The 144,179-nt window shown below is 38.6% G+C and overlaps 2 protein-coding genes across 2 annotated transcripts; one reads left to right on the top strand and one right to left on the bottom strand.

Annotated features, from left to right (window-relative positions):
• Positions 1 to 3,359: 3,359 nt before the first annotated feature.
• LOC117420720 (suppressor of hairless protein homolog) lies at positions 3,360 to 64,348 on the top strand. The gene is made up of 11 exons (XM_034034285.3): positions 3,360 to 3,497; positions 42,082 to 42,120; positions 46,017 to 46,112; positions 48,555 to 48,720; positions 49,065 to 49,239; positions 53,269 to 53,406; positions 53,784 to 53,896; positions 56,307 to 56,447; positions 57,222 to 57,377; positions 57,644 to 57,747; positions 61,584 to 64,348. The coding sequence occupies exons 1-11, from the start codon at positions 3,478 to 3,480 to the stop codon at positions 61,897 to 61,899; spliced, it is 1,464 nt and encodes a 487-aa protein (XP_033890176.1). The 5' UTR covers positions 3,360 to 3,477; the 3' UTR covers positions 61,900 to 64,348.
• A 17,009-nt stretch (positions 64,349 to 81,357) lies between these two features.
• LOC117421554 (cholecystokinin receptor type A-like) lies at positions 81,358 to 97,664 on the bottom strand. The gene is made up of 5 exons (XM_034036081.3): positions 97,290 to 97,664; positions 96,301 to 96,552; positions 93,713 to 93,974; positions 86,360 to 86,487; positions 81,358 to 85,620 (listed from the first exon to the last, which is right to left on the bottom strand). The coding sequence occupies exons 1-5, from the start codon at positions 97,417 to 97,419 to the stop codon at positions 85,109 to 85,111; spliced, it is 1,284 nt and encodes a 427-aa protein (XP_033891972.1). The 5' UTR covers positions 97,420 to 97,664; the 3' UTR covers positions 81,358 to 85,108.
• Between the last annotated feature and the right edge of the window lie 46,515 nt (positions 97,665 to 144,179).

The raw sequence follows: 144,179 nt of genomic DNA on the forward strand, positions 1-144,179 counted from the left end.
GAATAAGAGAGGCAGGGGTCCAGGGTGACTCCAAGGTTCTTAGCTGAGGAAGAGGGAGAGAGTGTGGTAGATTCCAGAGGAACAGAGATAGAGAGATCAGAGGAGGGGGAGGAGGAGGGAAAGAAAAGGAGGTCAGATTTAGAGAGGTTGAGTTTGAGGTGATGCGAGTGCATCCAGGAGGAAATAGCAGACAGACAGGTAGAGATACGGGAGGAGATGGTGGAGTCAGAGGTGGGGAAGGAGAGGAAAATCTGAGCATCATCAGCATAGAAATGGTATGAGAAACCATAGGATGCGATGAGGGGGCCCAGAGAGCGGGTGTAGAGAGAGAACAGGAGAGGACCCAAGACTGACCCTTGGGGGACTCCAGTTAAGAGAGGGCGAGGTGTGGAGGTTGCTCCACGCCAGGTTACCTGGTAAGTGCGGTTGGAGAGGTAGGAGGAGAACCAGGCCAGAGCAGTGCCAGAGATCCCCAGGTCAGCAAGAGATGATAGTAGAATAGAGTGATCAACAGTGTCAAAGGCAGCAGAGAGGTCGAGGAGAATTAGGACAGAGGAGAGAGAGGCAGCTCGGGCACATTTAAGTGAGTTGGTGACAGACAGGAGGGCGGTTTCAGTGGAGTGAGCAGAGCGGAAGCCAGATTGGAGAGGGTCAAGCAGAGAGTGGTTGGACAGGAAAGCAGAGAGCTGGCGGTGTACAGTCCGCTCGAGGGTTTTGGAGAGGAAGGGTAGGAGGGAGACAGGACGGTAGCTCTGGAGGGAGGTGGGGTCGAGGGTAGGTTTTTTGAGGAGGGGAGTGATCGAGGCTTTTTTGAAGGCAGAGGGGAAGATACCAGAAAGTAGAGAGGTGTTGAGGAGGGAGGAGATGAAGGGGAGTAGAGCAGGAGCAGCAGCTTGAAAGAGGTGAGTGGGGAGGGGGTCCAAGGCACACGTGGTGGGTTTGTGACCCTGGAGCAGGGAGGAGAGGTCAGAGTCTGAGAGGGGCAAGAAGGTGGAGAAGGAGGGTGAGTTAGTAGGGGTTGCAGTGGGTGTAGGAGTTGGAGCGGGAGGGGGTGCGGGGGAGGGAGAGGTGTTAAAGAGTTTGCGGATATCTGAAATTTTAGAAGAGAAGAAGGAGGCAAAGTCATCAGGGGAGATAGAGGAGGGAGGAGGAGGGGGGGAGGGTTAAGGAGGGAGGAGAAGGTAGAGAATAGTTTACGTGGGTTGTTAGTGGAGGCTTGGATTACAGATTGGAAATAAGCACATTTAGCAGAGGAGAGAGTAGAGGAGAAGGAGGAGAGGAGAGTGTGGTAAAGGTCTAGGGCAGCAGGGAGTTTGGTTCTCTTCCATTTCTTTTCAGCAGATCGCAGTGTGATTCTTGCCGAGCGGAGCGCAGAGGAGAGCCAGGGATGGGGAGGGGAGGGGCGAGCAGGACGGGAGGTGAGGGGACAGAGGGAGTCGAGGGAGGAGGTGAGTGAGGAGAAGAGGGTGGAGGTACACACTGACCAATCGCTCAGACCATCGGTCCCGCGCAAGCAAGTGACCGGCGGAACCGACCCCAATCTACATACAGCTGCACTGTACACGTAACACCCCAGGCAGCGCTCGAGCACTGCCTAGACACAAAATACTCCTTACTCACAGATTCATGCAGGGTGACACACAAACGCTGGGAAAGACAGGACAGCACACGCGCGCGCACACACACACTTACCACAGATCGCTACTATATATATATATATATATATATATATATATATATATATATAAACCGGTGAGCACTTTTTTCAATGGGCTCAACCAGTTGATGATATGTGATATGGGAAACACAAGCTCATTAATACCAGCAACAGCAACCCCAGCGCAAGCTGTCAAACAACAAATCTCCGCAACTCTCTAGTGTGTTGTTGATAAAGAATACCCTCCAGAACCCGTCACGTCCAGTGAAAATTGGGTAAATCCAAAAAAAACCCACGTTTCCAACATCAACCCGTCTGAACTGCATTTTCCATGAGGGAGTCGCTGTAAACATCTATAAATTGGCCACCCGAAAAATCTCCAATGCAAAGAAAAAGATGATTTTTAATACACTCTGATTCTTACTGATGGTATGCCACTTCTCACAAAAGTGTACACAAACAAACACCCTCGAAACAAACTAGTGAACATAAAAATTGTTGTATATAAAAAATATTAAAGCGCGTAATTTTAACACGCTCCCTAACCTTCCCCCCAAGTCATCTCGAAGAAACAAAAAATTGCCACAGAAACCTGACTGCACTCAGCACGGCAGAATAAAAGATCACCTCCACAACACCCGAAAAACCACAGGAAAAGTGCTGTTTTTAAGTTACAAGTTTAAACTGTTCATGCGTTATAACTCCTAGTACAGACCACTGCAATTGCGGCTTTCTCTGTACTGTCTCACGTAATGCAAACCTTATTTTAAATTTTGTTCAAGTTATAAAAGTTGTTACTATTTAAAATAAAATTATTTCTGCAGTTCACTGTCTAATAACTCACCTACATAAACTAGAGGAAAGCCCCGTCCAAGCAACACAGAACTTAGAACTTAGAAAAAAAAAAAAACCTGCTCGCCAGAGATTATAAAAAAATACTGCATGGGGTAGTGTGTGATAAATGAGAATTTAATGTCCACCCTCGTGGTCGGATGCTTGGATAAACCCCTTTGCCCCCGTGAATTATGTAGCATCCCACCCCTTGGATTTGCATTACATTTACATATTGCACACTATATATATATATATATATATATATATATATATATATATATATATATATATATATATATATATAGTATTTATGTTTTTTACCTCTACCTAAAATATATGTTCTTAAATCCTCCATGCAGCATTGTTTTGCAAGGACTTGACTGACCCTGGAATACAATTTTGCCTACTCAAAGTATTACCCTTCAATGTTGCCATTTTTAAAAATGTATCTTACTTTTGCATGTGTTTCCAATGTAGTTGGTAATTACATAATGTACTACACATGCAATTTACTAGTCTTACTGTAGTATGTGTGGCGTCTGAAAAACACAAAGAACCAAAACGAAGATGTCAAAAACTAGAAATGTTTGTGTATAAAAATAAAATCTGATAATATTTTTTTTATGGAGCTGAGAAAAGACAATGTTGTGAAATTTAGTAGCAAACTCAATTCCAGTCTAATTTATTGCCTTGTAAACACGCGGGAATACAATAACACCATAAAATAAGTACCAGTAGTGCACTCCCAAATCTCGCGATGGGACGAGCCCTGTTTCATTCTTGTCTATTGTGAGAATTTTTGTAATCTCGCGAGTTTTGCGAAGTTTCCCACGCCTGTTGTTGTGGCGTCTGCCCCCCCCCCCCCCCTCTCTCTCTCTCTCTCTCTCTCTCTCACACACACACACTCTCTCTCTCCTCAGTTTCTGTTGTCTCAGTCGGCTGAGTGATCTCGCGAGTATTAGAGTTTTGGTGAGAGTTTGTGGAAGATGGCGCCTGTTGTGACAGGGTAAGTCTGAGATTCAGAGCTGATGGAGATTGCAGAGTTAAAGTGGAATTTAATTATTAGGTTTAAATTAGAAGCTTTTAATAGAGGCACGGTTTGTGGGACCGTTTCTTGTTTTGTAGCCGGTTCTCCGGAAAGGCTTTCGCCCCCCCCCCCTTTAAATGTATTGTGTGTCTTTTTCTAGTAGTCCACACTCCTCTTTCTACTACTGTGCTGCACTGCCGTGTTGTTTTGGGTTTTTGAACGAGCCGTGTGATTGCAGCAGTTAATACAGTATATAGTGAGTGGTTTTTTTTGTTTGTTTGTTTTGGTACCAGCCTCAAAATTGAAGTCCTTCGATTATAATGTTTGTTTTATTTCTCCAGCGTGTGTTTAGGGATATATCTATAATAATGTCCTTCATTTAGTTATATATTTTGAATGTGTTTCTTTGTTGTGCTATTAAAGTGTGTATTTTTTTTTACTTTAAACCATCAAATTAATGTTATTTTTCTGCCAGTCAAGAAAGCATTATTATTATTATTATTATTATTATTATTATTATTATTATTATTATTATTATTGGTGAAACAAACATTTAATGTTTGTTTGCATTTTGTTTAAACTTTAAACTTTTTTTTAAAAACTTTTTTTTATCAGTACCAACACCTGGCTCACTTTTCCAAAATGCATCTTTGCTGTTACGCAATGTAGACAAAACAAGGATGCAGAGTGCAACTCGGGACATAATTCAGATACTGTATAACAGGCACAGTATAGATTGTATCGTTATCTTTGAAACCGTTTTAATGATTGACTTTACAAGGATCGTTCATCTTCTCGATTATTTCTAAATAAATTGCAAGAACAAAGTGGATTTAAAAAAAAAAAATTGGAGGTATTAGTGTGGAATACGTTTTTTTTTTTAATTGCCCAATTACTGTATCGATTGGAACTAAATGTATTCAACATTGATTTCAAGTTCGATATTCGCTTGATTTGTTTTACAATCTAATAATATAATGTACTGTGGTGCTGCAATTTGCAGTAGAGCTACAGTGTTACAAAGCTATTAAAAGTGACATGCAGATTCAAGGAGAGATTTTTTCATCTTGTCACTTTCTGCTGCAGGCTGTTTTAGTTACACATGCTGTGTATTTGTTTCTGCCCTGTGGTACATTTTGTTTCAAGTTATGGGAAAATGGCTTCAACTTGCAATTGATTGCTTTCATTCAACACTCCCTTTACTGTTATGTGTTCAGATAGGAAATAAATCATAAAGACAGGCATGTTGTACTTTGAATTGTTTCATTTGGCTGATTCATTCGGGAATGGTTGTGTCTGTATACAGTAGATGGCTAAACTGTGGAAGCAAAGCTACAAATAGGAAATGTCTGAATGTACTCAAACACTGTTTAAAGACATTTTCCATGCATCATTGCCCTTGAGAAACTTTGGTACATTTCTATACCGATACGTCATCGTTATCACCTAATGGCAAGCCGGTTTTTGTGGTGATGCGTCAATCCCACTGGAGAGAGGAAAAAAAAGAACAGGAATGTTCCCACATTGAAGCCAAATGGGTTGAGCTTTGTTAATTCTATTTTGCTTTTGCTGCTACTTATTAGTTGTTTGTTGTATTGACCTGAAACTTGGTAGGTATAAAAATCACCAATTAACATTTCTTGGCTATCATACACAGCTGTCTAGAAACAATCTGGAAGGTTGTTATCAATACCCTACTGTATACTGTAAAGTGTGTTGATTTAAAAAAAAAAAAAAAGTAATTGTTTTTTTTTTCTTTTTGTATTTGGCGGATAATGTATGAACCCTACTGGTTCAGAGCAAACTTAACAACAGTTGGCATCTGATCATTTTAATAATACTGGTCAAAAAGGTAGTTTCTTATAACCAACACTGAGTGCAGGACAAGTGAAATATCTTCACCTTTGGTTGGGTTTTCTCAGAACCGGTCATATATTCTACTTCTTAATGTAATAAAAGGATGGCCTCTTACTCTTTTGGATCCACAGAATCTGTCTCTCAGGACAAATAAATACTGCAGTCCTATAAACCTAAAAAAATAGAATGCCAGGTGATGGTGTGTGTTTTCTTTGGACAAGGGGGAGATACAAAAGGAAAACATAGAAATAATTATTACCTCATTAGAGTAGTACTCTATTGGGAAGACATTATAGCACTGGAAGAAAAAAAACTACATTTAGACCATTTAAAAAATGTTGGCAGTGTGACAGGAAACTTGGCACTGTTATCCATCTTGTTTTTGAACAGCAGCCACAGACAACACAGGGGCACACTGCACAAGTCTGTCATTTTACTGTTTAGTGGGAGGGGTGAAAATACATTTGTTACCAAGGTTTTGCTTAAGATTGATAGAAAGTATGTTTTGAGCTACAGTATATTGTATCTTACCTTACCAGCAGCACTCTTTTGACTGGCTTATAGCGTTTTTAAAACATGGGTTACATTTAGTGATTTTGGTGTTACACATACCTTGGTTTTCATTTTTTTTTCTGAATAGCCTACATTTCCAAACATGAAATTAATGGAGAAGAGATTTTTTAAAACATTTTTCTAGAACATACTAGGATGTGAGGTTGTACTGGTAAAAACTCCTTTTTTTATGTAATTTGAAATTCTACCAGCAGATATTCCAATTGGAGTAAGTACCAGCGGAGACTCACATTTTTTGAATGTGTCAGCAGTTCTTAAATTCTGGATATTTCATTTCAAGCAATCCCCATTCAGAAAACAATAGCCTAAGTGACCCCCGTGTATTTCTTGTTTAGTTTTATTCAAATAACTGCCCTGGTTTGCCATCTTTTTTTGCCATCAAAAAAAAAAAAATGCTGACCAGTGTAAATATTATTGCACAATAATATACATTAAATTGATGTTCTCTGTGAGTGCTTGCTCATAAAAATGACTAGTCCAGGGCTATCCCCAAGTTCAGAGTGTTTGTTTAGTTTTAATTATTCTTCTAATGTGAACATTTCTTGGTATGAATAAAATAAAAAAAACATGTTTCATTTTTAGGGCTGTGTTTGAAGGTTTGTTTGCTAGCCAGGAATTTGAAGGCAGTTTTAAACCTTTGATACCAGCAACAGCTAATTCATCAATTATATTTAGACAATGTTTTCCTCATTTTAGGTCTTTTTCATCTTCCTTCTTTTAATTTTGTTCTACTTGCTAGATCCAGGGTTTCTGCTAGGAAAAAACGTAGCCCGTCACAGTGACCTGTTACTAAAACTTTTACCGGTCACCACACTAAATGAACCGGTTATGTCCATGCTACACATAGACGTATTCAAAATTACTGTACAATCCTTTCGCAGTCATATTTTTAATTAAACGCAAAGTAAACAGTTCAATAATTTGTTTTCAAATGTTAATGATATTTTTACATATTTGCTGTGTAACGATCCAACTCAAACACAGTCATAGTTCTTAGCATAACTGAAAACTAAAAGTAGGTATATAGCCTTAAAACACCTCATCAAGCGTGTTACTTTTTCCTCAGTCAGACGACTTCTACTATTTTTTATTCTGTTCTGTAGTGAGAATCCTCTCTCGGTCGGAACGCTTGATACTGGGATAACTAAAGCTATTTAATGTGTCACGTGATAAACAAACAACTTTTAGCTGAGTAATCAGTGTGCTGCCTGATGATTGGCTTGCTTTGTCACAGTGCTTTTTCATAATACTTTGCTGCTTCAGTGTACGTATAGCTATAATATGGTCGTTGCACTCGGCGTGTGCTATCAGGGAAGAAGCTTGCATATTAACTGAGCCTTTAGTAAATCCATTTTTACATGAAGCTTTTATGCAAAACTGGCAAAATATTTTGTCAATGCCACTGACATTTTCATGTTGCACCCACACAAACTTTTGTTCCCACTCAGGGTTGTACGATCTCTTTATTTTCTTACTTGTAGAAGGCTTTGTAGTAGGTTCGATGTCTTCTGGCTCTTCAGGCACGTCCAGTTCTGTTTCCTTTTCACTTGCAGCTGTATCTGAAGCCGCGTTTTTGAAAAATGTCGCTATTAATGGCTGACGAGACATACCGACTCACATGTCTGCTCTCCACCGGCAGATTTCTTTCAATGAAAAAAAAACGAGCATTTACCAGTTAATGGAAACCCTGTAGATCTATGATTTATTTTTCTTACTTCAAGTGCCGTTCTCTATTCCATCCTTACTGCATCCGTGATTATCAGCCACTTTTTTCTTGTCTTCCTTAGCTAAAATTCCAGACAACTTGCCAAATAGAACAGATTTGTGTTGGCCAACCATTTCTATAATTGTATCAATTTCTTCTATGGAAAAATTGTTTTTCCTTTGCATCCCTGCCTATGTGTACCTAATCAGTCACTGGGCTTTAAACTGGATTACAGAGTTACTGAGTTTTTTAAGGGCAGATCACAAGCCACAGCACTTATAAAGAGCTTTATGAAACACATGCAGCGATGACCTCTGCATCCTCGCAACCTAATCGGAGCCACATCGCAATCGCCGGACTGGCCTATGAGGCCCCTGGTTATTGTAACGCCAGTAAAACGCTAAACTTAATTTGTGGAGTACTGTAAATAGGATTACTCTCACATGACATTGCTGGACTGTTACTGTTACATTGATAAATGTCTATATGATAATCGGATCCAAAATTAGGGTGCCGATTGCACCTCTACTTTAAAGGTTGTTCAAGGGAAGTTTCTACAAAAAACATGGCTTCCACCTTGGATGACGTCATCAACATACAAAACTGGCTAATAACTCCTTATAGAGTGCAGATAGGGCCATGGTTACTATGGAACACACATAGTAACCCATATATGCTCTATCAAAAAAAATGTCATTGCCTTTGACCTCTCCTAAAGGTCAAATGTAAAACTGCCTTATAACTCATTATAGTGCAGATAGGGTCATGGTTACTATGTAAAAATGGCATTCTGCACAATTTGCTAAAGTGTTTGATACTGGTACTGACATTCTGCACAATTTGCTAAAGTGTTTGGTAGGGCTGTGTCCGAAGGTTCGTTCGCTAGCCAGTGTTTCGAAGATTGTTTTAAACCTTTGAATGTTCGTCAGACGGGTTCACGCACTGTGTGTTTTTTTTTTGTTTTTTTTTTTTCTTTGCTTCCTATTAACAGAAACTGTTTAAGACCATTTATACTGTAAATCACACGTTAAATGCCACTCACATGATCTTTTGATTTGTATAATGCATATTACGTAAACAAAAGTTGTTAATAAAATCTGCTACCAAATCGTTATATATTACTAGGGACCTGCCTAAATCGCGATTTCGCGGAAATCGAGAAATTGAGGGATCACCGCGAAATTCACCTCTTAGGGGACAATGCATACAAACAAGTACGGAGAGGAAGAAAAAATAAACCTTGTTTAAATTAACTACTGCACAATGCAAGCGACGCAACGGCAAACTACGTATCTACATTCTGTAGATAGCCCTTTTTTATTCCTTCGCCGTCCCGTGTGCATTGCACTTAAGCAAAAAATAAACAAACAAAAAACGTCCACAAGTAACATTTACAAAATAAATTCTCCAAAGCAGTTAACGTTCTTGTTTACTATTCAACTGACAAAGTTTTAATCAGCCTATCAGTGCGTCTTTACTGCTTTTATGTGATCTGTACTGTGCAGTAGGGGGTGGGACAAAGTTGGTGCTGCATTGTTTTGATTTAGGTTGATAAAATCTAGTTTTCAGCAATGGAGGTAAAATAGTAGAAATGGACGACAAAGAAAGCAAAGTATATTTTGGCTGATGATCGTTTCAGGATATTTCCCAAAGAAACTGTACATGCAGAGTGAGGTAATTGTTTTCCATATCTTAATGTGTATTTGGAGAAAATACGATCGATCGCTATTTAATGCAACGTTTTTCAAGTACATCATGTGATTGATGTGCACCGTGGCCTAGTTAGTAATCGCAGCATGGAGCTTCATTTTTTCCATGATTGAAACTCATGCTTTTTTTGGACAATCACTCGCATACCTGCTGTCCATACTGTAGTGCTTCCCAAAACAAAAACACCTCCAGGAATGCAAAATAACGTCAATACGTAACACATTTTGCTAGTGAACGTTTGTCACATAAACAGAAATACACAATCATAAATGTACAATCATACAATTCATTTTAAATTATTTATTTGCTGCTAATAGGCCTATATATTACAGCGATATTCACATTCCCTTATCTAGCGTCATACTGTCGAATATATCCGATCTACATGTTAATGTAAATTATACGTACAAAAGTCATTTTAAATTATGTATTACAGTTAGGCTAATATATCGGCTCTAAAGCGATATTCACATCATCTTATCTAGCAGCATACTGCCAAATAAATTTGATCTACTAATTGGTATAAATTATACTTACAAAATTAATTTTCAATTATTTATTGTTCATTAATATATCCAATCAACATATTTCCTGAATACCTAGTGTACAAGACAGTGTAAGACAAGTGCTATGGTAGAATATGTTTGAAACATACAAAATATACGCTAACACTAATAATTTTGATTTCGAAAACTAAGCACCATCCGCCCCTCCCCTCTCCAGCTCATGTTATCCAGAGGCAAACCTTTAATTTCTTCATTTGCCATTTCGACAGAAAAGCATTGTATAGCATTTGTATTTAAAGAAATGTGTCAAAACCCCTCTGCTCTTTGGGATTTGTTTGTTAAACGCCCAGACAACCAAAAAAAAAAAAAAATCCCGTGAGAATGCATGGTTGGAAGCTAATAATTTATTGACAAATTGGCTGTCCACCACGCGTATTAGAAAACCTGTGCGGAAAGTGGTCGAGGGATAAACAAGGTAATTGATAACCAATTAATCCCTCGACCCTTGATACTGATTTTTAAACAACAGATAAAAATTGTGAGCATTCAGAGCAGGGGCGGACAAATCGGTAGTCCGGCCGCCCGGGACTACCAAAAATTGGGTCCGGACTACCGAACTGTAATGTTGCAAAGCTCGCGGGACTACCGACGGCTTGTAAAGATTTTTTTTTCTTAAGCAGTTACTTCAAATATCTTCTATATAGAAAATCTTTGGTTACTTTGTACAGACAGACTGATAAAACAGCTCAGTTTACTTCCCGTTTAGCACACGCCTTTTTTTTTTTTTTTTTTTTTTTTAAATCAAGCATTTGTTGCTTGCCAGATCAGTGACATGACAGATAAACCAATAAGAGCAGGGAATTTGCTTTATACTTTACTAGAATGACGCCGGCGGTATATAGTGATTGCAAGTATACAGTAGGCTACTTTTATTTTACCTGAGTTATGGCTGAGATAATATAAATATATATATATAATTTATATATAATTTATATATATATATATATATATATATATATATATATATATATGTGTGTGTGTGTGTGTGTGTGTGTGTGTGTGTGTGTGTGTATATATATCTATCTATATATATATAACATATTAATAAACAGGAGAGTACACCGTACCCTCAGTGGCTATCACAGCACAGTAGAAAGTTAATAAAAGGTGCGTTATTTTTTTATTTTTTATTTCCAACTGGACAATTAGCTAACGGTATTGTGACGGAGCCCCCTCACATGGCAATGTCTTTATAAAGTGTGCATTGCATTTGTACTATTTTAAATGTATACCCTGATGTTGTTGTTGTTTTTATTAAGTCAGCAGAAAGCTGTGCTCATGTTTATGTTCTGTGTAAACATTTAGGCCACCAAGTTGTATAATGATTGTATAATAATAATAGGGGGGGTCGGGGGGGTCTGGTTTCTGACTCGCAGTGTGTGCAAAGTGCCAACACAGAGCAAATCCTCCTACGTTCGAAGCTCCATCACTAATCTAAAAATAGAACTATTTTTAGATAAGCGAGCTCCATCTATCAAAATGCAGCCAGTTTATGACACAGGAGCGTTGCTTTTACTTTTTACGACATCCCAGCTGAACTGGGACTCAAGCACTTCCAATAAGCAGTAAAACGGCTTATACAGTGATTTAATGCAAACGTAATTTTCAACGCGAATGGTTGCAGAAACACGACTTTTGATGAGAACATTAACAACACGTTTGCCAAGTTTGTGTTTCTAAAAATAAAACTGAAAACATTCATGGTCGGGTGTCAGAACTACAAAATGCTGTTCTTGAGAACAACGCTGATACCACAATGATGAAAGTACTGCAACGGGCAATGAAACACAGCAAGACGTAAACATATCTGTTTGCTAGATCATTTGTCAAGTGACGATCAATACGTTTTGGACTGGAGAGAAAGCTAGAGTAAAAGAGAGAGTGCTTCTGAAAGTGGTCCAAAATGGCTCAGAATGCATCTGAGAGCAGTACAACCCCAGAGCTTCAGATCCCCGGCCATATGATTGGTTTTGCCCCAGGTGTTTGTCAAAATGATCATTGGCCACGTTCACCCATGAATCCTAACTAGTTCATACTGAATTTTAATAGCATTTACACTTACTGTAAACAGCACTGTATTTAAATATTAAGCTTGAATTGTAACCCTTTACTGCCCTGTAACACCTGTAAGTTGCCTTGGATAAAGGCGTCTGCCAAATACATAAATAAAAAGTGCTAATGGGGCACAGTCAGTGATGTTGTTTTAAAAGAACACTAGAGTTTTTCAATTAGTTATTTGGTGCACACCTAATTGATTTAACGTTATCAGATTCAAAGTGAAATGGAAATATTAAGCCTAACCTACAATACATACAACATGAAAGGAGTGTGATTCACACTAACTTATGCCACCACCACGTTGCTTTCCTGCAGCATTCACTTAATCTTCACTGTACTTTCATGCCACTCTCCTGCACATTTCCTCCCACTCTAACACTACCTTCACTCACATTTCACACAACATTCTTATTGTGGTCAAGGAAAGCAAGTGCAGCAGTACAGTAGTTTTATGTCAACAACAGATACACCTCAACAAAAATATACGGTACATGTTATGTATTTATGAAGGAATTATTTGCATTTTGCAGATTAAAGCTATGATTACTAATATGACAAATAAATCAAATCTCAAAGCATGCAGGCATTTTTGGAGATCTTCTGATGCAACCTATCAACTCTTGCATTGGTTATGAAGTTCTGAACAAGCTGTATATGTTGCGCAACCAGGTTCAATGAGTGAGCCATACAGTGTACATACTCAGCTCTTGGTTCTTCAAGCTAGACCCTAGCTTGCACTCCAGATAGTACATCACTGACATTCACTGCCTCATCATTACACTCAATGAAATCGTAACAGTACATCCTTTACAGTGGTAAATAACGTCTTTGCATGAGTTGTCTCATAAAATAAAATATTAAAAAATCTTGAAGCAGATGGATACTTGCTCTTTTATGGAACTGTTTGTTATATGTACGTAGTAAACAGCGTCCTGTACAAAACTGCACAGCTTTTGCAGCACCATGTTTTGACATGTAGGGTGTTCACTGCAGCCAAGATTTAAGCTCAGGTACGTCATCAGCATGCGTACGTAACACCTGAACAAAATTTGAATTTTCATCAGTATATATAAAGTATATGTAAAAAATGCATTTAATCAGCACCTGGCTCCAAGAGGGCAGTGATGACTGTCGCTCTCAAGTCAAGGGATAGAGAGCCAATCCAGGGTGGGAAGGAGGAGGGACCAGTGTGATAAGTCTCTGACAGGGCATTTTGTGAGTATGGAAGTCAGGCAGATGGAATATTCGTCTCAGAATCAAACTTTTCAGCTATATATATATTACTATCACTTTGAAAATTAATATCCTAACAACTTTTCTAAAAGAATATAATTAATAAAATATACTAATAAAAAAAAAAAACATTTTTTGAGTTGATATTGGGTAACTTGGCCGCCTTCAAGGCTAGTCCTTCAGTTTGTGCGTGTGCTTTCAAAGATAAGTCAAAGAAAAAATTACAAGTGTATAATATATTTCAAGGTGTCTTTGTGTTGGATTTCAGACTTGTGTGTGTCTGTGAGTGTTATTTTTTCTTGTGGCACGTTGTCTTTCTGCCATTCTGTTTTTGGAAAACGTGTGTGTTTGTGCATTTGAGTTTGCAGATTCAATAAACAGACATTAGTCTAATATTGAAAAATAATCTTCTCTTTTTTTGTACAAAACCACCTCTCCATCACAATAATACCTGCATCGATTATTGATCATCTGGAGATGATAAAGCACTACTTTAAAAAATGAAAAACTATAATAAAATAAACATTTCAAAAGAAACTAGTGTGTAAACAGATGTATGTACATACAAAACTGTAAAAACAAACAATTAATTTAAAAACGAAAGTAACATATGTTTTCTCTGCGTGTGACACTAAATCCATGTTGAGCAGCAGCAGCCTGCTGCTTTGCAGTTTTCTGATCGAAATTTATATATATATAAATTTAAATTTTAAAAGTGAAAACCGTCAAAATGACTGCTGTGGCAGGAACTTTGACAGCCCTTTACAATACATGTTTTTATTTTGAATATAACCTACAATATTCTATTTTTTAATATACAAGTCTGTTATCTCTACTGGACCTGGCAGCCACCAATTCCTTCGTTTTGTACAAGGAATGCACCAAGGAAAATATCACAGCGCCACAGCACAGCCGAAGCATTTCGATCAGAAAACTGCAAAGCAGCAGGCTGCAGCAGTTCAACCTGGATAGAGTGACACACGCAGAGAAAACAAAAGACATTCGTTTTTATGTTTTGTATGTACATATACCTGTTTAAACACTAGTTTCTTTTTAAATGTTTATTTTATTATAGTTTTTCATTTTTTGAAGTAATGCTTTACAGTGGTAAGTTAGAAAGTAAACCCTTTTATGTTTAATTGTTCATTTAAATACAGTGTTTCGGTTGTGCAGATGTTTGCTATGACGTGCTTGAATAAAACTTTTGAGTTGTATCTGATAGTTTGTCTTTCATTTTAATATTGATGATGTTTAAAATGTAACCGTCATAATGACTGCCTGCGGCGGTTTTAGGTATAACCGCAGCAGTCCTAGGGACATCTGAAGCGGACACATGCATATTCTTTCCAGCTGTTAACTCAAGTCCTTTTGTATTTCTTTTTTAATAAGTGTTCTAATTTGAATGCAAGTTGTGCCTTTTTGTTTAATTATTATGTTATTGGTCTTCTGTTTAAAAAAAAAAAAAAAAAACTAAACAAAATTAATGTTTGTTTATTATTTTGAAAAGTAAAACGTCAGTGCATCGATTATTGTTGACAGCCTATACGATAATCGAATACGAAATTAGGGTGCCGATTGCACCACTATTTGATAATAAATAAATTATTGTGCAACAAGAATTAAAATGGCACTTTTAAGACTTAAACAATAAAAAGCTTTGTTAACCATAGGGCTGTGTTCGAAGGTAGTTCTGGACCCTTAATGGTTCGTCCGGGGGCATTCATACACTGTTTTTTTTTTTTTTCCCCGTCTGTTAACAGAAACCGTTTAACAATGTGTGAATAATATAACTCGCACATTAAAAGTGGCAGGGCAGGGCAGAGGAAAAGCCCTGCATGTAATTAGAGGGGCAGGGCATTATGCAATCTGGTGCTTCATTGGTGCACTGTGTGTGTTTATGCCTGTAGTAGGCGTGGTATGGTATCAATTCCACGATGGGGTAATAACGTTAATGACAAGCGTTTTTTCTGAGTTTGTTCTATATTTAAAATGGCATCTCTAAACAAAGGAAGCCACGTTTGGAAGTATTTTGATGAATGAGAAAACCGTGGTATGCAAATAATTATGCCAAACAAAATTGCCGTACCACAAAAACACAAGCTACTGATGGCAATAAAATGCAAACATCCATAACAACATTTGCTATAGATTTGGCCGAACAGGGTGTGATTACATTATCTCCTATGAGGACAGTGCGTGTGAATTGTGAATGCTGTAGTTTAGAAAGCTATGTATCCCACTACTGTGCCGACCCATAAAACAATAACAGCGAGGCTGGAAAAACTTAAAGGACATCGTGCTGCAGCTGTTCATACAAAACTTTCAAAGGGAGAAAAAGTTGCAATTACGGAGAATGGACCCCATTCTCCAATCTTCCCATAGGTGAAAGGCTTTTTTCACTTGAAATTGTTCTGTAAGCTTTTGGACTGAACAGCCGTTTTATATTTGGTACAATTTTTATTTGTATGTTGGAACTACGGCACTAAAGTAAAGGACCTCTGAGACACACTTCAAACAGGTAGGCCAGGCATCTCGTTTTATTAATGTAAAGTTGTGTGGATACGAGAATTTGAATACTTTACGTTATTTTGTATTACTTGACCATATACAATTAACTGCACAAGAAGGCAAATATTATATTAATTACTTAATATATTACTTGATTTTGTGTCAGTTTGACATTTAAAATAGGACTTGTGGCAGTGTTTGGGAGGTTTATGTACACCAGTACAGTATGTAGAGGAGAGTGGCGTTTGATTCAAGAACTCGGAAATTGTAACGCTCAAGTACTCATCTCGAGCAACAATAGATCTCAAATCCCACCCCTACTATCAAAGACCGCAAACTTTTAAATCTCTGAGGCAGACTTTTTAATGTCAGTCACAGTGCTCTTTAAAATTTGAAAATATTGTGCTATTTTATCGCTGGTAATTACCTTTTCAAGAAGTGAAAGTATTAAAACCATATAATTTTGGACAGTTATTTATATATAAAAAAATACCATTTCACAGTAAAACAGGTTTAAAAGGCACTGCATATCAACAGGACACAGTACTGTATTTTTCACATACCTCTTCATACTCGTGCATACCGATAAATCATCTCCTGATCACTCGTTTTATCACCAAACTCCTCAATAATGCGATCCAAGTCATTATTTTATTACTATAACATCTCAAGCTTTGCAAATGTCTGTGATATTCTTTGAGTGCTGGATGCAGAAGCAGCTATCTTGTTTGTTTATGTCTGTGTTATCTCTGGGGTGCCAGGGGTTGTGTATTGCTCAGATCCGCCCACTTTTTTTCGTCTTCTCTTGGCTCCTATCGGTCTCACTCGGCCATTGAATGGTTTTCTCTGCTTTTTCTGGAGAAAAAACGACTAGAGACCTGTTTTTTACGTCTTTTTGATAATGTCGGACAGGGTCCGACATTGGACCGGAAAGGGAAAATTGTAATGTCGGACCTGGTCCGACATAGGACCTTTAAGGGTTAAATGCTTACATTGCAAAGCATTTAAACGTTCATAAAAATTTACCAAAAGCACATCTCTGCTTATAAATATATTATTTTACAATGGGTGAATGTGTTCTGATTTAAATATATTTTGTGTTTAGTTAAAAACACAGTGTATTGTGATTTAAAAATGTATGGTTTTTATGTTTATTTAAAATGAGTGGTTGTTATTGTTATTGGTTTGAATGTGGTCTGGCAGAGGCGGTGTTAGTAGCTCGTCTCTACCAGACGGCTCGTGCAAATGCATGGTCGGCAGTCAGTGCTTATTGACTGTCGGCCATGCAAACTAAAACCCTGTGCAGAAGGTGACTATCTCCGGATTAATTTATTGCTAATTCGAAGATGGTCAGAAGTATAAAAGCCTGCAGCTTTTCTTGTTCGGGGTGAGTGTACAGAGAGGAGGTACGTGAGAGCGAAAGAAACAAAAGTAAAAGCAAGCAAGTGCTAATTGTGCTGGACAGACCAGCACTGTATTTGTTTCTTGGATTAGTATTTGTTTTATTTTTACTCTGTGTGTGAGCAGTGTTTTTTTTCAATATTTATTTTATTTTTGTTTCAATAAAAATGGTGCCACAGTGCGCTTTTCACCCGTAGTACCTATGTGTGTGTGTGTGTGTGTCTGTCAGCTTTCTGGTCTGGGAATATCATCACTGCTCGGCTACCCTGTCACACGTGGTGCTAGGAGTGGGATCTAGCGCTTCCATGGACCCAGGCTAGAGCAGGTATTGTGGGGACACTTTATTTATTTAATTTTTTTTGAAAGAAAGGATTATTTTTTTGTGAATGAAGAGGATTGAGGAATGTTTGTGGTGCCTGCATGTCACCCGAAGTGAGGCACTACAGGACAGAAGGTCCTGTCCAGAGGGGAAAGGAAGGGCCACCTGCCCACAGAATAATGGAGAGGTACGAGAGGAGACAATTCCTGTGGGACAGCCACCTGGATTTTGTCCAGCTGAAGGGGATCACTAGAGGGTATCCAGGGCTGATGGAGGCCTTGGAGACAATGACCCAGGTCATGGACTGGGTCTACCAGGAGCGAGAGGCAGAGCAATCCCAGTATGCCCAGGCCGGTGTCCCACAATGCTTCTTCTGCCTGTGCTATGGGCATGAGGAGGACAACTGCCCAGAGGCCAACTGGGACCCAGACATGGACCTGGAGGATGAGGAGCCAGAGCGTCCAACACCCAAGTAGGAGAAGTCCGAGCATCCAGCGACGAAGAGGGGGCAGCCAGAGCATCCAGTGCCCAAGAGAGGGAAGCCCAAGTGTCCAGCGCCCAAGAGGGGAGCCGCCTCCACCAGCAGAGGAAGATTACCTGCTGTTCCCGCCTCCACCAGCAGAGGAAGATTGCCTGCTGTTTCCGCGTCCACCACCAAAGGAGCTGGAACTACCTCCCGAGGGTCCGCACCTGCCGTGTCTCCTGAGGGACTGCTCCTGCCCAGTCCTGTAGTGCCTGGGGCAAATCCTACATTGCACCGCCTGAGGATGCCTGTTCGCCATCACCTGGGGGGACGTCAGCTTGCCCAGGGATGCCTACTCATCACCACCTGGGGATGCCTGCTTGTCACTGCCTGGGGCCTGTGGATGTCTGCTCGTCACCGCACAGGGATTTGTGGTGTCCACCAGCAGCAGTGTTGCTGCTGGAAATACTGTGGCTGGAGCCCCAGAAGAGGGAGCTTTTGGCTACAGAGAAGGAGGGGGAGAGGTCAGAAGACCACGTCCACCAGCAGCAGTTCAGCTGCCAGGATTGCCTTGGGTGGAGGAGCCAGTCTGTTTGCGGTCAGCCTGGCCGCTGCTAGTGTTGGCATAGGAGGAGGACCTCCCACAGTGGCCGACACCCATGGACCCATGGTTGGTTGCCCCTGTTCCTGGGTCCGAACTTTAACAGAGACTTTTTGGACTTTAAGGGTGGAGATGGCTGTTAGGGCCAAGTGTGCTGCGCACAAAGGGGGGGGGGGGGGGGGTGGCAGGGCAAAGGAAAAGCCCTGCACATAATTAGAGCGGGCAGAGCAAGGCCCTGCTTGTAAATATATTTATTGTTTATTTCAAAACGGGTGAATATGCTATGATTTAAATGTATTTTGTGTTTAGTTAAAAACACTGTATATTTTATGATTTAAAGATGTATGGTTTTGAGTTTATTTAAAACAACTGGTTGTTATTGTTATTTGTTTAAATGTGGTCTGGCAGAGGCGGTGTTAGTAGCTCGTCCCTGCCAAATGGCTCGTGCAAATGCATGGTCGGCAGTCCGCGATTATTGACTGTCGTCCATGCAAACTAAAACCCTGTGCAGAAGGTGACCATCTCTGGATCAATTAATTGATTAGTTTATTGCTAATTCAGAGATGTTCACAAGTATAAAAACATGCAGTTTTTCTTCTTCAGTGTGGATGTACAGAGAGGGAGGTACGTGAAAGCACGCAATTACTACTCGTGCTGGGCAGACCAGCACAGTGTTTGATTGTTGGATTAGCGTTTGTGATTTGTTTTGTTAAACCTTTTTATTTTTGTCCTAAATATTTATTTTTGTTTCAATAAAAATGGTGCCGCAGTGCAATTTTCACCCATAGTAACTGTGTGTGTGTCTGTCTGTCAGCTTTCTGGTCTAGGAACGTCATCACTGCTCGGCTACCCCGTCACAGGCCAGTAAACACTGTGTGCAGTCATTAAACATACCATGGAAAAATTGCATAGCGTTTGGAGCAGACAATGCTTCTTTTAAGATGGGTGCACATAAAGGGGTAGCTGCCTACGTAAAGAAAGAGAACAACACAATCCACATTCAGGGCTGCCCTTCCCATTTAATTCACACAGCAGCACAGTCCGCTTCAAAATTGCTGCCAGCAAGAATCGATGAGCTACTCATTGACATATACTGTCACTTAGACAAAAGCGGTAAACGCCAGAAACAGCTCAAACGATGCCAAGACCTTTGTAGTACTGAGACAAGGAAGATAATGAAACATGTGAACACCAGGTTTGTGCATTAACATATTCGATTTTTGTTTTTTTAGCAAATAAATCCAGTATAATATAATAATTGACAGATCATGTTCTATAATATATTGTACGGTTTTGTACCGTACTTAGTTTAAGCCATAAACCATTCATATTAATAGAATTTGATCAATCTTTAAATCATTGTTTTTAAAAACTGTATTCATTTGTTTCATTCTTATACCAGCAACAGCAATTATAATTTGTATTTAAGGTGGCTGCGTTTAGGCTCATGCATTGATTTCTGCAGCAATGACCCGCACTCCTGGAGTTCTACAATGTAAACAAAGGTAGCTATCCGATACTTTCATACATTGGTTTTAAAACGACTCCTCCACCCAGCTAGTTTCACTTCAGAACGTTGTTTTTTTTTTCTGTTAGGTCCAGGCAAGATAGTTCAGAAAGCCACGTGTAGTGAGACACCAACCACAGCTAAAAAAAAAAACAGGCAAGCAATTGTTGACATAACCTACCACAAACCAGTTTTTTTTTATATGTTCTCTTTATTTTTAAAGGCATCTTAATTTCTTGAGCATAAATCCACACTAAAGCTAAGAAAACTGTAGTTATTGACTTTGTTTGTTATTGTTATTGAATGATTAAGTTTGTTATTGATTGATTGGTATGCAATTCTTTAAATAAACATTTTCATTTATACCACTTTTTCAGGAGTCCTCAACCTCAAATACTTAAAATATTAAACAGTAAAACGTATACTATGTGACCTTATGTGGACAACTTTAGTTTAGGCTTAGCTATGATGTCAATAGAAATGTCCCTTGACACATGTGGTGTCAAACCCAAGTTTGTTGATTCATGTTTTGTATGTATTTTTTTCGAGTAGGTCAGAGCAAGGTAGTTCAGAACGCTACTAGATGTAGTGAGACACCAACCAAAAAAATGCCAAGCAAGCAACCGTTTACAGTGGCAGAACCTACCAAAAGTATGTGTAACTACTATTTAAATTTGTCAAAGCGTTTTAAAAAATGTTGACTTGGTGTTAAGGAAATTTGGAAAATTGTTGTAGTTAATTGAATTTGGACATGTTTATGCCTCTGATTTATAATCTTCTCTTTACTTTTTATTTAAACAATTAGTTCTTACATTGATATACTTATGTCAAGCAGTTTGACTTAAATTATGCAAGACTGACCTTATGTGGATTGCTTTATTGGAGTTTAGGCTCAGCTATGATGTCAAGTGAGGTGTCCACTGACACAGGCAGTGTGAAACCTAAGGCTGTTGAAACTTCTTCTGCAAGTGGCAAAGGTACCATCTGTTTACCAGAATACCTGTTATTGCAAAATATAACATTAGCCTGTTACAAAGCAATACTGTAGTGCACTACTCAGCAATTGCCAATATTCTAAGGGGGAAAGTACCCCTCTAACTATGTCTCTTTGCAAAATTTTATTGGTTCATTATTAATAAGTATCAATGTTTGTAGTACAAAGTGGTTTTTTCAAGTTAGCACAGGCTTTACATAAGATGGAAAATGAATATGTTATGGAAAAAAGAATATGTTGAAGAAAAATGTCCAGGGATTTAAGTGTAGCACATATTGCTTGCTTTACAGAGAAGCCAGAAGACAGGGAGAGTTGTCAGCAAGAAGAGTGGGGTAAAGCCAAAAGTAGCAGCAGCTAGGAAGCCAGACACCAGATTCAGTAGAATACAGCACAGCCTAGAGAACCCTCATGTGATGCTGTCTTGCCTGTTTCTCCAAGCCTCCTTGCCATGTTTTTTGATGGGTTGAATACTCTCTTGCAGAGAGAGGAGCCATTTATTCATATTCTTAAGCAGGAACTAGATTCCTTGCATTTAGTCCTTCTCAGCAAGTTTATCAAGCCATCAGTCATCACTGGCAGCAGAGCCACATTCGATGTAGATGTAAAAGTTAGAGCAAACCAAAAGGACAGAGATGACCTAGTAATTGGTGTGAAAACAAGGCAATATTTAGAGGAATCCAGGGAGAAAAGAAAATTAGGAAGGGGTGAGACCAATGTCTTATTTGATTCTGTCAGAAAATACTATGCAGAGGCAAGTACTTATATTGCCAGAAAATTGCCAGTACATGATGAGGTTTTGAAATACGCTGAAGTGGCTGACATTAGTCAGAGAACAAGTGCCCAAATTTGCATCTCTGTTGTATTTTGTAAGAAGATTTGACCTGTTGTCATATGACAGATTAGATCAGTTGGAAAATGAGTTTGCTGCATATCAGGTGTTTAACTTTCCATCAGATATTCTTCAGTCAGACAGGGTAGATACTGCATGGTACATGATTGGAAAGATCATATTTACAGCTACAGGCCAGCCAAAGTTTGCTCTGTTGACTAAGGTGATGCTAATCATACTGGTTATACCACACAGTAATGCTGATACGGAGCGGATATTCAGTATTGTCTGTAAATTGCACACAGAATTCCGTCCAACATTGTCCAGGAAGCTCTCTGTGTTCAGAAGCTGAAACTCCTGACTAGTACTAAGAAATGCTTTGAAGCTACATACAGCAAGCCTTTACTGATGAAGTGCAAGAGTGCCACCTAAGTTGCACATGTGAATAAACCCCAATGAGAGACATTCCTTGGTAATCTGTTTGTCAAAGAGGTGGCATGTAGAGGTTTTATTTTAGAATACCATTTGAGATAAGTACCACCACAGTATGTCTATGCTGGTAGTATGCATATGCAGTATGTCTATGCAGGATATGTTAAATAAATGATATTCAACAAATCCTTTTTTATTCAGAGTTTGTGCACTACCCAACAGGGGGAATACATTTTATAAAGATACATCGGGGTACCCTGTATTGTGCAAAAAAAGTTTCAAGTAATAAAGTGTAAGTATGAATGAATCAATTTTTTATAAAGGTTGCAACCCTACTTTTTTGGGTTAAAAAATAAATACATTAGCAAGTATATGACCCCAACCAGGGATGACAGTAACATACGATCTGTGTTTGGAACTGTGCAACAGCTGAGATTTTTGAATCGCAATTAGAACTTGTATGAACTGGAAAGCATTTTTTTGAAACACTGTTTTGTTTTTTTATTTTGTAAACAAGTTAGCAACGAGAAGACACGTTACAAGAAATGTTATATTTTATTTATTCATCCGATAATCATGATTGTCGTGATGATTTACAGCTGATAATCGATAACAAAAAATTGCTTTATGGCAAGCAGCATCAATTATGTGTACATAAACGTGTATTTTTATTTAAATGATAAAAACATGATTACTGTTCTGTAACATATTTTGAAACTACATGTGAATGTTTGTTTGTTTTATTCCATTTATATGGATTACCTGTACGATAATAGGATTTTTAATCAATTCTAAACTAGTAGCTATTGTGATGTCACCAATAAATGATGCAAATTAGTACTATCGAAGATTCAAACCTTCCTTCGGTAATGTGTTTCGAACCTTCAAAGGTAAAAATGTACCCTTCGTTACAGCCCTAGTTAACCGTTCATCCACAGCAATGGGGTTCAAATGCGTCCCAGCTTATTTAAAATTAACGTATATCATAACTCTTTAATAATCGCAGGATGTGCTTTCACGTGATTTAAACTTTAATCAATGACCTTTATTTTGATACCAAGAACATCCTTGTCCAATATGTGAAACGGAAGTAATCCTTCAAGGTGCCTGTAGTACATTTTGGGGGTACATTCTTTTCTGCCTTCCTAGGGTTACAAAAAATAAAACATTTTCGATACCACAAATCACAGCTCCGCTTACTGGCAAAATAAATTCTTGAGAGTTGTAGGAGAGCCGAGAGATGTAGAAACGGTGTATCGCTTCCAAAATTATTAATTTATCCATAAATATTTATTTGTTCAGCCAATAGTAATTTTCATGAAACTGTATGTCTGTGTGTATTATACATTCGTTTCCAGCACTGTATTTAATTACTGCATTCTTTACAGTAGCCTCCTTATTACCTCTTACAGTACATTATTGAAGAAAAGATGATTTTATTCTGCAAGTTAAAAAAAAAAAAAAGTCTTTCATATACTAGGCTACCACTATTGCGCAGCCTCTGTTGACTTGCAGAATTAGTACCTGGTAGAGGCGACTTTTGGAGTAAATGTATTTATGCTGTTTTTAAAGGGATTTTGTTTTTTTTAACAAATACATAAAATATTAAAATGCTTTAGTACTTCAAAACAACCTTTTATTTTGTCTTTTGCTTTAAATAAGTTAACCGCTTTTATATTTTCTGCAGTCCATGTGAGCTAAATTACCGCTACTGATGGAGGGTTAAATAAACATTAAAACACCGTATGGACACTTATTTTAGCCCCACCCACTTCTAGTGATGTACTCTGAATAATCGGGAGTATTGGTTTCAGAGTAGAAGTACAAACAGTGGGTTGTGTGCACACCCCAGTTCACAATCTAAGCTCCTATTAACAGGATTAATGATGTTTTGGTCTTAGTCAATGGTTCACTCAAAGTGGCAGACAGATTCTGTTTGACATCGCCGTGGGGCTGTAGACAGGTTGGGGACTCTACACTCCAGAAAATGATGCTCTGTGCACAGCATGATTTGAGAAGATTAGAGGTTTGCTTGTTTAGGCTTGGCTTGCCAAATAACAGCTCAATACATCTTTCATGTCAGCAGGCAAATTTTATTGTACATCATGTACTGTATGCTTGCAAGTTAAACTTTTTTGATCAGTTTATTACTGTTCTGTTACATGGATGATCCACAGTCTACACTGCAAAAGCAATCAATTATTGTTAAACATATTTAATATTTTACCAGCTAACATGAATAGATGTTGAATCTATAAATCATCCTGTTGAAAATGCATAGCAGCTAAACATTGACCACTAAACTGTCAATTTGCTGTCTTTTCATTTGTTACTGTAAAATTAGGAAAGCAATTGTGTAATGCCTATAACTTGTATGGTTACTGAAATATACCTAGCCACAGCACTATATTAGGGATGTGCTTTTGGTACATTTTTATGAATGTTTAAATGCTATGCAGGTGTCTGCATTTAAACCTTATATACATAAACAAACACTCTATTACATTCTGATGTATACCGACAGCCCTGGTTAGTATTTTCTAAGAAAAGAAACCCTAAAGCGAATAATGTTTTAACATCGCAAAGACTTAATTACAAATTTAAAAAATAAAAAAAAAAGACAGACGGAGCACAATGAGGTTAAGTGACTTGCTCAGGGTCACACAATGAGTCAGTGGCTGAGGTGGGATTTGAACTGGGGACCTCCTGGTTACAAGCCCCTTTCTTTAACCACTGGACCACACAGCCTCCTGTATATATTATCTTTTATATTAAAGAACAAAACCAATAATAATAATAAAATAATAATAATAATAATAAACACAGCTTACATATGTTATACACAGATTCCAATACATTATTATATTTACTCTACTGTTCAGGGATCAGTGACAGACAGGAAACCCTTTTTCTTATCTTTTTTTTTTTTTTTTTTTTTAGATAAATATCCCTTTCTATTGACAAATTACATAGATATGAAGGACTTTTTTTTTTTTTTTAAACAAATGATTTGTGTAAAAGTGTACTGGTAAATTTAAAGCCTCTACATAATTTATTTACACAAAATGCGTTCTGAATCAGTGTTGAAAAAAAAAATACATCGTTCTGTTTATTATTAATGTTTGCTTTTTACTGCCATCAGTAACTCCATCCACAGTAATTTCTGAAAGTTTTAATTTCAAATGGTGAAGCATTGAACTTGTGTTTTTGTGGTAAGGCAATTTTGTTTGGCATAATTATTTACATACCGTGGTTTACCGGTTCGTCAGAATACTTCCAAACGTGGCTTTGCCTTGTTCCTTTGTTTAGAGATGCCATTTTATGAAAAATATATAACAAATGTCAGACAAAACATTGGCATTAACTTTCTTACCCCACTGGACTGGATACCATGCCACGCCTACTACAGGATGAACAGCGTGCATCAATAATGCGCCAGATCGACAGAGAATAACCCCCCCCCCCCAGTGTCAATCTTTCTGTTGCACCAATTAGAAAAACTACTTGGAGGCAATTGCCAAACCCCTTCCTTTTTATAATATAGCAGTGGGATATGCGACGGACTACTGTATATGATGATAAATTACTAAAATTAATACATTAAATATGCGTTTGGTGAAATTTGTCGTGATCAGTTGGGCAAATTTAAGTTTGGTTTTGGGAAAACTGGGTTGGTTTGTTTTTATCAATACTGAATAGTGTTTTTTTTTTTTCCCTCACATTCATCCTGGTCTCTCCCACTCATTGCCTGGCATGCAGTATGCTCTACAGTACTGTATATCTCTCCTGGAAGCTGCCAAATGAGTCCATTAAATCAGTACCCAGGGAGCCCCCTACTGGCACTGCCAACATAAAAGCATTTATAGCCATATGTAGTAGTCCAACTCACAAACAAGTCTGGTAGTTCAGTATGATGACATGCTAACACTGGAGTCTCACTAATATTAACAGGATAAAAAGTAAATACAAGAACCATGTATTCCCGTTAAGTGAAATTATTTCCCACCAAAACTCATTATAATACAATACAAAGGAAACAATATGCTGTTCAGCTAAAATAGTGTGTTTTATGGTTAACATTTAGGGTTAACATATACTGTTAACAAAAAATTACCTTTGTGAATGTGAACATGACAATTTGACCATCTGACTTAACGGTCCACAAATCATGAAAATATCTGCTTGTAGAAACAGGAATACAACCTGCCCCAAAAAGATGGAACTTTTGCTTTGCATTTAACACTACAGTTGGACAAATGTTTGCTAAGTGCATTTGTTGTTAGCGTGTGTTTTCTAGGGGACCATGGTTCCTTTTTTCTAGGCAAGCATCCAACAGTAAAGTTTCAGTCCAAAAGCTGCATATGTAACAGCAGCGGGGCTGCTTGTTGTTGGAAGTGGTCAGAAAGTACAGTTTCTTTTGGCTTTTCTTTTCTCGTTTTAAAGCCCAGAATGTTAGAAAGACTGGCACAGCAACTCCACAAAAGCCAATGTGTGGTTTGTTGTCCTGGAACAACCCATCAGGGGGGCATGGTGGGCAGATGTTGTAGTGCCCATGACTGTCTCCTCCACAGGGGATCTGCAGATTGGCATGCATTTCAGGTCTTCTGACACAGACAGTAACTTTGAGTTTAAAATCCAATTTATTTTTTCAGTGTCACTATTTTCTTAGAACAAGTACCGCAGACATCATTAACAGTAGTACCATTTTAGTGATAATTCATTTTTTCTTACCTCTTATCCATGGAAATCAACACCTGTACTTGCATTTATTTAAGAGTTTTAATTATTTTACCATTGTTTTCTGCCCAATTTGAATGTCAACTCACTGCTGCAACCCACTTACTCATTAGGAGGTCTATAAGGATGAACTTTGTTCTTGCTGTCAAGCCAACTTTTATCTTTTTAACTGCAAACAAAGCAACAGATGTTGCAAAGCTACTGAACCCTGGAGGAATGGCCTAGTCTCTGCTTAGCCTCATCGTGTGCCTGACTACAAGGAAGTAAAATTACCCCTGTCGATTTTTCTCCCAAACCCGCAGGTGTGCAAAGGTCTGTGTTATAGTGCCACTGGGGATGCTAACTATGGCTTGAATCACTGCCATGCTGTTTCTTTTTAGTCTACTGTAGCATGTATTGTGTACTTTTTCAATGCAAACATTATTATACTGTAAAGTAAGGTTTTTTTTTATCATTGTCTTAGCATGCTTGACTTAAACAGGAAATCATGGAAAGAGGTTACACATATGATTGTATAGATACACATGATTGAAAATGAAAGTTTATTACGGTGAAACTAAGATGGTTCACTTTAGAAAACCACTGAAAGGGATTTTTTTGTCAGTTATGTGAGCTTATATTTATAAGTTTAGTGCAATGGTTTAAAGTTAAATAAGTGGGTGTGTCGTGTCTGAGCAATAGCAACTGTAGGAATCCCCTTGTACTATGGGTTTTTTGTATCAATATTAAACTGATTTTTCTCAGAGAAAGCCAATAAGGTTGGTGTAATTGCAGGGATGGAAACTTAGCATTTGAACAACACTTCCTCTTTCGCCAATTATTTTAATTAATTGTTTGCAAGTTTGATCTACAGTACATGCAGCATGAATGTAACAGGATTCACCAGGATTCCTGCGTTAATATAGAGTGAGCGCCACATGGAGATAGCAGGAATGGTCCGTGAAGGTCGTGTGAAGAGGGGCGCTGTGGAGCACTGACACCACAGCTAATCTTGAAAAGCACTTCTCTTTAGTGTCACTTCAGCTGTCATTTTTTCTCTACATCTTTTTAAAACCATTGCATGCCTGTGGCCTCGCATGCCTATGCTCCAGTTCAAAATAAATAGTTGATTTAGATCTTTGCTTAATATTACAGAAGGAAACGTATCTTAAGACTACAAGTTTAGCACAATAATGTGTGTTACAATACAATTAGTATTAGTTATTTTCACAGATTAAAAAGGGTTGTTCGCTTTTTTAAAATTTAATTATTTAGTAGATCTGTTTTCCATGACGCATTTGCGACTTTCTTAAATCTGCAAGTTGCATGGCAGGTTCATGAAGGCAGGGCTTGAATTTCAGTGCGGGATTGCGGGAGTCGCGCATTTTCCAAGTTGCTCCCACATATCTGCAACTTTCTGATATTTTAAGACACCAAGCTACTGTATTTTTCACCCAATTTAGAATGCCTGAAACGCTACAACAATCAATAAGGAAGTGGGTGTCAGTGACGAAAGCACTATGAGCCGCATTCTGAGTAGTTCTGGTTAAAATAAATAAAAGTAGTGCTGCATATTTTAAGTGCCGCGAGACTTTATTCTCTCATATGTGATTCTCGGCCGCTATCTTTAAACATTATAAAAACTATTAAGTCTATCTAGCTGTTGTTTTGCAAGCCATGACTTTCGCTTTAACTCTTAAAACTCAGCCCCATTCATTTTGGGGCACAAGCACACCGACGGTTACGCACATATTACTCAGGCACCGTAAAAGCCACCAGACTGGTGTAAAAGTACAGACTCGGGGCTTTCCAAAGACTTATTCAGTGTGTGTATGAGGTACTCCTAGCCAGTACTACGATTGCCTGAAGTTAAGCCTCCCATCATGTAACAGAGTTCACAGCTTACGTTTAGTTTTGAATTTATTGTCATTGTAGCAGCTAGACTGAAAGGGGTGGTATAGTTGGAAGGCTTAGAAGCTCAGCTGTTCATTTCATATTGAGGTTCAATGGTGTTTTTTTTTTGTTGTTGTTTTTTTTAGCCATCTATGATTACAATATATATATAGCAGTGACCAAACATGATTATTTTGGAAAAACTTTTTTTTTTTTTACATAAATTCTCATCTCTGCTACGTGTAGTACGTCTGATCCTGTTACAACTTGCATAATATGAAAGGACATTTTGTGGCCTTTCATCTGATATGTTACATGCATGCAGTACAAACTATCCAGTAGTTAAACATACATTAATGAAAACAGTGAAAAACAGGCGTAAATAGAGTGTAAAGAGTTAAAAAAAAAAAAAAAAAAAAAAAAGAAATGGAACGCTCGTTAAAAAGAAAAGCACCTTTTTCTTCTGCTGCAGCAAAAACTTCATGTCAGGCAATGCCAAAAGCAATGGAGAGTGCTCTGTCTCACAGTGATGAACAGCTGTAGATCTCCTGAAAGCAGCTTATTTTAAAGCAACACCATATATATATATTCATTTTTTATATGCAAAAGTGCCTTTCCTTTGCCATTCCCCCCAAAAATTTTGGAATCCCCCCCCCCCCCTGGCTGCAGCATAGGGGGGAAATCCCCCAAGCACACAAAAATGAAATTTAAGCCCTGTGAAGGGCAAGGCAGTGTTGCCTTCATTGAGCATGACAATTCAGGGGCACCAGGGCAGTTCTAGGGTGCAGAAAGGCAAAATATAAATCCAATCCAAGGGCACCAAGGCAATTTCATATTCATAAAACAACACACAATAAATACAGAGAGCCTATTATGTTGATGAAATGTTAATTCAAACAAAAATTAATCTTAAATTAATCGCACACGAATTGTTACAAAAATAAACTATAGGTCACTTTTCCATTATAAAAATAAAATGGTTATAAAACTATCCAATTTAAAAACAAACTTTCATAATGAAAAAATAGGGGATTTTGGCAAAAAATAAATATTCAGGGTATTTTTTACTAAGGTCTCTCACCCTGTTAACAAGAGCTAAATGTAGCGCTTGTCTGTGTCCTGTAATTAAAGCTTTTCTAAAATCCACTATGCTGTGTGTTTCATAATTTAGGGTAAGCAAGTAAAACTGGATTTCATATAACAAGTTCTTCGCTGGTGAAGCAAATGTTTAATTAGTGCATTTTTTAAAAGCTAAAAATAGTATTCTTTCAGAAATTGATATTTTTACAGAGAATTAGTGATACAACAGCACAAATAAGCGATGTCAATGAAGACAAAGTTTTAAAAAAAAGATAGATTTTCAGGCAAACTGGCTGAAGATTTACCCATGGCTGGAGTGTAATAACGACAGTGGTCAAATGAATTGTTCGGTCTGCAGTGTCTGCGCAACTGTAGTTTGCTAACCGCTGTAACCTGTACAAACACCACGGCTTTGAAAAAATATAGAAACTTTGTCATGCAATGGAGACCGCTCTGCATAACAATGATGAACAGCTGGATGTACATAATTTTAGATGTTTACATTTCAGAGACTTTTATATAGTTTCACAGGTATTGAAATTAACACCCACCACAGAACAGCAAAAACAGTTTAGAAAAAGTTGGTGAAAATGCTGAAAATTATTTTCCCTGAAGAAAATAAGATCACCCTGGCAGTGTTGTCGCAATGTCTTGAATTACTCCTTGTTTGTGTTTTTTATTTTTAGAATGCCAAAAAAATACACTGCATTGCAGGCTGTTGGTCTTCTATTTGCCAACCAAGATAGTGAGCCCGAAAGTTGTGATCCTCAGGACAGTTTAGCTAGCGAGATAGGAAGAGACGAGGTAGGAGAGAGGGAAAAAAAACACTAACAAAAAAATCTGTATTGTATGTAAGTGTAATCATATTTGTTCTACAGATCTACCAAACGAAGACATAAACAAACCCTTGGGTTTTCTTGTATTGTTGCATTATATTTGTATGGCTTACACACATCTATTTACATATCTTTTTAGGTACAGTAGTCTTATTCTTTATGGCCACACTTTCTGTTAGAATCTTTCCAACCTGTAATTTATACTCATTCTATTTCATAATATTTTATAACAAAAAAAAAAAGTATTTGAATCACTGTTCATGTTGTACATTTTTTTGGGTAACTGCAGAAAATAATTATCAGAGTGAATGAATATTAGGCTACTGACAAGCTCATACTGGAATGTCCCAGTTCTTCAGTCTGGAACTTTTTGTGTTAAAAACCAAAAAAAAATAAGGCCAATTAATGACTCATGTGTCATTGTTAGATAAACTAGTAATTGTATTCATTAATTAATCAATTTATTTGTACTGAATGAAGTATGAATTATATTATAATAGGGGTCTCTACAACATTTAGTTTTTGGGTTGTACAGTGAAAACATTGTATTTATTGAATGTATTGTATATAGTTAATTCATTAATTTTTTTTTTTACTTTTAAATATGCTTCTATGATCTCCCTATAATATTAAATTGAACAACTTGCATTATTGAAATATTTATTGTTGATGTTGTGTTTCTAATGTTTTGTGAATTATATATATATATATATATATATATATATATATATATATATATATATATATTGTTTAATCCATATTTAATAGAAATCAGACTTTGCTTTTGATTTTTTATTCAACATAATATTGTAAATAATAAAACAAATGAAAATGGCATGGACAAAAATGATGGGACCGCTAACCTAATATTTTGTTGCACAACCTTTAGAGGCAATCACTGCAATCAAACGTTTTCTGTAGCTCTCAATGAGACTTCTGCACCTGTTAACAGGTAGTTTGGCCCACTCTTCCTGAGCAAACTGCTCCAGCTGTCTCAGGTTTGATGGGTGCCTTCTCCAGACTGCAAGTTTCAGCTCTTTCCATAGATGTTCGATAGGATTCAGATCAGGACTCATAGAAGGCCACTTCAGAATAGTCCAATGTTTTGTGTGTTTTGGGTCATTATCCTGTTGGAGGACCCATGACCTGCAACTGAGACAGAGCTTTCTGACACTGGGCAGTACGTTTCGCTCCAGAATGCCTTGGTAGTCTTGAGATTTCATTGTGCTCTGCACAGATTCAAGGCACCCTGTGCCAGGCGCAGCAAAGCAGCCCCAAAACATAACCGAGCCTCCTCCATGTTTCACTGTAGTTATGTTGTTCTTTTCTTTGAAAGCTTCATTTTTTCATCTGTGAACATATAGCTGATGTGACTTGCCAAAAAGCTCCAGTTTTGACTTATCTGTCCAAAGGACATTCTCCCAGAAGGATTGTGGCTTGTCAATATGAATTTTAGCAAATTCCAGTCTGGCTTTATGTTTTTCTTTCAAAAGTGGAGTCCTCCTGGGTCTTCTTCCATGGAGCCCACTTTCGCTCAAAAAGCGACGGATGGTGCGATCAGAAACTGACGTACCTTCACCTTGGAGTTCAGCTTGTATCTCTTTGGCAGTTATCCTTGGTTCTTTTTCTGCCATTCGCACTATCCTTCTGTTCAATCTGGGGTCGATTTTCCTCTTGCGGCCGCGCCCAGGGAGGTTGGCTACAGTTCCATGGACCTTAAACTTCTTAATATTTGCAACTGTTGTCACAGGAACATCAAGCTGCTTGGAGATGGTCTTGTAGCCTTTACCTTTACCATGCTTGTCTATTATTTTCTTTCTGATTTCCTCAGACAACTCTCTCCTTTGCTTTCTCTGGTCCATGTTCAGTGTGGTGCACACAATGATACCAAACAGCACAGTGACTACTTTTCTCCATTTAAATAGGCTGAATGACTGATTACAAGATTGGAGACATGTGTGATACTAATTAAAGAAACTAATTAGTTTGAAATATCACTATAATCCAATTATTTATTATCTTTTCTAAGGTGTACCAACAAATGTGTCCAGGCGGTTTTAGAATATCTTTGTAGAATAAGCAATAATTCATCTCTTTTCACAGCTTCTTTGCTTTATTCTATGACATACCAAAGGCATGCAAGTATACATGATAAAATAGCTTGAATAGCTTAAAATCAATTGAACTTTGACCTTGTCGCTATAGTTATTACAACTCCAAAATGGATGACCGGTTGTTTGACGAGAAGCTGCTCAGTTTATCCCTGCGTATATGCAGTCGATAGAGCTGATTATAAAGGTCAGATGAAAAAGGAGAACGCATGGGTATCAATTGCTGAACAAATGCAGTCAACTTGTGAGTATTTTAACCTTACTGAAAGTGTAATCGGTGAAGTTAATTTTAATACAGCGACTGCTGTTTTAAACACTTTGTATATTATGAAGTGCCCCAGGTCCAACACGTTGTTGTTGTTGTTGGTGTTGTTGTTATTACTGTGCTAACAAGATTTTTTTTTAAATATAATAATAATAATAATAATGTGCTACAAACTCTGAAAAAGGGATTAAAATGATTGCTAGTAAACTATAATGCAACCATGTTAAATAAAGTAAACTCTTATTTAGTATTTGATTCATTTTAGTGAATTTACTATTTACTGGAATTAATTGTAGCTTGAACTGACTTGTTTTAAAGCTTGAAAAAACATAGTAAGTTAATGCTTAGCAGATCCTTAGTCAGAAAGTGTGGCAAAATTATTTTTAATAATATAGGGTTGATGAACAGAGCGGGCTAAATCTAGGAATGACAAACAAGCAAGAGTATTTATGCACTACATTGCTGAGCTGCAAGAGAAAATAAAAGGTACAGAGTTCCTGTCAGTGATGTCAGATGGTTCAACCGATAGCACGGTCACAGTCTGTGGAGAGGGCAGATGCCTAACACATCTCAGAAGCTATAGGGTCATTCCACGCCAACTCAACCAGAAAAGGGACGTTTCATTGCCCTTCTGTCTCAGATTTTCCTAGAAAAATTCACCTGGGGGTTTTCAGACACACTGAGTTCAGAAATGATAGCCATTATTTTTTTTTAAAGTTTCCCCTTCGACCTGTGTCCTTGCAAAGGTCAACCTAAAGTGAGAAAGGGACCTTGACCAGAAAAATCACCCTGGGTGCAATTTACATGCTACCATCATGTGTAGCACCTCGTTCTACTCGTATGGAATAGGGCTTTTCAAAAATAATACTAGGGCACCCTACTCACTTCTGGCAAATTGCCAGACGAGGGGCAACTGACGAGTTTTATTCGAACTTCAGCTTAACCCTTTACCCTGTAGGGGATGTGCGTCCTAAAATGTAAGTATTGCTGTAAGAACCTTAGGAACCAGTCTTCCAAATTCTGGGAAAAACTTTTGGTTTCAAGTCCCACCACTGGTCATTAAACCCCCTTTGAAATTTGAATCTTTGCTATTTGTAGCAAGTTTAGGCTGTAATAACTTGCGTGGGGGTACTCCAAAAAATCACCCAAAGATATGTTTGGATAGTTGTTGATGATCTACAAGCATAAAGCAAAATATGATTGTATCCGGGGATTTTAGATTTTTGGCAGATTTTTGATGTTGTATTTGTCATGCATTCAGGCATTGCTTATGGCCACTTTGGTGAGGCTAAAGTGCCACATAGTTCTGTCCAAACTGGCTATTTCTTCAACTTTGCATTCTCTTAGGATTGATCTAGAGGAAAAAGTAACAGTATGGGGTTATGAACTTGCATGGGACTTGGGACTTCTTTGTTACGATGACACATTTGAAACTACCAAAATCTTACTTGGTAGATTCAAAAGAGCTTAAGAGAAGGTTTCAGGCAGTTGAGAGCAAGAGAGTGCTTTGTCAGATTGTGTGTGCTTTTCTTCTTTATTTAAAAATGGTTTCTGGGAAGTGGTATTGTTTTATATATTGGTTATACTGCTTTAGTAGTGACTTCAATATAATGCATACTGTATGTTTTTTTGTAGGTTTGAAAGTGCTGTTGAAAAAAGTTATTAAAGTTTTATTGTAGCTTTTAATTAGAAATAAAATAAATTTAAAAATTAAAAAAACAAACATTTAATCAGGATCCTTTTTGTGACTTTTTCCCCCTAAAAATTATGTTATTAGAATAATAATAATAATCGTAATCAGGATTTTTCAAATATCGAATCGATAATCGAATCGACTTGTAAAGGTGATAATCGCTCATCAGTAATTTACAGTTTTGTTATGGTGCATTGCTGGACACTTGATTCAGGAAAAAAAGGTATGCTGTTTTAAAGCATACACATTCTAACTAACCCCTTTCGTGAAAACATATGTTTTACTAGTTAAAAAGCAGAACTACGTAAGGTAGTGAGAATATATTACACAAAAATAAATGAAAACAGAAAACGATCCACTTCTCAAGATTGTGTTGCATTCACTATTACGTTATCTCTCCTACTCGTTTCATAACGCAGGGAGCTGCTACTTGAACCATGTCCTAGCTACTTGCTCAGTATTTTTTTTGTTTGTTTTTTTGGTGTAAGAATTTGAGCAAAACTAATAATCTACCTATTGTGTGTTCATTTTTAGCATTGGTGTTTTGGGGGGGGAATAACACAAAATTACGAAACTGCAACAGTCATTGAAATGTCTATATAAATTAGTAATTTATATATACTGAAGACATGAATGGAGTTAGTTAGAATGTCTATTGCATCATCGCATTGCATGTAATTTGAAGCATAGAATCAGATCTCCTTATACCAGGGGTCTCCAAACTACAGCCCGCGCAACTTTCATGACTGGCCCGCTAATGCGGTGGAAAATCTCTATAAATAATTGCTCTGACTGAACTAAAGTGTGAACAAACATGCTCTCGCATCACGCTCCGTTCAGCAGCTGTGGGAAAACTAACACACATAAACGCAGGGTTACTATCGCGGTCACACAACACATTTACATAGGCCTTGACATAAAAATAATTAACCTTTGTTATTTTGGAGAAAAAACAAGTTGCTTTCCTACTGATGAACATGAATACTTATGTGTCCTGAGCAAAGACAAAATTATTTGTTTGATGTCGGGAAACAATTGCTGTTTTAAGGAATATAACATACGGAGGCATTATGAAACACTGAATATACGAGTGAACTCAGGAAGGAAAAACTTGATTTTTTTTAAAAGAAAAACCTTGCAGCCCAGCAAAATATCTTTGAGTAAATTTGATGAAAATGTTGCCGTCGTCAGTGCCAGCTACCGAGTTGTACAGTTATTAGCAGCAGCCGAGAAACCTTTTTCAGAAGAGGAATTCGTCAAGCAGTGTATGCTGCAAGTGGTGGAAGAAATGTGTCTGGAAAAGCGAGAACTGTTTGATGCAGTAAGTCTGTCAGCTAGCACAGTTACCAGAAGAGTGGAGGATCTGGGCGCAAATTGTTATCACAATTACAATGTAATGCCAACAATGTTGATTTTTTTCCTGTTGCTTTGGATGAGAGCAATGACATAGTCGACACAGCTCAGTTACTTGTGTTCATTCGAGGTATTGATGAAACGTTCAATATGTATGAAGGGCACAAGAACAGGGGCGGACATTTTTTGGAATCTGCAATACTCTCAAATATATACATTTAAAATGGGGTCAGCTGAAGTGCGTAACTACTGACACGGCTAGGAATATGACTGGAAAAAAAAGCCGGGCTGATGGGTCGAATTCACAGCCACGTAGAAACAATGAATGTAGTGAAGCCAATAGGACTACACTGCATTATCCATCAGCAGTCTCTTTGTGGAAAGGCACTAAACCTTGAGGAAGTCATTAAAGTCGTAGTATCAACAGTAAATTTCATCCATTCCCAAGGATTGAATCATAGGCAATTCCAAAGTTATTTTGAAGAAATTGATACAGTGTACCACGATATGCTGTACCACAGTGAAGTCAGGTAGCTCAGTTGCGGCAGAGTGCTCAAGAGGATTTTGGAGCTTCGCTCTGAAATTAACATCTTCATAACTGAAAAGGACTGACCTGTCAAGGAACTCTCTGACAGCCAATGGATATGGAAACTAGCTTTCTTCACTGGCATAGCACAGCACATAAATGATCTCAATACAAAGTTGCAAGGCAAAGGGAAGCTTATATGTGACTTAGTTATGTGGAAGGATTCGAAATGAAGCTGCAACTTTTTCAAAAGCAGCTAGCTGAAAGCAAGCTGGATCATTTTCCATCCTGTGCTACATTTAAACATAGCAAAACCTTGAAAACAGACTTTCCAAGGGACCTTGCAGACATTTTCACGATTTTTAAGGATATCAAAATCAAGGTTTCGATCAAAGCTATCTGACGATCATCCGCATGCAGGTCTGCGCATTGCTGTCTCCAATATGACACCAGACCTTGGCCAGTTAGTCAGTGAAAAGCAAGCACATAAATCACACTGAGGGTTCCAGTAAACGTTTTCTTCATCCGGCCCGGAAAGGTGAGTGCAAATTTGTATATGGTCCTTTGGTAAAAAAGTTTGGGGACCCCTGCCTTATACCATATATGATCATAGACTATGATTGTGTGTAATGTGATATACGTTATATGTGTTTTTTTTATTAACTGTAAATTAAAAAAAAAAAGAAATTTAAATATAGGTCTACATTATTTGAAATATATTCACATGTATGTGTAATAGCAGACAGCGACGCATCGAAAATAAATTAAATTGCAGCTGCTAAAGCAATGGCATGAAAACCCTCTGCTGTTTGATACCTAAATGATCCAAACAGTGGAATGCAAACTGCAAGTGGCTCTTAACATAAGGCACAACCAATTTCTGCAGTACTTGACAACTGTAAGTTCACGTTGTTGTTATTGTCGATAAATTGCTGTGCACCCATTTCTTACCTTAACATTAGGTAAATCCTAGAACCCTTCACTGCCGCTTTAGACAGCTCTTCTTCCTCCTTTCTTTTTAAACATTTTTCAGTTGGCATGGTGCTCGCAAGACGGAAAAATCACACAGTGACACTGCCAGTGAACACGCAAAATTCGTGGAACTGCAGTCATATTGAGCTCAGCCTAACCGCGTCTATCCTTTTGTTTGCCCTTCATTAACCAAAGATACAGTATGTCTTTCTTGGTGCTGGGAGGTGCACAGTAAAAAGAATGGCAACAATAATACATTGATAGAGTCATTTTCTCGCAGGATGAGCTTAGACAGAATTCAATTGAACTGTGACTGAACGGGCCAGCTGACGCTGAGCAAGTTTGTGAATGGGATGTAGATCAGATGTGCTGGTGCTGAGGGACACCGGTGGCAATGACGGGTGGGTGTACAGGCCACTTTTACCGTTAGTTTTTTTTTTTTAATTTTTAACATGCCAACTTAGGGCAGGGTTGTTATTACGGTAAATCAATGTACCGGATCGATGCCTTGGTTCAATAACCGGTCTGTTTTTAAAAGTATTCAGTTACTTAAACAAATGATAAATCGAAAATATTTCCTGTAATAAACACACCGCACCATAACTCTTTAACCTCCTAGGACAAAAGGCTGGTATTACAGCTGCTGTTTCACAGACACGCAAAATACCGGATCCAGAACATATTGTGATATCGTGGGTATTTAATGATTGATTGCGCTGCTAGCAGACTAGATCACTTGCATACGCTGGGTGGAAGAAAATAAATCTTGGAACCACATGACAGCTGTGTTGCTGTGTTACGTCTTGACGCTACTTTTAACCAATCAGAGAGTTGAAGGGGTGGGTTTTCCATCTTTTAAGCACTTAGAGAGGCTGAAACATTAAAATGACTGCTAAATAATAACCAATTTATTTTTGAAGCAAAAATAAAGGAATGTGGAAATTACTAAACCGAAATGGATGATGAAAAACAAAATGCAGAAAATGGAAGAGCAACTTGTAGGAAGCGAATTGGAAGAACCGCAAGGGGCCAGTGTGTAAAAAAAGAAACATTGTGACAATGGGTGTGATATGTGGGAAAATTAACGGAAATGGCTTGTTTACAGCAAGGAATTAGGTATGTACAGGATTTCCCTGTTTCTGTTTTTAATAAATGCTAATTGATGAACCCATGTGAAGATTAACTGTTTCCACAATGTATAAAGTTTAGAAAAAGATTGTTTAGGGGGAAAAAAGCTATGTAAGTTAATTGATTGTGGACTGTACCTTATGAAACCTAATTTCTGTAGCCTCGTGTTGTATCGGGAAACACCTGCCAGTCGAGCACCTACTGTGCGATCAGCTGTCTTTCAGTCTATCAGATTGTTTGCCCTTGGTGACTGAAACTGATTTGCAACAGGGAGATGCAACTTATATAAATTTTAGAATGCATGTCCGATTCTATTTGCATGACCAACTAATCAGTCATGTGAGGTTCAGCCGACTACACCACATATGTGAAAGCTTCATGGGATTGCAATTCGTATCGCCCGACCCCCGGGACAACAAGGTTTGTGTCGAACAACAAGTTTTGCGTTATACTTTGCCCGTCGGACAAGTAGTTTTTATTTGTATATTTTTCCTATGTTTGTTCTGTTGCTAGAAAGACATGCTATTTTTAGAGAGCCACACAAGTTTCTGAAAACTGAATTGCGGAAGTCTAGCACCTACACACAAACATTTTAAAACATGTTTACGTCCCTCCCCTATCACTTCTGATTGGCTAACTGTGGGAAAATCTGATCTTTCTGTTGGTTACAAAGAAACCCAGAAATGGCTGCCAAGAGAGCCTCTGGTAATGCACAGACTAATCTTTTAAATTGAAGGTATTATTTATGTTATTTGTAAACTAGCAAATAATAGTGGTGCGCAAAATACTGATATTCCCGGTGTATTGCGATTATTCATCAAGCAATACAATAACCGGTATTTGAACAACAATACCAGTATTTTTGGTTAAACTGATTCAGGGAAACGTCTACTGGAAAATGATTATCGCGAGATAATCACTTCCCACGAGAACTCGTAATGCCAGCAGCAGTGCTAACACAAAAGAAAATATGGCACAAGAACACTGAGATTTTGAGCTGCTTAAATTCTGCAAAGCAAAGTCACGTGTGGAATCATTTCCTTATAAAAAAAATTAAAAAAATCTAGAAAGGATGGCTGTATAGCATCAAACATTGCGGTATGTTGTTTATGCAAGGCTGAAGTTAAATATGCTGGCGGTACCACTAACCTTACATACATTGGTGTAGTCCTAAATCTTAAAGTACCGGAACACCAATTCAAATATAGATTTTTCTAAAACAAATTATACAAATTCATGTTTTATTTGTACATTGAACTTGAGGTAACATTTAATAGGTAATGCATGCGTAAAATGTTGTACACTGTTTAGAAAAAATTACTATATAATAGAAATAAACAAAAGAAAAAACATATTTTGTGTTTGCAGAATTTGATGGAGCCAACTGTAAATACTGTGTGCATTTTGGTAGAAAACAGTACAAAATGCAGAAAAAACTTGCAGGTTATGTACAAGTCATTTTAAAAATCTGGGGTTCAGCAGTTACAAAACTGAAAGAATGTCAAGAAAAATCTGAATTCCACAAAGCGGCGGTAATAGTTGGCAATGATTTTGTATCTGTGATGCAACAAACTAAAACACCTGTACATCTGGAGTTGAATTCAGATTATAGATAAAGAGTGGGGGGAAAAAAACAGGTAGAAGCTAGTTTTATATTTGAATAACTCCCAAGTATTGCTTATTATAGTTGTACTGTTAGTATGTTACTTAAATTTACTAGCAAATGTGTTCCAAACTGCATTGAAAGGAATATTTCCTTAAAGCATGTTATACATTTGTTGAGGTGAGGTGGGGTCACAGGCAACCATGGAACCTTATGTGTATCTTGAAGAATTTAGTGAACCCGTCGGCTAGATCTGCCCCTGTTAATCACGAAATGATTGATTGCGTTCGCTGTTAAATAAAACCAAAGTCCTACAAGTTATATTCTACTTTTTTGTGTGTTTTGTGCGACGGGGAGGGTGCAAGTGCATTTTTAAGAAGGACAAGTAGATTTTTCTAGCATTTTGTCCCTTGGAAAACTTCTTTTTTTTTTTTTTTTTCAAACATTGCACACCTCTGAAGATTACGTTTTTGTCCAACCCGTCTTTTTGCCATTCATTTTAATACAAGTGTAGAAATAAAAGTGGCGGAGCAGTAAAACAAAAAGCCACACTACACCTGCACACTCAAGATATGCAACACATGGAAGACAGAAAGCTGAATTTGGATTATTTTAATATAATAACTTATATGTTCTGATCAAGTTGAGAGTACTTTCTCCTGCACTCTTTGTATGACAGACTCTGTTCGCTCCCTTCGCGGGCCTGATGCAATAGAGTGCGCAAGAAAATAAAATCTGTACTTATATCATATTGTACTGTTACAGTTCATTTACAGAGTAACCATTAAACCTTTCATTTTTTTACTGGCAGTAACTTTTTTGAAATACTGTACAAGCAGATGGTAATAGATCAAATTGAAGTAATCTGTTTTATTTCAGCACTGCTCCCCGTGGTTTGTCTGCTACATTAGTGAGGTGAATTTATTTGCCTAACAGTACTGTTTTCTGTTTGAATACCATTAAAAGTAGCCTACAGTATGACTGCAAGACATTTGATCTACTGCTTTTAAAACATACAATCTGTAGACCAGGTACTGTGTGTTTCCTGTCGTCCATTAGTATGGTTCAAAATCATAGAGGTTCATACTGCAGTGTCCAGAATAGTGTGTTTTGTGGCTACAGTATTCCAGTGCTATTTATGGACTGTTAAGACTTATTGTGAAATGAGGTCGAGTTAATTGACACTTAATACATTATTGTGATGAAACATTGCCATAATTCACACAAAGGAATTAAATTCTGTCTTCTGCAAGAAAATAAATGCCTGACTATGGTAATAAGAATTTGAGTTTTTAGGAATTAATTTGGATGAGTCGGTAAAAAATATATTAGATCTGTTAGCATGTTTTGAAATAATAGAAATCAAATGAAAACACACTTGTGTTTACTTGTTGTTCAAAACAATAAGCATGTGGCAACATTATCTATATTTGTATTTCAAAAAGTGTAATTTATTTTTGCACAATCTGGGTGGGGGTTTCAGTAAAGGACATTACTCACCCATAAATTGCATCCAACTTAAATTTTAATTGTGAAACCGATGCTTGCTTCAGTTGATGCACCTACCCAGAAACTGCATGGTTATTATTTGAAATAGACTATTTATTTTTTGCTTTCATGTTTACTTGCAGGAAGTTTGGGGAGCGACCTCAGCCGCAACGCCTCACCAGGTAAGACTGATTTTTTTTATTTATTTTTTTCCCCTACCAAAAGTCCTAGAATCCACCCAGGTTTTATAATTTATTTTTTTTGTATGCTCTCCTTGCATTCCCATGGTCTGGAGAAAGGGTCTCTTGATGGTAGACCATGTCGGTGAGCCTGACTGGAAACAATACGGTTTTAGGAAGTTATATATTTTTTTGCAATTAAGAGGTATGATTCTTGATTTTAAAGCCTTTTTTATCACATAAGTATTCAGGGATTTTACAAGGTGCTGTTAATGGCATTATCTGAAGGTTTACTGTAGAGAAATGGTAAAAACGTAATCTGGCCTAATGAATGGGCTTAACGGGCAAATAGCTTTAGAACATTTAGTGTGACATGTCTCAGTCTGTTCTCAGATTTTGACAAAGCTTTACATTTGAACTATGATCTACATACAGTTTTCTTAATGGTCAGTTCAATAGCACTTGAATTCCAGAACTGCCTTATTCTTTTATTTTCAAATCAAAATGGAAAACCTTTTATTCCTGTTAAATTTCCTTCAAACATGAAAATTTGTTCCACACAATAGTGTATTTGTGACTGGAAATTATAATTGTTGTCCATTAGACTTAATTGTATACATTAAAGGTTTTACTTTGAGAAATATGTGCAATGAGTTTGAGTTTAAAGAACAAAACAAAGAAGCAAAATCTTAACTCATTCAAATTGTTTTGCCACTGAGCTTTGAAATGTAAGTAGGACACATCTGAAGTGTCCCTCCTTTTGGTCTTGCCAGCGCTTTAGATTCATGAGAGAGATTTGTTTCCTGCTTGTGAAACATTGAAGGTCATGGTTACTCTTTGTAACTAAATAAATTAAGCTAATGACTCTAATTGCTTAATGTTATAGCAGCCATTTTCAAAACTTAACGCTAGCCAGCTGTGACCTAGATTACAACACACGCATACATGGATATAGGTGCGTAGTTTTTTTTAGAGAGGAAACTTTTTTTACATTTTGATCTTCATTAGTTTTTTTTTTTGTTTTGTTTTGTTTTATCTTTAAAGTGCAGTGCCTCACAATTATGTTCGATTTTATAGTAAAATGACTTATTGTTGACTGTTTCTTACACATTGTAAGAAAAAGCAAGTACAGTACATGTATACCTGCAAGTACACACCTTTTCACCAAATCTTGTTTGCTTTCCAGTTTAACATTTACTAACGGTATGGTAGTTTCAGCTTACAGACATACAAACTTACACACTCCACTCTTAGAAATAATTATATATTTTTCCAGGTAATGTAGGCAGCAGCCACATCAAATGTTATTGTTAATAAACAAAAACATGCACTGTAGTAAAAACAGTTAAACTATTTAGAAAGTCAGTTGGTGTGTGTGTGCTGTCATGACTTCTTTTCCACACTCTACTTTTCTGTGGTACATGCACCTCTTTTTGAACCTTAAATGATGATTGGGGGGGATATAAACATACACACTGTTAATTTGTATTGCCGCCTGACGATTCAATTAATTTGTTGATTAGGAAAGCCTTTCAGCAGCTGGTAATCATGTAAAATGAGTAGCGTGACCCCTGCTCATACACAGAACCGGTGGGGGTCCGGCATCACTAGGATCACATTATTGAAGACTCTATAACAGATGTCTGTTTTTAGTGTTTCATTAAAGCAAATTAAATCAGTTTAAACTAGGAAAACAAAGAATAATCTAACATCTATAAGGCTGCATCCCCCCGCCCCCCCTTACGCTTCATTGATAATTTTTGTGCATTGCAGTATTTTTTTTTTATTATTTTTTTTTTTGATTAACTACTCTTCATTTTCTGGCATTGTGTAATTGGGTTTAGTTTTAATGTGCCTTTGTTGCCAGCAATGGTGGCCAGCTGTAGGTAACAGTAGTGTTTGGTTCACTGGTTAATGGGTAAAGCAGCCCAATGCTGAGCAGTGTTTTTGGATATGGGCCAGACTTACTTTTGGCTTGAGAGTTGAGGTGTTTCTTAAGACAACTAACTGTCCCTGATTAATTTGGCTTTGCTCTGTTTCCAATGAGGGAAGACAACAAAAAAGAGAAAAAATACAAAAATGTTCTAAAAATGTACAATGCTTTAAACTATAAAATCTGTCCAATTTTCAAAATGTTTAAGAATGTACAGTGCTCCCTCGCTATAACGTGGGTCTCTGGGGGGACATACAATATGAGCGTTATAACCGAAGAGCATTATAAATGGGGGAGGGGGTAGGGTGTGGCGCGGGACACATAACACACAGCTGACTAAAATACAAAATAAAATAACTCTCTATAATGCACATATAGTGAAGCAAAAATGTAACTTTCTGGGAATTAACCATACATAAAGCACCATGTAATCAACGCTATTTTTTACAAAAAAAAAAAGATTCCCACTCGTGGATCATTGTAATTAGCAGTGTTTAAACTATAAATAGCCTGGCTAAACGGCGGTCGGGAGTTCAGTTCGAAGCGACAGACAAGCAAACCAACTGCGAGAAGGAGAGCGGGTCGGGAGAGGGGAAGAGGGAATGGGCTGGCTTCAGGTTCGGCTGCCAGAGCGGGGCTGAAGCATCTCCTCTCCCGGAGAAAGTCGCAGCTCCTCTTGCAGCAAAAAAAGCAAATACATTAGGAAAGATATCCACGCCTAATATTTATTTAGATATAAAATGAATGCTGAAAAATTATAAAGTGTTATAAAGTGCCAGCACAGCTTTTCTTCATTTCAGATACTGTATCAAAAGGGACAGAAACGGAAATTAGACTGCGAAGTTGTTTATAGTTTGAACAACACTGGTACTGTATTTACTGTAGAAATATTGCATGAATCACTAGTATAGGGAATTGGGGGACGTGCTGTAGGAGCATTATATCTGAGGCGCATTATAACTGAGAGCCTTATAGCGATGGAACACTGTATACAAAAAAAAAAAATCCAGCCAGAGAAAGGAGATGAGTTAAAGCAAAGATAACATGAGTTTGTCAGAATTTAATTGTGTGTTTTGCAAAGCTGACCTCAACACAGTGACTGTTAAAGTTACAGAGACAGTACCCATTGGAGCTACTGTATTAAAGTAATTGTTGCTAACAAAATAGTTCCATCAATTTCTTCCATGCATGTCCCTACACTTTATAGGTCTCAAATGTATAGTTTTGAAAGAGAAATTATTTGATATTAAATCATGATATCTGACAATACACTAGATTAAATAAATCTCTTGTTGTAAGTCATGCTTTAAACTGCCTTGCATTTCCTGGAACATTTCACAAAGAGTGAAATTGTCCCTTGAGGGCCATCTTTCCTGTAAGTGACCAACCAAATGTTTCCCCTAATGACTGACATGCTTTGCAGCCAGTTAGATGCTTTTACCCCAGAACACTAAAATGACAAAGAAAGTAAAGCAGTAACAGCCTTCCTGGAAGGGTAGTTAAGCAAACCAAGAAATGTATTTCACCTAGTGCAATACCTGATTTCATGTTTGAAAAATACCATGCTATAACATTTGTTTATTTCAAAAGTGCATTACCAGTATTGTACATTAAAAATGAACTCTTTCACTTCAGCATGGCACATATAAATGATATAGACCACATGGTTTTGACACACAGGGTTTTCATAGATGGTACACATATGTATACTGTACTACAGTACTTATCTCAAAGCTTACTGGTTGTAGCCAGTAGAAATTAAATTTCTCTGCTACATTGTTTTTAACCTCTGGATGTATCGGTGATACTAATCCTTTTTTACATTTCCATATTCTGTCATGTTTACAAACCATTTGATCTGGGACTTGCCCCTTAGATTATGCTACCAGGGCTGAGTTTTTATTCACAAAATCTCCCATTTCAATTTTTTTATTATTATTTTTTTTATGTGTTTTGTTTGTTTTAGAGAAGCAATGCGGAATTATCTAAAGGAACGGGGTGATCAGACAGTACTAATTCTTCATGCGAAAGTTGCACAAAAATCATACGGAAATGAAAAAAGGTAAGACATTGTGTTACTAAAAGAAGAGGTCCAGTTTCTGCTGCCTGTGTATCTTAAATTTGATAACAAAACTGTTAATGTTTACTATGCTATGATCCACAATCTTTGATCTCCAAAGGCAGCAGATTTCTAATAATAAAATCTGCTAAGTTTCTTATTGTACCTTATATGTAAATATTAAGACTTTTTAAAGGTTTAACGTTAAAACAATAAATACAATATAAATCCTAAATGGCATATAGTATGTTAATTAAAGTTTTCCATCGTTTCTGTGTTTTTGTTTTTTTTTTTCCAATAAATGACTGACAAATGTTTAAACAGTTAATATTATTAAGCATAGATTTCCAGTAGATATCAGGTATGGCTTTTTTAGAAGATTCTATGTGGCACATGGTTCCAAACACATTTGAGCATATGTCACAACTACATTGTGTTTGAATATTGACTACTTTACTAATGGTCTTGTACCCCAAGTTTAGCATTTTACATTGTTGCTTATGGTATATTTATGGGTGACTGCATTCAATTAAGGGGTCTGTGGGCATCAAATAGCTGAAGAAAATGGCATTTTGTGCACCATAACAATTGAAGAGGATCTATTTCAATTGCAATGACATACTGTAGTCTCATTGGCATGAAATCATTGCATCTACAGCTTATAATACAAAGAAATTAGCTACAGAAAATACTAGAGAAGTCGGTATTACTTATGTGACCATATTTATTCTGCTGCTTAATTTAAAGGTTGCCACCATTTATTATTTATTTCTTAGCCGACGCCGTTATCCAGGGCGACTTACAATTGTTACAAGATATCACATTATTTTTACACACAATTACCGATTTATACAGTTGGGTTTTTACTGGAGCAATCTAGGTAAAGTACCTTGCTCAAGGGTACAGCAGCAGTTTCCCCCACCTGGGATTGAACCCACAACCCTCCGGTCAAGAGTCCAGAGCCCTAACCACTACTCCACACTGCTGCCCTAACCACTACTCCCACCATGGGCCATGTAAGTGATCAGTACTGCACTAGAGGCAATACAGAGATCACTGTTACTGATAAACTTTGCCTAGACAGGTGCCAAGTCATTTGTTTTTTGGATTGAGAATCACCTTTTTGTATAGTAACTGGTGCTGTGACGATTTTGTTTTTCATTGTTTAGGTTGTTTTGTTTTGGGTTTTTTTGTACATGCAATAATCCGGTTTATAACACATGTACAGGTTGAGAGCCTTTTTGTTATAGATATACAAATGGGATATGTAGATCATGTACAGGAGAAACATTTATAAGCTGTAGTGTATGCGTTAGCGCTTAGATTAGGAGTTCTGAATTACACATTTTTGTTTTATCGAGGACCTAAATATTTCCACTACCAAATAAAAGTTAATACTGTATTCCCCACCTCTGAGACGTCTGCCTTCGTTAGCTTAGCCATGAGGTACAAATGTGTCTCATAAACCAGAAGAATTTTCTGTGATTTACAATTAATGACCTAAAACAGCTTCTCCTTTTCTGCTATCTTTTTGGGGGGGTGTTAGGATGTGAAACTAGACATTAAACTAGTTTTCACCAACCAAAATACATTTTTCTAGTTTAATTAAGAGTATTAGTTTATTATTTAAAGTATCAATGTGTATGGGGGTTTCAAAAACACAGCCACACGTTTGGTAGGTAGTTGCAACAATGAAATCAGATTCTTGATTTTTGAAAAATAAATAACAAAAATAACTATACTTGCTGTAGCTCATAACATTTTGTCCTGAGGTAGTAAAATATATTGGTAGGAAATGGCTTTCACCACCACTATCGCCAAATGTAATATTTATGTAATGATTTCTTTGGGATACAGGTAAATGATAAAATAACTAGCTGGTATAATCAATATCCAATACAGACTCCTGTAGAGCACAATGGGTGTCATGAATGAACATCATTTTCTGTAACATATTCCAATACCCTGTCAAATTCTGCCATCTGCAGGTGAAAATGTATAAATTTCACCCTGTTCATGGAGTATAAATTAGTACTGCAGTTCACTACTTCTGCCCTGAAATATATCAGTTGTGATGCACATTTGATTCTTATTTTCATTTATAAGGATGTATTGCAAACATCGTGCATATGTAGTCGAGGTCCCACGAGTATGTCCAATACATTTTGAGTGTCATGAACATTACATTTGTGATGAAACTTATTGAATTTAATAAAACTTTGCTTTGTTACAAGACGCTATTATATTATACTGTAAATGGAGGTGACAGTACTGTCAAGTTATTGTCTGATTTTGACAGACCTGTGCATTTTGAGATCGTATTCCACTTCCTGTGGATGCACAGTATGTCTTGGTGTGGTGTTAGAGGATAATCACTGAGAACAATGGATGAAATTGTTAAATTAGTTTCTCTACAATGCATCTTAATAACCTTCTGCATTGTAGGTTTTTCTGTCCTCCCCCTTGTGTATACCTTATGGGAAGTGGGTGGAAGAAAAAGAAAGAACAAATGGAGCGAGATGGCTGCTCTGAACAGGAATCTCAGCCATGTGCATTCATTGGAATTGGTAACAGTGACCAAGAAATGCAGCAGTTAAATTTGGAAGGAAAGGTAGATCTAATACAGCTTTCTTAAAAAATTCAAAGCTGATAGTGTTGTCTAACATATGCATAACTGCATTAAAGGATAATGATGGGACAATTTCCAGATGCATTTTTTATCAATTAAGAATTAATGAATATTTAAATGGAATGAAAACTCAACTCCCACTACTAAGTAAGGTTAATTTGATTGACTTATTTTCACCACATAGTTTACACAAGGGTCCTACCTTGTTACTGTTTGCTGTATGTGTATTGTTATTGCTGATGCTTTTACTTACAATTTAACTTACTTTAAACCATCATACAACTACACCCTGTTGAAGTAAGTACCTTTTTTCTGTTTTCCATCAGAATTATTGCACAGCCAAAACTTTGTACATATCTGACTCCGACAAGAGAAAGCACTTCATGTTGTCTGTAAAAATGTTTTATGGTAATAGTGATGACATTGGCGTATTCCTCAGTAAACGGATTAAAGTCATCTCCAAACCTTCCAAAAAGAAGCAGTCCTTGAAAAATGCAGACTGTAAGTATTCTTTTTATGAAAAACCTTGGTTCAAATAACTATTTCTAATGGTTCTAACTTTTTTTATTTACAAATACATACATGTTTGTACATTTATTTCCGTATACACTATGTATCATTTGTAAAACTAAATATAGTTAAATACATCTACATTTTTATTTAAATTATTGTACTATTGAAGGCTTTTCTCTTAAGCATTCAAACTAAATTGTTTAGCTAAAAAATGTGATTGTTTACAGTGATTTCATAAGCAAAATAAACACAGATCCTAAAGCTGTGTTCACACTGGGTCTGTTAGAGGGTTTGGTCCGCACTCGATACGTTTGGTGTGAAGTGAGAACAACAAAGTCCGCTTGGGAAACAAACCTTACCGAGTCCACCTGAAGAGGTGATCTCGGTCCGTTTGGCAAACGCACAGTCTGGTTCGCTTGCTAAACCTCAATGTGAACAACTGTTGGACTCAGCTCTTGCACATAAGAAACAAACTATACAAGGTAACCTGCCTCAAAAGTAAACATTTTGAGTGTAGTTTAGTTCATATTCTGAGGAAACAAGTAGAGCAAAAAACTAAATTTATTGGGGACTACATTAAGGTTACCAGATATCTCGGGGGGGGGGGAGAGAGACTGGGATTGTCTCAGTTTTCAGCATTAATTTTTTGTCCCGGTCGGAAAAAGCTAAATTTTAATCGTCCCAGTTTAGCTTTCGATTATTATTATTATTATTATTATTATTATTATTATTATTTATTATTATCATTATTGTATTTGTTTATTTATTTATGTATTTATTTATTTATTTTAAGTACAAAACTGTATCGTTGTGCTCAGCAAGTTAATAACAGAGTAATGTAGGTTGTGTGTTAGCACCATCCAAAAATAAAATAAACAATCTTCTGGATTATGTGTTTAATCATTCTGATTGTGTATATCACATGTTTAAATGGTAATAGGTGATCTGTTTTTTGGGTTTTGTTTTTTTTTAATCTGGCTTTTTGTACAGTTAACATGTTTTGACAAGATGACAATGTAAAGAAAATAATAAATTGTTATGATCTGCAATAAATTCACCCGGTGTTTAATTTGTAAACTATCATTGTATTATTATATACTGTTATTTTAACGTCTTCAGAGTTGCTACGGCGTCAGTGAATTGAAAAAAGAAAAAAAAAGTCCCAGTTTTTCACTGAAAATCTGGTAACCCTAAACTACATGGACAGTGCAAGAAACTGAAGCTCTGATAGAAATTTGGTCAGACACCAAAATCCAAGCGAAATGCAGAATTGCATTATTCTCCTACTGTAGGCATTCAAGAAATGTATTTAAATTAGTGAAGTGTTCCCCCAGTGGTTTCTTACACAGCAATATGTAAGAATCTAAAACATGCTATATTAAAAACCGGAGCAATGCCAATACATCAATAGCTGCCATCTTTTAATATGCCTTGCAGGGTATAGTAAGCATCCGGTTCACAGACCATATAAATGAGCCGAGTGCGCTTGAAAACTGCATTGTGAACACAATCGAATTCGATCCTGAAAAAAATAAACTTTAGCTTGCATCCAAATGAATTCGGTCCCTTTGCTCGCAGTGTGAACAGCAAGCAGATACATTGTTTGAAATTAAATGAACCAGGCAGAGTCAGTTTGAAAAGGACCCAGTGTGAATACAGCCTTAATGTAAATATGCAGTATTAGACTATTTTTATATTGTGTTTTATGGGTGAAATTTATGTGCTTGCAATATCATTGAGGTGGTACTATTATGCCTAAAATAGGTTATTCATACTGTACTATATGTAGGGGGGTGGGAAAAAAAATAAAAAATGGCCATTTCAAAACCAATCGGGACGGCATTTCATATGCTCTTTGTCCCTGTGACGGAGAATGTAGTATTTAAGTTACAGAATCGCGTAAAAATTTGTTTTGACAAATTAGTCTGTTTTTTTGTTTTTTTTTCCACTAAAATAACTAAAAAAACAGCTGCATGTTTAAAAACCATACTATTTAAGTTTTCTTCGCTCAGTTTAATTTTTGCTAATTTTTTACAACTTATTTATTTTTTTAAATGCTTTTGACCTGTCTGAGAAGCTAAACCCCAGATAAAGTACCATGATGTACAGCGCTATTTCCAATGGGGACTCCACAAGTTGATGTAGCAACAAATTAAATGTGCTGTGTCAGTTTATAAGCATTATATACACTTTAAAACATAAGCATAAAGATATATATTCTTAACACTAATATATTGTCTATGATAATGTATTGCAAACAATATAATGTGCAGGATAATTAATATTACCAAATGTTCCGAATACAAAAATCATGAATAAATTGCTCACAACAATTATGTATTTGCAGCGTTTGACTGATCATTTATGTTCTGAACCCTCCTTCCGTGTGAACTGTGACGCACAATACATACGATATAGTTGTGAATACACTAGGGTAGCTGCATTTGAATGTGATTTACCCCAGCGATTTGTTTACATGTTGTAATCCCTAGTTAACGGAGTTACAAGTATCTGGGAGATCCTGTTCATGATTATTAGGCTATTATCTTGTTTACATTAAGCGATGAAATGGTTGAATCGATTGTATGGAAATGTGCCATTCTCCTCCTAAATACGCCATTTGACTCAATGTACATCAAGGTAGAACTATAAATACATTTATCAATTTAATCATGTTGTTGTTATTAATAATCAATCAGATAGCTAGCTTAATATAAACGTAACTAAATTATTCATGTTTTTAAAAATTGTTCAAAATGTAATAGCCTAATAATAGCTTGTTTTATGTATTAGAAGTCTATGTATATGTGTATAATGTATCTGAAAAGTGGTCCTACTTGGGAATGTTTGTTATAATAGTAGAGAATTTGTATTATACAAAAACTAAGGTGCACCACAAATAAAAAAATAAATAGCAAACCAAAAAGGTCCTATAAGATATACAGAGAGGACTACAATCTACAATCTTAAATCAGCCTTCCAGTGAAACAATAATTGACATTAAACACAAAAAACTATGTTTACAATTCCGAAAAAGACAGGAAATTGTCAGGTAAGGCCGCCACTGCGCCCTTACCTGACCCATGTTCTGAGAAGGCTTTCCAGCACACACTGCTTAACTGGTACAGTAGTTGGGTTCACTTCACACAACATGTGTAGTCACCAGTGGGTTGCTGAGGATGCAAAAGTTCTCTTAAACAGTCTCTGTCATGAATGGATAAGAAAGATCTATAAAGTTAATGGATTGATTAGTTGGAAAGTGCTTGTGTAACATATTATTGTCTCATTTCAATGGTGGAACCCCTAAAGGGAAGAATCCTTCTTTTTAAAATAATAAGTGTTTTTTATTTATTTTTTAAATTGTTCCTTTTTCAAATCCACTCTGTTACTGGTCTCACTCCAGATGTGTTAATATTCCAACTATTCTAATTAGGTTTTCAAATTCACATATAATTCTGTGACAATATGAAAGCAACCATGGTTGTTCTGGTTTAAACCAGACCACACCTGCTCAGTAGTAACTACACATGTTGTGTGAACCCACCTACTGCACCAGTTAAGCAGTGTGTGCTGGAAAGCCTTGTCAGAACATGGGTCAGGTAAAGGCGCACTGTTGGCCTTATCTGACAATTTCCCTTTTTTTTTTTTTTGGAATTGTCAGATCTTTCTGTGAAGTAAAATGAGAGAGAGAGAGAGAGAGAGAGAGAGAGAGAGAAAGAAAGAAAGAGAGAGAGAGAGAGAGAGAGAGAGAAAGATTCTTGATTTGAGGGGGGTTGTTGGGAGTGTTATTGTGGCAATGGGATTAATAAGTTATATGGATAAGAATCTGTGTTGGTTCTGTAAATTGTTCATATACCTTTCTTGTACAAAGTCAGTGATTTTTAAATGTGTTTGACATTTCCATGGATAAATGTCACTGGATGCTCAGGAACCTGTAGAATATTGTGGCCTTAATATAATTTAATATTTAATTGATGCAGGTTGTGGAGACATTTTTTTTCTTCTATTTTTCTTAAGTATGTATTGCATCAGGGACGAAAGTGGCATTGTTCAATCGACTTCGTTCTCAGACAGTCAGTACGAGGTATTTACACGTAGAAGGAGGGAATTTCCATGCCAGTTCACAGCAGTGGGGAGCCTTTTACATCCATCTTTGTAAGTGTCTTTGTAATTTTACAGTTATAATAATGCCATATAAAAAACATGAATGTGTATTTTAAGATTTATTATAACATGTCAATTTTGCCAAATATGTAAAGTTTTATAAACACATACACGGGCATGGGCTGTGGTGTGTAACTGCCATTAGTTTTTTGTATTTTTGGGGCCCAAATCTGTAACTTAAGCTGAATAACTTGACCTGGATTTATTGCATTACTATTATTTTAAATCCTACCATTCTCCCCATATCTTATTATGAAGGACATTTTGAATTAAAATAGTTATTTATGGGTATTCACCCCAAAAACTAAAAAAAAAAGTATTTGGTCCTTATATTGAATATGCAACATTTATGTATTTATTTACTTCAGTGGATGACGAAGAATCCGAGGGTGAAGAATTCACAGTACGAGATGGCTATATTCATTATGGACAGACAGTGAAACTTGTGTGTTCAGTAACTGGCATGGCACTCCCCAGACTGGTATAGTAAACTTTTTATAATCTAAAACAGATTTTAAGATGTTGCAAAAGCAGGCTATCTAGAAAATAAAAATATAAAACATATATAAACACACACACATATATATATATATATATATATATATATATATATATATATATATATATATATATATATATATATATATATATATATATAGTGCCTTGCAAAAGTATTCAGACCCCTGACCAATTCTCTCATATTACTGAATTACAAATGGTACATTGAAATTTCGTTCTGTTTGATATTTTATTTTAAAACACTGAAACTCAAAATCAATTATTGTAAGGTGACATTGGTTTTATGTAGGGAAATATTTTTAAGAAAAATAAAAAACTTAAATATCTTGCTTGCATAAGTATTCAACCCCTGTGCTGTGGAAGCTCCCAGTTTACACCGAAGAAAGAAATTGCCCTAACAAGGACACAATTACCTTACCATTGACCTCCACCTGCGAACCATTAAAGTTGCTGTCACATTTTCTGGATAAAAACCCCACTGTTGAAGGATCATTGGTCAGGCTGTGAATCTGAAGGAAAATGAAGACCAAAGAGCATTCTACAGAAGTTAGAGATAAAGTAATACAAATGCATAGATTAGGGAAAGGGTACAAAATAATATCCAAGTGTTTGGATATCCCAGTGAGCACAGTTGGATCAATAATCAGGAAGTGGAAGCTGCATCACACCACCCAGGCACTGCCAAGAAAAGGCCGTCCCTCAAAACTCAGCGCTCAAACAAGAAGGAGACTTGTGAGAGAAGCCACAGAGAGGCCAACAATCACTTTGAAGGAGCTACAGAGTTCAGTGGCTGGGAGTGGAGTAATGGTGCACCAGTCAACCATATCAAGAGCTCTGCATAACACTGGCCTGTATGGGAGGGTGGCAAGAAAGAAGCTGTTACTCAAAAAGTACCATCTGAAAGCACGTCTGGAGTTTGCCAGAAAGCATGAGTGTGTCCCAGCTGCGATGTGGGAAAAGGCTTTGTGGTCAGATGAGACCAAGATAGAGCTTTTTGGCCAAAACTCAAAGCGCTATGTGTGGCGCAAACCTAACACTGCCCATGCCTCAAGACACACCATCCCTACAGTGAAGTATGGTGGTGACAGCATCATGCTGTGGGGATGCTTCTCATCAGCAGGGACTGGGCATCTTGTTAAAATTGAAGGAAGAATGGATGGAGCAAAATACAGGGAAATACTGCAAGAGAACCTGCTTCAGTCTGCTAAAACTGAAGCTTGGGAGGAAATTCACCTTTCAGCAGGACAATGATCCCAAGCACAAGGCCAAAGCAACATTGGAGTGGCTCAAGAACAAAAAGGCGAATGTCCTACAGTGGCCCAGTCAAAGTCCTGATCTCAATCCCATTGAGAATCTGTGGCAGTATTTGAAAATTGCGGTCCACAAGCGTTGTCCAACCAACCTGAACAACCTGGAGCAAATCTGCCAAGAAGAATGGGCCAAAATCACTCCGACATTGTGTGCAAAGCTGGTACATACTTACCCCAAAAGACTTAAAGCTGTTATTGCAGCGAAAGGTGGCTCTACCAAATATTAATGTGTGGGGGTTGAATACTTATGCAAGCAAGATATTTCAGTTTTTTATTTTTCTTAAAAATATTTCCCAGCATAAAACCAATGTCACCTTACAATAATTGATTTTGAGTTTCAGTGTTTTAAAATAAAATGTCAAACAGAACAAAATTTCAATGTACCATTTGTAATTCAGTAATATGCGAGAATTGGTCAGGGGTCTGAATACTTTTGCAAGGCACTGTATATAATCATTAAGAACAAGCATAAGTGGAAACTAGAATTCCTGCTTTAGTATTTAGTTAGAGACTAGTTTAATGGGAAGTGAAGGGATTGAACAATGGGAAAGAAAACAGACAATTTGTGTCAACCATCGATTTTGAAATAATTTCCTACACTTTAGTACACTAAAGTAAATTGGCATTTTAGGAAGTGAAGCTATTTAGATAACCCTGTTTAGTTAAATCTATTTTGTTGCCTGTATCCACCTATATTATTCTGATAAATAGTTAAACTATTTGTTAAAGCAGGAGGGAATGATTGCTACTGATCTGTTTTGATTTTTTTTTATTAGTATTCTCTGATTAAACATAGTGGGGCTTCTCTAAACGGTAACTCCTGGTATTTTTTGCAGTTGGTCTCAATTATAACTGAAAGAAAATAAAATGTGATCTTCAAAATGTCATAATAAATAGGATCGATGAATCAATCACTTTTATTTTGCAGATAGCCATGAAAATACATTTGTTGTAAGGTTTTACAGTGCTTTCAAATGTTTAATCAAAGTTGGATGCTGATGCTATGTGACATTTATCTTTTAATGTATTTGTAATTAAAAAATGTCCTGTGTACTTTTTCAGATAATCCGTAAAGTGGATAAACAAACAGCATTGCTAGATGCAGACGATCCAGTATCGCAGCTCCACAAGTGTGCTTTTTATTTGAAGGATACAGAAAGAATGTACCTGTGCCTTTCTCAGGAGAGAATAATCCAATTTCAGGTAAGCCTTAAAAACACTGACAATCACTAAAATGCTGTATTTGAAAACTGGGTTGATGGTACCTTTTATTTAAAAGCTGAAAACACTGCAAGGGTACCCAAGCGCTAGCAACAACTTTCTATGCACAACATACAATGGACCATTCCAAATCTTTTTGTCACACTTTTCTTTCTATTCCATTTTAAGTGATATGTGCATATTTTAAAATCTAAATATCCCTACTATTGAAACATTTTATATATAACCAATCCTGTCAGTAAAAAAATAAAAATAAATCAAGAGACTTACACATTGTTGAGTTCATTTAAGATGTTGATTCTCACAAAGTCACATTCTTTAATACAAAAGAAAAGCCTTTTAATAAGTAGTAAGAACTGGCATCTTGTTCTCTTGATGGGAGTTTATAACTGGGTATGGTATTGAGACTGTCACCCTCCTGGTTTCATCTTGCAGAGCCGTTTTCTTAACTTGTAGACATATTTAATAGGGTTTTGGAAAATGAGGACAGACGTATAGAAAAATATTTTGGCCATCCAATGGTGACATTGGCGTCATTTTACTTTTTTTAAATGAGTTACTCAATGAATGTTATGATGTCTACCAATGATAAAAAGAAATGCATCTCTTTATCTAGTTATCATAGCTCAGAAGATCCGTATAATCCACAAATAATTACATTTGACAGAATAATTGAATATTGTGCATGAAATTAATTACACTTGTCATTGTTCTAAATGGAGAAGAAAATGGTAGTAATAACGTTTTGTCTTTTAGGCCACTCCATGTCCAAAAGAACCAAACAAAGAAATGATAAACGATGGAGCCTCTTGGACAATCATCAGCACAGACAAGGCAGAATATACCTTCTATGAGGGGATGGGACCTGTCCATTCACCAGTTACTCCAGTGCCTGTTGTAGAAAGCTTACAGGTGAAACAGACTTACAAATCTTAAGAAAAACTTGCAACTATCCTTTTGCTTGCTTTCAAAATTTAGCTGTTTAACAAAGATTAAGCTAAATCAACAGCCAGTCTGTAGAAGTCATCCTGGATCTGGTGTTTTTGTTTTACTTTACTTTTGGCAGTGCTAAACATTAAAGACCCTGTATAGTAACTGTAGATAAAGGATATTCTTTATTTCTTGGGGTTGTAAACCAGTATATATCTTAAGCTTTATTTTTTATTTTTTTGAAACAGTTAAATGGAGGTGGGGATGTGGCCATGCTGGAACTTACAGGACAGAATTTCACACCAAATCTTCGGGTTTGGTTTGGGGATGTAGAAGCTGAAACTATGTACAGGTAACATCTTGCTTGTTTGCTTTTTTTAACCTCAAACTTCCAGCTTCAGATTTTTACTTCATGCGATGCACTTTTTTAACAAAAGGTTTAAGTTAGGGTATGCCTGCAGTGCATGTAGCATCAGTACCTTTTATCAACAAACCCTACTGAGGGCTGTCAGAATCAATCAGGTAGATAGGATGGCAAAGTGGTGACGTCAGGCCAGATGCAGGAAGAAAACACACAGGCAGTACTGGAGGGCAAAAGACGCGGCGTGCGCCGTTTATTTAAATAACAGAAATAAAATAAATATTTAAACAAAAAGACTGCTCACAGAGCAAAAATAAAGGTCCAGGTCAGGCTGAGCAAATCGTCTTCACTTTTCCTAGATTATTTTTTACTTTACTTTCTGTTTAGTTTCCTTCTCGTTTCTTTCGCCTCTCTTTCTCTCGCTCCATTCTCTCCTCTGAACAACCCACCTCGAGCAGGGAGAACTGCAGGCTTATATGCAGGTGACCATCTCCCGATTAGCAACAAATTAATCACTTAATTAATTCGGGAGATGGCCACCTTCTACACAAGGTTTTTAAGTTGCCAAACAAAACCTATGGCTCTTTGCCGTCACATTTATAAAACAATAACAAAACAACACAGCTACGACGTCATATTTATAAATAAATAAATCATAACAATAATAATAATAAAAATAATAATAATAATAATAACAAAACAAATACAAAATAATAAATTGCACAGGGGCGGAGGGGTACCCCATTCTAAAAATAAACATTACATTTATGGCAGGGCAAAGCCCTGCCCCCTTTTTATGTGCAGGGCTCCTCGCCCTGCCACATATTCCCCCCTTGTGCAATGCACACTTGGCCCCTTTTTGGGGCTCCGGCCACACAATCTCCTGCAGCGAAACTGCTGCGGGGGAAGCTGGTCTCCTGACCTCCCCACCTGTCTTCATGGCCGGCAGCTCCCCTTTGTGGAGCTCCAGCCACACAATTTCCTGCTGCCACGCAGGACTGGCAGCGACCCCAGGCGAAGCAGAGCCGGCAGCGACCCCAGGCGAAGCAGAGCCGGCAGCGACCCCAGGCAAAGCAGAGCCGGCAGCGACCCCAGGCGAAGCGGGACCATCAGCAACCCTAGGAGACAAAAAAGAAATAGCTCTCCCAGGCGATGCGGAGCAGCAGACAACCCCAGGCGATGCGGGCGTGTCATCTCTGAGCGGAGCAGGCGTGGCATCCCTGAGCAGAGCAGGCGTGGCATCCCTGAGCACAGCAAGGCAGGCATCCCTGGGCGGTGATGCGCCGGCATCCCCAGGCAAGGCAGAGCTGGCGACCCCAGGTGATGGAAGCAGCGGACCCTCGGGAGGCGACAGCGATAGGGGAGCTCCTGGCCATGAAGGCGGCAGAGGGAGCTCCATTTCTCCCCCTGGTGAAGGTGGAGGCAGAGGCAGCTCCTGCTCCTCTCCTCCAGGTGGTGGTGGGAGAGGAGGCAGGGGCTCCTCCCCTTCTGGCGGCGAAGGCGGCAGGGGCTCCTCCCCTTTTGGCTGCAGCGGGGGGACCAGCAGGCACGCTCCCTCTGCTGGCGGAGGCGGGACCAGCAGACACTCTCCCTCTGCTGGCGGCGGTGGGCACAGCAGCTCTACCTTCTCTGCTGTGGGTGGTGGAAGCGAAACCAGCAGACACTCTTCCTCTGCTGGTAGGAATGGGCGTAGCAGGCGCCCCTCTGGTAGGAGTGGGCAGTTGAGTGGAGAATGCCCCCGCTCTCCGCAGATGGGGCACCAGCAGTTGTACATGACCTCTCGGGGGATGGCATCCCAGCTGCTCTCCTGTTTTTCGGCCGCAGCTGATATTTCCTGCTTCTGGGGTCTTCCCCGGGGTGCCTGGTCCTGGCTTGTTTGGGCAGCCCACTCCTCTCCCTGGTATTGGGTGGGGCAGATGGCCACTGTGTGCCCAAACTCCCCACAATCAGGGCACCACTCGTCTACCACATAGACCTGGCCGACGTCCCCTCTGGTGGAAGCTGTTGCTGTTGCTGTTGCTGCTGTTGCTGCTGCTGTTTTCCTGCAGCTTCTCCTTCCCATTTTGTTCCTACAAAAACTAAAAAAAACCAAACTGCAGTACCCTTTCCGGCCTGAGTAAGGGAGGTGCTGGTGATCCTACACTGGACACCACGTGACAGGATGGCTAAGTGGTGACGTCAGGCCAGATGCAATAGGCGCGGTGTGCGCCGTTTATTTAAATAACAGAAATAAAATCAATATTTAAACAAAAACACTGCTCCACAGAGCAAAAAATAAAGGTTTTAACAAAAACAAAACTCACGAACACAAAACACCAAACAAATTATCCAGGTCAGACTGGACAAATCGCCTTCACTGTGCCTAGATTATTTTTTACTTTACTTTCTGTTTCGTTTCCTTCTTGTTTCTTTCTCCTCTCTTTTCTCTCGCTCCGTTCTCTCCTCTGAACAACCCACCCAGAGCAGAGAGAACTGCAGGCTTATATGCAGGTGACCATCTCCCGATTTAGCAACAAATTAATCACTTAATTAATTGATACCAACCATGTACACACAACTAAAATATGACCGTGATAGTCACAGGGAGGTGAAGCAGGCATGGTTTCAAACATACAGTCTGGTCTTGAAAGAATATTTTCACAGACGGCAAGCCAGAAATAGTTATTTATTTTTTTTTAGTTGTTTGCTATCTTGTTAATGTGTTGAAATACATTTTGGAAATAGTAAAAGAGTGGATTCGAAAGAGGAACAATTTAAGAAAAAAAAACACATTTATTATTTTAAAAAGAAGGATTTGTCTCATTATAATATATTGAGTTTTAATGTTAGAATCGGTGCAATATTACTGTCAGTAGTCCCAGGTGAAAGAACACGGTAAAAAAAAATCAGTTTTTTAAACACAGTAGTGGCTGTACAATCTTACTAATATTATTAATCACATTAGTACAAGCTTGTGTAACTAGAGCTGCGGTTGGTCAGGTAGGCATTAATATTAACATACACTAGCACTGTCCTGCAGTGGAAAGAAAACTACATCACAGTCAAAATTATGTAAAGGTGCATGAATATCTCTGCAAACCTATTCAGAATTTAGGAAATCTGTAATGACGTTTTTTCATGTGGGACTAAGTTTGGCATTTATTAAATGGGAATCAGAGTTATAGTGCACTTTAAATATACTATTTATGTGTATTGTAAAGGGTAGGGTCTGGCATTTAAAAATCTATGTGTTTTCAAATACAATACACGTCTTTTTGCCTTGTGAAACAGTATGTTTTAAGTTGTTTACAATATTGTTAAGTGGCTTTTTCCGGTGTGACAAAAAATGTTAAGTTGCTTTAGCCACAGTGGCTAACTAAATGTTAGAGGGAACGTAGGAATGTAAGTTTCTGTTCGGTTTGGGAAAATCATAACCATTGCACCACTAGTGCAGATTTTGTCCGATCTGCTATCTTGCCCATCAAGATTAAAATTGACTTGCAGGCAGCCTATGTGGCAGTGCAGGCTTAAATAATTTGCTGGTGTTAACTAAGCACCCGGTTTACACACCATGCAATTCAGCATTCTTGAGAAACAGCCAGGGCAGGACTGTTCAGCTCAAGGTTGAGGTGCTGTCACAGAGCTGTGAGGGGAAGCTTTCCTGGCAACTGCGGGTGCAACTCTAGCAGATCATCGAAACTTGCCCACCATAAATCGTTTGTGGTTAATGATGATCAGTGTGCTCTGTACACAGTATTGAACCAACTTGGCATGAGAACATATGAAGATACTGTATGACATTTAAAAACCTATGTTGTCCTGAGGTCTTATATTTACATTTCTTACAGGTGTGCAGAGAGCATGCTGTGCGTCGTGCCAGATATTTCTGCATTCCGCGAGGGCTGGCGGTGGGTTCGGCAGCCAGTTCAGGTCCCTGTCACTTTGGTTCGAAACGATGGGATTATCTACTCCACCAGCCTTACTTTCACTTACACACCAGAGCCAGGGCCCAGACCACACTGCAATGCTGCTGGGGCCATCCTCCGAGCAAACTCAAGCCTGATGGCATCAAGTGAACCCAACACAAATAGTGAGGGAAGTTACACAACTCTCACCACAAATTCTACCAATGTCACATCTTCAGCAGCAACGGTAGTATCTTAACCTACCAACTGAAACAAAAGACTTTAAACTGACTTAAGTGCTACATAAAGAAAAAAGAAGAAAAAAAACAACTGTAATCTTCAACACCCATTGTGGTTTCATAGGGACAAACCTGTTTTGATCTGAAAGCATAAGTGAAGTGATGGGAGCCTAGATCAAATAAAGGGTAAAAAAAAACGAGAAACCACAAGATACATCAGCCATGTATAAAACTTTAATTAAAAAAAAGTCTATTTTTCAGTTTTTTGTAAAGGGGCAAGATGTATAAATGTGGGTGCGATTGGAGGTTCAGCAAAGTAGAAGAAAGCATATAAAACATGATAACATAGTTTTTATGGACCAAGGATCTTGTATAAGCTTTAGTAAAGGTACATTTTCACCATACCTTTTTTTTGTATTAAACATATAGTACACTTTTGTTACCAAATAGTTTATATTTTTCCTCTGAGTTTTGGCTCGGAAGTATATCCAGGTTCCAAGCCAGAACTTGCTTGTATATTATAGCTACCTTACTCTTCCAGTAAAACCTGTATTTTGGTCTCGAACTGGAACTGCTTTTTTGTTTTTTAAACGAAAATCTTGTGACTTTACAAAACCGAAGTTGTGTTCATTTCATTATAGTAGAACCTCAGAAGGCCTATTTTTTCAGTTATATGAAGTCTATAAAAAAGCTTTAAGCAATGCCTCTGCCTTGCCTGCAATACATGCTGTACGCTAACCTTTTAAACTGTTCCTGTTTTTTTTTTCTTTCTTTAATCATTGTGCATTGGAGCAGCAGTGTTCCATCTAGCTCTTCCACTTTTATCCCCCCTAGGCTTTATGTGTGAAGGTTCTGTCTTTATCTGAGTTGAGACATGTGGCAAACAAAGTATTCGTGTTAGCAATTGTCACCTTAGGCCATGCCATGCCAAGCTCAAACAAGTTATATGGTTCATTTGCATTATTTGCCTAATGTTAAACAATTCTTAAAGGATTTAACATTTAATTTAGTTTTCCTGAAATTATGTAATCCAGTATTTTAAATGCATGTGACCCATATAAACAAATTTAAAGGCAAAATTAACCAAATATGTATTTTTGAATGCTCTGTGCAGTGCTGTCAAAGTGCTGCTGTTAATATTTGTTCACCTGTTTTCTAACCACCCTGTCTTCCCAATGTCTGAGTTATTGTATAGACCTAATCCCCTATCTTCGAAAGCCAGAGTGATGAACAGTGTGCTCCATATAAGGAGTTTGAGACCGATATTTGAATTTGTTGTGGCCTTACTGCTGCTTTTGTGCTGCAAAGTGTTTTTCTAAATGCCTCGAGTTATTTTGTTGTTTTTAATTGCCTTTCAAGTTTAGCAGCTGATTTTTTTTTTTTTTTTTTAATATATATATATATAAATAAACTGTGCTTTGGCCAGAAGGTTGAGAAGTAAGTCTCTGTTAAAGAGCTTACTGTTTGGAAATGCTATCTTTCTTATACATGTTGATGGCTTGCACTGTACGACTGGATCCTGTTATGGTCCTACTGTGGATATTTGGTTACAGTTGTATTTGTTTTGTATTAAATTAGTTTAGGCCATATGTATCTTCAGCTATGTTTCCCATTCATTGTCAATTTAAATAATTGGACTTTGTTACAGTAACATGCTAGTGTAGTAATAAGTGAGTGAGGGCATTTTCAATCAGTTCACTTTTTGTAACTGGTACTGTACATATTCCTTATCTACATATGGTGCAGTATTTCCTGTTCAGAAAATCTGGGAGGGCTCTTAAAGGAACAAAATCTTCCCCATTTTATAGTGACCATGCCTTAGTAAAGCTTGTATATAGAAAAATCTGATATAGAACTCTAAACTATGAGTCCAATGCAGCAGGCCAAAAGGCTTGCTAAGCAAGTAACCTTTGCTGAAATAAATTGTCTACTTTTTATACCTGTAAAATGTAGACTACAGTAGTCCACCTGAGGTTTTCTTTAAATCAACCATTGACCCCTTTCCAATGTGCTTTTAGTCTCCGTGCATTTTTTAAGTCTGCATTACTACATTAGTTTCATTTTTGGGTTATTGAGGTGAAAAAATGTAGTTGGCTTCTTACAAATTTTCAATCATGTCCTTATTATTTTATTTTCCAGCAGTGTTAGCTAAGCTGCATTTAGGAATGTCTTCCATAACTCTAATAGCTGTGAAACAAAGATAGCATATAAAAATAGACCTGAGATTTCCAAAAGTTCATGTTAAGCTTTTAACAGTTTTTCAGAAATGTTGGTCTATGTAAATGGTGATTTTTGAATGTCTTCATAACACGCACATAGTCCTGCAAAATTGTACATTTTCAAACCACAATAGGGAGGGATGTTTTTCGCATATTCTGAGTACAATAGGGAGGGATGTTTTTTTGCATATTCTTATATTATTGTTATATTATTTTTAATTTGTGTTTTTTTTCTTGTTTTTTATTATATATATATATATATATATATATATATATATATATATATATATATATATATATATATATATATATATATATATATATATATATATATATATATATATAATGCCCAATGTACAGTGTGGTATTTGTATTTTTAAATTATTAACTCATTTTGAGCTTTTGTTTGTTCCACCAGCAAACAAGTGCATTATGCCCCAGGTACCTGTTTTGGCCTTCCTTTAGCTGTCAATAGACAGACTGCTGCAGTGATGATGAATGGGGTTGGTTGTTTTTTTTTATTTCTCCAAGGTGGCATTAAACTGCATTAACGCAGCAAGACAACTTTTAACAGCAGTTGCTTAATATCAGAGTGAAATTGCTTTATTTTTTATTGTGTGCTATTTGCTGCCTTCAACTTATTTTTTTCATTTCTTTACCATATGTTCTGTACTTATTGAAATCAAACAAAACCCTTCCATAATCTCCTGTTGGTTTCCATTTCTTTTGGAAGGTAGCATACCAGAAGGAATAGATATTCTTGCCTCCATTATTATAATGTAAATTCCATATCATTAAACTTGAGATGTACCACTCTAAAACTTTACAAATATCTGAGTATCTAATTGCCAGTGTAGGGTTTGTTCTTGTTCTGTTTCTGTATTAGTTATTTACAAACACTATTTATCATTGTTATGAACAGCCTGTCACTGAAAGGCAAGAATTTGAACATATCTAATATAACATCTTTTCTGGTTTGACTGTTTACATTAATTTGGTTAATAAGGATGTAGTAAACTGAAGAACTGTAATAAAAGCTTGTATATGGATTTTGCAGAAGTAATTAATGGTCAACAGTAATAACCATAACCACATGATGATTCATTTGTCTTCTGTTAGTTTAACAAAAGCAGCACAGAACAGCATATCCGTCAAACTATAGAATCTCTTTCTGGTGTACATTTTAATGTTACAATAGTTACCAGAGCTGCAGATAGCGGTAACACAAAGCTGACGGAACAAAGATTTTAAAAAAATATATATAATAAATGAAAATAATAATAAACATTTGTCAGTCACACTTTCACGATATACAGTTAAAATATTTCCATTGGTGTTTTCTTCAGAAAGCAGCTGTTGTTGTTTTTTAAATGAGCTCTGAACAAATGTGTATACTTTAACATGCCAAATGTTTTACTTTTATGTTTTCATGCACTGCAGTGTGGGATTGAGAGGCAGCTTTGTTGAAAACGATATGAAATAAAACAATAGTTTTCATACTGAACCCTTTGAGATCTGAAGTGTCTTCTCTACAAAACGTATAGATTACATTTTTACTAGTTCCATACTGTACAGTACTGCATTCTTAGTAGTAATCTAGCCACTGTTATATTTAGATGCATTCAAAAATAGTGTTCTCAGTACTCAAAGGGTCAAATAGTAAGAAATGTGCACATGTAATATTTTAGCAATAACATGAAATAAGGGGACAGTTTTTGATAACATCATTTTTGTACATATTGCACCTGCTCAGTTCCATATTTCATTGAATGAAAACCTGCAAAATCAAGAAATAAAACTGAAATATAAACCACACATGTGTTTTTGTTTTCTGTTTTTAACACCTATGTAAATTCATTAAGTTTATGAACAGGAGGATGTGTCATGCAAAGGTAACACATGAGGACTTTGGTTAATAAGAAGAATTGTACTGTGTATGACATCCAGGCCCACAGGGGGCCCGCTTCCCCAAAGGGGGCCCAGGAGAAGGTTAAAAAAAATATATATATATGTATAAAAAAAATTCTGGTCAATCAATACCGAACATTTCAAAATAAACAAAAACAAGCAACGGCCTCAGCCCTGCACAGGACCATTTGCGTTCGCGCCCAGCACGACTTAATGTTTTATTCACTACATACTCTACACTGAACCAATATACTTCTGTGATAGTCTAAGCTACTGTAGACCAATGCAGCAGTGCAGGCGCTGTCAAAATACAATTCAATAAGTTGAAATCTGCAGTGAGAAACGTTGGATGTGTGTATGACTTGCACTGTCACTATACTCCTCCATCTTGCTCTACGAAAGCATTTTACAGTAGCATCTATGGAACTGGATTAATTGAAGAGATTGATCTGCTTCCATATTTTTTGTGATATTGTTTAGGATATCGCACATGTGCTTTCATGATTTGTGGCTGCTAATGAGGTGTGGATGAACTGGTGCTGAACTGGTCCCGTGCAATTGGGCTACTTGGAATATTTAGGAGTCGCGGTAGCTAGTTTTGGGGCAAGTTTTTGGGCTAATTCTGCCAATTTTTTTTGTCGTTAAGCTTTAATAGGTCATTTTAAGAAAAATAAATTAAGGAATACAGAAATGATTATTTATGAAATATAGGTCAAAATATTACTGCGTATTACCTTTCAGTTCAGATGGTGAATGCCCAATGTAGTAACCACTAGAGGGTGCAAAACACACAGTGTTGAAATAATACTAACAGTTTAACACTAGAACCGCTGCCAGCAGTCATTAAGACGGTTACATTTTAAGTGTCATTGCACGAGAAAACCAGACAAAGGTCGGAAGATGGGGGTCAGTCAAATCCCTCCATATTTTGTATTTAGGATAGTTATGAGGAACTATGATTAACCATATAAGATTTCAGATGTTTTTAGTTTCTGAGATCTGGGAGCCCCGCTAGTGGCCATCCAAAATATATATTTTCGGGTCTTAAAATTGACTGATTTCGTACTACTGTTGTGACAATTCTAAAAAAAGGTATGACTTCAGCTCCTGCTTTTAATGTTAGTATCAAAGGAGATCTCCAACCATGAACATTTACAGCCCTGGTCATTAAGTTATGGTGGTAGTATCGGCGTTCAAAGTTGGAATAAAAATCTCGAAACATATTTCTGAAAAATTGGCTCATATTGGCTCACAACAACTCCAAGAAAAAAGTTTGGCAATTTTGAATAAAGGCATGTGCCCTCTTTTAATAGAAACTTTAACATACATGGGATGTTAATACAGTGAGGGCTTAACAGGGGGCTCTTTGGGGGACACGTTGATTTTGGAAAGAATACACATCTGATTTAAAGGCTAAAACTGGGTGTGCTGTGGGTAAATATCTTACAATTCAAATTAAAATCACTTGTGGTCATGACCTTTACTTAGAAATATCAAATAAATAGCTTTGGAATCAATAGTGGTTTCAAGAATGCTGGGATAGTGGTGTACCAGGGTGTTACAACAGGAATTCTGTATCCAAATGTCATTACACCTTAACATAACCGAATTAAATCAAAATATGATTTATTTTTTATCATTCCAGGGGTTGTTTCATCAAATTTGATCAGGGTTTTTATTTAATTAACTTTATGGCCTTCCACATACATTGTTTAATATTCTGTTCACTTATTTGTGTGTATATTCTTTGTTCATGGTAGATTGAGTGACTGATATTTATATAGGTTACAGCATTCAAGCACTGATTAAACACCTCCCAACCCCCAACCCAAACCCCTCCCACATGAGTCATTGAGAGATGTTATCTCCTTGATAGTCTTAGGACCCCTGTTGTCACTTTAGGAGCTCTTGGATCTGGCTTCTACCTCTCTTTTTTGAATATTTCTTCAGCGTGAGCCTTCAACAATAGATTTGTAAGTACAAATATATTACAATAACAACTGTTAACATGTGCCTCAATCCTATGGGTGTATGATTTTAAAGAGTTGATTCATTACCTGTTTTCATTACTTGATTTAATGTGTTTTTGTTTTTATTTGTCCTGTTTACAATTGTGTAATGAACAGTTAAAACATTGTGGGTTATGTTTTCTCTAATTTCTATTTCCATATTTATCTTCTTCTACTACTAATATCTAGTATCATAATTGAATCAAATTAAGTTTAGGGATATTTTTCCTCAGTCTAAATTTGTTAATGTCTCTTTGATAGGTCAAACATTATGAGCTGCTCCTTTGCTAATTCAGAGTCAGAATGTGGTGCAACCCACTACCAACCCACACAGATGCAATCCCCCTACTTGCCTCTATAAAATATGTTACAGATTACCTCCGTAATCTGGGAGTTAGTGGACATGGTCAAACCCTGCAAATCACAGTAGTGGATCTGATTCTAAATAGGGTAGGGAGATTTGGTTGGTCAGAGGAGCAAAAGGCTATTCTGACGGTCTGTCCCAGGCATCGATATGACCTTTCCATAAACTGGAATGGGGCAAGGAGAACAAAATGTACACACCCAGAACATAAGGGGAAGAGAGTGGCACTGAGACACCCTAGACGAGTATCAATGCGTCTGTCAACTCAGATGTACAAAACCTATAATAAGGTAATACCTGTTGGATCTGCACTGTGTGACTCATGTAGAAAAGCATACAAACCAGAGGATCCACAAGTGGTGGAAACAGATACATCTGCAGTCTCTGAGACCACACCTTCTCTGCAGCCAGGAGCAAGTCAGGCACTTGATGAAAGCGTTGTTTCTGTGGTGTCAATGGGACCACCAATTCAACCAGGGCCAAGTTGTGCATCTCCCACAACTGTCTTGTTTGAAGCTAGTGCTAGCAAGAGATATCAACCTCGTCAAATAGATATTGAATCTGAAGTGCCATCAATGGATGTCACTTTTGAATCCCTGAGCAGCAGTGAAGGAGAGCTAGAAACAAGTGTATGGGTGGATAGACAACTGCAACAAGAGCAGAAGAAGGATGCGTTCAATGCAGCCATAGATCATATCACTGATGGACGAATCAGTCCACTAAGGTCCAGTTTAAATACACCCTGGGAAGACATCACAGACAGACAGAGAAACTATTACCTTAGGAAAGCCAAAGAGGCAGTGAGAGCGGCAATTACTGTAATTGCTCCAGGTCAAGAGGCTAACCTTTGGCTTAGTCTCGCACAATCACCACCTTACCATGATGAAGAATATTCCACGAAAAGCCAGATATGGGACCTTGGCAATGTGTAGTCTTGTGTTTTATGTTGTATGTTGCGTGTGGTGTGTTAATGTTGGTGTATAGAGATGGCTGCACGGGATATAAATGGGTGTGTGCAGCACGAGTTATTTAAAATGTATAATTGTATTTAGGCACGGGATCACTGATTACGTGCATTTAAAGTATTTAATATGTGAGCACAAGGTTGCACATAATTAATTCACGTGCTGGGATTCAAGTGAGTAATTAGTTGTGTGTTCGGTGAGTGGAGAACGGGTGTGGAGAGGAGGTAAAATAAACGATAATAAAAAGAATAATAATAACTGTTTAGACTCACAGTGTTTGTTTGTCTGTCCGTCCACTGTTTGTTTAGTGTTAATCCGTTTTGTTTGTCTATTTATTTTGGCCTCAAGTGCCGTGTCCTGTTTTCTGTTTAAAACCTTTTGTTTGTTTTATAAACGCACTGAGCGCAGCCATTGCGTCTCAGTTTCAAGCCCAGTAGTGTGTGTTTCTGTGTGTTTCTTTCTGGCCTGAAGTCCTCCCTGCAGCTAGCCTGTCACAGGGACAAACAAACTCTCCAAACATTGATCAAGGCCTACCTTCAAGCAGAAACATCACATACCAGATTACAACTCTTGTTTGTTTTTGTTGATGACTACACCTAGAAGGAGTTACAAGAGCTTATCCCTGGATTAACAAAGTGGCACATTGCTCGGGCTAGAGCACATGCATCAGAGGCAGGGCCAGTAAAACCAGTAGAACAGCAGCAAATACACAGGACGCGCCTTGACCCAATTAAGACTGACAACTTTCTGGCATTCCTGATGAGGCCTCATCTCCTTCAGGATGTTGCATATGGAACCAAAACTTTGCACCTTGACCCTAGGAGAAAACATCATTCCTGCAGCCATATGGACCCTAATACCTTCAAGGATAATCCAACAATATATCCAACATTGCAAAAGCATTGGTTTTGAACCTCTTCGTGAGCAAAAACTGTTCAAAATGATTGAAGTATGTGCTGCTTCTCAGCAAAAGTCACTGCAGTTCTAAAATGAGAAACTTGGGGGTCATTTTTGACCCTAGTTTAACCTTTGAGCCGCATGTTCGGAATATTACCAAGTTGTCCTTTTTCCATGTAAAGAACATTGCTCGGCTGTGCCCTGTCTTGTCGCTGTCTGCTGCAGAAAAGCTTGTACATGCGTTTGTATCCTCCAGGCTTGACTATTGTAATGCCTTACTTACTGGGGTGTCAAAGAATACCCTTCAAAAGCTTCAGTATGTTCAGAATTATGCAGGTAGGGTGCTGACGAGGTCTCGCTCTGGTGGTCACATAACCCACATACTGAAATCATTACACTGGTTACCGGTTAAATACCGCATTGACTATAAAGCCCTGCTGTTGACTTTTAAAGGCAATAGGGGTATCTCTCCCTCTTACATTTCTGAGTTAGTTACCACCTACACTCCTAGTCGTGCTTTGCGGTCCTCCGATGCCGGCCTTATAGTTGTCCCCCTGACTAAACTGCGTACAGTGGGTGACAGGGCTTTCTCTGTCTATTTTTAAATCCCGCCTCAAAACTCATTTATTTAAATTGGCATTCTTATGACATTTATTGTCATTGTATTTTTAATTCTAACTGTTTTAATATATTATGTATGTTTGTTTTATTTTTTCTGTTTTTCACTTTTGTTAAGTGCTTCGAGATATTTATTTATGAAAGGCGCTATATAAAATAAAGATTATTATTATTATTATTATTATTACAAGGTCTGGATTATATCTCAACAGGTGGAGCTGAAGCTTTTGACATGCTCTCTGAAGTTGTTGATGTTCTCATGGTGAACGGGGCCCCAGCAGCATGGGCAATGGCTATAAAACAACATCTGAAATCAGGCAAACGCTACCTCAAGACAGACTACAAGACCCATGTCAGCATAGAAGATATAAGCACAGACCCCTGTATAGCATTTGCTCTGAGTGAGAAAGGGAAGGAGGCATTTGCTATACAATGCAACCACAACCATGATGCTGATTGTGATAGATGTTCTGAGATAGACAACTGTCTTGAAGAGATGGAAAACATGATGAGGAAGGAAGGGCTTCTGACAGAGGAGCAGAAAAGTCGTATTCAGTTTGATTTTGAGCAGTCGTCAATTGCTATACACCATTGGAAGGCTCACTTGCTGCGTGTGGTCAATCAGGAATTTGCAAAGCAAGTTGTGCTAGAGCAGCTTGATAACCATTCTGTTCTGATCATCATGGATTGGGCAATGAAGTTTTTGCCTATGCGATACAGAGAGCAGATGACAGAGTTCTTTGGGAAGCATGGGAGGAGCTGGCATGTGTCAGCGGTCATCACCAAAGGAGAAGATGGAAACTACAGTGTCGAGTGCCTTGTCCATGTGTTCAACAACTGCAAGCTAGACTGGTTCTCTGTTGCCTCTATTCTAGAGCATGTGCTGTCAACCATCAAGGCTGAGAATCCCTCAATTTCTACAACATTCCTACAGTCAGACAATGCTGGCTGTTATCACAGTGCTTCATTACTGTTATCCTTGCCATCTATGGGTGAAAGGACAGGCATATCCATTTCACGCTATGATTTCTCAGACCCTCAAGCTGGAAAGGACATTTGTGACAGAAAGATTGCATCCATGAAAATGCACATTAGACGGTATGTGAATGAGAAACGCAATGTTCTGACTGCAGAGGACATGAAAGAAGCCCTAGAATCGCACGGTGGTATCAAAGGCTGCAGAATAGCTGTTGTGGAGGTGATGGCAGGCAAAGAGCATAGAGAGCAGAGGTTGGACGGAATCAGGGCATTGAATAACTTCCAGTTTGAAGTAGGTGTGAGGGCATGGAAAGGCTACAACATTGGAAAAGGGGAGTTATTCCTCTACCAGAGATTCCCCCGGATGTCACAGGAGGCCACACCGCTAACTGTATGTCAACCGTTTGGTCCTTCCCATTCATTTCAAGGACAAATGTCATCCAAAAGACTGGGTACAAAGACACTATTTCAATGTCCTGAAACTGGATGTGTGGCAAGCTTTGCAACAAGTGAAGAGCAGGAAAAGCACATGGATGTTGGACAACATTGTCGAGAAACAGAGAGGGAATCCACTTATGATAAAATTCAAAAGAAGTGGGCTCAAGCTATTTCCGGAATTTCTCAGTTTGGACCAGAGAAACTCAGCTTTGTATTGTCAATAGGACAATCCACCATCCCAAGCAAATCCAAAGAGGAAGGCTGGGCTATACGCTCAACTATGAAAGGTCAAAAAATGTCAGAAAATGTTAAAAAGTATCTGCTTGACATTTTCAATCAGGGGTCCAAAACTGGCCAAAAGGCAGATCCAACACAAGTTTCCAGGGACATGAAACATACCAGAAATGACAAAGGACAACTGCTTTTCAAAACAGAGGAGTGGAGAACAGCCAGACAAATCAGTGGCTATTTTTCACGACTAGCCACTGCACAGAGGCATCAACAAACACCTGGCTCTGATGATTATGATGACCTTCAAGAGCTGGAGGCATTGGGAGAGGAGGAGGATTGGCATACACTGCGCAAGGCAGTCTATGACCAAATTGACATTAGTCACCCTCTCGTGTATGGTCAAACAAATCTCTGCCACTTAACCAAGACAAAAAGTCTAAAGACTCTAAAACAGAAGCAGTTAAAGGACATTGCAGACCATTATCATCTCCCAATTTCAGGACCTAAAACAAGAAAGGACTCATACTTACATTCCTTGGACACTCTTGTTAGCACATGTTCATGTGTGGACTGAATTTGCATACCTCTGTTGTCTGTGGCTGATAGACAGATAGGCCACCATTTCTGTTATTTACTAGTTTGTTCAATTTTAAAGATTGATGTTCAAGGGTACAAAGGTTTTATTAGTAAAAAAACAAACAAAAAAAACAAGCAGCAAACATTCAACAAATCATGTTGTCATAATTTCAGTGACTGTAAATGTTATAGAGTCCAATTTATTATTATTATTATTTATTTCTTAGTAGACGCCCTTATCCAGGGCGAGTTACAATTGTTACAAGATATCACATTATTTTTACATACAATTACATTATTTTTTTTACACATTATTTTTACATACAATTACCCATTTATACAGCTGGGTTTTTACTGGAGCAATCTAGGTAAAGTACCTTGCTCAAGGGTACAGCAGCAGTGTCCCCCACCTGGTATTGAACCCATGACTCTCCGGTCAAGAGTCCAGAGCCCTAACCACTAATCCAATTTAGTGTGTTGCTACCCATGATGGGTTGAAAATTATTATAATATGTAAAAATGTGATGTGGGGTGCCTTTGAAATTATTAAAAGGTCCAACTTTGGTTATGTTAAGGTGTAATGACATTTGGATACAGAATTCCTGTTGTAACACCCTGGTACACCACTATCCCAGCATTCTTGAAACCACTATGAAGATTCCAGAGCTATTCATTTGATATTTCTAAGTAAAGGTCATGACCACAAGTGATTTTAATTTGAATTGTAAGATATTTACCCACAACACACCCAGTTTTAGCCTTTAAATCAGATATGTGTATTCTTCTCAAAATCAAAAACTGTCCCCCAAAGAGCCCCCTGTAAAGCCCTCACTGTATTAACATCCCATGTATGTTAAGGTTTCTATTAAAAGAGGGAACATGCCTTTATTCAAAATTGCCAAGCTTTTTTCTTGGAGTTGTTGTGGGTGAGCATCCTGCTCCCTTCAATATGAGACAATTTTTCAGAAATATGAAATATAACTTAATGACCAGGGCTGTAAACGTTCATGGTTGGAGATCTTCTTTGATACTAACATTAAAAGCAGGAGCTGAAGTCATACCTTTTTTTAGAATTGTCACAACAGTAGTACGAAATCAGTCAATTTTAAGATCTGAAAATGTATATTTTGGATGGCCACTAGGGGGGCTCCCAGATCTCAGAAACTAAAAACATCTGAAATCTCATATTATATGGTTAATCATAGCTCCCCATACCTACCCTAAATACAAAATATGGAGGGATTTGGCTGACCCCCATGTTCCTGATTTTCCAGATTTTGCCTGGTTTTCTCATGCAATGACACTTAAACAGCATCAATCGTAAAATGAAAGACAAGCTATCGGATACAACTCAAAAGTTTTATTTAAGCATGACATATCAAACATCTGCACAGCCGAAATGCCATATTTAAAGGAACAATTAAACATCAAAGGTTTTATTTTCTAACTTCCCACATATAAAGCACCACTTCAAAAAATGAAAAACTATAATAAAATAAACATTTCAAAATAAACTAGTGTGTAAACAGTTATATGCGTATAGGTATAGGTATATTTCTGGTGGCCTGGCTTGGACAATGATATTGAAGAGAAGGCAAGGGCTTGTTCTGCATGTCAAAGCGTGACAAATATGCCTCAGTTGGCGCCCTTGCATCCTTGGGATTGGCCTGAGCATCCGTGGCAGTTCACCCATGTCGATTTCGCTGGCCCGTTTGAAGCAAACATGTTCATGGTAGTTGTGGATGCTCATTCCAAATGGCCAGAAATCTCTGTGATGACATCAACCTCGGCTGAGAGTACTATTCAGAGACTGCGAGAAATGTTCAGTGGCCCTAAGAAAGAGCGTTGCTGGCCCACATTCTGGGGAGCTGGGGCCTCAACGATTGCCTTGACCTTTGAAGGAGCATTATGGAGACCAGTGGAGTCAGTTACATGCCCCAGATATTCCACTGAAGGCTGAAAGAATTCACATTTGTCTTTGCAGATTTGTAGGCCATACTCTTTCAGTCTTTGTAGGGAGGCATCTAGATTCTTGAGATGTTCTTCTTCATTCTTGCCAGTTACCAGGATGTTATCCAAGTAGCACTGGATCCCTGGTAATCCACTCAAGATCTGGTCCATGGCCCGTTGGAACAATGCAGGAGCGGACGTTATTCCAAAGGGTAAGCGACAATACCAATATAGTCATTTGTGTGTCACAATGGTCAGTAACTCTTGTGACTTCTCATCAACATGCATCTGCAAGTATGCTTGACACAGATCAATCTTGCTGAATTTCTGCCCACCAGCCAGGCCAGCAAAAAGGTAATCAATATGAGGGGTACTGTTATGCACACAACACTGGGTTAATAGTGACCTTAAAATCCCCCAAAATCTTAATGAAGCTGTCTTTCTTTACTACTGGGACGATAGGTGTTGCCCAATCACTATGGGTAACAGGTACTAGAACTCAGTTTTTAACCAGACGCTCCAGGTCAGCTTCAACTTTCGGTTTGATGGCGTATGGTACAGGTCTGGCCTTCCGACATTTTGGTTTAGTGTCAGGCTTGATGTTCAGTTTCACAGTGATTCCTTTCATACTTCCCAATGCACCTTACAAAACGACAGCGTGTTTCTTTAATATTGTTTCTGCTTTTGCCATCATGTGCGCTCCTCACTAGTTCAGTCGGATCTTCTCCAGCCATGAGCGGCCAAGTAAAGCTGGATATTTTCTTTTCACCACAAATAGCGGTAATTTAGCAGTCTGACCATTAAGCTCTAACTTTGGTGGTGCCCATCATTGGTACTGCTTCTCCCGTATATATGTCTTCAGCACAGTTTTTGTTGGCTGTAAGGGAAGATGCTGAAATTGCTCCCGGTACACAGTATCTGACATCATTGATACTGCTGCTCCGGTATCTAGTTCCATACACAGTGGCTGTCCTTCCAACAATGGTGTTACCCAGTAGCCGTGTGATGCCCCCGTGATGGTCAAAATATGCAGTGGTGCCTCTTCTTCAGACTGGGTGTCGCTCTGCACATCCTGCTCCTGCTGTACAGATTTCTTCTTTTGCTGTTCCAAAATGCTGTTTTCTTTTTCTCTTGGTTGCCAGTTTTATTTGCTGCTTCTTTACTTTTACAGGCCTGCTCAATATGACCCTTTTTGCCACACTGCTGACACACCAGGTCTATACACCAGAATTGTGATGCATGGTGACCAGTCTTCCCACAGCGGTGACGTTCTCCACTCCTTGCAGTCTTGTTTGTGAATTCTGTTGCTACCCTGTATACTCTGGTTGATGTTCTTAGCTGTTGAGCTTCCTTCGTTACCAGGTCCATGGAAACTGCAATTTCTATGGCCTTTTGCAGAGTGAGCTTAGACTCCGTCAATAAGCGCTTCTGTATTGCCTCACTACACAGACCACAGAACAGCCGGCCCTGAAGAGTGTCATTCAACATATCATTGAATTCACAGTGTTCAGCAAGCTTTTTAAGAACTGCTATGAACTGGGAGATTGTTTCTCCTTCCTCCTGGTTCCTTTTGTGGAATCTAAATCTCTCTGCTATCATTAATGGCTTGGGTGAAAGTGTGCCTGAAGGACTTGCACTATTTCATCATAAGATTTTGTGCCTGGTTTGTCAGGTTGCACTAAACTTCGTAATAAATTGATGGTTTTTCCTCCCATCACACTTAAGAAAGTTGCAGCCTTCTTATCATCTGCAATTTCATTTGCAACAACAAAGTACTCAAAACGCTCAGTGTAAGAGCTCCACTGCTCCACATTTTCATCAAAATGTCCCATTGGTCCTGTTACTGTAGCCATTTTTACTTATTCAGTAATAAAATTAACACAAATCCTCTTCCTTGTGCAATCTTTTTTTTTCTTTTGTATTTTCTTTACTAGCACACACTGCACTCCTGTGTATCACTTTACTTTCATTTTCGCGTACTCGCAGTAAAAGTTCAGCCACACAATAAAAAAAGGGTTTTCCTCAATTTTTTATTTATTTATTTTTATTATTAATTTTCTTCTTTCTCTGACTGTCCATGCAGGCGTAGGTCCATCATCCCTGTCGCCATTTTGTTGTATTTAACTACAGTATTTTAATTAGCAGGCAGAGGCAGAAGTACGATCAGACAGCATCTCTTTATTTTGATTAACTGGAACATAAAGACAACGAACCAGATGCCTCTGCAATCCCATAATAACCTGAGCTTGCCAAGTACAGCAAGCCACATAGAACACAACTAATACATAACGTGCAGTTGTCATCAATAGTTTACATACCCCAATGTATGGTACATTGATGTATGTAAACTTTTGATGACAACTGTGTCTTTTTAGTCAGTTGAACACTCCTTTTGTGTAACACGTTTAATATTTACATGTATTACGGGGTATTTTCATGGGTTTTGGACATATGGAATTACAAAGCTGTATTTAATATTAGCTCATTAATGTAGTGTACTACTTATGGATGAATGTTTTTGTCTGTGATATTCTGAAGAAATATCCTTTTGTTTCACAGGTGCCTGGTTCATTGCAAATGTCAGTGTGCAACCTTCCACTTGAATCCCCATCTTTTCTTCTTGAATCTGTCCTTCCTACTATATCTGAAAGCCAGCTTTCTCTTTCACCACCTTTGGAGCTCAGCAAGAGCAGGCAGACAAAAAGATCCAAAACGAGGACAGACAACCTTAGCGAAGGAGAAATGGCAAAAGAACTGGATCCAGATGAAACATTTGGAAAATATATAACATCAGTACTAAAGAACTGCCAGCTGAAAAATGGGCAGAGGCTCAATTTCAGTTGCACAGTGTGCTACACAGTATGAGAAAAGAAATGTAAAAGAAACAACAGTACTATCACTTATTTTTTAATGGCTGGGAAGCCTAGTGTTTCTGTTAGGATTTTTTTTTTCTTCCGCTCTTTTTCCAAAAATCTCTAAAATCAAAACCGTTGCACGGAAACTCACGAAACTTGGTAGGGTGGTAGGCACCTAAGGGAAGTTGTATCAGAGCGAAAATGAAGGTCCTAGGACACAGGGTGTGGTGGCCATATTAGATTTTTTGAGAATTTTGGACAATTTTAAAAAATCTTCTTCTCCTAACTGGTTTACAGCAGAGATCTGAAACTTGGTGCACATACTTACGGTTGTTCAAGAGAAGTCGACTGGTCACATGGTTCGGCAGCCATATTGGATTTGTCAAAAATATTCAAACGACTTCTTCTCTAAAACGATTATGCTGATTGAATCAAAACTTTGCATACATAGCCTTAGCAAGGTTGTCTATCAAGTTTGTTCAAAGCAAGTTGCTACATAAAAAAAAAAAAACGTGGCCGCCGCAAGCCAATCAAATTTCAGCTATAGTCATATTGCACATATTACCTTGCTAAAGTTCAAATGTAAAACTTGTTTAGAACTCCTTTGAGAGTTTAGACTGTGTCATAGTTAATATAGAATACACAAATTAACCGATATATGCACTATTCAAAAATTAACTTGACCGTAACCTTTGACCTGCCCTTAAGGTCAAATGCAAAACTAGCTTATAACTCCTTACATAGTGCAGATAGGGTAATGGTTACTGTGGAACACATATAGGGACCCATATATGCTCTATCAAAAAATGTCTTTGACTGTGACCTTTGATCTCTCCGTAAGGTAAAATGCAAAAGTAGCTTATAACTGCTTAGAGAGTGCAGATAGGGTCATGGTTACTATGGAACACAGATAGGAACAAGAATGCCTTGGAACCCGTCAAGTTGCTTGCAACTTCTAGTTTTTATTTGTTTCTTCAATAAAAAAACATATTTGACTATTAATATTTAATTTTATTATTACGACAACTGTAATGCATGTATTCTATTTAATCATATATTGTATTTAATCAAATTAATCTTTTTAGTCTTCAAATTCATATATTGTATTTCACTTAAAATGTTTCTGTTTGGTTTATGAATGTATTGTATTTGATTATAAATGAAAGCATTTTCTGTTTTTTAATTGACTGATTAATAATAAATATCTGTTATACACAAGGTAGTTGGTTGGAGTTTTCTTTTGAAGGTGTGTATATTTACAACAAAAAATACACATAATTATAATAACTATCTTCTTTCTAATAACTTAAGAATTTGCTCTAAGCTGCCAGCTCACAGCTCCAGTAGAATTGACATGTTTGTTAATAATATTTTTCTCTAATTTCCTTTGCATTAGATGATGCATGTTTGCTTTGGGTTGCTTGTAGAGGCAGAAAAGAATTCAAGGCACCATCTTCTCCATGAACCTGAAATTATTTGACCTGTTCCTACATCTTCTTGGTCACTGCTTCCAGGTGGAGTGTAAAGCACACGTCTGGCAGAGTTGCTCCTCAAGTAATTGTGCAAAGCACATGTAGCCAGTGTTAATATTTCTACTTTTAGTGGAGCAAGTCCAATTGGTGTCCGGAAAATCCGCCAGCGGTTTGACAGTATTCCAAAGGCATTCTCCACGCAGCACCTTGCCCTAGAGAGACGGTAGTTAAAGATCCTCGTCTGTTCGTCCAGGTTTGCTTGTGAGTAGGGCTTCATCAGGTAAGGTTTAAGTGCAAAGGCCTCATCTGCCACCACCACGTATGGCACCTTACTATTCTGCCCTGGTAGGCATTCTGGAGGCAGAAGGTTTAACTGATTGCTCTCAAGAGCTGAACTGAGACCACATTTGGAACCAAACCCCACCATCACTCATTCTCCCATTTGTCCCAACATCAACGTATGAAAATTTTAGCTCAGCATTCACGAGGGCCATGAGAACAATGTGAGCCCTTGTAATTGAAGTAGTGAGAGCCTGAATGTGGTGGGGGCTCAATAATTACATGTTTGCTATCCAAGGCCCCAATGCATTGTGGAAAGTTCCACATGTCCTTAAATTTTGAGGATACAGACACCCAGTCTTGCTGAGTTCGTGGAGTTCTGAGATACTCTTCCCTAAACCCACTGTACATGTTTCCAAACAGCCTTGCTGTATTTCGGCTGACATGGAACAAGTATTCCAGAGACTGGAACGTTTCCCCTCTTGCAGGAAATCTCAGTGTTATTGCTAGACATTCACTTGCTGCTATTGCTGCTCACATTACTGTATCTCTTTATTTTATTTTATCTTCAACAATGGAAAGAAGAGCATGAAAAATGTACTTATCCATTCGAAGCTTGGATTTGAAGCCATCTTTGTCTTCTGTGGCAAGTTCCTTTAGAAGTGTATTAAAGTAACCATGTTTTTCACAACAAAGTTTAAGTTTTTAAAAGTTGTCATGACAACTGTAACTGTAAAACAGATTTAGTAACTCCAAACGTACCTTAAATATTATTGGTTCATTTCTTAAGTTTCCAGAAAATGTTGCCATTGGAAGCTGCCTGGTGTTACATAGAAATTGAAGCAACTTCGTTGCCAGCAACTCTTTTGATGCAACATTTGCCAGGAGAAGTTGCATCATATTACATTGGCTTTACTTTTGCAAATGTACCAACAATATGTAGGTTATGCATTATAATGGAATTTTATGCAGCAATGGTATTACAATTAATATTTGAAATACTTTATAATAGCTATACTTTTCAACAAATACTATATTCCTCCCAGACCTTCTATCAGCAGAACTTCACTCATGGTTCATAGAGCCAGAATTTCAGACCAGATAAATGTTGTCAACATTTTATGGCATTGATATAAAAAGACTAAAAACAAGAGTTGACAATGTGCTTGATTTAGTTAGTTTGAAGCAATAAGACATGGAGACTGCCAGAAATAGTGCATGGTCAGAAAAATGTATTGCACCATATTCCTATAAGATTTTTTTGTGATCTCAACTTTTGAACTGGAAAATACAGCAATGTCTGGCTCTAGAGCAGGCAACCTTATTTGAAAACCTGGTGTTAAGCCAAATAAAGATAAACTAAGCCTGTTCCTGGTCAGCATCACCATCATCTTGTCATGATCGTTACTGTGATCATGCAGTGTGTTATATTTGATTTATGTATAGGTATTATATAAATATCAGTGAAGAATAAATACATCATACATTTAAATGACATGTATTTTTGTTCCATATAATGGAATAGGGATTAACACCATTAATGTTATGGTTATGGCACAAATAAAAATGAATCTAAAAACTATAGAAATTTGCAAGGAGTGAGCCTTATAAATTAGATGTAGGAATAAATATACATTACATTTTAGTTAAAATGTTATTTTTTATTTTAAAATCAATCAACAGAAAAGCAACAAGGATTTTCTCAGTACTATATATTTAATGACATATTTAGACAGCTTTTTATAAATGTAGCTAAAAGTGTCTGTGGGGGGTAAACGTTTACATGTGTTTATATGTTCCATATACCAAATAGCTGAAGTTATAATCTGAAGAGGACACTTGCCAAATAATGTAAACCAATATATCAAGCCTTTAACTAACAGCTAAAGTCTAATATTTTCACTAGGAAAAAACACTGGAAAGGAATAGCATCTTTCAATTGTGACAGATTTAAACTGCAGAGAAACGTGTTCTGCAAACAGTATCACATGTATCCACAAACAACAATGCTAATTGACAAGTTACACTGAAATAATCCTTTGAAGTTAACACAGGTGCAACAAATCCCACCAAGTAGAGAACACTTTGTTGCTAACAGTACAAACACATATACAATGTTACACGTAGGTCAAGGACAGAAAAAAGGCATACATTTATAGAAACTTCAATTGGTTCTGGTTAAATACAGACATCGTAAACACACCCAAACTCACAGAAAGTATCATGCAAAGCACAACATTGCTCCATCTTGTTCATCACTTACAACTGACATTTTAATGTTACTATAAAGTGTGTATTTAGCAGAGACAGAGGCACAAGGTATAACTGAAAACTACATGTTTTTTTTTTTTTTTTATTAAGTTCATGGATGATCTGTTCACAATTGTCTTTCTAGGTCCATCTATTTTAAAGGCTGATGAGTGAAGAGTTTGTAAGATGGTTTGTCAGTCAGAATACACAAAAATGATCTTAGCATAGGTGTCTGGGAATTATTAAACTGACACCAACAATATCTCCTGAAAAGAGCACGGAGAGCTGCCACAAGCTTTTCTAAGACCTGTCTAAAGAGTTTACTAACAAGAACTGGACTTCATGCCCCATTATCAGTTACAGCAGGATCATAAAAAGTACTAAGATGTAAACTACAGCTGTTATCATCTGTTATCATTGAACAAATGCCTCCTCATCCCCAAGTAGAACTTTAATGCCAAGACAAAATCATTATTACAGAAATGTAAATATGATCATCTTAATAGTATCTTACTTGTCTCATTATCTTTAGAAAGTAATGCTGTAGACTAAATGCATCCCTCAACAAATATAATGTTGGAATCACTTTATTTACATCATACTTTTTTTTCTGTAAGAAAAAAGCTAAAGCAAGGACTACAGTATTAAAACCAGACTCAGTTACTATAAACTTCTGAATTGCCCATCATTATGAATGTTGCTGCAAATTTCTCAATGTCTAAATTAACTACAGCCAACAGGCTCAGGACATGTAATGTACAACATGATGTTTCTTTAAAAAGGCAATTGTTTTGCACCCCTAAAGGTCTTGCTCATCTTTAACTGCAAATGTGGATGCTTTTAAATGGACTTGCAATTTGCAAGATTTTTATGTATCAAATCCAAGTGCCCTTTTCTTCAATTAAATAAAAGCTTTTTAAAAGATGATTCTGCCATACGCATTATGCAAAACACACAAAGTTGAAGATACTGGGAAGTACTGAGCACTAATTTAAATTCATTTAAACATATACAGTTTTCTGCTGTCTAGTTCTATTGTGTACAAAGTAGCATGAGCCACACGCTTAATCCTTCTTTATATTCCAAACACAAACAAACCAGGAACAGTAGTTCCAGGGAACTGCTGTAAATACAAAAGGGAGAGTTTTTCACTTGCACAGACCTGCAGTCACTGTATGCACTGTGCATTTATATTATTGTTATTTAGCAGACGCCTTTATCCAAGGCGACTTACAGAGACTAGGGTGTATGAACGATGCATCAGCTGCAGAGTCACTTACAATTACATCTCACCCGAAAGACAGAGCACAAGGAGGTTAAGTGACTTGCTCAGGGTCACACAATGAGTCAGTGGATGAGGTGGGATTTGAACTGGGGACCTCCTGGTTACAAGCCCTTTTCTTTAACCACTGGACCACACAGCCTCCTTATATATATATTTGTATGGCAGATTGCTGAAACAACGGGTTTGTAGTTGTGCCTTTTCTGACCGCTGTACACAGCGGTATATAATTTTTCTGGTCAACTATTAAGTCGATGGGATTTGCTTAATTTTTGTCTGCCTTTCTCCTGCCTTAACAACTTTGTTTAGAAAATATGTTATTACAGTCCGATTTGATTGTATGGGGGGAGGGCGGGGGGGTTCCCTGACTCTGCTTTTTGTATCCCAGCCTCTGCTCTTTCAATTTTCATCCCCGGCAGGGAAAATAGATTTTGTACTGACAATAACTCTCTGCTGGAAAATTTCATTTATACAGATGATATTCATACCCAAATACATGTATTCTTCGTCCTGCAAAAAATAAATAATGAGGACTCAGAGTTTGGTTATAGAAGTGACAACATTTTGCATATAGAATGGCAATTCTGTGTACGCACGTACAGTATACCGTCACTCAGCCTTTAGTTTTTCATTTTAATCAAAATAGATAAAAAAATGTGTTTGGCAAATTTTGTTTGTAGCATTATAAGCGTACGTTGATAGTGCCTTTCAGTTATCAATAATAATAATAATAATAATAATAATAATAATAATAATAATAATAATAATGCATGTTAAACAACAATAATGTGATTGGTGGTAGATGCTGGCATAGTAGTGGTGTATTAACGTGATGTATCTTTGCTAGAGGCTTTCCTACTGTTTTGTAATTTGTGTTTTTTTATCCTCCCCACTGGAAATTTGACAGATCGCACCCTTCATGTCAGGTCTTGAAATTTAAATTCTTTATCAATGTTGTATGCAGTGCATTTTTCTACTGTCCTCTTTTCTCTGCTGGCTAGTGGAGAACATGCATTTACAGCCCAATTGGGTTAAAATGTTAAGATATGAAAAGTGCTGTCAATCAGAATACAGAGTGTGTGTGTGTGTGTAGATTTACTATATCCCTACATCCCCCCCATAACCACGTTCTCATAATTTGAAGTAATTATATACTTCTGTACAGCCAAAACCTGCATGTTGTAATAGCCCATACAGTATGCTGAATCAGCAGTTTTAGATAAAGAGCCCTGCAAAACACAAATTCTCTGGTAACTGAAGCCTTGGCACTTGGCAGTAGTAATTGTTTTTCTTCATTCAAAATCCATTCAGGTGGAAAACAAGCTTAGACTATTTTCTATGCCAGCCCTTTCAGAAAACTTTGACAAAACCTGTTGAATAATGGTTATTATAGCATCTTGAACAAAGATAGAAGAATCACGAGCAGACCACATCATTAACTTCAATGACAACACAATAGAATTGGAACAAATATTGCAAAGCAGAACACAAGTGCCGAAAATACATAATGGTACTGCAATGAACATTGTGTATTTTGGTTCAAACCACTGGCATGCCAAATTATGAACTGTTACCACTGTGTTCACAATATATTACTGACTTACTGTATACCATTGCAGCTGCCCTTGCGCTACCATTGTCCCGTAGTACAGAATCATTGCATTGTCATTGAATATTAAGGATCCACAATTAGCCTATCGAAAGAATAATCAGTGTTTCAGAAACAGGATTCTATTTGGTGTACAGTATTTCTCTCTGAACTAGAAAACAAGAGACACGTCAGTGTTCCTTGCTGTCTGTACTTTGAAAAAGTTCACAAACCAATGTACAGTAGAAGTTTTTTTTTCACTTCAAAAGCTCAGCAGTACATTAACCATCTCCAACACCTTGAAAGACATCCCACAATACTTTGATATTACTGATTAAAATATTTCTTGTCTATGCTTGGACCGATATGCTGATTTTGCTGTATGTGTACTTGGAAAGAGTGGCCCCTGTTGTAGCTGCATCCTCTTCCACATCTCGGGGCAAGTCATGGATTTGCTTGCAACATGCAAAAGTGGCGAGAAAGGCCAGACGGAAACGCTTATTCATGAAACAGTAAATGATGGGGTTAACGCATGCGGACGTATAGGAGAGCAGGTGGATGAAGGATATGGGAGCCCCAGATAGCAGCCTGTCCGCAGAGATCCTGTCAAACGCTCGCCAGGCATTGACTGTGAATATGGGGGTCCAGCAGGTGAAAAACATAATCACAATAACGATCAGCATGCGAATCACCCTCTTCTTTGCCACCAGGTGGGCTGTGGAGCTGTTGCTTCTGGCCCTTTTGATCTTGATACTATTAGTGCTGGGTAACTGCTGCATTTCCATTGTCTCCTTTTTGGACTTTTGGATGTAGCAGCCATCTCTGTCAATGTGTTTAATGCTGCTGTTACTGATTTTTCTTTCTGTAAACAAAGCATTGGCATACATGAACATCTGTGAAGTGACATATTGTTTGGATACCCAAGAACCTGGGTGATCCAAGGTTTTGTTTTTGAACAGTGGGTTGGTGAAAAGGGCAAGTGCATATACTGTCAGACATTGTTTAAACAGTGGTCTAAAATGAATACAAGGAGAACGGTAGCCAATTGTGCTTGGTTTATTTATTGACAAATTTTATTGAAAGGAGTGCTAACCACTGTTTTAGCTTTAGCAACATTATGACCCTAATTGTAAAGAAATGGAAATTCCATGTGCAGATATGATTGCCAGTTTAACCTGGCCATACATATAAAAGCATCTGGGACACTGAGCAGTTAAGTTCAGGGCAAAGACAGTCACCTGTCAGCACTGACACAAAGATATTGGTAACAAAGCCTGAGTTTTGTTTGATTGTTTGGAATGTAACGTTTTCTGTATTGGTGTAAACTCTATCATAAATGTATGTTCTTAATTTCCAATGTACAGCTAAAAGTATGTACCACTATACGTTATTCTTTGGGTGGGAGTCCTCAATCAGGATGCCAAATAACGTGGGGGACTGCAAGCCAAGACAGTCTGGAAACCCCTGTATTACATGTGCTGAAATAAACTGGGATTAGTAATATGGACACAAGGACGAACCTTGTAAATTTCAGAATTTGACTGTTCTAAATAGTTTTAATATATCTTTTAAACTTCCAGTATAAGAAAAAGACTCGTTACCTCGGGATGATCTCCTATGAATTAGTTCAAACTTTATTCCTCTGTACAGTTCCAGAGAGATGAATCCATATGCCGTCATCATTACAATTCCAGGTACAAGGAAAAGAATCAGTAACAGAAAAATGTACCTATAATACAAAAGAAGTCAAATAAACCAGCGCTGTTGTCTTTATCGATCTATAAGAGACGAGACACTGCCCTGCTGCTGGGGTTAAACACAAAACAAGAAAGAATAAAGAGCAAAGTATTTGTATTGGAGTGAAAATAACAATACGATTTACAGTCAACTTGTTGGTATTACTGTTTTTTTTTTTTTGTTTTTTTTTTGGTGGAAACAAAGCTTTAATTAGTGTATTAAAATATTAGTAAATTAGATATGAAATTGATTGTGCGTTACATTGAAAATACTGACACCTAATATTAATCTTACTGGTGCAAGGTGTAACAAGATTATCGATTTTTAAAGAGGAATTCATAAAAGGTCCAGAGAGCAGGTACCAAGCTTGTTTTTTTTTTTTTTCGTATAGGGTAAACCATCTATTCATTAGCAACTGTACGCTTTCTAGATGTCATATTCAAAACAGTAAACATTGCATATACATGTGAGGTATATTTTAAGATTATATTTTAGTTGTCTAGGGAAAAACTACTACACAGTTCTACACAGTTATAAGTATTTCTGTTAATTGTTATAACTTAATAAAAGCTGGATTGGAGGTTCCAATTCAATGTAAATACATTTCATTAAAATACAAAGATTAAAGTTGAACTTAATATATTTAATATGTCTTTTTTGTTCAAAGATGCTAATATCATTGCTTTAAGTACCAGACAAAATAAAACAAATACTTTTGAAAAGCAAAAACAAAATTACTTTGTTTATTCAGAAGTTACAAAATTCAATAAAAACAATATCATGTGAGCACTATTAGAACTGGCCTTCAAAGTACATTCAAACATGTATTAATAACACACTTCATCATAAACATTTAAACAAAATGAATTTCCTATTTTCTGCTCCGTTAAATTTAATAAATTGCATATAGTTACCATGTATAGTTGAGAACACTTGAGTCAGTTCCAGTGTAATCTAAACAAAAACAATAAAGCGATGATTGTTGTCCAGGTTTTGTAGAAATTAATTTGAAGGAGAGGGAGTTCTGCAGAGTAGTTTTCGTAGACATGGATATAGGATTTTTTTCCCAGCGATTACTGGTTTAGTTACAGTTTTGATGTTGCAATTTTTACTAATACAGTGCCTATAGAAAGTCTACACCCCCTTGAACTTTTTTCACATTTTGTTGTGTCAGTGTCTCAGAGTTTCATGCCTTTAAATGAGGATTTTTTTTCACTTATCTACACACCATACTCCACACTGTTAAGGGGAAAAAAGTTTTATTGAGAAAAAAATTATATATTAAAAATACAAAACTGAAAGATCATAATTGGATAAGTCTCCACCCCCCTGAGTTAATACTGCTAAAGGTGGAAGCACCTTTGGCAGCAATTACAGCTGTGAGTCTGTTGGGATAGGTCTCTACCAACTTTGCACACCTAGATTTGGCAGTATTTGACCATTCTTCTTTACAAAACTGTTCAAGCTCTGTCAAGTCCCTTGGGGAGTGCTGATGGACAGCAATCTTCAAGTCATGCCACAAATTTTTGATTGGATTTAGGTCGGGGCTCTGACTGGGCCACTCAAGGACATTTACCTTTTTGTTCCTTAGCCACTCCAGTGTATCTTTGGCTGTGTGCTTTGGGTCATTGTCATGCTGAAAGGTGAACTTCCATCCCAGTTTCAGCTTTCTTGCAGAGGGCCTCAGGTTTTCCTCAAGGACTTCACTGTACTTTGCTCCATTAATTTTCCCTTCTATCCTGACAAGTGCCCCAGTCCCTACTGATGAGAAACATCCCCATAACATGATGCTGCCACCACCATGCTTCACAGTAGGGATGTTGTTCTTTGGGTTGTGTGCTGTGTTGGGTTTACCACACGGCTACAGAATCTCCTGAGTGTTTTTTTGCATACTTTAAATGGGATTCATGGTGGGCTTTCTTGAGTAATGGCTTCCTTCTTGCCACCCTACCATACAGGCCAGATTTGTGGAGTGCTTGGGATATTGTTGTCACATGCACACTTTGACCAGTCTTGGCCATAAAAGCCTGTAGCTCTTGCAAAGTTGCCATTGGCCTCTTGGTAGCCTCTCTGATCAGTCTCCTTCTTGCTCGGTCATCTAGGCAGGGTCTTGGTGGTGCCATACACCTTCCACTTCTTAATAATCGTCTTGACCGTGCTCCAAGGGATATTCAAGGCCTTTGATATTTTTTATACCCATCCCCTGATCTGTGCCTTTCAACAACTTTGTCCTGGAGTTCTTTTGAAAGCGCCTTGGTGCTCATGGTTGAGTCTTTGCTTTGAAATGCACTACCCAGCAGAAGGAACCTACAGGAACTGCTGAATTTATCCTGAAATCATGTCAATCACTACAATTTAACACAGGTGGAGGCCATTTAACTTGGTGTGTGATTTTGAAGGTGATTGGTTACACCTGAGCTAATTTAGGATTGCTATTATAAGGGGGGCGGACACTTATCCAACCAAGCTATTTCAGTTTTTATTTTTAATTAATTTTCTACAAATTTCTAGAAAGTTGTGGGGTAGGGTGTGTAGATAAATGAATATATATATATATATATATATATATATATATATATATATATATATATATATATATATATATATACAGACGTGCTCAAATTTGTTGGTACCCTTACAGCTCATTGAAATAATGCTTCATTCCTCCTGAAAAGTGATGAAATTAAAAGCTATTTTATCATGTATACTTGCATGCCTTTGGTATGTCATAGAATAAAGCAAAGAAGCTGTGAAAAGAGATGAATTATTGCTTATTCTACAAAATATATTCTAAAATGGCCTGGACACATTTGTTGGTACCCCTTAGAAAAGATAATAAATAATTGGATTATAGTGATATTTCAAACTAATTAGTTTCTTTAATTAGTATCACACATGTCTCCAATCTTGTAATCAGTCATTCAGCCTATTTAAATGGAGAAAAGTAGTCACTGTGCTGTTTGGTATCATTGTGTGCACCACACTGAACATGGACCAGAGAAAGCAAAGGAGAGAGTTGTCTGAGGAGATCAGAAAGAAAATAATAGACAAGCATGGTAAAGGTAAAGGCTACAAGACCATCTCCAAGCAGCTTGATGTTCCTGTGACAACAGTTGCAAATATTATTAAGAAGTTTAAGGTCCATGGAACTGTAGCCAACCTCCCTGGGCGCGGCTCCAAGAGGAAAATCGATCCCAGATTGAACAGAAGGATAGTGCGAATGGTAGAAAAAGAACCAAGGATAACTGCCAAAGAGATACAAGCTGAACTCCAAGGTGAAGGTACGTCAGTTTCTGATCGCACCATCCGTCGCTTTTTGAGCGAAAGTGGGCTCCATGGAAGAAGACCCAGGAGGACTCCACTTTTGACAGAAAAACATAAAAAAGCCAGACTGGAATTTGCTAAAATGCATATTGACAAGCCACAATCCTTCTGGGAGAATGTTCTTTGGACAGATGAGTCAAAACTGGAGCTTTTTGGCAAGTCACATCAGCTCTATGTTCACAGACGAAAAAATGAAGCTTTCAAAGAAAAGAACACCACACCTACAGTGAAACATGGAGGAGGCTCGATTATGTTTTGGGGCTGCTTTGCTGCGCCTGGCACAGGGTGCCTTGAATCTGTGCAGGGCACAATGAAATCTCAAGACTATCAAGGCATTCTGGAGCGAAACGTACTGCCCAGTGTCAGAAAGCTCTGTCTCAGTCGCAGGTCATGGGTCCTCCAACAGGATAATGACCCAAAACACACAGCTAAAAGCACCCAAGAATGGATAAGAACAAAACATTGGACTATTCTGAAGTGGCCTTCTATGAGTCCTGATCTGAATCCTATCGAACATCTATGGAAAGAGCTGAAACTTGCAGTCTGGAGAAGGCACCCATCAAACCTGGGACAGCTGGAGCAGTTTGCTCAGGAAGAGTGGGCCAAACTACCTGTTAACAGGTGCAGAAGTCTCATTGAGAGCTACAGAAAACGTTTGATTGCAGTGATTGCCTCTAAAGGTTGTGCAACAAAATATTAGGTTAGCGGTCCCATCATTTTTGTCCATGCCATTTTCATTTGTTTTATCATTTACAATATTATGTTGAATAAAAAATCAAAAGCAAAGTCTGATTTCTATTAAATATGGAATAAACAATGGTGGATGCCAATTACTTTTGTCAGTTTCAAGTTATTTCAGAGAAAATTGTGCATTCTTCGTTTTTTGTGGAGGGGTACCAACAAATTTGAGCACGTCTGTATATATATATATATTGTAACAAAGTGGGGGTGCCTTGCTACAATTCGGGACCTTCTTGTATGAAAAATAAACTTTTACTGGACCACAGATGTTATTTAAACAGGGCAGGGCCTGTATATTTATTCATAAGCACCCCAAACAAACAAACAAAATCCTAACTCCTCAAAGGAGTACTAACTAAACAGAATACAGTCCCTGACTGACCATCGGGCAGCTAAGCTGCTTACCGATGCAAAACAAACCACACAGGTTTACTCTACCTTTCTTCTTCTTACACTTGTACACACAACCAAGCGGGCTCTCCACACAGCAGCCCTGAGCAAACTGACTGCCTCTCTTAAATACCCTGCACCTGGTTCTAATTTAACAATGGCTACGAGGTGCAGGGGATAATTAATAATAAAACAATTAACAAAACCCTTCCCCAATTAACAAAACTACACATTTTACTGCGGGGAGGATTTCAACCCCCTCCCCGCTGTGCTACAATATATATATATATATATATATATATATATATATATATATATATATATATATATATATATATATATAAATGCATTTTAATTCCAGGCTATAAGGCAACAAAAGCTGAAAATTTTGAAAGAGGTTGTAGACTTTCTATAGGCACTGTATGTATAGCAAAGTCTTACAATTATCAAAACTTTTACCTCAGACTTGCTATTAAACACTGTTGATGTTAGCACACATTTCAATAAAACATGTCTTTGGTTTGTTTGTAGAAAAGTCATTTTTTTCCCTCGAATGTTCCAATTTGAAGTTGTTTACAATTAGTTAAAGTTTTTTAAACATAACTTTTTAGCAATCTTCAGTGATCTTCACATGATACAACGTAGCGATTCTTACGTGTGTCAATTCCAGTTTCTAGAGCATTCTTTTTAGAGAGAGAATACTTTTCTTGTCAAAACAATAGGTTATATTTAGGGCTTCTATTTTTTTGTTTTTTATTAATTTCATTTTTCGGTGCTTATTTTTAGCAATTTTTGAGTTGTATGTAAATCATTTTTTTCCACTACAATTTGCAATTCTGTTTTAAATCCTCTGTATCTTAACTGTTATACAGCTTTAAATCCCACAAACAAGCCTCCATTCCTAATTATAATCTCGTTTTAAATCTCGCAAGCGGAGTCTCCAATAGAAATGTGCTGCCATTCAGTAGTCAAAATTTGGAGACAAACAGTTGAGTTTGTCGTGTCTGTTAAATTAGTCTGTGCACACCTAATAAAAAAATTAAGTAATCATGCTAAAATGAATGAAACAGCCAAAAGTATTGAAACAAAATAAAATGTTAGTTGAGTCCCAAACCATTGTGGAACAGGAATAAACAGTGAACTAGGCAAAGCTGCAAAAAGAAAGGGATGCTGCCGAGAAATATCTGGAAACTGCTTTAAATGAAATGCTTCTGTGAGAAGGTCACTTTATTTTCTATTAAGGTAGCTTTATGTACTGTGCATGTATTCAAAAGCGTTATTTCTTGCTGCATTCTATTTGCATATTGATTGAATTCAAGTGTAAGGGCCTTATCCAGAGTCATATGTATATGCATCTCATGAGCTGCAGTTCTACTCAGATGTGATTTACACATGGTTTGCCACGTACAACTGACCACAGCGACAATGGGGTACCAGGAAAATAATAAATACAAAATACTAATGTCTATTAATACATTATTTTATTCTTTCTACTTTGTGTGTAATTGTATAATACATTGGGATGAGTGATGCAATAACACTGTATTGAACTTATTTGTCACAGTTAAAAAAATAATAATGGTATGTCCCATTCCCTTGACTGCACAAATGCAGTTCGGTTTTTCGCTTTTAAACTTTCCTTTTGGTTTTACCAAAAACTGATTGGATGTCAAAAAAGAAAAAGCTGAACCAGTTGACTAAAAAACAAACACATCATAACCGACTTGCATCCCTAAGGAAAATATCTAAATGTTTTAATTTATATGTTCGTTTACAGTCTTGGTTTCATAGTGGTTTCCCTTTTTAAAATCCCTAACAATTGACATTTACAGATGGTTTCACAGATCCCCATTAGCACTAATCATGAACTGCCTTGCCTAAAGTATGAGGTATTTCTAAATTGGCCAGTAAATACAAGTTTTCTTTTATAAAATCAGGGACAAGGTCATGCAGTCAGGGGAGCGCAGGTTCGCATCCTGGCTGTGCGAAGTGGCCAGTCTTTGCTGGGGATTCCTAAGGGAGCGTTGCATTAGCTCTGGTGCTCCCGCGGGTTAGTAAGGCAAAACCGTTAGGGTCTTTCTTCTCATTGCGCTACATCGAACCCTGCTGGCCAGACACCTAGTGAGCACAGGCCAACACCTGAGGCCTGTAGCTTGCTGACAACCGCTCTCAAGTTCCTGGATGTAAAAGAGAAAGCTGGCTTGGTCGAGGGATCAGAGGACACCCACTGAACATTCAGTTCTCCTGAGCTGTAGGGAATTGCTCCGATGAGGGAAAAAATTATTGGCCATTCCAAATTGGGGAGAAAAATCGGGGGTAAAATAAATGGTCACATTAAATTAAAACAGTATGTTTTGCAAGTACACATTTGACAGGTATGGCGTAAAGTGATGATGTAATGCTTTCGACTGCTTAAGGTAAGAATGTGAACGAGTGCATGTACAGGTTAAACATCAGTCCGTGTATAAGGGTTCCCATGTTTGAGTGAGGACCCTACCAACTATAAAATGAAAATACATGTTTGATAAAGCAAAACTACACATTTGCAACCGATATAGTGAACAGAAACGCATAACAGTTAAGATTTATAGATTTATTTTGTTAGCTAAAACCACTTTGTGATGATAGTGCTTATAATGTTGTTGTTTTTTTTACCAAGGTATTTAAATCTTTGTTGCCAATCCTGTTGTCAGGGTTTACAAAATGTTACCATCAGAAAAACCTTTACTTTGTAACCATGATGCATAAAAAAAAGATCTTACCAGGATTGCTGGATGATGTCAGTTGACCAGGTAAGACGGCACATGTTCCCAGTGCTGTTATTGTCTCTGGTGAAGGGAACCAAGGTGCTTGAGATTGGATATGGTAGCATAAGAATGAATGAGACAAACCAAGTACAAGTGATCACTTTCAAGGCATGGGACTTGGTCTGCCAAACTCTTGACTGCAGAGGGTTACAAATCGCACTGTATCGTTCCAAGGAAATGGCAACCAAACTGAAAGTGGACACGCTTACAGAGATACCTACCAGACAGAAAAAAATAACAGAAATAAAAATCACTGAAAAAGAATGAGCCCTGCAATCTTTTAAAGCTTCCTTGCCAAGTAGAAATGTGTATTGCATGACAAGACATGTGTGATAAATAACTATTTTATATGGTGGACCTCTGTGCCAGTGCAGCTGTATTATATAAAAATTAAATTGAAAGACAGCATCAAATAAATTTCAAAAATACCACTGATAACATTTGCAACAAATTACAGACCAGAATTCTTTAAAGATATCTTCAAATTGTATAAATGTATAGATATACTGAATTGATTACGTAAGATATTGTAGGATGCCAAAATGGCAAATCTCAACTGTCTTCACCAAACATAATTTGTGTGATGTTAAATAACAGTAAACTTAAACTTTTTATGCATAGTCTAATACGTAAAAAAAAGGTCCCAATTAAACTTTTGACCCTTAAATTAAAGGAATAGTGAGCTGTATTTATGTTTTTTAGTCTCTTCTCCTCTTACAAAATCAGCAAGAAGACATTGCATGTTATAAACATAGGTGGAGAACTTAAATATCTGCATGTAAAATATATAAAATATAAAACATTTTAAATCCCAGACTTGCTACAGTGTAACACTGACTGAATGGTGCTGCTGTCTCTATTGTGTAATAACTATGTTAGCTTTAAAACTGCCGCTGAAAAAAAAAAGTACTTTTTTATCATCAAGTAAATTCCAACACATCAAGCCCAATGTCACTAAATAAATAAAAAGACCAGCTCACTCCCACAATAATATTGCAAAGAAGTAGAGCACAATGTTTACACTAGGTCTGTACTGCAAGCATTTAACCTTTTCCTAACCAAATCCAACTGTATTCCACCAGTTGTTACCTCTCCCCCCACAATTACGTGAAATATTGTTCAATGATGACTTTTTCTAACTAAGGCTGGTATTAAATGTTATTTATAGGTCTGCGATATTTACAGCAGCTTTAAAGAAGTGCCAAAAAAACTAAACTGTGAAAACATTAATTACATTAAATTACCAAAAGCATCAGTTATCTTAATGGCAGCTTTGCTTGTTTTGTTATTTTGTAATTATTACCATAATGAGTTGCCATAATTATATTTAGATTTTAACCAGACACTCCTCTCATAAATCATTAAACATACAGTACACCATACACTTCAAGGATTGAAATAAGACCCCTGTTGCATTGCAATTTGATTAATTCCTGGTTTTATTATGAGTTTGATAAGATATGCCTGTGCTTGTTACCGATAAACTGGGTCTAATCAAGCTCAAATAAAAAACCTGGATCAGGTGAAACTGCTATACAATAGGAGTCTTATGTCCATTCCTGCACTTACAAAAAAACCTCTATCATAAGTAATATTTTCCCCATTTTGGGACCAAACTTTCAATAGTGTTCTCCACTGAAAATATTACAGCACTAACAAACAACACATAAGTTTAATATAAGAATGCCATTACTGTAAATCTCATAAAAACAAGCAAAATAAGCTACTGTAATATGATCTCTTTACACAAGTAGACCAAGGTTGTCTTTATAAAACTAAGTTATGAAACAGAAATATATATATATATATATATATATATATATATATATATATATATATATATATATATATATATATATATACATATATATACATATATATATATATATATACATATATATACACATATATATATATATATATATATATATATATATATATATATATATATATAAAATTCCTTTCAGACTAAATGGCAATTTATTTTCTCAGCGCAATTTTGTCATGCTTGGATATGGAAGTCTCTGGCCAATAAGCACATACTATTTGTCCATTATCAATGTCATATAACAGGGAGATGCAACTTTTATATATTACAGAGAATGTGTCAGTGATCTAACTGCTTTGTCAGTTTAATACCTGCACTTAACACTTTAATACATATTCAGAAATATTAACCCTTAGCTTATCCTGATTATATCCCCATTTATAATCCCTATGCATAGCTGGGGCAGGGTATCTCCACAGCTCAATGGAAACTACTCATTTGTGTCAGAACGAGGGTATTCACAGTCTACAATGATAGATGTATTCATGTTTTGTTTTTTGTTTTTTTTTAAGCAGAATACTAATGGTGTGCCAGAAAAGCCATGGCTTTAACAGGTTACCCTTTACTTAACATGACTGTGTGACAGAATATTGAAAATGTAATATTTTTGGCATTCACGGTACGTACCGGTATTACTTTTTTATTAATTCATTTTTATGAATGTTCTACTTTTTAGTTCTGCTTGTTAGTAACAGCAGCTCCTATTGCAACTTACCCATGAAGTAGGCAGCAATTTTACAGACTCCACTGCCAAATATGAAATCCTTCATCAGATTTGGGATGAGGGTGAATGGCATACAGAACAAGCACAGCATCAGATCGCTCACAGCCAGGGACAGCAGGAATATATTGGTCACAGTTCTCATCCTCTTGTTTCGCACCAGGACTGCTATGATCAAGGTATTTCCGAGGATGCTCAGCAAAAATATCAAGCTATATAAGAAAATCCTCACTGTTTGATTCATATCTGAAAAAAAGTATATATATATATATATATATATATATATATATATATATAAAGAGACTCTAGGAATGCATATGCCATGTTGGGCAAACTAAACCCATGTATATAAGTAGGTAGCAACATTGAGATTAAAGATTCTTAGGTGTAATACAATCTAGAAATCATAAATTATATGATAAAAATGACAGTTTGTGTCTACACAGTGTATCAGAATTGAAATAAATACATGCAATGTCATTAAATTGCATTAACTAAATGCATTAAACTTAGTCAGACCAATCATTATGATAACAAATCAAACAAATTATGTTTAGCTATTGCTTTAATAATTTATACCATTTAAAAATGTAAATCATGTTATTGACCAATGTCATTTTTTCATGTTGACTTTCTCATTACGGTACAGTAATCTCCCCGTTTTGCAAATAAACAGTTGGCTTTGTCGATTCGTTGTCAATGTTTGTTCATGTAGCACTGCAGAAAGCAACGAACCATGAACTCAATAAGCATTCAGTGATATTTCTCAAAACACCCTCACATCTTCTGCAAAAACGGCAATGTTATCAGCCTTTTTAAAAACACTGGTATCTTAAATAACCTGCTTGTTCTTTTATTATAATAAAACGCATCTCATTCTTCTTAGGTGAAATATTTGTTGGACTAAATTAATCATAACCTACAATCGCATTTATTAAACATACATATTTTGTCTCCTGTGTACAAAACTTTCTGTTTTTTACCTTTTGGTGGAGGTGGTGGTGTTGGAGGTGACCCACAGTATTCCGTCTGGTTGTGTAAGCCGAGCTCGCACAGCATATTATCAATATCGGTAGAATTAAAATCCATATCAGAATATGCAAATGATTGCATTTTGCCAAAAAAAAAAAAAAAATTAAATGTTATCCATTCCAGTTACTGACTACTAAGAAACGGCTGCAGCTCGATAATTGTATGGTATTTTGGTGGTATGATTTAACCAATGTTTGACCGATTTATATCTAATTAATATTTGGTATGCACCCTATTTAAACCCATCCCTATCGTTTCAATATACTTCTGTTAGCACAGTTTTACTTTGGACCTGTTCACCTGCCCACCTGAGTTGTGTGTTCTGTGCCTGAGTTAACAGTTTGGAGTGATTCTTGCAGTGACTCACGGTGTTAAGAGAACCCCGTGAGATCTGTCAGCAAACCCCGCCTTCCAAGTTCCACTGAAACCTCAAGAATGTTTAGATTGCGCTAGTTGTAAGCCTACTCTTATTTTTTCTCTCCCAGTTGGTGAGGTGTATCATCTTTGGATGTTTGATCATTTTCTTCAGTGTTCTTCTATAGCATAGTATGTGCCCAATTACATTTTTTTTTAAAATGTATTTATAATGTATTTTCCTCTTTCGAGTAAAAAGCTTACCTGTCAGTAAAACGTTTTGCTATATCATATAAATTATTTAAAGCAGCATTTTAATACATATTGGTTCTGTGTTTTCTATGTCACGACTCCAGCATTTATTCCAAATGTTTTCTTACAAGAAACATGTTAATTGAAAAATATTGTTTTACAGGTTGCATCCGAGTGGACTGTGAAGTTAGTTGATAAAACAAATAAACATTAATAGAACCAAAAACGTAGAAACAATGATTACGTGTTGTTTAAAGTAATTATTTAGTAAAGGTATTAGAAAAAATAAATTCTGGTATTATCTTCATGCAGGGTGGAACTCATTCTGCCCCGCATAAAGTCTATTACATAAAGTTTGTTTCTTGCAATGGTGTTTTCATTTTCATCTAACTGCCTGATCTATATTCTCACAGTATAATATATAAGAACTTGCAAGCTTTCCTACATTTTTACCCACTGCATGAGGAAGTAGGTAGGAAACACTTAAAACGGGTACCTTATGTATACTGAGAAATAATCAGTCAGTCACTAATTCGATTTTAAAATGTTTAAGTTTGTTTTTGTACACTTTCCACTTATTTTTATTTTGTTTTAACACCAAAAGTTTTTTTTGGAGATTATAAACAAACCAGACTGCCAATTTGACAAGGTTGGTTTTCTTATAAGGTCCAGAAAGTTAAACTATGAAATAATTATCTTTCAGTGTACCACTGAACAGTAATAACGTTAGGTTACTTACCGTAACCCTGGTTCACTGAAAGATGACGACCACCAACCAATACTTTTGGGACATTCCTGTGTGGCGCGGCACTCTTGAGAGTGCAGAGGCATGGCAGGGGTAAAGTAATGTAGCCAGACTACATCAGCACGGGAGTTACAGAGAACTAAATAAAATGATCATATAAACCTTTACTGTCTCTAAACAGATTAACCATTCAGTAGATTTACACAGGTTCGATAGTATTTCTCTAGGGGAGCCAAACCACTGAAATCCACCACCAGCCAGGATTGAGACACGCAGTCAAAGAGTACCATTAACAAGGTTTTATTTTACACAAATGTTAAAATAAGCACAACAAAAACTAAAAAGTTGCCGGATTCACAACAAGCATTTAAAATATCTAGAACAATTTATTCTACCTCTGGTGTCACCGTTTGGGATACACAGGCAGCCAAAATGTACACACACTTGTCTCCCACAATTTCGGTACTGTCCCAGATTTTGCAAAATCAGGCAGGACAGTACTGCCAATTTACTCCCTTCCCCACAAACCGAGCGGAAAGGTAGAAGCGCGAGAACTGCCAGTGTCTATCTATACAGCACGGATAGTTTACCTGTTTTCAGGATATTAGCGCAGCAAAAGTAAATAAGCCAAAAGCACCACTCCACATTTAATTTGTAGTTCCCAACACTCTTACGTGAAATATTGAAAAACAAAAGTAAATACCTGTCATACAGTAAGAGAAATAAGTCGCCAAAGGATGGTAAAAATGTCCACCTCCTTCCAACATATTTTTTTTGCAGATTTTTGCAGACCCCAGGCACTTTTATCCACGCATAAGTATATTACAGCACATTCGAGTTTAATGACAATTAACTTGTTATTTCAACATGGAAATATACCAGGGAACACACTTATTGTGACGTCTATACCATGTATATTAAATTCTTTATTTCTGTTTTAAAATGGAACATTTGCCTGCAAAAAAACAAAAACAAACTATAAATAAAAAAAGGTCTCTTATACGTGAGATTCGAACCTACAACCTTCAGTGTGCAAACATCTTGTGTTAACTGTCAGTGCTACACGATTAGGTGAGACAAGCAGTATTCTGAAAGATTAATTTAGCCAGATAAGAATTCTCAGGATTTACTCAGATTTTTCGAGCCATAATCCGTCATTATCATTCTGAGATTCTGATGAGATTTTGAGTTGGAGCTCTGAAAATCTGTGGTTTCCTTTGAGTGTAACGCTCATCATGGTCCCTATTTGCACAAGGAAGTACGATTTTTATTCATTTAGCTTTTTTTTTTTTTTTAAGCTACTGTCTGTCTCTGTTGAACCCGAATACTGTCTTGTTGTTACCTGTATTTTTATTTTCATCGGCAGAAGCGCTCTGGATGCAAGTGCAGTGCTGACACTCCTACAGTTATATTAAGTGAGGTTTCGTGTAAATGTATAACGAAAAAATGCAGTGTATATTTTAGCACTAGTACAACAAGCCCATGTACGGAATTAAAATGAAAGGACATAGAATAGTCTTTTTTTTTTTTAACAATTTAATTGATTTAAAAGCAAATAAATTGGTCGTTCTAAATCAAATAAATACTCGGTATAAATGCAACAACTGGCATATACGTTTTGAAAACATCACAATTTCACCTGCAAAGCATTGTAGTGGGGCTGCTGCAGAGATCGTAGTTGCTCCATACACTAAAATGGGGTGCTACCGTTAGAAGGCTAAATGCGTATACCTTGGCTTCTAGCAGGAGGGGCAGCCTCCAACTCGCAACAATTGCATAAAAAATTCAGCTACTTTACCACTTCAATGCATGTACAACCGCGAGGATCGGGTGGCCTGTCTATACTGGTCGATGAGAGTAACGCTAATTGTGGTCCCCGCTGGACAAAAAAGGAACATAATTTCTGAGAATTAGCGATGCTGAAGGATAGCCTATATATTTGGTAAAAGTAAAACATAAATAAATAAATACATTAATATAAATATTGAAATAAATGAATACATAAATTAATACATACACATTTATGTATGTATTTATTTATCTTGATATTTATTTATTTATTTTTCACTATCATATAAACAATGACATATTGTATGAAACGAAAATAAACATTTAACAGTTCTTGTCCAATTGTATATTAGTGAAGATTTTTGTACACACAGGTAGTCTTGCTTTCATATATTTTTTACTTTCAAATATATTGTAACGACCCGGACAATTGCTTTGTTGCAGGACTTATTGTCTGTTCAGTTTGTCTTGTCTGTCTATGTTACATGTATTGTAAGGGGAACGGGCTGGATCACGCCGTTAGTGAATGGAGAATGTGCGTTGTTGTTTAGGGGGGGTTCAGAGAATTTGAGAATTCAACACAGTCTCATTTTCTTTCACATACATTAAGAACATAAGAACATAAGAAAGTTTACAAACGAGAGGAGGCCATTCAGCCCGTCTTGCTCGTTTGGTTGTTAGTAGCTTATTGATCCCAGCATCTCATCAATCAGCTTCTTGAAGGATCCCAGAGTGTCAGCTTCAACATTACTGGGGAGTTGGTTCCAGACCATTTTGTTGCTTAAACGATTTCCACTACCTTTTTTAGACAAATGTACTGTTTAGTACTGATCTGTACATTGTACTTTGTCCCCAGGATTTGAATAATGCTGAAGACAACTTTTAAAATAGTAGTTTAAAAACATATACATGACAAAATGGAGACCAAAAGCAGAGACGGAGATACACTTTTAAATTCCGCAGCTCTTTCTTTCCTATTTGTCTCCCTACCACCCGCCGAATCAGAGAGCCTCACATTGGACGAGTAGGAGAGAGCACAGCTGGGGGTGTGGCACCAGGAGAAGCCGTGTCGCTCAGAGAGGGAGTGGGATGAAGTCATTCAGGTGGCTGTCGAGGCCCTGCCAGAGAATGCAGCCGCCAAGGGGAGGGGTGTCCTATCCTGCCAGTGCCAGAGGCCCAGAGAGAGAGCCCAGCATTGCCAGAGTGCCCAGCGCTACCGCCTGAGAAAGAGAACCCCGCGCCACAACTGCCATCTGAGAGACAGTGTCCTGCACCGCACGGCACAGAGTGTCCCGTGCCGCCTAAGAGAAAATGCCCCACACTGCCAGTGAGAGCATGCCGCGCTGCCGCCAGTGATAGACTGCACAGCGACGTCAGTGAAAGAGTACCTCCCGCCACCTGGAAGAGACTGTGCTACGCTACCAGAGACAGAGTACCTCGTGCCGTCAGAGCCCCAGAGAGAGAGCCCTGCGCCACCAGAGCCCCAGAGAGGGAGCTCAGCATTGCCAGAGCCACAGAGAGAGAGCCCTGTGCCGCCAGAGGCCCAAAGAGAGAGCCCCGCACCGCCAGAGCCCCAGAGAGAGAGAGAGCCCCGCGCCACCAGAGTCCCAGAGAGAGCGCCCCACACCGCCAGAGCCCCAGTTAGGGCACCATGCCGTGACTGCAGCACCCAGCCCTCACGAAGCTGGGTTCCGAGGTTGCTGTTGGGGTTGTGCTAGCTAACCTCTGCCCCGCTGTGTGGAGGGGGCAGCAGTCCCAGGAAGCCCGGACCCAAGAGGGACTGCGGTCCAGGACTGGCACAGGGGTCTGGAATTGGTGGCTGCCCTGGAGCCCCTGAAGTGGTCATCACGTTGCGTTGCTGTCCTCCGCCCTGGCAACCACACAGGCTGCCACACAGGGACCAGGTCAGTGCTTCCCGAAGCGTTTGAGTGGGGCCAGTGTAGCGGCGGGTCAATTTGGGACTGGACACTGGGGGTGGGGTGCAGGAATGATAGTGTCAGTGTGCTGTTGTCAGTAGAAGTGCGTTTTGTGTCTAGGCAGTGTTGGCACGCTGCCTGGGATGTCATGTGCACAGTGCAGCTGTATGTAGATGGGATCTGTGTTGGCTGCACTGTGATTTGTGCTTGGTTGCGCCAACCAGCTGTTTGCATGGGACCAAGGGTCTGAGCGAATGGACCATGTGTATCTTCCCTCTCACGGTCCGTTCGCCATTCTCTCTCTCATCACTGTTTGTTTTCTTTCTGTGTCTCTCCGTGTCTCTCTGTATCTCTCTGTCCTCTTTCCTCTTCCGTCTTCTTGTTCTTTCTCATTTCTGTCTCGTTCCTGTCTCGTTCCATTCTCGTTTCTTTCTCTTTTTTTTCTCTCTCCTTCCGTTGTCCGGTTCCTCCTATTTAAGACGATCACTGTTGCATATCTGTAATTACACAGATAGTCTGCCGGTGTGCAGTTTCACCGGCCCAAATAGGAATGCTACTGCTGCCAACAAACTCAAATAGTGCACATGAAAAATAATCAAATCATTTCAAAATAATCATACTAAAAAAAAAAAACCCCACACATCTCTTCAGTGAATAAATTAAATTATATATCTATACAAAATAAAAATGTCAGCAGCATTAGAACATTAGTCACTTTGTGACACCTGCCTTAGGTAGGTATTCGCTAAGCATTTTATGTCAGAGCTGCCGATAGGCCTCTCCGTGGAGTGACGTCCTCGGTCCCGCCTGCCGAGGGAATAAGTAGTCGCTCCACGGAGCCCACTTCCTCTTTTGCATCGAACCCGCGAATGCGAGTGATGCGACCTCGCAAGGTTTGGTGGTCATCTACTCTTTCAGGGAACCAGGGTTACGGTGAGTAACCTAACGTTCCCTTTCAATTCGAAGACGACCACCAACCAATAAAGTATACCGGAGCCGTCGCGAGGGAGTGTGAGCAGACAGCATACGAGGGACGCCTCGCTACCGCCAACTAGTTTTGGAAGTGCGCGCGTGCACCCTCAAGGACCCTTGTGCCTAATGAAGACATAGAGGGATCTACCACATTGATTCGGTAGAACCTGGTGAATGTATGCGGAGTAGCCCAGCTAGACGCAGTACAAATGTCAGTCAATGATGCACCTCGAAAGAGCGCCCATGACGTGGCCACACCTTTGGTAGAGTGAGTGGCCACCCTCCCCGGTGGGGGTAGGCCTGCCTCATTATAAGTAGTCGATACTGTGTCCACATTCCAGTGGGCCAGTCGCTGCTTTGAGAGGGCTTGCCCCAGGGTCACTTCACCATAGCAAATGAAGATCTATCCATATACCCTCTCAATGCCCTCACTGAGCAGAGAGCATTCCGTTTCCTATTCTCCTCTGAATCAAAGAAAGGGGGATGGAAGGCCTCTAATTCCACTGACTGGTTCAAGTGGAAAGCCGGAATCACTTTGGGTAGGAACGCAGGGTTCATGCGTTACGGTAGCCTGTTTCCATTATCCCAGACGTGCATACAGGAACTGTGCACAGACAGAGCCTGCAGCTTACTGACCCGCTTAGTGGAGGTGATGGCCAATAAAAAGGCTGTCTTCAAAGAAATATATTTCAGCTCTATGGAATGTATAGGCTCAAACGGGGCCTTAATGAGAGCCTCCAATACCACGTCTAGACTCCACTCGGGGAGGGCGTCTTTTCTAGGGGGACTCAGTTGCCGAGCACCTTTTAGAAAATGGGTCACCAGAATATGGGGTCCCGGGGAAACTGAGTCTATGGGGACGTGACATGGAGATATAGCTGCCAAGTACACTTTCAGTATAGAGGGGGACCTGCCCACGTCTAGCAGATCTTGCAGAAACTGTAAAATAATTTCTGTGGGGCAGTAGATAGGGTCATGGCTTCTGGCCATGCACCACTTCTGAAAACACCTCCATTTGAATGCATATAATTGTCTTGTAGAGGAAGCCCTAGTGTTCTGCAGCATACTAACTACCACACCTGAGAGCCCTAAGGCAGACAGACAGTCCCGTTCAGGGGCCAGACACACAGCTGAAGTCTGCCCGGTTCTGAGTGCCAGAGGGTGCCTTGCATCTGACTGAGGAGGTCTATGTACAGCGGGATCTGACAAGGCTGGCCCTGTAGCAGCTGGCAAAGGTTTGAAAACCAGATTCTCCTCGGCCATCTGGGGGCCACCAGGAGAACTGTCTCTTTCTATCTCCTGGCCTTCTCGAGAAAGGCAGGGAGCAGCGGTATAAAAGCACTTTGGGCCATTCGTTGGCTAGGGCGTCGACGTCCAGTGGAGGGAGGGAACCACAGAGCAATGAGTTGTCTCTGCCGAGGCAAAGAGATCGACCTGGGCTTTCCCGAAGCAATCCCAAATGCACTGAATGGGGCACATATGCAGTAACCCCAGTTGGTTAGCTGATGAGGCTGTGGCCATCAGACCCAATAGTTTTTGACACAACAGTACTGTGGACCCCTGTTGAAACAGGGCCAGACAGTTTTGAATAGCCTCTACTCTGTCGTCCGACAGATAGACTCGCATGGTGAGGGAATCCAGCAGGAGACCCAAGAAGACTGTACACTGCACCGGTATTAATTGACTCTAGGCCTTGTTGAGAGTGAGACCAGTCTCGCTAGATGGTTTGTCATTGTCACCATGTGGGCCACTGCTCCTTCCTGTGACTTGGAACAGATCAACCAGTCGTCCAGGTAGTTCAACACCCTTATTCCTTGCAGCCGCAAGAGAGCTAAGATTGCATCCACAAATTTTGAAAAGATGTGGGGGGCTAAGGAAAGGCCGAAAGGCAACACCGAAAACTTTAATACGCTCCCCTGAAAGGTATTTCCTGTGCGCTGGACGGATAGGAACGTGAAAATACGCGTCCTTCAAATGTGCACGGTGGCGAGCACCCAGGAATCCGAGGTGCAATTGTGCCAGTATTGCAGATGATGAGGCAGGGGCGGAGTACGCTGAGGCGGCTGCCTAGGGCAACGGCCCTGGAACTGTCTTTTGGAGTGCTGCTGCGTGGGAGCACCACGCCCTGTGTTCCCTGTTCTTTGAGAAGGCTCCGGGTTGCCTGCTGCCACGGTGGCCTGCAGACAGTGCCTCAAGGCACCCAGCGGAGCCGTGGGAATCCGGACTGTCCGGGTTATTGTGCGTGACTGTGGAGATTGCCAGCGGCTCGACCTGCCCCGCAACGCCCCGCCTTGCATTCTCGGTGAGACAAGCTTGCCCTTGAAGGCCGGAGATCTCGAGCAGCGTGCCTGAAAGGAGGCGTAACTCGGAAGCCACCGGCTCAGGGAGCGGGGCTTCCAGTAGTATGCCATCCATATAGGCTGTCAGAATACTCGCTGTATTCGCCAGACTGTGCTTCCGCTGCGTAAGCCTGCTTCAAGTGCATTGCGGGTTCGGGCACACATGGTCCTTGGGCAAGCCCCCCATCGGCGGAGCCTTGACCTCAGTCCACTGGGGGAAAACGCGCCAGGCCCAGCTTGTCCACGCTGAGGCCGGACGATCCCAGGAGGGCGCTGAGGCCGGACGATCCCAGGAGGAGCGTACCTCCTCCATGAAATCTGGGGACACTGGGAAGGGCTGATGGCTCAGCTGTTGTCGCCCAAGGGACCTGCAAAAAGTTTGCTGCATGTCCCATCAGGGCCGACATGGAGCTCAAAAACGGAGGCGCGCTAGCTTCCGAGGCAACCTCAGAGCTGGGTTCTGCCTCGGTAGAGATCACAGGCTCCTCTCCTTCCTCTATCTCAGTGGGGAAGGAGTCTTCGTTCCAGGAGGCCGCTATGGAGAGCACGTCCTCCTCCTCTGCCATCTGTGCCTTCAGGTCCATGATGTCCCTCGCCTGCCACGAGCGCTTGACCTGCTTCATCGTCTGTGGAGATGGGGAGCAGCTGTGAGAGGGTGGCAGCTGAGCCTGTGCGCATGGTATACCCTGTGAGGGACTCTGGGACAGTTGAAGGAGGGGGGAACCGGGGCTTCTAGGACCTCAGATTGCTCGGTCACAAGGGACGAACTTTCAGTCCCCATGGCCCTGTCAAGCCTTCTGCGAAGCACCTGGGGCTGGAAAGCCGCACAGATGTCACAGAACATCTTGTCCCCTAGGGCTCAGGTGGCGTGCTGGACACCCAAACACCGTACACACAATGTATGCCCATCCTCCTGGGTCATGTTCGCCCTGCAGGACATGCAAGCATGGAATCAAGACATTCCAGCTGGAGTATAACCCTGGCACTGCACACTGTCTTGCACTTAGTGTAAGCATGTGAGCGCCTAAGCACCGTGTGCACTGAGCATGCTGAATGCCTTGTGTACTGAGTATCGTGTGCACCGAGTGCACCAAGTATCGTGTGCACTGAGTGCAGTGTGCACCGAGCACCGAGGAGCTATGCACACCGAGGCACTGAAGTACCGGGGCAGCTAATGCAGTGGTGCCTACCCTAACCGCGTGTAGTCAACCACCGGGTCAGCACGCAGCATGCACCAAGGGAGACACACAGGCCGAAGCTGCGGCGAGTGAGAGCTCAGTTAGTTTCGAAAAAGAACAGAGCAGAAGGGAGAGGTGGATGGGCCAAGGCAGTCGGCGAGGTCTACTCAACAGATGGAGGAACACACGGCTGACTGACTGTTTTTTTTTTTTTTTGCCCAAGCTGCGCGAACGACAGCCGGCAGAGTCACTTAGCGACGGGGCGGCAAGCCAAGCACCGGCGGAAGGTGTAGGTTGAAAGGCAACAAACGCACACACCAATACTGCACAGGCAGTCACACTCATACGACGGACAACCGAGAAAAGACGGCCTGCGACACAAGCGAAGCAGACCGTAAGAAAAAAGATACTCAAAATGGAGCCGCTGATTCCACGAGAGCGGCAAGCCGACTCTTAGCACAATTGCAAGGGAATTACAGTCGACTCATAAGAGCTCTTTTGAAAAACACACTTAGGTTAGTGATACAGAAGCTTACCGTAGGTGAGAAGCAAAAGAGGAAGTGAGCTCCGCGGAGCGACTACTTATTCCCTTGGCAGGCGGGACCAAGGGCATCACTCCACGGAGGGGCCTATCGGCAGCTCTGACACAAAATGCTCAGCGAATACCTACCTAAGACAGGCATATCCCAAAAGTATTGGTTGGTGGTCGTCTTCGAATTGAAAGGGAATCAATATAGCTTTAAATGCACATGAGAGGCAAGTACACTGTACCTTTTAGAAATGTTGTATTGTTCCAAACTTAGAAAATATATGTAAAAAGAACCCTGGAATTCATATTATTCAGAGAATTTGCAGGATACCACGTGACATAAATGTAAACTTCTAAATAAATGTAAACATCCTAAAAGCTATATTTGCCAGTCTCAGATGTTATGAATTGCAGCAACTACTAGAAAACAGAAAGAAAAATTACAGAGGAAAAGAGGAAGGGAGGATTATAGAATAAAATACCCCTGAAATTCAAGTTTCAAATGTAAATTCCATTAGGATTAGACATATATCATTTTATTTTGAAATGTTGTTTACTTCTATAAATACATTACAAATCAATGTCAAAACATATTCAGAAAGTGATTTGATAAACTAACCATAGATAAGCAAAATATGATTATGTATTACAGTTTCATAAAATGTATACCGTTTTGTAGTTTCCTGTCAGGAATTTATTACAACAGTATATAATTATTTCAATGGGAACACTGATGCTTATCCATTTATGTTGCTGTGTTTGTTATCAGATGTTTTTATATTCTATTAAGGCATATAGTTACTAACGACTTTTTCATAATTGTCATTATCTTTTGACTAATCACTTTCAGAGGATTTATGTTTACATTTCAGTGCAATGTAATTGTCCAGCTATAAACTTATAAATTTATAAGTTATTTTGAAATTGATTGCTCTACTTTAAAGGGATATTCAAGTAGAATGCTCATAGTGAAAGTATGCATTTGTCACTCATGAATTCTTTAGTAGCTAAAGTTCATTTCATTGTTACACCACCACTATTATATTAAACAAGCATCCCCAATTGTATTTTGTATGTTTGTACATCCTTCCGTAGCTAAGTCTGCACACTACCTTATTAGCAAGCAGGCATTGATTAAAGTCTAGCTGTAAGGACACAAGCTTCTGCTCCACTTAATACTTGTTTGCCTGTGTGAGCCAATAAAGAGGCTATCCATAACATTTGACAATTTTCTGTTTTTCTCCAAAACATGTTTTTGTTAGTAGATCATTATTTCAGTGGGAGTGGATGCTTAATCTAAATCAGGAAATAAATGTCGATATTTTCAACATGGGCTTATAAAATAAGAAATATGTAAATATATTTATATGAATTTGTTTATTCTTTTACTCCTGTCTCATAGGCAGGCATGGTGTTGGTTTTATTCATGAAGAACAAGCAATCAAGAGGATATGGCTTTTGGGTCTTCATGGCATTTCCAGAAAAAAAAGCTGCTGCTGCTTTTCAAAGTGCTTGCTTCACAAGGGCAGATATTTGAAAGACAGAGATGCCAGGATGACACATTTGCCACTCATCATATTTGTAATAACTATTATTTAAAATATAACTGAAGCCCTGATCAATTACTAGCCTTCAAAGGGAGCCTAAAAAAATGCAGTATTACTAAAAAGAAAATAAGTAAAATGCTTTGAGAAAAGACTTGACAGTCGTTCTCTTAATGCAAATATAAAACAGATTAAAACTAAATAGTCCTCATAACAACGTGATTACATTCCATTATACACACCAACAAATCCATTTAAGCAAAACAAAACTATCTCCTTCATTGTCTAAATCATCATCTAAATCCATTTCAGAATACCACCACAGGGATATAAGACAGGCATCCAGTGAAGTATGGGCATTATCATATTTCTTATTTTCCAGTACTCACATTTGCACATACACCAGATGTATTTTCAATGATGCTCTTGTATTTTTCCAGGTTAACTGGAAAGAGAAGCAAAATGAATTTGAACTACATTTTTTTTTTTTTTTTATGTATGCTTAATCCTTGGGTGGGTAGATGAACACTTGTATGTAGGTCATGCGTTTATGGCATATATGAATGATAGATTAATGACATCATTTAACCCACATATTGTAGGTTGATGATAGTTAAATTCAAACCCCATGCAAAGTGTATTGTCAGAGGAATTTATGACTAGTTGACGGTGCCCGTTGCAATGCATTACTTACAGTGACAGTGACATTTTTTTAACTTATAACAACATTGATTTTTTACAGAGATTTGTGCGAGCTGTACTTTTTAAATTAGTTTATAAACAGGGCACTATAAATTAATGAACCATTGGTAAGCTTGTTGTTAACAGCTAATAAACTAACAATGTTCCCCTAAAAAAGGGTGCCTGAACACCAGACTAAACAATTGCAAAGGCACAAGTATTATTTTGTGCATCCTCTTTATTATCAATAATGTACTTTTGTCTGAATCAGTGGTGGAACATATTATTCACTGATAAATCTGCTGGGTTGCAAAATCTTGTGTGATTAGCTGGGACAATTCTTAATGTCAATATATAATCGCCAAGTACTTTCAATGCATTGTTTGATAGACTATAATTGGAATTGAATGAAATCTAAAGTAAAGGAAATTGCACTTAGCCAAGTTACAGACATCTTGTTAGGATGCATAATAATCTACATAATAATCTACTAAATTTACTTTTCCTTAGGGGAGGACTAAATATGCAACATACATAAGTTAGAGAACAAAATAGAAACATCTGCCATTGAAATGCACTTTGATTTGACATTAAAAATGTACAGTTTGCTTCCTCAATTAGTGCCTCTAATTTTCATTACTCCCATATTTAAATTTACAAAAAATTTGAGGCCGCAAAATGCATATAAATATATGCCTGGTTTGCTAAATAATTATTTTAGATAACCTTGGTGCCCCCTGTTATTTAAAAAAACAAAAATGCTACCTTTTTTATGGAGGAAAGGAGTCATTCTCTGTTCCATTGTTTTATTGTTGCTAATTAATCTTGTTTCACAACCCATAATACTTCAAATAAACCTCAACAGTAGTTTCTAGAGTAAAAACATATTCAAGATAGTGTATGTCTATTTATTAGAAAGTCATCCAATCGGTATGTGGATTTGTGTTATCAATGAAGATGAATTGCAGACAGACTGTTCACAAGTGTTGCCCCAAAAAAGACATTGATCACTGATGAACATGCTCTGTGTGAAATATGTTTTTAAAAATGCTCTTGACTATTTTTGCCACTGTAGAAACACATTTTATTACTCTCTTTACTATAATGTCAGCAAATAAAACAGAACATGGCATTTTCCATTGCAACATGATAAACTGACCATAGTGTTTAAAGCATTCATACATCACTGTATTTACATTTCAAACCTCATTCTAAACAGAGTTCCACTGTTGTACATAATGCAGAATACAGTATTTCTTTTGAGCAATGGCTTCAAGTTTAAACTGTGGCCATGTTAAGAAAACAAATTGATAGATAAGCTTTAACAGTGTTTTATAATTTCTTCAGAGAGCAAACAAACTGCGTAAGGATCATGTTAAACACCTGGCACCATGCAAGTGGGAGTTTTCCTTGCAGACTATTCACAGGAACACAGCAAGACTATTTTGTCTTTGAATAAAACGAATTAATCAAATTATTATGTAGCGTAAAAGTTACCCACTATTTGTGTTAAGCACATTAGAATAGTAGTCCATATACAGTAGGCCATCAGTTCTGTAGTATACATACCATCTTTTATTAGACCCATTCTCTACTTCTAATAACAAATATAACTATGGATATTAAAACACTAACTGAAAAGTTGTTGGTAGCAAAACTGTTATTAGTCCTTTATTACCATGTTATTGTGCATTGTCACGTACTTGTGTGACTGAATTTTAGAACACATTACATTTGCAGTCAAGACTCACCTCTCAGACAGCAGCACCTGAGGGACATACCATTGAAAAACGTGATCCTCCTCAGTAATGTGCCTCAGTGGCACTGCTGCCTGAGAAGCTGCTACCACCTTGAATTTGATGCATTAGTCATCACCGGCTCCCAAACCTGAGCTGTAGTAAAGATGCAATCAGAAACCAAGCAATACATTTACTAAAATGTATCTTTTTGAGTTCTGTGTGGAAATTACACAGTGACGCTTTAACTACTCCACTGGAATTCATTTTCAATTCACTAGATCTTTTATGACTGATTTTGGTTAAAATTACAAAAATAGGGGGTCTCTGTGACTTTAATTTGTGCCAGCTTTTGTAATAATGCAACATAAATGCACAAACACAGACCCCTGATTCACCACCATGTTTACAATAATAATAATAATAACAATAATAATAATAATGTTACCCAATTATTATAAAATGACATAAAAGTAATAAAACTAAAATCCTATATTTTAATATTGTTAATGCAAGTGTGTATATATATATATATATATATATATATATATATATAATAACAATAACATTTCTGCTACACGTGAGTTCTACCCGGAAGTGATGACAACTGCAACAGTGTTCAATCAACCAAGCTTTATTCATACAACCAGTACAGCTGCAGAGCATAACACAGGTCAGGGAATTCAACACACAGTGGGGTGAGACAGGGGGGTTCACACCAAACGGCTCACACACACCTGACGGAGGGGCTGCAACGAAGGGTACATTTTGACCTTCTAAGGTTTGGAACACATTACCGAAGGAAGGTTCGAACCTTCGATTATACTCATTTGCATAGTTTACTGGTGTCACTCCATAGCTACTTGTTTATATTTGATTGAAAATCATATTATTTTACGGGTAATCCATATAGATGGAATAAAACATCCACATGTAGTTTAAAAATACGTTATATAGAACAGTAATCATGTTTTGATAATTTAAATAAAAATATACACATTGTTTTACACGTAATTGAAGATGTTTGTGATACATACAGTAACCTTGCATTGCACAACTGCAGCAGACTGAGGCAAAACAAAGCTGTATTTGACAGCCACTGTTCCAAGATTATGTCAAATTTTACTACTACTAAAAATGTTAATAATACTAAAAATAATATGACCTTACACTTGTCAAGTGACCCCAGAGATTGGTTATACCTCCATGATACGAGTCGCTTGCACAGTTGCTGTCGAGATGGAGAATAAAGAAATTAAAGGTTTGCCTCTGGATAACATCAGCTGGAGGGGGGAGGGATGGACGGTGCTCAGTTTTTTTAAATTAAAATTATTAGTGTTATTGTATATTTCAAACATATTCTACCATAGCACTTCTCTTACACTGTCAGTACATATTTTACTGAAGCACTACAACTGTACTGCCCCAGTGCTTTGGATACTATACCCTGCTCTATACAGAGCAGCGGCGCCATATAGAGTTGCTACGTATAACGATTTGGTAGCAGATTTTAATACAACAACTTTTGTTTACATAATATGCATTATACAAATCAAAAGATCGAATTTTGCATGTGAGTGACATTTAATGTGTAATTTATAATATTCATATATTGTCAAACAGTTTCTGGTAACATGAAAAAAAACACAGTGCGTCCATGGTGTCTGACGAACCTTCGAAGGTTTAAAACAACCTTCGAATCCCTGGCTAGTGAACAAACCTTCGAACACAGCCCTACCCGACGGTAAACATCGCACTTTCCCTAGACAGGTCAGGATGGTGGTACACACAAGAGGAAACAATACAAAAGGACAAAGGTCCAGAAAGGGAAACAGAACAATCCACTTATCCAGCCAGAGCAGTACAAAGTCCACTCTCTTGGTCCCATCATGCCCTGCTCAGGCAATATGCAAATTAGGTCCTCCTTGTGGGGATGTTGGCCGACCTCCTTCCAACGCAGCACCGGCCCAATGGGTCTTCCTGTTGGCACTGCGCAAGCTGCTTCGTGGACAGGTTGCTGGGCAGCTCCTTCGGTCTTTGGGCACGCGTCGGGGGTCAGCTCCACCTGCCAGTAGCCGCTTCTCAAGTCGAGGGAGCTGAACCATGACAATCCGGAGATGCAGTATACTGCCTCGTCGATCCGGGGAAGCGGGTAGGAATCTTTGCAAATAGCTGCGTTGAGGCGTCGGTAGTCCACTCATAACCGATGAGTTCCATCCTTCTTCTTCACCAGCAGTGCAGGGGCCGCCCAAGGGCTGTTGGACGGTTCAGTGACTCCGGCAGCAGCCATCTCTTGCACCATCATCTCTGTGGCCTCCCGCTTAGCTAGAGGCAGCCGTCTTGGTCACTCCTGGTGTCAAAGGGTTACAGCAGACTGGTCTGACCACAGTCCTGGGGTGTCGCCGAGAAAAAGTCCCTGAACTCAACCAGGAGGGATCGCAGCTGCTGTTGCTCCTCGACATGAGCTCTTCAATGGCATCTTTCAAGTCTGGAATGGGGGTGTGGTTGCCCCCAGGTGAGGAAGAAGGAGGCAGCAGCCTCCCCATGGTAGCAGGTGCAGGGAAGATGATAGTGCCCAAATGCTGTTATCAAAGTATGAAATTAGTTTTACATGTTATTTTTCATTTTATGCATGTGTAACAGGGAGAGATCTGGACTGGCCGTCTGACGCAGGCACGATGCTGCAGGGAGGGGGCGGCAGTCCCGTAGGGTCGGCCTGTCAGTCATGGCGGTGACACGGAGAGGTGGGGAGGAGGGTGTGTGCGCTTCCCCCTCTCTGAGTGGCTGGTAGGCAGGCTTTAATGGGATTGTTTGCCCTATAAAAATAATACTCTGCTGTTTCCTCAGCTCTGCCCTTTTAAAGAATTAACTGAGATACGTACTGGGAAGTACGGGAGCCGGGACCGAGAGAGAACCGGGACCAAAAGAAAAACTGAACGAAGTACCGAAAAAGACAAAGAACGGAGAACTTAGCGGTAGTGGGGAACCCGTGGGCAGACCCCTTGTGTAGTATAAGGGTAGGCTGAGGAGACAGCCAGAGTAGGACGGAGACCCGGGCCGTGCGGCTAGCGGCAGCTGGGGTAACGCTGCCGAGGTGCAGCACCTTTTCTTTTGTAGTTTTGTTACTGTGTTTTATTTTCCTGTTTTCTTTCACCTTTGGTTTTGGAATTATTGTTTGAGCACTTGAACCGTACCGTATTGGTATGTCCGTGGTTCTGTGTTACCATAGCTGGTACGCAGACCACGGTGCACAGCGCCCTCTGCGGGCTGAAAATAAAAAGTACACCCAGCATAATAAAACTGGGCACCTGTGCGTTGCTTCAAGTACACCTGCTGTTTCTTGTGTGTCAGTGAAAGCTGAATCTCTAATGTATATCTTTCAATAGAACACTTACAAATTATAGAAATAACTTTCTTTGTGGGTTTTCTCTTTTTTTTAACTGCCCAAATACTTGTGTCTGCGACTGTATAGATATACATATATACATATATATATATATTGTGAGCCAGCTTCCAAGTTCACCACCAGGAGGCATTCATGGCAGGCTGGGGGCACGCCCACAGGTGTTGCCAGTAAAGATCGTCGAGACCTGTGGGCAGTGTATGTGCCTGCCATGATGTCAAGGAGTTAATAGGTGAACAGGCTTCAGGTGTGGTTAGGTGGACAATTATTGTTTGAACATGGTATAATATCATTAGCCTTAGTTGGCCCACACCTGCACAGCTAGTCAGGCGTCTCTTTTCGACCTATGCTGGATTAATCTATGCCGGAAACAGGAGCCTTAGAGTTAAGAATACTTGTTGTGAAAAGCTGTCAGTTGTTTGTGTCTGTAAATCCCTTTTTGCTACAGGGGCGGTGGGGATCTGCCTATTCGGATCCATGATTAATCAGCGGAGACCTACCTGCAGGGCTGGGGTCTGGACCACGGGACATAAATAAACACCCAGCGTGGATTTCCAACCTGGGATTCGGAGACAGAGTGCTCCTGTTTAATAGAACAACAACAGGGCTGAAACAGGGACTCCTGCATGGACGTTCGGGACAGTTATTGGCCATGCACTGCTGGGCGAAAGCTGGCCATGGTTAATGATCCAGTTAGTTTACATTGTTTTTTATTGTATTTTTTAATCCTGTTTGAATTGGTTCTTGCCAGTTTGAATACCTCGGGATTGTCTTTTCTGTTTAAATCAATAAACCTTCAGTTTTGATTGGAAAACACCTGTCTGCCTTCTCTGTGTGACCCACATGCCCACAACCCACAATATATATATATATATATAGTAACAACCTCGTTTGGTGGTAGGAATCTCGGAGGACCCCCGTGATGGACAGGTGGCGAGGACGCTGATTAGGCAGAGTGGTAAGGCTGCCAAGAGGTCTCCTCCAACCGGATCTGAGAAGCGAGAGGGTGCGGGCCAGCATATAAGAACATAAGAACATAAGAAAGTTTACAAACGAGAGGATGCCATTCAGCCCATCTTGCTCATTTGGTTGTTAGTAGCTTATTGATCCCAGAATCTCATCAAGCAGCTTCTTGAAGGATCCCAGGGTGTCAGCTTCAACAACATTACTGGGGAGTTGGTTCCAGACCCTCACAATTCTCTGTGTAAAAAGTGCCTCCTATTTTCTGTTCTGAATGCCCCTTTATCTAATCTCCATTTGTGACCCCTGGTCCTTGTTTCTTTTTTCAGGTCAAAAAAGTCCCCTGGGTCGACATTGTCTATACCTTTTAGGATTTTGAATGTTTGAATCAGATCGCCGCGTAGTCTTCTTTGTTCAAGACTGAATAGATTCAATTATTTTAGCCTGTCTGCATACGACATGCCTTTTAAACCCGTGATAATTCTGGTTGCTCTTCTTTGCACTCTTTCTACAGCAGCAATATCCTTTTTGTAACGAGGTGACCAGAACTGAACACAATATTCTAGATGAGGTCTTACTAATGCATTGTAAAGTTTTAACTTTACTTCCCTTGATTTCAATTCAGCACTTCTCACAATATATCCGAGCATCTTGTTGGCCTTCTTTATAGCTTCCCCACATTGTCTAGATGAAGACATTTCTGAGTCAACATAAACTCCTAGGTCTTTTTCATAGTTCCCTTCTTCAATTTCAGTATCTCCCATATGATATTTATAATGCACATTTTTATTGCCTTGTCACAAAGACGGCCAGAGTGGGTGGCGTCAGACCAGAGAGGAATACACAGACAGAGACGGTGGTGATGGTGATGAGCTGAGTGCAATGGTTGCACTCAGCGTTTATTAACAAATAAAAGGGTTGTAAACAGCACAAAAACACGGGACACGGCACTTGACGCCAAAATAAACAGACATACAAAACGACTAAACACTAAACAGACGGTGCAGGACAGACAGACGAACAACCACGGTGAGTGAAAACACGTTAACTATTACTTTTACTACTATTATTATTATTTTACTTCACCTCCGTCTCCAATCCCGTTCTCCACTCACCGAACACCTAACCCTGAGTGCAAGAAATGTGTGTCTATATATACTATTGTGCTGGGATTCAATTACTAATTAATTATTCACTTGAATCCCAGCACGTGAATTAATTCTGTGCAACCCCGTGCTCACATATTACATTTAACCAGCACGTGAAGTGATTTGTGCTCTCCTCGTGCCTAAATACAAATCTACACTTTAAATACACGTGAAACACAGACCCGTTTATATCCCGTGTACCAATCTATACACCAACATTTACACACGCAACATACAACACATAACACAAATGCACACAGGGGCGGGGTGCTTTGCCACATGCCTGCATGCAATACTTTACACTTTTCTCTATTAAATGTCATTTGCCATGTGTCTGCCCAGTTCTGAATGCTGTCTAGATCATTTTGAATGACCTTTGCTGCTGCAACAGTTTTTGCCACTCCTCCTATTTTTGTGTCGTCTGCAAATTTAACAAGTTTGCTTACTATACCAGAATCTAAATCATTAATGTAGATTAGGAATAGCAGAGGACCTAATACTGATCCCTGTGGTACACCACTGGTTACCTCGCTCCATTTTGAGGTTTCTCCTCTAATCAGTACTTTCTGTTTTCTACATGTTAACCACTCCCTAATCCATGTGCATGCATTTCCTTGAATCCCTATTGTGTTCAGTTTGAGAATTAATCTTTTATGCGGGACTTTGTCAAAAGCTTTCTGGAAATCTAAATAAACCATGTCGTATGCTTTGCAATTATCCTTTGTCAATTTTGCATTCTCAGAGCAGGTTAGTTAGACACGATCTCCCTTTCCTAAAGCCATGCTGACTGTCTCTCAGGATATTGTTACCATATAGGTAATTTTCCATTTTAGATCTTATTATAGTTTCCATAAGTTTACATATAATAGAAGTCAGGCTTATTGGTCTGTAGTTACCTGGTTCGGTTTTGTCTCCCTTTTTGTGGATCGGTATTACGTTTGCAATTTTCCAGTCTGTCGGTACAACCCGTGTCAAGAGACTGTTGCATGATCTTGGTTAGCGGTTTGTAAATAACTTCTTTCATTTCTTTGAGTACTATTGGGAGGATCTCATCCGGCTCAGGGGATTTGTTTATTTTAAGAGCTCCTAGTCCCTTTAACACTTCTGCCTCTGTTATGCTAAAGTTATTTAAAACTGGATAGGAACAGGTCGACATGTGGGGCATGTTGTCTGTGTCCTCCTTTGTAAAAACCTGTGAAAAGTAATCATGTAATATATTAGCTATTTTCTTTCTTCATCTATGATTTTGCCATTTGTGTCTCTTAGACATTAACCTCCTCTTTGAATGTTCTATTGCTGTTATAATATTGGAAAAACATTTTGGAATTGGTTTTAGCCCCCTTATTGAAGGGAATGACGTGAGGAGGGGGAGAGGGAGATGACAATTGAACTATCCACCGTTAATACCATCTAGCCGAGAGACAGGCCCAGACCACCATTGTGCCATTACCCCCCTTGGGAACCTTGTGGAAGGAAGGAAGAGGGCGAGCCATAGGAGCGATTGTGAGAAGGAGAAAGGAAGCCGGACAGGAGTCCGAGTGACGAACCAGAGGAGCTGCATCAGGAGAGTGTGTGTGTGTGTGTGTGTGTGTGTGTTCAACCCCTTCCACCATACCTCTGCCTATCCTGTGCTCTTTCACCCCTCTATCCTTTATTCTAAAGAAATATGGGCGACCTCACCCGTTCACCACAATCACTGCCTCCGTCTGAGTCCATAAGGCCGGAACCCGAAAACGTTATCAATTAACAGTTATTGTAGGTAGTCCAGATAGAAACAGTGGGGGTTTCTATTAAATGGATCACAATAACTATTATTTGTCAGAAAAGTTTTTTTGTTTTTTTTTGTTGTGTACTGGTAGGCACGGCAGCAGTAGCTAAAATGGCAGCCAATCAAAAGACTACAAGTCCCGTTGTTCCTGGAAGCCAGAAGGACTACAGTGGCAGGAATTCTGGGGTATAAAAGGGAGGGTTTTACAGCTCAAGGAAGAGAGTAGGCAGAGTGGGCCTGTGAGAATAGTATTGAGTGAAGGTAAACAGAGAGAGCGAGGATTGCAACTACAAAACGAACCCTGAATTATAATAAAGAAGAATTCAAACAAAAGAGCTGCAGAGATGAGAAACAAACTCCACAAGACCTTGAGTAGGTTATCTGTTTTTTTTTTGTTTACTGTTTGCGAAGCAATACAAGTTGAGAATGGTCACCATGACCAGAGTGTGGAGACCAAAGGTTAATCCAGAAATGGGAATAAATACATAGTGGTTTACCACTGGGGCTGCAACATCGGACAAGTTGCAGGGAACCGAGCGCACCGAGAAGTGCAGAATACAGCATTGGCAGACAACAATATTTATAATCCAACCAAAAAGATACACAAGACAATGCTTGGTTGTTAAGTCTTTATTTTTATATGGACTGTGTTGGTGCTCTGTGGCTGGAAAACAGGGTCACCTTAAGAACACTTTGTTTCAATAAACAGCGGGTCCTGCGCTGTTTCCATTCAAGTGTGTTTATCTCCTCAGAGAAGCGACATACCGAGTGCATACTTACCTGGTGGAACAGTGGTACTGCAAATGGGATACCTGTGGAAAGAAAGGAAGGAAAATTATATTTAAGAGACATTGAATGAAAGAGAATGAACAGTGATAAAAATACTACTCACCTGTGGAATTAGCTGAAGACTTGAAGATTGAAGGACCGTTTTATTTTTATTATGATAGGGAGCAGCCCTATTATTATTATTGTTTGTCAGGGATCACCAAGTGAGGTAGTGCCCAAAGACTGGGTTAGACATTATTTTGTTTATTTTATTTTCCAAAACTTGAGTTGTGTAAAATTAATAAATATTTACTTTTGTTCGCTATTCTGGTTTCCGTCTTACTCTTGTATAGCACACTTCAAACACAGTCCATAATAAACAGGGCTTAAAAGCTCTCTCTCTCTCTCTCTCTCTCTCTCCTTCTCTCTCTCTCTCTCTCTCTCTCTCTCTCTCTCTCTCTCTCTCTATATATATATATATATATATATATATATATATATATATATATATACATACACTACCGGTCAAAAGTTTTAGAACACCTCAATTTTTCCAGTTTTTATTGAAATTTACGCAGTTTAATGTCTCAATGTACTCTGAAATTAAAGCATAGAACAAATAAACAATTGGAGATAAAAAAGAAATCATGGAATCGTTTTGTTTAACAAAATTTAATCTAAATTTTTGACTCATCAAAGTAGCCACCTTTTGCAGATATAACAGCCGAACACACTTGTGGCATTCTTTCTACAATGGAAATCAAATATTGTTCGGAAAGTTCTCCCAACACTGTTGCAGAAGTTCCCACAAATGTGTTGCACTTGTAGGTTGCTTTGCTTTCACCCTTCTGTCCAGTTCATCCCAAACCAGCTCGATGGGGTTTAAGTCTGGAGACTGTGCTGGCCATTCCATGATTTGAAGCCTACCGTCTTGTTCTTTCCACTCACTCTGTGCAAGTCACCGACTCTGGATCCAGCAAAAGAGCCCCAGACCATCAAGCCTCCTCCATGTTTGACAGTTGGTGTAACACACTGAGGAACCATCCTTTCGCCTACTCGATGGCGTACAAAAACCCTGCGTGATGAACCGAAGATTTCAAATTTTGATTCATCGGTCCATAAGACCTTCTTCCAGTCTTCACTAATCCACTGGCGGTGTTTCATGGCCCAGGCAAGCCTCTTTTTCTTATTTTGCCATCTTAGCAATGACTTTCTTACTGCCACTTGACCTGTCAAACCTGCAGCTCGAAGTCTTCTCTTCACAGTTGAAACTGAGACTTGCTTACTTCGACCAGTGTTAAGCTGTGCTTGAAGCTGTTGTCCTGTGAGCCGCCTATCACGCAAGCTGTTGACTCTCAGAAACTTGTCTTCTGATTCTGTTGTGGCTTTGGGTCTGCCAGACCTCTTCCTGTCAGAGTTTCCTCCAGTTTCCAAGTGCCTTTTGATGGTGTAGGAAACTGTACTCACTGACACCTTGGCTTTCTTTGCAATTTCTCTAAAGGAAAGACCTACACTTTTAAGGGTTATAATGGTCTGTCTGTCTTCCTTTGTTAATTGCCTTTTTCTCGCCATTATGAGAGCAATATACTACTTCCTGCAGTACAATACTGTCCAAATAATGCTTAAGAGGGTGTAGTAACACAGTCTGTTCCAACACTGCTTTTATACAGACAGAGGGTTTGTAAGTAATCAACAAAAGTTGGGACACCTGTAGGAATTGTTAGCATCAACTTTCAAGGCTTAATTTACTTCCATTGCTGCAGAACAGCTGTAAGTTGTTAACCCATTACTTGTTCCCTGAAAAGGCCTTTTTGTATAACTCTGAAATGTACATTACTTTTTCAGTTTTTGGAAACCTAAACTTTTTTTTTTAACCTCTGTCAGTTTACCGCTTACCTTTGTACCATTTCAGGTTATTCACTGGACTTGAACTGCTTAAATTTCAATAAAAACTGGAAAAATTGGGGTGTTCTAAAACTTTTGACCGGTAGTGTATATATACACATTAGTATTCTTAGTTTAAGGCAGTATTTGACCCTCTTTTCTTGCTTTATTTCTTTCCTTTTAATTAACACAAGTCTTCATACGTGTGCCTAGTTAGTAGATGAGTACATTTCAAAGTCTATCAGACAAGGAACTATTTTTCAGCTTTGTTGTTTCCAGCCATGTTTTTTAGGCAGTGGGGCACAATTTAATTAGTTACCGATGCAGGTACTGTGTAATTTCAGGCATGTATAGGCAAAATAAAGTTGTACTACTATAGTAATATAAAACTACGTATTGCAAATAACGGACAAAAGAACGGAATTGTCAGTGGCGATTGCTCACATTGTCCAGAAACTGAAAGGGTCTAGTGCCTCGTTTCCACTGCCGGCCATGGCCTGCCTCAACCATAACGTGTGTTTCCACTGCTGGCCACAGTGGCCCTGGCTGGCCGCGGCCGACCTTTCTGGCTCCCTTTGCTTTGTCGTACCCGACTTGGCCAGCTGGGAGCGTGAGTTTGTAGTCAAGGAAACAGAAACCGTTTGTAGTGTGTGGGAAAAACAAAGAAACTAAATTTTTGTTAGTGTGGGCTGACTCAAATTCACAAACAGTTAATGGGCGCTGTTCGAAATATTTTTGAAAAACGGTAGTAGTCCTGATTTTTCTACACAAAAGCATATATATCAGTCCATTCTGATTGAAAAGAAGGATATTTTTACTAAAATAAAAGGTGATCACAGTAGGGATCGTTGTGTGCTCCAAAACATCTTCCGCACAAATTCATCACTCATCACTTTCTCACAGCATTCTCCTTGCTCTCCTTAGCTACAGAGGCTATTAAGGTACAAAAGTTTTAAGTAGGGCCCTGCGTTTCTTGTGACTTGTTTTTTTAAGCTGCATTTCAGTCCTGCACGGCAAGATGCCGATAGCGTCCTCATGAAACTACCAATTAAGCAATTATTAACAATCAACTCATTGAGTGACTTTAATCATCTCAAATTAAATTAGTCATTCTATTAAGTATGCACATTATTAATAGAGCGGTAAAATAAAAATAAGTAAATCACTGACCTGTATTTAATCATCCCTGTGTTAGTAAATGTTGTATTCAATATTATTTCAGAGAATATGTAAAAACATTATTTAAATGCTTTCATTTACCAGAAACACAATCTGTAACATAACGGGTTCCCCTGAACAATTTATATATAGTATACTGTATATAAAATACTGAAATCGTAAAATTAATGCTCAACATTATTTAGAAGACCTACAATTGACAGACCTTGCCAGCTGGAGACACTCCCCATCTCCAGACACCCACAGTTCTCTGCCAGCACTTCCCAGTGCTTAGACCAGCAGGAGGATGCTGGCACCTCATCATCAGGAACTTCATTGCAGTGAGGAAGACCAACAGCATCCCAGAGAGGTAGGTGTTTTTACAGAATCATTATAGTGAATTAACACACTACATATTATGTAAGTATTCAACCTTATCTATTATTAATTCTACCTTTACATATTATGTAAATATTCTACCTTTGTATATTCACATAATAGTATGTATAAGATAAACCCAATCCTTGCAGCACATTGTAAAGAAGGCTGCTTCTCACTGTTTTGTAAACCTCATTTATGATCCACAGAGATTTTACTTTGTAAAATCCCTTAAAAAAAGTTCTGAAATCAATGAAAATAACTCAACTGTCTCTCTTTTTTTAATCAAATACGAAGGAAAAGGAAAACAGGTGTGGAAAGTGAATTAACTAACTATCTCCGGGAATAAGATGAACGATATTTCAAATTACAACAGGAAAAACTGGAACTAGCAAGGGAGCAGGAGAGGAATGAAATGGATCGGCACAGGAATGAAATGCAAGAGAAGCGTGAAGAAAGAGAAGCAATTCGTCAGAACACAGCTTTACTGATGGGTTTTGTCCAGCCTGACATCATCACTGGGGTAAAACCAGACAAAATAAAATTGTAACCATAAAAAATGTGGTACTTTATGTGAATAGTTAAAATGTTAATGTTATAAATGTTTAATGTTATATTGCAAATTTAAAGTTATTTGTTTTAAAATTTGTTATAATAAAGTTTTATTTTGGCTATTTGAGTTGGTTCTATTTAGATTCCCTTGGCACTCTGTGGCAAAGTGGTTAACAGTGTGCAGGTGCAGGTGATCAATGAAGAGACAGACAATTATAATCCAGGTGCAAAGTTGTTTAATGAGTTTGTATATCCAGTGCCTGACGGCAGTAAACAATAAATGATGCTAAGTAATACAGCGGCGTGTATTAGTTAAATTGTAATCCCTGGGTTTGTCCTGAAATAATAGTCCCATTCTTTATACACCCACACGGAACACAAAACACATACACAAGTACGTTAGTGAGTGAATTAGTGCTCATGGTGCAAATACAGTTTATTTGTGATACAAGTGCAGTGCTGTTTCGGGTTTGTGCTGGCCCTTGGCGACAGCTGCGGAATGTGTTAGCCGTCTACTAATAACAAGGCATAATTAGAGACAAAACAAACAAACATATTTTCTAACACAAATCACAGGTCCTTACAGGTTATTCTCTAACCAAAACAAAGGAACAGATTACGTCGCTTCGTCCCCTATTTATACCGTCACACATGACCCCTTGGTAAACGATTGCAGCCGCTCCTCCAATCCACGGCTGCCACATCATTTCCCTTCTGGGTCAATGAGTTAATGCACTGAAGCTCCGCCCCCTTTTTCTAAATGACCAACTTCCTTTTAACCCTCGGAATGAAGTGTCAGGCCAAACAGTTCAGGGTACTCTGTTCCTGTTACTTAGCGCCCTCACAGGTCGGGAGGGAGATTTACTACCAAGAATCATTGTCTTTCTGTCACAAACTCCCACTACTGTGTATAAAATAATAAATTGGCACTTCAGGTAAACATTATTGTTAAATGTTGTTTGTTAAAAAAAACTGAAAAAAGACAACAGCACAAAATGTTGGTAAGGGGAGTCCAGTTTCGGAGACTTCTTTCAGCGGGGGTTGTAAACCCACCCCAACTCCCCAGGCTGAAAGTCTGTCTTCTCTTCCGCAGGTCGTAGTTCCGCCGCTTTCGGATCCCGGCGGCTTAGAGCTGTTCTCTGGCAAAGGCATGAGCGCTATCCAGGCGGCCTTGCAAGCGCTGGCCATATTCCATCCCCAACAGGCCAGCAGAGATCCCGATCCCAATCCCGCTGGTGCTCATTGGTGACTCAATCAGGCCATCGCTTTGGGGGTGGTGCGGGTCTTGCTGATCTCCAGCAGCTTGCAGACGTTGCCAAAGACCATGCTTTCAAAGTGGAACCCTGAACCAGGAGCAGAACCCGCTGATTAGTACGTCCGCCACTGTCTGTGCCTCCTGGTTAGGCAGCGCCTAGGCTTCTGGCCACTTTGTGAAGTAGTCTACCGATGGCAAAACAAACCGGTTCCTGCTGTCAGAGGTGGGGAAGGGACCCATGACATTGATGGCCACCCTTTCCATTGGTTCACTGACCAGGTACTGCTGCAGGGGGGCATGCGACTGTTCTCCGGGGCCTTTCTTGCAATGCACTCATCGCACCGCCAGCAGTGGGTCTCTACATCGTGCCGGCAGCGCCCCCAGTAGTACCGGCCATGGCGGGCCAGCGTTTTGTTGATGCCGAAGTGCCCTACCCATGGTGCGCCGTGGTTGGCTTGGAGTACAACATGCTGGAGTGAGGCAGGCACCACTAGTTGCAGACGGCCCTCACCTGTAGATGGGATTTGCCATTGGCGGTGCAGGACGCCCTCCCGCAGTTCCAAGCGGTCCACTTGGGGTCCTGCCTCTGCTGCTCCTGCCACTCAACGGGAGATATGGGAGTGCCTCTCTCTCCCTGGCTTCTTGGCGATCACAGTATCCGCATCCCATATTGCTGCACGGTCGCCCTGGAGAGGGCGTCAGCATTGCCGTGCTTCACTCCTGGCCGGTGCTGGACGTCCAGTTCATAGGACTGGAACATTTCGAGCCAGCAGGCTACCTGTCCTTCGGGTTCCCTGAACCGTAGCAACCACTGCAGCGGTGTGATCGGTGCAGAGCACAAACTGGTAACCACAGAGGTATGGGTGCTAGTGTTTGATGGCTTTTACTACCACCAATAGCTCCCTCCGGGTCACACAGTAATTGCGCTCCGCTTTGGTGAGGGCACGGCTGAAGTACGCCACAACCAGCTCTCCGTCTACTGATACCTTCGTTGCTAGCGTCGGTGTCAAGGATGAAGGGGGCTGTTGTGGACGGGGCTGCAAGCACAGGAGCGCTGGATAGGGCATGGTGCAGTTGGAAGAAGGAGGCCTTGTGTTTGGGGGCCCACTGCAAGTGATGTTTTTTGTCTAGGAGGCGGTGCAGAGGGCTGGCGATGGTGGCAAACCCCTGTACAAACTTCTGATAATAGAATGCGAGGCCTAGGAAGCCGCAGACTTGTCTGGTGTTGGCTGGGGTGGGCCACTGCTGCACGGAGATTCTCCCCGGGTCGGTGGCGATGCCCTCCTCGATGACCTGATGGCCCATGAAGGTGGTCTTGCGCCTGAACAGGTTGCCCTTGTCTGGGTGCAGTCGTAGTGCGGCGGCCTGGATCCTCTGCAGCACCCACTGCAGGTGGAGCAGTGCCCCTGAGAAGGTCGGGCCGTGTACAAGCAGGTCGTCCAGGTACACCACACATGCCTGCCTGGGGATGCTGTCCAATATCTTCTCCATCAGCCGCTCGAAGGTGGCTGGTGTGTTGCACAATCCGAACAGAGGCCCTGTCCAGTGGAGAATGCTGTCTTCGGTTTGGAGTCAGGGGTGAGCTCTACTTGCCAGTAGCTGCTCCGCAGGCCAAGGGAGCTGAATCAGGAGGAACCGGCAATAATATCTCTGTTTAATAAAACTAACCTAGCATGTTTTTGTTTTTTTTAATCTTGGTTGAAATCCCTTATTCTGTTTTTACTTCTTAGTTAATTTCTTCAAAATTGTACAGCATTTAAAAATGCAGTGAAAAGGCAGAGTGTGAGCATACATATTTATGAACAAACCAGTTAGTATAACACGTTGCATGAATCTTTTAAATGTAGCGGTACTGGTACATTACAATGTCTTTTTACCTCACTGAATGACAGTGTTGGAAGCAGAATTCCAGACTATGTTCTAATAAAGGGAAATGTACAATAGGATAAACAGTGCAAGATTGTAGAAGCAGACTTAGATTAATGATGTTTTAGTCTAAAACTATTGTGGAACAGTGAAACTTTAAATAGCACATTGACACAGATCCAGGTTAAAAAAAAAAGAAAAAACATAGTGTTCTAGTCACTATTGTGCAAGTCTGTTCCAAATAAACTGAGGCAACATTTATTAAATATACAGTATTAGAAACCCATTCATAGTTGCATACCAAAAGTTGCTTATATATTACATACCCAGGGTACAATGCACATTAAATAAATAAAAAAATAAATGAGTGTTCTACTGCACAGCATCACAGCCTCACATCATACATATTTATCACTTCATCCAAAGAAAGAAAACTGACAATTTACATTCCAGAATAGGAATCACTGTTTTACGACTCTGCTAAAATGTTTGAAAATGTGCTGAGTAGTTTCATTTAGCTGTAGGTCAGACGGTGGAAATCATAAAATAAAGGACCAAGGAGAACATTTCTAGTGAATATAAATGCCAAGTTGTGCTTATAAAGCGATACGCACAGTTTTGATGTTAACACTTTATTTTTCCAAAAGTATTTAACCATGAACAAAAGACTGACCCTTTTTGATTAAATATTTGCATAACTTTAAACTCAGACTCATAAGACATTCAGTGAAACTAAAATTACACTTAGGTGTTTTATAAAATAGACAAAACGGTTCTTTTTAGAAACACTTTGACAAAGACATGTCTAAATGTTTCTCCAATTTTCTCCAATTTGTCATTTAGATTTTATAAATTTGGAAATACAATGCTGCTCATAATATGCACATTTATCATAAATCCTTTGCTTTGACCTCTGATCTAAGATAGCTGCTCTATTGGTGTCATGTGACTTTTTGCTTTTTGGCTTCATACTTTGCTCACAGCTTCAATTGTGTTATAGGTCAGCTAAATCATGGGTACTGTTCAATAATAAAATAACCCTTTTGTGACAAACCACTCTCTTTCTGCAGAACACAACTGTGTGCTATGATTCCATTATAGGTGGTGTCCAGTGGAATCAAACCATTTCAGTGCCACATTGTTCAAATCTCTGGCGATATCAAGGGTACATCTATTTTACATATACTTTATCCATTTTGTATCATGTTTACAAACCATATGCCATTCCTCTTACATGCCCCCAGTGATGCTTTTTTTCTAGTTTAGTTTTATATTTATTTTAACATTTCATATTACTTTTTCACACAGAGATTACAATGTGAAACAACGTCGCCTGTGTGTCAGCATATTTGATAGCATTTAATAGAAGCCTTTTAGCAGTATGAACCTGTAATATATAAATATGTCTTGTATTGTTGTCCCAGTAATACAGAAGCACCTGCTGAGCACATTAAGGAACCATTGGCGTACATGAGAAAGGCACAGGTAGATAGTGTTTTACATATTTTATTAAAAAGTTACTGTTCATAATTGTTTAATTGCATTTATCAATTGAATTATTTTGTGAAACCATATGGCACTTTTTGTCAACACACGTTAAACATGGACTGAGTCATATATAATCAACTATGTGGAATCAGTCTTCTGATTAACATTATAAAACTACAAATAAACAACTAAGCATCCCTACACTATGCTTTCTAGATTGTAACATTAATGGGTATAACATTAAAGAGTAAGTCACAGGGTTCTGAAAAATATAGCGTTATACATCCCCACGTGTTGCTACAACTATTTAAATAACGTACCTGTCATTTTTTATTTTTCATTGTTAACATCCTGACAACTTTTTACACTTTTTCAAAGCTCTTTTCAAAATGTCTGCTCACTGTTAGGACCAAGCCCTCAGCAGGACGAGGTCTGCGTCGTGTTGAGGTCACTGCCACAGATTATGAGGGCTGCTCATGATGCGGCTAACTCCAAGGCTGGGCGCCCAGAACCGTCAGGGACATAGAGTTAGTAAAGATTGAAAACATAAGAGAGGGCCCTGCCGTTTGCGAAGGCCTAACATATAGAAGGGGGGTCTGGGGCGTTGATGCACCCCCAGAGAACTTGAAACGAGAAAATTGCCTTGTGTTATAAAGGAAGAGCTCCTTCTGCGAGGTTAGCTAGAATAAGCTTAGAACTTCGGATTGTGAGGGGAGCGATAGCGCATTAGATGCTAAAAGGTTGGGTTTGGCCGGGGGTCCCCTCTGACTCACGGAGAACCTCGGTAAGTAAAGGAAGTGTAGCTTGCACAAAGGTCAGGGAAGTGCAACTCACTAACTCCCCAAAAGGATGGACCCCCGGCTTCCCGCTAAAGATTCCTACGAGTGCAGACAAACAAAACAACTGCCAATGCATCTACAAAGAAAGAAAGAAAGAAAGAAAGAAAGAAAGAAAGAAAGAAAGAAAACATTAAACACAACAAAGAAGGTTAGTAACTGGATCCCCACTAACTATGTGAAGACCCTCCGCTCAGTGGAAAGGAAAAAAAAAACTTTCTTTTTAGGGGGAAACCTTTGGTGGGCCCGGCGGAAGGGGTGCAGAAGATATCTCACATGGGGAAGAACATATGTATGATTCAACTGCTGATGAGGTCCAGTGCCCCATATTTTTAATTAGATGCTGGTTAATCTTTGTTCTTGCTGCTGATGTGGCTGCCCCATATTCTGAATGAATGTGGAGTATAGAATTGTGGAGGAAGTCCTGCTCTGGAAACCAACGTGGACAGATGAGATGTGAACCAATATAACAGTCTGGCTTCAATTGATGAACAGGGGGTCAGAATTTAAAATAGATTTGTGTTCTGCGATATATTTCTGCATGAAAGCATATGGGCATAGAGAAGAGTCCATTTTTGATAGCTGAATAAATTGACCTTGCCAAAGCTGATCCGTTTTGGAAATGCGCAGGAAAAGGATAAAGTGGGAATCTAAGATGAGTGTGAGATCACTGCAGTGAATACCCAGCATAGGAAAGCTGGCAATAGAAGGAACTGCATATTCTGAGCATCTTAAAAAAAAAATGCAGTTAGACATATAGTTTGCATTGTTAGGTCATCAAATGTAGAGAACCAGCCTTGAAGGTGGATTGAAATCAAATTGCCCAGAATATCTATAGAGATAGGCAGACGAGAAGGAGAAGCGGTCGGAGAGCTCTTAGAGATTCTCCACAGGAGGAGAAGGACAGCTGGTATTGTTAGGAGAGTTGGGGAGGTAATGGACATCAGGCGAAATTGATATTGTATTCCTGACAGATAGTGATTGATTATAGCTGGTGCAAGATGTAAAGAGTCCTTTGCATGCACTATAAAAGCCATAATCCAGTCCCGGTTGAATGGGGTAGGATTAATCCTGCTTTGGGAGCAAAAAGTCAAATAGGTGGTCCAGCCCGTGGAATAAGAGGATCTGGTAGAAGGAGCGAGTGCTTCAGCCATGTATGCTTGCATTGTATTGAGTAGTCCGCTGATAGTTGGGTTCAGTTGAAAATTAGGTGGTTGAACTGGGGTGTTACTGCTGGATTTGGCAGAGCTGTAGGGACCAGACGGTGAAATCTGGAAATCTGTAAACGAGAAAGAGCATCAGCTGCATTATTATAAATGCCAGGTAGATGGCGGGCTTGGATTAGAAAATTATTTGATACTGAAATCCATATTAACCGCTGCAGTAATTGCATAACAAGAGGTGAACTCAAACAGCATTTACTGATAATATGAACTGTAGATTTGTTATCGCAAAAGAATACTATTGATTTATTTGACCAAAGATGACCCTATAGATGTGCTGCCGTGATTATTGGGTACATTTCAAGTAGAGCTGTAGATTTTAGATGCGGTGATAGGTTTTTCGATTTCTAGTGTCCATGCACTAAAAAATCATTGATCATTGTTTAAAAGACCTCTGAATCCCATAAATGAAGCGTCGTGAGGTGCTAAAATGAAATCATCATAAAACATAGACAGTACGTTCCAATGCTGTATGAGAGCAGACCATATTAGACCATCTAGTGAATGAAGGGGGTTGATTGTTTTTTCTTCTGAAAGCAGGACGCCGACTTCTGAAAATAAACTTTTAAGATTGGTTGATCGCTTCTGCTGGCAGATCTGAGGGAGGAGAGATCAAGAGAAAATCATCAAGTAGGTGGAGCAAAAATGGAACATGATATGAATTGAGAAGTATCCAGCATAAAGTTTCTGAAAGACTATCAAATATTTTCGGGCTGTGAGGCAACCAAAAGTTAACTGTGTAGAAAAATAAAACTTATTCCGAACAGGTGATGAAGAGAAGGATGGATAGGCATTACTTTAAATGTGTCTGATATATCTGCTTTTGCTAACCAGAAATCACAACCTGCTAATTTAATTGAATTAATTGCATCTGAGATGGTAATGTATTGTAGAGAAAATTGATCGTGAGGAATGCGCGATGTTGCTTGATTCCTGTGGTGCGGGGACAAGTCTATGATGAGACGTTTTTTTTCCCGACACCGATAGGGTTAATTCTGTATATTGGAAACGGGGGGGAGCTGAAAACGGGCTGAACATAAATCCTTTTTTAACCCTTTGCGGTCCATTTATTCAGCGCGTGTCAGGCGCGTCAGGTCCAATTTATTTTCACACACGCAGTTTATTTTAGACGCGCTGTTTAAAAGTATTTTTTCACAGTAAAACCGGTTTAAAAGGCACTGCATATCAACAGGACACTCAGTCCTGCATCTCCAGCCCCGTCCCACCCCTCGTTCGCTATATTTTAATAATAGTACATACCGATAAATCATCTCTTGATCACTCGTTTTATCACCAAACTCCTCAATAATGCGATCCAAGTCGTTATTTTATTACTATAACATCTAAAAAAAGCTCTGCAAATGTCTGTGATATTCTTTGAGCGCTGGATGTGGAAGCAGCTATCTTGTTTGTTTATGTCCGTGTTATCTATGTGGTGTCGGGTCTATCAGTATTCATGAGATACGCCCCTTTTTTTCGGCTTCTCTCGGGTCCTATCGGTCTCACTCAGCCATTGAATGGTTTTCTCGGCTTTTTCCGGAGAAAAAACGACTAGAAACCTGTTTTTTGCATCTTTTTGATGATGTCGGACAGGGTATGACATTGGACCGGAAAGGGAAAATTGCGATGTCGGACCAGGTCCGACATAGGACCGCAAAGGGTCCTATGTCGGACCTGGTCCGACATTTTGGCATCAGATGTGGTTATCTGATGCCAAAATAGCTGCTGCTTTTGCTGAAAAGGATTTGTGGTAGTCGAAAAACATGGTCCCTCTATATCTGACAGACAGCTCCATGATGTAGACTTCATTAGAATACAGTTCTTGCCTGCGGTTCGGGTATACAGAACATGCACATCTCTGTATATAGCAAATCCACAACTCTATGGTCCAGAAACTCAGATGTAGCATTCAACAGTGAAACCAGGTTAACGTCCTTACCTTCGATTATGCTTCACTGAATCTGTGGGGATATTGGGTGACAGGCAGTGGTTGAGGTGGTGGAACCATGTGCTGTGGCAGTTACAAGGTTTTAGATCGGGGGCTCAAGTGTAGGGACCGGGGTTGGTATAAAACCGGAACTGAGTTTACTGCAGGAACGGAGGAAAATACTGTAACTGCGGAACCTTGCTTCTCTCGCTCGATGTTGGACAGTTTGGTACTGAATAAGGATAAGGTATCCGCGAATGGTTGCATGAATGCTTTTATTTCATTAACCCTTTGCAGTCCATTTATTAAGTGCGCGTCAGGTCCAATTTATTTTCACACACGCAGTTAATTTTAGACGCGCTGTTTAAAAGTCAAACGGGTTTAAAAGACCCTACATATCAACAAAGCACTCACTAGGCATCTCCATCCCCGCCCCACCCTTTTGTTCGCTATCACTTTCACATATGCTAATAAATAAATAATAATAATAATAATAATAGTCGTACATACCGAGCAATCATCTCCTGATCACTTGTTTTATCACCAAACTCCTCAATAATGCAATCCAAGTCATTATTTTATTACTATAACATCTCAAAAAAGCTCTGCAAATGTCCGTGATAGTCTCTGTGCGCTGATACAGTAGCATTCAGCTTGTTTCCTTATGACCGCCCCTATGTAATGCCAGGTGCATGTATGACTATTCATGAGAGACGCCTTTTTAATTTTTTTTTTTTTTTTTATCGGCTTGTCTCGGCTCCTGTCGCTCCCACTCGGCCATTGAATGGCTTTCTCGGCTTTTTCCGGAGAAAAAACAACTAGAAACCCGTTTTTTGTGTTTTTTTGATGATGTCGGACAGGGTCCGACAATGGACCGGATAGGAATAATTGCAATGTAGGACCAGGTCCGACATAGGACCGCAAAGGGTTAAAAATCTGAGCTGAGTTCTGCTGACTGGAGTGGCTGCCTGCTGGCCTGATGTGTTGGCTACGGGAGTAGCTTGCTGTGAGACAGTCTGCCTGCTGTCTGACCTGGGCCACTGTACAGCCGAGCGCGGCTGGGGAGTTTTATTGGGTGGAAAAATTGGTTTTGCCGAGATGGAATTGCAATAAAAAAATGAAAAGAGATTCCTGTTCAGATCTTAAGGAGATGCCTGATAGAGGGAAGAATGGTGGGCTGACCAGACCCTGGGTTGAAGCTGTCAGAGAATGTTCTGATACAGAAGAAGTTATCTTCCAAAACCTCAGAATCCAAGGAAGAGATGTGCTGTAAGTACTCCATACTTAATTTTAATCTTTATACTGAAAGAAATTCGCTGGGAGCCTTGCAATCCACTTATGTTCAGAACCAAAACAAAAAAACACAAGACGAAGGTATAGGGTGTGACTTGTGGTTGAAATGGGCAGTAGATTTGATTGATGATAGGAGATAAAATGATAGGGAGGAGCCTAGCTCCTGCCCACCGAACCAAACTCAATGGGTTAACATTAGTTGCATATTGTAATTATATTGGAATACACTCTACTTGTTACCTGTTAGATTATTTCGGTATTAGTGTAGTATGGTATACATTTTAATATGCTGAAACTTTCACAATATATTTTTTTATTTATGGAAACATAACTATTTTTATCATATGGCTAACTACAGCCATATGATAAAAATGTAAGAAAATGCTATGAAAATGTATAATTGTATTTAAGAAACACAAAAGGGGTAATATTTGACAACCCAACACAATAATACAGTGATTTAGTAGAGCAATCCAATAGGATGTTGGTTCTTTTTTATTATTTAAATGATTGATTAGACTTGTATGAGACTTCCACAATGTGCTATTGATTGATTTTATATAATCACATCCTTATCTGCCAGAGCACATACATTGGCTTCTAGTGAAGAGATAGTGGTCTGGAATGAACATTATTTTTATATAATTAACAGATTTAAGCCTTTTCAGACTTGTTTATGCCCCTAAAGATTCTGTAGAGGTAAGTTTTTGTAATAGATATTTTCAGTTTAAATTTCTGTACATGGAGATGGGTAATTCCAAAATCATTTTGAAAAAGATGGTTGCCAATATAATTAGTTTGTCCTATTGTGGGACAACATCACAAAAATCAACATTTTTACTGCTGCCAAGCTCTTATACAGATGAATGAGCACAGTGCAGACAGGTTTGTAGCACAGTATCTGGGCATTATGTGGAAGCAAATATTGTGGCAGACATTCTTCTATAAGCCTGTTGTCTGGGACCGATTTTAGTTTAGGTTTCTGTACATTGTCAGATAATGCATGTTTTATGTGCACTGAAAAGAAATGAAAACACTATGTAACACAATTTTTGTTCCTGGGTATTAAGTGTTATTTCCTAATTGCTTATGCCTCAAAAGTATAGAAAATGGCTACTATTCCCCACAAACTTTGCTTTTGTGGCCAGGACAGTGATATTTTGAAATTGACCTATTTCCAATGAGAAAACGGGCGAATGTGTCTTTTCGTTCACATAAAGTCAGAAAAAAACAACATATGAATCCAAATTAACATGTATTTATACTAAAGTAATACAAAAATGACTACAAAAGATTTAGAAGCGAGTAGTTTTTCGAGATTTACGATTATACTGTAAATCACTTTCACGAATCAGCCCCCAAATGTAGTCTCCCATCATGTTCTCGTTATACTGTCCTTGGTAGCGGCATTCAAAGTCCAGTATATCCTGGTGGAAGCGCTCGCCTTGCTCCTCCGAGTACGCTCCCATGTTCTCCTTGAATTTATCAAGATGAGCATCAAGGATATGGACTTTGAGGGACATCCTACAGCCCATTGTGCCGTAGTTCTTCACCAGAGTCTCAACCAGCTCCACATAGTTTTCGGCATTGTGATTGCCCAGGAAGCCCCAAACCACTGCGACAAAGCTGTTCCAAGCTGCTTTCTCCTTACTAGTGAGCTTCTTGGGGAATTCATTGCACTCCAGGATCTTCTTTATCTGTGGTCCGACGAAGACACCGGCTTTGACCTTTGCCTCAGACAGCTTAGGGAAGAAGTCTTGAAGGTACTTGAAGGCTGTCGACTCCTTATCTAGAGCTCTGACAAATTGTTTCATAAGGCCCAATTTGATGTGCAGTGGTGGCATCAGCACCTTCCGGGGGTCCACCAGTGGCTCCCACTTGACGTTGTTCCTCCCCACAGAGAACTCGGTCCGCTGTGGCCAGTCCCGCCTGTGGTAGTGCGCCTTGGTGTCCCTGCTGTCCCAAAGGCAAAGATAGCAGGGAAACTTGGTAAAACCGCCTTGGAGACCCATCAGGAATGCCACCATTTTGAAGTCTCCTATGACCTTGATGCCATCTCAGAAAAATGCAGATATGTATCCACTTAGGCAGCTGGAACTAAACTGAACTGGTGGGCTTAAGGCCCCTGTATTTATATTACTATTTATATTACTGGAAAGTTCTAGAAAGTTCTAAAAGTTACTCCAAGTTTACTCAGCACTGGAATGTTCTGAAAAATAGGTAAATTTCAAAATATCACTGTCCTGGTCACAAAAGCAAAGTTTGTGGGGAATAATAGCCATTTTCTATATTTTTGAGGCATAAGCAATTAGGAAATAACACTTACTACCCAGGAAGCAAAAAAAAAAAAAAATTGTTACACAGTGAAATCAATATGTATGCATGAATAAGGGGTTGTATGTACGGTGCAATTATTAGACAGGGAGAGAGTACATTGTCAAGTTATCACTAAAGGCATTCTCTGATTATTTACCCATTCACCCTTGTTCATTGGCAAAAATAAGGCACCGACTGATGTCTTGCTTGTAGAAAGACTACATGGCAAACAGCTGCAACATAACATACTGTAGTGGATTTAAACTCTGCATGATCCTAACTAACTTAGCATCTGTGAAAAGATAAATGATAGTATTATATCAAAGTGTTCAGACATGATTGTCTACTACAGAAAACATTCCATCTGCAACAGCCCTTTGCCAGTGAGAATGTCACGGGTAGGATGACCAAACAGTTAAATATAACAAAATGCTTGCAATTGTAGGACTTTGTGGCCAAATATAACTATTAATAGTCCTGCAGAGGTAATCGTTGATCCTCAGGGGTCCGTAAACACACAATGGACGGTTTAAAATTAATAAAACAAGCTTAATTCTCCATGGGGTAAAAATTATTATTATTTATTTATTTTAAGCACACAAGGAATACTCCCACACAATAAAAACACTAAAAATTAACAAATGAGTTACCCTCCCGTGGGTAAAAGCACACACAAAAAGTATCCCACAGCAATAAACAGAAAAGGAAAAAAAAGTCCAAGAAAAATACAGTCCAAAAAGGCTGCAAAAGAAAAAGAAAAGATGGAGTGTCAAGCTCTACAGTCTCCACCACCCAGATTAGACGTCCTCCAGGTGGCGCTAGACCTGTCGGGCGATGTCTCCTACTCCACCATCAAACTTGGAGGAGAGATCCCAGGAAACCTGGGAAAGGACACAGACTGACTTTCAGGGACAAGGAGTACAGGTAAGTAAATCACAATCGCTCTAGTACAGCCCAGTTGTTCACATCCCTTTGGCCTGTCTCCACCGCTCTCTCTTAGTCTAGACGAGTCCACGTCACCGCTACCCCACTGGATACTGTAACTGGTAAGTACTTCCAACGTCCGCTGCCCCAGGGTAAGTATTTGTTTGTAAATTTCTCTTCTGTAGCTAACTACCCAAAAACAGACTTTCAAAAGAATAAAAAGAAACTCTACCCCCCTTCGTGATCGTCCCAGGTTTTGACCAGCACTCCCAAATTGGCCTCCTACGGGGCCCATGCAGCCTCTGCTTAAGGAATGGGTTTACTGCATGCCCAGGCAAGTAACTCAGAAACGTTCAGCCTTCCAACAATAGCTGTATCACTGCCTCACTTCCTCTCCTTCCAGGTAGCATCCCCCTCAGGCCAACCCGCCTGACTTAACCCTTTGCGGTCCATTTATTAATCGCGCGTCAGGCACGCCAGGTCTAATTAATTTTCACACGCGCAGTTAATTTTATACGCGCTGTTTAAAAGTATTTTTTTTCACAGTCAAACGGGGTTAAATGGCCCTGCATATCAACAAAGCACACACTAGGCATCTCCAGCCCCGCCCCAGCCTTTTGTTTGCTATAGCGTTCAGCTGTGTAAGAAATAAATAATAATAATAATAATAGTCGTACATACCGATCGATCATCTCCAGATCACTCGTTTTATCACCAAACTCCTCAATAATGCAATCCAAGTCATTATTTTATTACTATAACATCTGAAAAAAGCTCTGCAAATGTCCATGATAGTCTCAGTGCGCTGACGCACTCAGCCAGCTTTTTTACTATGGACGCCCATTAACTGATACCTGATACCATGTATGACTATTCATGAAATACACCTTTTTTTTTTTTCCGACTTGTCTCGGCTCCTGTCGCTACCACTCGGCAATTGAATGGTTTTCTCTGCTTTTTCCGGAGAAAAAACGACTAAACACCCGTTTATTGCGTTGCTATAATGATGTCGGACCCAGTCCGACAAAGGACCTGTGAGGAATAATTGCAATGTCGGACCCAGTCCGACAATGGACCGCAAAGGGTTAAGTGCAAAGTGAAGGAAAAAAAAGCCACAGCAAAACTAGAAAAAGGACACCGGCTCACCCCGGCACAAGCCGTAATGTAAGCCAAGGGAGAGCACAGTTTAATAAAATAAATAACCCACGTTAAAACCAAAATACTGTAGTCATGAGTCTGTTCATCCTTCTTACTGATAGCTATACACAGTACAGAGCCAACATGAGGTGCAGTTCAAAAATAGAGCGAGATACTGTAGCCAATATTAGTGAATAAAAGAGAAAAAAAAAGTCCACATTGGCTACAGTACCTGAGCTGCAGTAAAGTCCCAATGTGCAAAGAAATCCGTGGTCGAAAGCTCCACTTAGTATTCCTTCAACCCCTTCTGAATCCTTCTTCTTTCCAAAAGTAATTGCAACGCAACACTGTTCCACAACAACTCACAATGCCTGTCTCACACTTCCTATAAAGAAAGACCCACTCCTTCCTGGTTCCCCGGCCTCTCCTTTTATACTCCCCTTCTTAACCACTCACCCAATCGCCAGTCTTGCTCTGTGCTCAGGGCGGGACTTCCTTGGCAAATGTGCAGTGGCAGAAACAAATAGTGCAACACAGAGAAAAAAGAGTGTTTCGGTGCAGCAGATTCACTCGCGCAGGAATATACAAAAAAACAAACACAGTGAAACAAAATAAACAAGGTTTGTCACCTGTGACAAGAATACACACAACATGTGAGTACATTTATACCTGGATAAGGGCGTCTCCTAATAAATAAATAATAATAATATAATTTTTTAATGATTTAGTTGTAAAAATTAAAATAGCTTCCCAGTGTCATTGGAAACAGAAATACGTAGTACTGGATTAACCCATCACGGGGCCCTAGGCAAACATACTCTTCTGGGTCCCTCTTATATGAATAACAACCCAAATCTGACAAATACATTTCAAAATAAATTTTGAAAAACCTGAAGCCTACGTCAAATCCCATAGCGGAGCTTGATAATAACCTTTCCAGATTTACTGAATAAAAATACAACAGATCGAATATGGACAAGAACACCATATATTGATTGTTATCCAGTTAAAAAAAAACATGATACTTCTATATAGGAAGGTGCTCAAACTTTTGTCTGTAGACAATTGATTTCTTACGTCTGTTTTACAAGGTTAATCTGAGAAAAAATTCTGCAGTACTGTGTGACAAAGCCAAAATAATAACGGCAAACTTGGCAAGTGTAGGAAAATGTGTCTCTCTGCTAGGTACAGACAAGAGTGCAATTTTGTACCAGTTTTCATCAGCTGCCAGATCCCTTCTAAGATCCGTCCAATCAGTCATATTTCCAATAACAATCTGTGGTAAAAGCTTGCTGTGCTTTGGCTACTTGGTTGAACAATGCATATACTAATGTCAGCACAGTATTGTTAATTGGTATTCTTCTTTTGATACATTTCACTGCCATCACATAAGGTGTAGGTATATGTCATTTGAGTTAAATGAGAAAGCCGCAGAGCAATACAAAAATAAATACCATACTTTATTTCAATCCAAAATCACTGACATTTTTTTGTTGTTTACGTTTTAGTGTTAAAATGTGACTTTTTTTACTGACTGGCCTTAAATATATGGATGGTTGGCAACTTTAAGTCAAATGCAGTTTAAAGTGGCTTACTTTTTTCTCAGTCGGCAACACAACAAAGGCAGTTAGCTTTCCTTGCTTTACTGTTGACCAGAGGTGGTTTTTGACATGCTTCGTTGAAGAAAATGCTTGTTCTCCAGGGTTGGGCAAAGGGTTTCCGGCAAATTGTAAAAATATTTCTAATGCCCCCCTTTGCTGCTTGCATTCTTCTTCTTCCCATTTCTTGTGTTTATGCTTTGCCTCCGTGGAAAGAGACATCGTTTGCTGTATTCAAGCAAAATCAAACTGACTGACCTGGAATTTACCTGTGTTGCATGTGAGAGTAAATTCTGTGTATGGCAGTTTGTTTTTATGTGAACACAAGTGAGATACACTGCCTTGGTTGAAATGACAGTAAGTTAAATTCTTCCAGTTTGCGCTCAATTCTGTGTGTTTATTAAAAAAAAAAAAAAAAAAAAAAAAAAAAAACTTTTAGTAAATTCTCACATAATGTTTAAATATATATATTTTATGTTCTTTTACAGATGGAATCTTTTGCAGAATTGAGTCTGAATAGTGGCAGCATCTCCTGCTTGGGATGAAATCCCCTACAAAGGGGATTTAGCGGAGCTGGTCGTGCATATGCCACACTTCATATTTTCTGTATATTGGACGTGTATTACTGACGGACTTGTTTAAAGATCAAAGTTATTATGTATTATTAAAATGATTGTCACATTGATAAAGGATGATAGGATGCAACTGAATATGGAATCATGGATGTACCCATTATGGGTGTTGGGGAAATTGGTAGGATGGTTTTACAGGCTACAGATAGTAGAAAAAAAAAAAAAAAAAAAAAAAGATTTGAGGATTGGAAACAAGTCTTGAGCAATGTGACAGTAAACACAGGACTTTTGGAGACCACATTTTGCCTCAGTCCAGATACACAGAAGAAAATGGTTGGATGGCTTCTAGATGTCATTAACAGTGAATGGCCTGAAGAAGACTTAATATCATACAAACCAGAATGAATTGGTTTATGCCAGGGCTCTCTGCTGGCTTTGTAAAATGCCCAATGCCATTTAATTAGTCCAATTTAGTGCTACAGAAAGGAACTGACTGAATAAACACCCCAACGAGTGCATGTGACAAATATAGGATTACAGCTTTAAGCCCTTTTTTCTTTATGTACAGACATGTTTGACTGGAAGAAAAGGTCAGAACTAAATATCCTTACTTCTTGAATGTTCATCTACTTCTGAATCAGATGGTTACATCATAAAAAAATATATTACTGTTCAATCTACAGTTACCATTGTATTGATATTAGAGATTATAGTTTGCAGATCTGCTTGAGGTTAAAATGAAACCTACTTCATACATTTAAATGTTTTTTTAGTGCTCAATAAAGGTGTATATACGTTAGGAAAGAAGATTGGTATATGGTTATATGGTTAATAAGCTTTTGCAGACAATGGCAACATATAATTAGTCATAATCTGGTCTAGGAACAGAAAAAAAAAATCTGCTTCCTCTTCAAAAATAGTATCAGACTTACTAACATGCTCACTTCTATTCTTATTTAAATGTAAACTGTCATGTAGTTTATTCTGCAGTAGGATAAGCCCATTTAAAGTTCTGAAAATGTTTATATTATGTCTGTTTTAAGTGACTGCTCTCATTACATTAGTCATTGTATGTTGTACAAGAACAAAATGTGTTGATAAAATTACACTTCCAGCCATTGTTAGTTACAAGCTCTGTTTGGATACTGTTTTCCTTAACCTCTTCAGTATTATTCTTTCCAGAAACAGTGGTTTCATTAAGTCTTGGAATTGGATAACATAACAATATAGGAATGTGTTTTTTCTATTCTGACAATTATAATAGAACAGGACAGCACTGCTGGTGAGCAGTATCAATCATTCAGATTTATTTTAAATAGCGCCTTTCATGACAAGGCATCCCAAAGCACTTAAAGTATGGCAAGGCTGCCTGAATGGATTACATGCAGAATTATGGGCTAATTCTGAATGCCACCAATGAATCTGAGGTAGAAAAAACACACTGGAATACAGTACATATATAGATTTGCAACTATCTATGTGTTCTCACTGCTCAAACAGATCATTGGAGTTTTAACAGGTCATTTCTTTATATCCCCCACAGCCAAATATTGTTTTGTGTTCCGAAGTTGGTAAGATGTAGCCCTACTTGGTACATGTTAAATGTTCAGAGGATTAAGAGGAAGCACAGGGCAAAGCCCTCATTTTTTCTGACAGCATCTTCCGAACTAAGCTAGTGTATTTTTAAAGAGTATGTGATGACATTTTGTTGTTTCATATTTTAAAAATTTCTTGATATTGATATCAAGGACATGGAACCCTCTCATCCTTCCCCAAATGGTCGTGTACATACACTTAGATATACCAATTGTCATTGATCACAGAATATTTTGTCCTCTATCACTTAAATTGATTATGCAGGTTATTTAGGGGTCATTAACACAAGCTCTGTGCCAGTATTATGTTTTGTTTGAAAAATCTAGTTAAAATATATTTTAAAAATATATAATTAAACACACAGAAAGAGGACATGTACAAAACATGGGAGTTAAATTGGACAAAAAGAATAGCCTGTGGTCAGATCACAAAGTGGAAATGTCTCATTTTTAGAGACATAGAATCTCTTTCACTGAAATTAAACAATCCCAACTACTAAAAATAAAATAAAAACGTGTAATCGTATTCCACTCACTGCAACACTTTGTTCCAAATACTATAATGTTTTAAAAAAAAACATTAAAGCTTTTTAGACCAAATTGTAATAACAGCGCAAGGCACAAGGCAAACACTAGTACCATAGACAACACTCTGCTGTATACTTCTAACCTCCTTGTTGTCACAGATGGCTAGAGCGGTGCGTGTGGGTATTGCTGCTACTATTTCATGTATTATGTTACTATTATCTATTATGCACTTTCCACTGTACTTAATGTATTATGCATTTTTCACTGTATTGTATTATTGCATTTTTTTTTTTACTGTATATCATGTATTATGCATTTCTCTGTATTTAAAGTATTATGGATTTTCTTGTTGTAAAGCGCTTTGTGATGGTGGGCCACTATGAAAGGCACTATATAAAATAAAGATTGATTGATTGATTGATTGATTGATTGATTGATATATACTTACATGCAAGAATGTTTACTGGTAGGGTTTGTAAAACTATAAATGATCCAACCAAATTATATTTTGAAACTAAACCAGAAGTTTATATATCTGGTATTCATAGACTGATCAACTGATTATTTATTTTTATTATAGTCAGTGGAGGGATTTTATAGCCAATGGAGAGATTTCTTGCATGATTTGTATACTTTTTTTTAGATCAATCCAACAAGGAATTCAGAATTTTTTCTTCTTAAACTTCCCCTTTTCTCCATCATAAGATGTGTATTTTTGCAGTTACGGTTCAACATTCTATTTTTTTTTTTGTTTAGGCACAAACTGTCTTCACAAATAACATTGGATTTGTAAAATACATCATTTTGTAGGCACAAGACTGTAAGTGGAGAGAGAGGAAGAAGTAGCGTCTGGGGAAAGGCAACTTCTGCATGACTGTCTTTTTCAAAATCTTCTTGCCATTAATAAGTGGTATGCATGTGTATGCATTATTTAAACTTCTAATCCTGCACATTAATGACCAGAGGGATTTCATCACTGCAGTGACTGAAGTGCAGCTGAGGGTGTGAGAGAGAAAGGTTATTTGACAGAGACAATAACTTGAAGAAAATTTATAATGAAAATACATGTGAAAGATCAAAATTGGGATCAGAAAAGCGATTGAAGAAGACAACTGGGGATCACTCAAAAACCTATCTCTGTATATTGCATTTACATTTTAATAAACCTGCTAACAGAACCCCTAGCCTTCTGATTTTATTATATTACCATCATGGTTACACTAAATGAGATGGCTGGGTGATGTGTTGTTTGTTGGTTTTAAAGTTGCTCTTTTGGCGCAGCCAAGAATACAAACAGGTTGCCTTTATAAATTTGCTTTGAAAATGTATTCAGATAATTTGTTCAAAAACAACAAACCAGAGAGTTGAAAGGTCACAGCACATAGGCACCTCTACCGCTTCCAAGAAACGGATCGGAAAGCTCAGAAAAAAAAGACAAATAGATAAACCTCTCATTTATCTACAGTTTGCAGGAAATAAATAAACGGCAGTCTGAAGTATTTTGTTTAGCAATGTTTAGTTTTGGAGAAAGTGAGTATTTATTTTCAACAGACTACTTGGCTACACCACATTGTGTGAAAACAAGTTTAAAGAAATAAAATGTAAGTCTGCACATGCCCACTTTGTTGTTTAAAATGCTCTGTGTGTATATGAAGATCACAACGGGGAGTTTACAGTAACATATGAACTCTGTTCAGAATTTCAACAGCTGATTAGCAGGTAGAAAGCAAGTGTTCAAACAGTTTTATAATTAATTATAAAATCAAGTAAATGTTGTGCATGTATGTCTGTGTGTCAAATAGGAAGGCACTTAACTTTCAACAGTGAAGATGTAAAGAAAGACTGCTGTACACACTTGAAACGGCAGGCTAACCAAATGTATGTACACTAAATATTCATAACATATTCCCATATATTTTTCATTATAATGTCATAAAACTAGTACACAGAAATAAAACAGAAGAAACTCAACCGAAACGTATTAGTAGGATTTGACTAATACGATTTCCAACACAAATAAGTAATTCATAAAATGACCTACAGGGGAAGTGCTTCCAGAGAATAAGGGCATGACCTGAGGTGAAACAAACATTCTTGCGCTATGTAGAGACACTAATAAAGTTGATTACATTGAGTACATTGCCTTTTATCAGCCTCAATTGAACTACAGTAGAACCTGCTTGGAGAGAGAGATTTGAATTTGACAGAGAGAGACGTGCTTAACATGAGC

This window comes from Acipenser ruthenus, chromosome 1 (assembly GCF_902713425.1).
Source record: "Acipenser ruthenus chromosome 1, fAciRut3.2 maternal haplotype, whole genome shotgun sequence".
NCBI classification, from domain to species: domain Eukaryota; kingdom Metazoa; phylum Chordata; class Actinopteri; order Acipenseriformes; family Acipenseridae; genus Acipenser; species Acipenser ruthenus.

What these genes read in the sequence shown, in the direction of transcription:
- LOC117420720 (XM_034034285.3), top strand. Translation starts at nt 3,478, where the DNA reads ATGGCGCCTGTTGTGACAGG. An exon ending in AGCCTTTTACATCCATCTTT is followed by an intron (nt 53,407 to 53,783) that starts GTAAGTGTCTTT and finishes TATTTACTTCAG; the next exon opens with TGGATGACGAAGAATCCGAG. An exon ending in GCATGGCACTCCCCAGACTG is followed by an intron (nt 53,897 to 56,306) that starts GTATAGTAAACT and finishes GTACTTTTTCAG; the next exon opens with ATAATCCGTAAAGTGGATAA.
- LOC117421554 (XM_034036081.3), bottom strand. Translation starts at nt 97,419, where the DNA reads ATGCAATCATTTGCATATTCTGATATGGATTTTAATTCTACCGATATT. An exon ending in GACATCATCCAGCAATCCTG is followed by an intron (nt 86,488 to 93,712) that starts GTAAGATCTTTT and finishes TTTGTATTATAG; the next exon opens with GTACATTTTTCTGTTACTGA. An exon ending in TCATAGGAGATCATCCCGAG is followed by an intron (nt 85,621 to 86,359) that starts GTAACGAGTCTT and finishes CTTTGTTTACAG; the next exon opens with AAAGAAAAATCAGTAACAGC.